This window comes from Leuresthes tenuis, unplaced genomic scaffold, assembly GCF_036924035.1.
Source record: "Leuresthes tenuis unplaced genomic scaffold, fLeuTen1.0.hap1 SCAF_12, whole genome shotgun sequence".
NCBI classification, from domain to species: Eukaryota; Metazoa; Chordata; class Actinopteri; order Atheriniformes; family Atherinopsidae; genus Leuresthes; species Leuresthes tenuis.
Window position 1 is genome coordinate 15,984,722 of NW_027325366.1, and position 124,194 is coordinate 16,108,915.

Here is a 124,194-nt window from a genome sequence, read left to right on the forward strand (position 1 = left end):
AGCCATTCCCAATGGTTTCTTGTTGGCTTGGCCCCTAAAACACAAGTATCTACAAATAACAAATGATTCAAATCAATAATGCAGTGATTCCACCATCATATTCTGTTCACATCAATCCAGAAATAATTGAAAAGTACATGAGTTTATTGTTTAGCCTGATTAAGAGGCTACATGTTATGTTATGTTATTGGTGATTTCTTCTTTTTTTTTTATCAGGTACACATTTGTGCACACATGATAAAAATTTATCACAGATGGTACTTCAGGGGCTTCATATTTTACTTTGAACTATTTGTACCTCAACTGAGCATTTTCATTTCATGCTACTTTAGCTTCCACTCCACTACATTTCAGACAGAAATATTGCACTCTCTGCTCCACTACCTATCTAAAAGCTTTAGATACTCATATCTTCTGGGTAAAAAATGTGTGCAGTGAGTATTATCATAAGCTTCTTTCAAAATAAAATGAATTGCATAAGATTAATTGCTTAATTCCAAACCTTACTTTTTGAAACTATCACTTGAAAAACATCTTCAAATTCAGTCAGTAGCAGTTGTATTGCTGTAAGGCCAAACTAAACAGCCTCTGGCGTCATTGATAAAGGATGGTTGAGAGAATTATGAAAAAAAAGTGGACAATTTTATTTCTACCTACTCAAAACGGCAGCTTGGTTATAATTCAGTGATACTGATGCCATTGTGCTTGTTCTATTAGAGCTCAGGTCTGCTACATTTGTTTCGGCAGATGTGAAGAACTAATGCAACATCCAGTTTGGGCCATGATAATACTACGTGGCCTCTTCTATCTGAATGCGGCATGCTTGAAAACATCAGAAAACTGCCAGACCAGACTAGGTGGGTTGGGGTCAAAACAATGTTTTGTTGGGGTTATGTGCTGCTAAAAGCTTCCCTGAAGTGTGATGTTCAGTTCTAAACCTATTATGATATGGCTTAGTTTTAATAAATGCTCAGATAATCCAAAGATCAGAGAGCAAAAAAAATGAGAGAGAGAAAAAAAATCTTACATTTGAAAACAAATTAATCTATATTCTTTCCTGTCGGAATAGTAATGACACAGCCCCTCAAATTTCTCTCATATTACCAAAGATTAACATAAAGTAGTCTAAACTACCTTCACCTCCAGCAACTGCAACTGTAATATATTGTTACACACTGATGCTTCAGCTATCTTAATCTAATCTAATGTGTAACTCAGAGGCACTTAACCAATTATTTTAATCTTAAACTATATTGATCAACTAAAACTTATGCAGTTTTACTTTATGTGGGATTTTCCAGGCAGGATTTACAGTATTGGCATTAGTTGAACATTTGGATTGAACTTCTTTGGCCTTGTACCTATTAAAATAAGGTCACGTGATTCCAGTAAGCAAGGTGGCAATCTGGATGTGTTTGGAACGTTTTGGAAGTGAAATTATTAGTTTGTTTTGCTGCAGTTTGTTCTTATGGTTATAAAAGGAATTTTTCTTTTTGTTCTTTTTGTTGTTTCTGTTTTGATTTGATCACAAGATGGTGCTGATGTATGTGGAGCGAAAACATATTACCAATACAGGTTACACAGCTGATAGTTCTGTTCGTGAATGAGGTAAGGAGTCTATAATATATACATAGTACAAACTGCATACGAACACATATATTAAAATGGTTTTCCGTGAATGTTGCATTTTAGTTCCAAATAAAGGGAGGAGTTGAACTGCTTCCCTGCTAGTCCACATCATGCTATCAAAATATTGAATATTAGGAAGTGGGTAAGTCTGAATTCAATCCTCATTGTTCCAGTTGTTGTTTCCATTTTTCCTTTCTTGTTCAAGCTAACAGCTCCAGTTATGTAAGATGCTTCTTCACAACCCATCTTTTTCTAAGAAACTGGCCAATAAAACATCACTATAACTTCACAATCACTGACAGTAACAGAGTACAGAACTTTGATTTAGGACTTGTTTGAAGGTGTTTTTGATTATCTTTTTTTTATCACAAGACAGGGGAAAAAAACAGTTGAAACAGTTCCTCACTTTCGGGATAGCAGCAGTCTTATACTGTCAGCTCTCATTTATCATGAGATCATGAGAACAGCACTTATTGCTTATCACTATCATAAGTGTCTACTGTCGTTCCACACAGTGAAAATTAATAAAAGGTGCCTTACTTTCATTTATATTCTCATCTGAACCTAAAGTTTATATTCGTTTAGTAATCAGTGACAGTCTGACCAAGCAAACTTTTGGCTAGTTTGTGTGAAGAGTAAGGAACAGTGCATAAATTTTGTATGTTTGCACTCTTTCCCTCTAACTGTACAGGGACAAGAACACATATGATGGCCAGTATGCACTCTGACAAACTCTTAAGGTGTACCAGCATGAACCTTGCACATCAATTATTCAGTTCCATCACCTATCTTCATCTCAGTCTCCATCTCAGTGTTTCTTCATGCTGTAGAGGGACCTGTTCTGCCATTCAGTCAGGGTGGGGGTGTGGTGGGGGGCAGCCCTGTAGATAGCCTGACTGGAGCCAGAAGAGGCCTGGAACAGGAGTGTTCATTAAAGTCTCCCCAAGAGCACAGGGATAGGAGAGGATAACAAGACCCTAGGGTGGCTGGTATGGGCCCTCTCTCCTCAAAGTCCATAAATGTATTCCCCCTCATCCAGATAAATCCAAAGTCTACCATGTCAGCAAAAAAAACACACACACACACACACACCTTTACTGGATCATTGAATCTGTGTTTTTGGTTATACTGTCATCACAATCTGAAGAGTAAAATAAGGGAAATATTTACTACTTACTACTATTTTTTTAAGCTTTCAGTGCAGTTAATATATGAAAATTCGCAATCCTACTTTTTTCTTCCGAAAGAGCCACACTCAAGTGTTTTTTCAGTTTTCCTTTGCAGTCCCTCCCTACTCTAGTACCCCCTGGTAAGCTTGATTTAGACTCGACACAGGAGAAACATCCAAAAGTCAGAAAGCTCAACTGCCAGGCAACACACCCAAAACTGATTTACATTTTGCATCGGTTTTGTTTCACTGAAAAACAACAACTCTTATGGTAGTGTGACAAACCATGTCTTGCCTGGAACTAGTTTCCAAGCAACCACTTAGTTAAGTTCCTGGATCTGCCAAAGAAAAGGCGCTGGTCGGCAAATTGCACTACCTTTCCAATTTCATAATTTATGCTAATCTGAGCTAAATTACTGCTGGCCCCAGCCACATGTCTGTCAATAGGTATGAGATTTTTTCTTTTTTTTTCTTTTCTCCCTTAACAAGAAACAGCATGTTTCTTAAAATGTTGTGGTTCCTTTGAAGAATTCATATTAAGCCGGTTATATAGCTTTTTGTGCATGCAATACATCTGCACGGTTAAACGTACCATCTTCACCAAAGAAAGCAATTGTCTCCCACGGGTAAAAAAGCACCTGAATTTCTTCAAATGACTCATTTGTATAGCGGGCTTTTTTTCTTCTGTTTTTTTTCTATGTCACAGTGTAAAACATCTGTGTGAAAGTCATGGCGTGGGATTTCATTTGCTCTGCACTGGTGCAATGCCCGACTCTCCAGATGTAAGTTAAAGTTTTTAAGAGCCATTTTCTTTGCAGTATCAAAAAATGTGCAACAACCCGAAATGATCTATAGGTTTCTCTAGCTTGTGTTTTTGCTTTTGTTGGAACCTTTGCCCTGTTGTGGAAAAGCTAGAAGTCCTCGTGGACAAAGAACTGATTTGTCGTGGAGTGAAATTTAGACTTGAAAAATGTAGTCTTTTTCCTTTATAGTATCTTTCCAAGTCAAGCAACCAACCAACCAGTCAGCATTTGGCCTGAAAGCAAAGCGTCATTGCAGAAGACAAATGCATTTTTGTTTGAAGACAACAAACAAGCTCAACCCTGTGTTTTGACATAATTATTTTTATTTCTTAAACTTTAGACCTTGGTAATGATGTATTATTTTATATTGTTCCTTATCATATTAATATGATACAATATATAGGCTATATGTTATATAATGTTAATGTTATATTGTTATTTTGTAAATGCCCATGATCCTTTCTCTGCATAGACTTAGAGCTATGCGAAGTTTCACAAACAGATACAAACTTGCAGCCATAAATCATACTTAATGCCAGCCAAGGGCCTTGTTTGGCATTCCTTCAAAATGCTATTCTTATTTATCAAAACAGAACTCTGCTAACTCTAATTCTGAATATCATCGCAAAGCGCAAAATGTGATTAATATTGTGCAGCGTTATTATGACTGTGATTCTGAGATACAACAAAAACTTTAAGACTGGTTTGAAACAGATAAGATCAGTAAATCATGGGCGAGTGTTTGCCTTTTTACGTCACCTTTTTTTGCTTCAGTGTAACCCAGCTGGTAGTTTCAGAAGCATTCAGTCACAATCATCGCAATGCAAGTCATTTTGAAAGTGGAATTGCTCGAAGCCACCTGGTGACAGAGCAACCTTTGCGGCAAGTCTCTTCTTTCTCTGTTTTAAAACCATTAATACATTTACATTTATAAAAAATTAAATAAAACATGAACTATCTATACTAGCTTAATATGGGCTCTTCACTTTTCAGTTCAATTTTAAAGTGACACAACTGTTTGACAATGCAGCTGAGACTAGCTGAGAATATCAGAACTCATACAGTAAGTGGATACTGGTTTGTCTTAGTTTGTTAGTTTAGTTTAATTTATCTTGATGAATAAAGGGAACAATGGGTACAACTGTGAAACAGATCCCAGTCTTGTTTACTTCCCTACCAACAACAGGAAAAACATTAAACTTGCTCAAAACTGTGTCTATAATGGGTTTTTTTATACAGTGGCTGACTATTGGCTATCCAGTAACTCTCACCTCTACGGCAGCTGTGGAGAGACACATTTAAAAGGACCATAACCAACTGAATGACTCCCAGAGGAGGCTTTTCTGACATTATATGTCTCTGTGGTCTCTGAGATCTAACTGCACAGGGCTGCTGTTCTCCCTTGTCTGCCTGCCTGGCCTGTTGGACCCCATACCACGGCTTTCCAGAAAGACCCCCAAGTGATTTTACATTCAGCCAGGCTGAGCAGCAAGCTGAAATTAAAGCTGTTTCACTGTGGTTAGTTAAATAGTTGGACAGTGAGAGCATGGGGTGGCCCCAAGTCAAGGCTGAGGCTGTCTGGGATAGTGAGTGGAAATATCAAAAAAGGCAAAGGATTGAGGAGGAGAGACAGGAACATGCAAACTAAATGAGGGAGAGGAAACTATTATAGCGACCTGGTTGAAAAGTTTCTGTTGAGGAGAAGCTACGTATGGAATATATGGGTTGATTCTATAGTGCAGCTATCCCATTTACTGTCACTGTTCATTGCCTGCTGTTATTTGAGCACAGTGGGAAGGAATGCATTACATAAGATGATAAGATACTCACTCAACAAGACAAATACAAAGTTTGCTCAGCGGTCATCTAAACATAAACGGAGAAGAGAGAGTAAGTTACAAACCAAATACAGACTGTCTTCAGTTCTATATTCCTCAACTTCATTCCATGAGCCAAAATAAGTGACAGTTGCTTAACATTTTTCCAGTGGCTTTAGAATGAGTTGGTAGTGATACAATGAAAAAATGCTGATCACTTTGTTTGAGTGTTAGGTGCCCTAAGGCTACACTTCAGCAACAGAGTTGGAAGTGTTTGTTAGATTATGTAACTGTTCAGCATAAATCTGGGCTAAGGAGCACGGGGTGGATCTACAAGATCCCCTCTACCCCCCATGACTTGCTGGGTTTAACCACATGTCCAGCCCACATTCTTGAGGCTCTGCTCACTATATTTTAAGGATATCTGTATATGTTTTTACGAAACATTAAGATATTAATCAAACTATGTCGACCTTGTCAGCGGCAAGTCTGCTGACATATGATTTCATCATCTGAACACACACTGAAAGTATCATGCGTGATCGTAATCACAATATTGCTCGAGCTTTTATTTTCTATTTTTATGCTTGTTGGATGCTGCACAAAAGAAACATTTTTCCTAATGTTTCCAGGCTGTTGTGAATTGGCTATATTTAATGACTGGAATAAAGGAGAGAAAATTCCTAAGCCAAGTTCCCTTAAATCCACAGGGGTTCGTGCAGCTTATAGATCAGCCCTCCAAGAGGAAGCAGAGCCAAGACATCTGTGTGACTCGCAGGGACTGATCCCTTCAACCAGAACACTGGGAATAGGAAAACCAGGATTATCTGGTCACATTGCATATCGTGGGCATGTATTCTCTGCGCAATTGTACATCATGCCCTCCCTTATTGCTATCCAAGTACTCAGTGTCAAATTCATAAAGCAAAATTAATAAAACAACCAAGTAAGCATGCACTGTTAGATACACACGTGTATATGTGTGAGGTGGAAAACAATGTTGACAAGGCTTTTATAATGATATCTGGAATCACAGGAAAGGGAGCACTCAGCACCAGAGTGTCTTCACCTATGCTGTGCTGATGTACTCTGTGTGGAGGCTCTCATTATCCACTATACACTATGTTCCTGTTCAGTGGGATCTCTGCGGTCAGATGAGAGTCCCACTTGCCTAAGGGTAAAAGGATGGTGATGGGGATGACAAGAGAGTAGGGCTTAACTGTTTCACTGTATTATGTTTTAAAGTTGCAATAATGGTGTAAGAGATTAAGATAATTTCATCATTACATCATTATGGTGTCCGTCCTGCTTGTAGTTTAACTTTACAGGGTGAGTAATTGAAAAGATCATCATTGTAATGGTTGGCTACAGAGGGATGCATCAAGTGGTACCGCACTATTCATTTAGAGAGAGATTTGTCCGCAGACATGGAGTTTTCATTTCATTCTTTATATGCCGAGTATGTACAGTACTGACTAAAGTACATATGCCCATGACAGGAGCCAGTGTCTGAACAGGCAGGAGCATCAAGGAAGGGAAGGTTGTGTTCTCAAATGTGTGACCTCCTGTGTCCTAGAATGTTGCCTCCACCCAACCACACCCCTGTTCTACACGCACACACTCGCACTAACATACACGTATTCCAACCTAGACAGGCCAGGTTGCCAGAGCTACACAAACTCCCACCCATTAGCGGCAGGATTCCAGGATAACCATGGCAACCAGTCTCTCACCCCCGGGGAGACGAACAGTAGAACTGAAAGGCTCCATTCAATTTCCACATCCCAGTACAGCACACACAAAAGGACACACATGCACTTCTTTCACACAGTAACATACACTCACTGACAAGCACGCACACACACACACACACAGATTCGCACACACACACAGACATGGACACGTCCAACGCAACCCACTTGCTCTAACAGCCTCGCAGTCACTCCAGCCTTCCCTGCCTGCCTCCGCTGGGGTGAGTGGGAGCTTGTTAGAGAGACCGCTCACTACATCCTCTCACCCACGGTCCTTGACTGCACATACACAGCACACCAGTGAAACGTTAATTACACCTCACTCATTGTGATTAGACACACTTTAAGAGGAAGATGACAGACTTTATTCTATGCACAAGGATGATCTTTCTCTTCCCTGGAGGCATGAAAGCATCTTATCGAGCCCTGTACTGGGCCGTATTATCTGACTGCATCTGGCATGTGTGTGCTTGTCTACCACTTGTGTCACATGGTGGATACAAGGAGGTGAGGCTGCTGTCATGTGTAGAAATGCTCACTGACACCTCAGATTGTCACTTCAATGCACAGCAGTAAAATAAAGTTATGAAAGAAACTGTGCCATGTTGAGTCAAATTTTTGTTATGTGGTGTTAGAGAGAGGGGCTGTCAGATTCTTGGCTAATAAGGATGTAGTTATGATCTTTGGTGAAACCTCCATCCCACTTGAATGAGCGCAGCATGCTTCCCAAGTCTCCTCTCACACAGCAAAATGTACTCAGTAGGTGGGAAGTCAACCTTTTAGGTGTCACATTTATAGAATCACAAGGAATGAATGGAGATATATAGGTCAAGAGGATAACAAACTGAAATAGGCTTTGTAAGACTTTTAAAAAAAATGAAAAAAAACTGAAGGAAAGGATTGGCAGAAGGATACATAGACATATAAATGACTGACAAACAGCTCAGAAACACAGGGTGTTGATTATCCCCTGCTCACACTGGAGCCCACACAGACCATTACATGTAAGCGCAGCTTGAATCCATTTGGAAATGATCTATTCAAGAAAAGTGGGGAGGTGAAGATGTGAGAGAGCGCAATGTCTAGTAAAGATGGCTGGACAGGTGGGAGGTCTTACAGAGAAATGAGGTCAGAAAATAATATAAAAGGGTGTGGTGTTGTTTTGGAAACAATGTGGGTGGAAGGCAGCGAGGAAGAGAGATCTGGAACAAGGGGTGGTGGAAGAAGGGATGAAAGGGGGACAGTAACTCAGCAAGACCAAGTCTTATCATCTCTGCATCAAACTTGTTGTGTTTCTTGAACAAATCCATGCAATGTCCAGGGAGACTATTGTTTTTACAGGAGTTAGTGGTGGTGGACACTTTAATTTCTGGCAGACTCTTCCCAGCTATCTTTGCTTTTTGAGTTTCCACAGACTGACGTCAGCGTATGTTCAGAGTGCACTGAGTCACACATATCCAGGCTCTGCCCACCACCTTATCCTAGCATTTCTGTCCTTTGTGGCCTCATGAAAAGGTAGTACGTATTCGCAATGCATGATGTCAGACCCTCCATCCTCATGTCACACCCAGTCCCTTATCAACGATACTATACAGCCAGATCTTATAGGATTTGACCCATGACATGCAAAAAAGATAAAGTCAGCTCAAGAACTGTCTGTACCGTATTTGATCTTTACATGTAATCTGCACTTTTATTTGACGGACCCACATGTAGGAGTATATCTGCTTGTCTGACTCACTCCATGTCTGTCTGACCACCCCCTCCTTAAAGCCTAGCCAGCACTTTAGTTGTATCTTTCTCCTCCTCTCCTGCCTGTGTTTTTCTTACTCATTGCCAAAGTGACGTGAGCCAGGCATATAGCCACTGGATAATGTGATTAGAAGGGGCTCAGGCACAAAGTCTCCACTCTGATCATTTTGGTCACTTGGGACTTTGGTCACATTTGTTGGGGATCCCCAGGTGGAAAAAGCCTCAATTAGATCTTCAGACACGTTACTTATGGTGTGTGAGCTTCACCTCCTTTTAACCTCGTTTTAAATGTGTCAGAATGTGTGCACCAGCTCTGCTTGAGATGTCTGCAAGTGCAGATGGCCAAAAGGGAATGGCAGGGGAGAGGCATCATGTCTGTTTCAACTTAAACTGCACGTGCATGTACATACATATAAATCTGTGAATCCCTTGCGTCAAAGGATACTAAGTGTGTACCTCTGGCCTCCAGAGGCCCAGCAGATGTTGAAGCATTTGATCAGGTAAGCCAGGCGTTATTTCCGAACATGTGCTTCAGCTGGCCCTTGGGAATTTTTTTTGATAGTGTGTGTGCCAGACCGCTGGGGGAGAGGGTGAAGAGAGGAAGAGTGGCTCTTGTCAGGAAAGAGATGGGGAGGATTTAGACATGACAGGCATGTAATTATTAGCAAGATTCTCCAGGCAGTATTTGTGGACATACCTGTTCTCATTGGAAGATACCAAGAGAATGGACTGGATTGGTGATGGGAGTATGAAGAGTATCTATATGTGTGGTTCTGTGTTTCTTCTATGGCCTTATTAATGTCCTCTGCCATTCCAATCTGTGACCATGTACCATCATGCCCTCTGGCAGCTACATCCATGACAGTTACAGACAAAGAAAAGCACTCCGGAGGAAGCAAATCTGTCACCTTGCTAACTAAAACATGTCAGTGCAGTAGTGCTGTGTGCCTAAGCGAACCCATGCCTGTGCTGTGTGGATAACTGATTGGAATTCAAGCTGTTAGAGTGAAGTGTTTATTTCATAGCTTTGGAGGAGGAAGACACAATGAAGGAGCTTTGAAAGAGCTGGAGCAGCCGGTGTATCGACAGAGTCAGGAGAGAGGAGGAAAGATTGGAAAAGAAATCAAGGCACAGCTGAACTATGAGATATGGTGAAATATATGCATGTGTTTGAGTATGTCTGTGTTTGCCTATGTGTATTCTTGTCCTTGGGGGAGCCAACTCCTCTCTCTAGAATCAACTGAGCCCACCTGAGTCTCTCTGTCCCACCCCTCCAGCTGTTTCCCTCACTAACTACCTCCAAATCGTATTCCAATCTCCATCCTCCAAATGCAGTAACTTCCCGATCTCTGTATTTGTAAGCCTGGTTCCACTCACACAGCCCAAACTGCATGTGTTTCTGCAGTGTTGTCATGTTTACCCTTTTGCCTGAGAGCCACATCATTGATCTGAAGTACGGATCACCATGGTGGAAAGTTGTGGCTGAGCTGCTGCAAAATATACTTTGACCTGCAATACTTTGCACTGATGGCTGGGAACATGTGTTTTCAACTGAATTGACTCCAGCTTCTAGTCTGCGCCACAAGCAGAGCAGTATAAATTCCCATATAAGGCAGGAGGACCCATTCTAACCTCCCTCCTCTTCCTCCCCCTCCACTCTCTCGCCTCTACCCCTTCACTCCTTTAATGCAGCTAGCTCATACTGTCGGCTCACTTTCCCCATTTATCTGAGAATGTGGTCCATTGCCCTAAGATACACACATGGCTACAAGCACACACACACACCTTATAAAGGGCTGCCTGAGAAGTTCTGAATTGTACATTGATCATTCTTTCACTTTTAGGACAGATTCCATTCCGGTCTCAAGTGTATTGTTATACAGAAATGTTTTCATGAATATCATGGTAATATTCATCTAAAGTAGCCTCTCATTGATTTATTTGAGTTGTTCTCTTCTTTTAACATTTTAATTCTTTGGAGGTTTTCTGAAATTAATAAAAGGGACAACTTATACATTCAGAGTGAAAAGAATATAAATACACCCATTCTGATAACTAACTGTTGCTTAAACGTAGAAATGTCATGTTCGGGATCACCATTAACTGTTGCTAGTAGCTTCTCTGTGACGATGGAGAAAGTTTTTAAAGTTTGCAGAAAAAAATGGGAAGTTATATCATCAGTTATTTGGCCATAATGACAGAATGTATGTTTGGAGGAGTGGCGATAAGAAATTCAACCCCAAGAACACTATAGCAACTTTTAGGTGATGTTGGTAGCAGAATAACCACAAACCATATGCCAGAGAGTTGAATTGTTGGTGTTCTGACAGAACAATGATCCCAAACCTACACAAAAACTGGTTGATTCAGTCCTGACTCAACTCCTAAGCTCAAATCAAGCCCATTGGGGCAATGAGACGCCTGTCCATGATGAGTGCATATAAAGGTATGACCAGAAGTGTACTCATTTTGGGTTTTCCAAGTGAAATATCTGTTTTGACATCAGCACATAAGCATTTTCCCCAGGAAGCTGCACAGTATAGTAATCATGATACCAACACTTCTGATCAAGCCTCATAAAACCATACGAAGGGATGAGGAGAGCGGGAAGCAGGGTGGGAGGTAGAGATGGGTTGAAGGATGAAGATAGCAAAGATAGAGAGCATAAAAAAACACAAACAGAGCTGATAAGACCCTCAGCAGAGGAAGTGTTGTTCTGGGCCAATTCCCTGTGGACACCCAGTATCCAACTCTTCCCCTGCTGCAGGATGTGTTCTCGTGTGGGAATACACAAGGAATGTGGCCCCTTTTGTTTAGTGTGCAATAGACTCCTGGTTGGCGGTCATTTGTGTGTCTTATGTGTGACAAGCTCCAGGCTTGGCAGAGGCTGATCAGAGCAGCACTCAACAGTTCTCTCTGGGTAAGACCCTCCTAGGAAAACAATGACTGAGCTTATGGCTGCTATCTTTCAAAGCCCCTCCTTGGCCAATGAAACACTTGCAAGGCTCTCCCAGTGATTTTTTTATTTATTTAAAAGCCACATATTTAACAATAGGCTGAGATGGAGACCATATCAGTGGTTGCCAGCCTATTTTTGTTGGAAGTAAACTAAAACCTTGCCAGATGAACTTCAAAGTCCCTTTCCTTACACCACCAACCATGTTCCAAACTGATTTTAAACTCGATTTGATTTGCCCCTATTACTCATATTTACTATGTTAGAGCGATCTTTTCACATAGTTCAATTAATAATATGTAGATGGTTTAGTGAAGTGTGATTTAAAAATGACAGTAACTCTTGTGTTGCAGTCTTTCAGATTTTAACTATGAATCTATGACTTTAAAATAAGGATAAAATCATATCCAAAACTGTCAAAACTACATTCTGTTTTTCTGACTTAATTTACAAGAAGTTGGGACAAAGTAGTGAAATGGGGCTGTAGATCGATAGCACATTAGTGAATTCCCAATAGATCAGTAACCACATTGGGTATAAAATTTGAATCCAAGAACGTCTTTCAGAAGCAAAGTTCACCATTCTGTGGAAAACTGCAAGCAAGCAACTCAAGGTTTTTTTTTTTTTCATCATCTATGGCAGTGTTTCCCAATCCTGGACCTCAAGGCACACCGCCCTGCATGTTTTCCATGTGTCCCTGCTCCAACACACCTGATTCAAATGAATGGGTCGTCCTCAGCCTTCTGCAGAGCTTGAAGACCTGACCCATTTATTTGAACACATGGAAAACTTGCAGGGCGGTGTGCCTTGAGGACCAGGATTGGGAAACACTGATCTATGGGAAATAACATTTAAATATTCAGAGAGTGTTCAGAAATCTCCAAGACCATTCCCGAATGCTCAAACTGCCACAACTTCTGGTTCTATAGAGGTACTCACACCTGCTAATGATCAGCTGTTTAAGTGCAATTTGATTGGCAACACTGCTACTTACCCTCCTCCTTCCTATGGAAAACTCCTGCATTTTGGCTTAGAGTTGCTGATTAAATAACGACATGTGTATCATTTTATGTATTATTGTTCATCTTTGTGATGAGTTGACATAAGAGAAGTTGGTTTCCTTAGCGATGTGACTTTTTTTTTTATAGGTTTTGTGTAGACTATGGACTGATTTTTGATTCAATGAATTTGATTTGATCATGATTATATTACAATGAATTGGATCTTAATTGGTTTGAATTGGACTGTGTCTTTGAAGGGACAAGAGATGGCATTTGTTGTGATTTGGCGCTATATAAACTAAACTGAAGTTAATTTAATTAATCTGAGGTTGCATTCACCTAAGACCTGCTAAGAAGCAGATTATTACTGTTATGTCTTGATATAAAACCTAGTGACTGTACTGTTTCTTTCACATGACTGTATCTATAACCTTTTCTTTAACTTCTAATAACAAGCTCACCGTTTATATTTGCGAACCTGCGTGCCAATTCATTCCCCATTTACATTAAAGAACAGTTCAAAAAGTGAGGCACCCGTGACTGGGACTCAGTAATCTACATTAAAGTGGCTTCATCAAACCAGTTTAACAGCATGGAGCGGTCATATTTTCAATCAATTTAACAGCCACATTTTTCTGCCTTTCTTCTATTGCAAGTGAGGCTAGAATTTCTCTTTCATTCACTATGTTATGGCTTATTCAGAAATCCACACAAGGCTACATGTTTCTTTGCAATACAAAAATTTCACTGCCTAGTTGAGACGTGTGGTTTACGTTGCCCAAGGCGTCGACAAAAGAACAATGCTTAAAAGGCCTTTAAATAGACTCTCTAAAACTGTCTAAGCTTACCTTGGCCTTTTATGCAATGTCTATAAACACAGTACATCTCAGCTGGAGGCTACATCCTACACTTGGAGGGCTAAAGCAACACGATTTCTTTATGAGAGCCTACTGGGCTGGAAAGACATTTGTACATGAGTAGACAGAAAACAAGGCAAGGTGAGGTTTATTGAAGCATTTGTGACAGTTTCTTTGCTTTTGTGTAGCCCTCATGTTGACAGTTTTAACACAGTGATACAAGTACTATTAAGTACTAAGGAGTCAGAGCACCCGATGTAAAATAACTGACCACAACAATGTGATTTCCTCAGGTTAAGAGAGAACATTCAAAAATGCCATTTGCAACTTTTGGCACAAGAAAGAAAAAAGAATTGGGAAAAAGTGGGGAAAAAGAACTGCCTTTTTTTGTTTGACTCAAGTTTTTACTACCAACATTTGGTATCTCTATAAGTTTTTGTCTTTGTAGAAGCCAAAAGAATGTAGAACAGGTGTAGTGAAAAAAAACAGTTACATTTTAAAATTCATCACTGTATTTTGGGTGAATTCATTCCTTAATTGTCAGCATATCTTTGGTTCGACGACTTGTCACGATGCACGAACACTGCTGTTAAGCAAAATACAAGCAAAAGCTGCGTTTCCCTGCATTTCACGTATCCTTCGACAGATCTTAACATGAGCTTTTCGATATGCATTGCACGCTGAATCCCTGCAGTTCAAAATTGACTTTTTCTCTAGTATGTATAAAAAGTTTGGTGCACACTTTACCAAATGACCCCTCAATTACCAGAAAGCCATTATGCCTTGACAGGGGGTATCTTGCTGTGAATTAACAGCCGTAACTCAAAAGTGGACCACTTAAAAGTGCCCTAGCTATGTGCTATGCTGCACATGATTGCTAAGCAAGCATACTGCGGCGGCTGCTATAACATATGTCCTCTAGGACTGAAGCCTTCACAGATAAAAAAATGTACACTAAAATAGACACAAATGTGTCACCGCAACTTGTCACCAAGGGCAGGAAGACTTATAAACAACCACTTCTTTCATGATAGAAATCACCTTGATTTGATTGTGAGGGTGTTCTCTGAAAGAAAAAACCGGGGCTGTTTTTCCTTCGATAAAAAGAAGAAACGACGGTGAGTCAGACATGGAGGTGGGATAAGAACTGAGGGAGCCAGGGACACTCTGAAGTCATATAAACTGTCTGTCCGTACAGTCAGCCAGTTCACTGCAGTGTCTGTGTGTGCACATTGTAGTGTATATAAAAGCCAGTTTTAAGACAGACTTCATCATCGCTGAAAGGAAAAGCTTTTTTAAGTTCTCATTTTTCGTCCCTCAGCTCATCTAAACAACTTGAAATCTCGATCCAGACAACACCAGGTACTTTTTTTTAAACTACAGTAGAAGATTTCGCTGGCTCTGTCAAACCTGGCAAAAACAAGCTTACCATACAGACTTTTCTTTTTTTTTTTAACAGAAGCGTGTATGCTCAGATCACTTCTCCACCCTAGTCTGTTTATTCTGTGCCTCCCGGGGAGTGTGAGCTCCGCCTCAGAGTCTGAAGGTGGTGCTAAAAAGATGCGACGCCGCTAGTCACACAGGAAACTGAAGAGGCAGACAACCTCACATCCTGCCTGAGCTTAGGAAGAAACACTTCCTCCTTAAGAGCAGCAAATGCAAGTACTAAAGATGCTTCTGTGAAGGCGGTGATGCGGTGCTGAGAGAAGATATTAAACCGTATACTGGCAAAACATGTGCCTGAATGTCTCTGTGATGCAAAAAGTGGAATATTATCACAATGATCTTTGGAGGGGAAATACATTCACAAAACAATTCAAGTGAATCAAATGCAATAACAAAGTAATGTCACGAGCCTGAGGCCAAAGATCCATCGCAGACATAAGTTCAAAAAGAACAAATCTCCACTCCATGATCACACACACTGGTAATGGCTGTAAGTTGGCCCTGAGGTCTAAAGGTATTATTTGCCCAACAGGCACATTCTGTTCACTACTTTTTGTGGTGCTACTTAGGTAGTAAACACATCAAGGCAGTGCTGAAAAATATTTGCAAAGGCATTCATATTTTCTCACTTGTGTCAATCTAGAAATGTCCCTTGTGATTAGAATTAAGATCCAAACAGTGAAGGATGACGTGCATCTTCATCCAACCTTCAAAGTGGCAGTGAAACAGATGAGACAAACATCAACTTTTATGCACAATGGAAACTCTGTCTGCTAATATAACTGAAACCATCCTCCCACTGCTTGTTCATCTGCTGACAAATATCACATATATTTTCCCAAACAGTCTTTATGGTTAGAGACATCCCACATTTACAAAATGCTCTTGTACAGCATCACAGAAATGCAGCGGAGCTCAGTAGCCGCCCTCTCAGCAGTCTTCATTTGTCAACTTTAGTATCTGCCTGTGCGTGTGCCCAGAGCAGCCAGCCCCCTGTTTACCATCAGGGCTTCTTGGCTGCAGTTTTGGCTTTCCCGTTGGGTCCTGTTTTGATCTGGGTCATCTCCACATCTGTCAGGGCGTCAGGGGGAAGGCATGAGCGCATGCGTTCAATGGTCTTCTGGTGAGCTGCTCTCTCCTGCTCCAGGGAACGAATCATGTGCTTCATTTTGCTCTCCCGAGAGAGGAAGTTCTCCACGCTCGTCTCCAGAGTCTGAATCTTCTGCCGCGCAGCCTGGAGGACACAAATCAAACCCCAGTAAATACAGATACAAAACAGACAGTGACATTTGGACAGAGGGTGAGCAAGGAACGCAGAAGTTACAACTGCAGACAACTCCACAGAACTCAGGACAAGGTGACTTTGCAGCAGAACTGTAGCACACAGTTTCTACAACAGTGCGGTCAAGTGTGACTATATTTCATGCAGAATACAGACTTTGCGTAAATCACTTATTAAATGTTGCAGAAGCAGTTTTCCGACTCCTTCAGAGGAGGAGAGCAGTAACTCCCCCCGTCACATCACATACGAGCAGCTCAGTAACTTTCGAACCTTCATTAATATGAGGCTCATAAGGAGAGACTTTACCAGTCCTCCTCCGCAGATTCACACTTCACCAAAATGATAAGGAGTATCTGGAAAACATACAGTTTGCAGTCCTTTGTCTTGGCAACGTTTCCACGTTTCCTTTGTGTTTTAAGCTTATGTTTTAGTGCCATCTATGGACAGTCTAAGACATTACCACTGACTGACAACCTCACTTAAACACAAAGTCTCTCCTGTGTCCTTTGCATTGATATTGATTCAAAAAGTGATTCATTTACTGGCAGATCACACATTAAACATTGGCTGTAGCATTCAGAGAAGAGAGTATTCACAAAAAAGGTAGATAATCAAACGAGGAGCCTGCTCCTTTTCTTTCTTACCTGAAGTTTTTCCAGCAGGTCCATGTTCTGTTTCTTCAGCTGCACATTTGTCTTTTCTAATTTATCGAGCCGGTCAGAATCATCAGGCAGCGGTCCAGTATCCAGCATCTCATCCTGCAGGACGTGGTACTCCACTTCGTACGCGTGCAGTTGCTTTGAGATATCCATCTCCATGACCTGGTGATCAACAAGTACCACACTGAGTCACATGCCTCCAAAAGACAAGTCATTGCACTAGTTTTGTTATCTGCATTGTGATCAACAAATCCCCTTAAAGCAACACGCGATGTGAAGCTCCACTGTTGCACAAAATTATTTTGACATTGCAGTGGACGACATGCCCCTGCAATACAATGAAAGTGAGCAAAACTGTAATTCTGAATCAGTCTAACAAACAACAACTATTTATGTCAGGTACTTAGTGCTTGTATTATTTTTTGTAACACGCTTTGAACCACATTTTTGGTATTAAAGGCGCTATAGATAAACACTTAATTAAATCAGTAAATGCACTACAAACCTACGGGAATTCCAACTGAACTTTTTTGTCCTTAAAGACATTTCATCGCATATTCATGAGGCTTGCTCAGTTCTGGCTGTCTGGTGGTGAGACCCAGTCCAACTTTAAGAGTTGTTGAGGTCAGCCTCTTTGGATGAGAAGTTAAATATCTTCAAAAACCAAAAAGAGAAGGCCCACTTTCCATCTCTTGAAGCACTTGAGTAGACATGACTGGCACAACTGAGAATCTAAAGTGATGTATTAAGAGAAGTGTGATTTTAACATTTAAACCCACATTTACTGGGTACTGGACTGTGAATTTATGACATGCAGGATGATCCCTTTCCTTTTCAGCACAGAGGGTGAAGCAAATGTTATAAAAAAAAAAAAGGAGAATTCAAGGAGAACTGTTTTTAATTGTTTAATTGTCTTTCACTTTCTTTATCTGTGAAAGACTCAGCCGCTGAGTTTGTGATGCTTTTTTTTGCCGTAGTTTTTAACTATGACATGTTTGAAAAGATGCTTTTCTTTTTTTTGCTGTTGCTTTTTTTACAGCAATACACACTTATCCTGTCTGCTGTTGCCCTTGCTGGCCTTTGATCTAAAATGAGCAAACCAGTTCAGTGTCAACACTGTACGTGTCGTCTCTGCACTGCTGCTACCTTCAATTAGACAAAATGGTTTAAAGCATCTGCAAATCATCACATGCTGTTTTTGATTAGCATTGTAGCCTGCCGGCACTTTTTTAAAAGAGAGTAGATTCTATTACATGGGATAAAATATAGACCACAGTGCATAGTATCGAACACTTTTAAATGCAATAACTAACAATGACACTGCTCTCACTTTGCTACTTTTAATGACACTTTTGCTGCAATGATATTGTCTTAAAATTTCATCTCTCGAAGCTTTCCACCCATAAAAACATTTCTCATCTCACAATGATCAAAAAGATTACAGGTCAGAGTGACATAAAAGCTACTGTTAGTAACTCAATGTATATGGTTGCGCTTAATAATCTAAAAACCTGGGACTGTATCTCATACAACTTCCCTTTTTGTACCTTGGCAATGGTCTGCTCCATCTGCACTTGTGTGAGTGTGGGGAGTGTAGTTTTCAGATAGTCCACAATGCTCTCGAAGCTGTCGCACTCAACTATCTCCCCCTCATGGCTGCTCAGCAGACAGAGGGCCACCTTAAAGATCACCTCGGTCCCCCGGACAAACACAAAATCTAAAATACCAAAAGAAAAAACAGGCACAGCATGACACAAACTAAACTTTTAAGCTGTAGTTATTAGGGGGTGAGCTTTATGTCATCCTCTTTTGAAAAGCAGAGCTTTGCTCTTATGAGCCCTGGCTGTAAGCAAACACAGGTAATTAATCAAAAAATATATACCAAAGATACGGGACACAAAGCCCAGGGGGAACTGTGAGGCGAAGAGAGTGAGGAACCACGGTGCTGCGTAGAGGCTCGGGCAGATCTCGTGCTCCTCAAAGTGATTGTACAAGTCACGGTGGTAGTCGTGCAACAGCCTGGAGAGCTGGTACATCTGAATCTGGGAAAACACAAGAAGATAATACACACTCAGGTCAAAACATGCCATCTAAAAACTAACTGGTATATCTGGATCTGTAGGGGAAAGAGTATCTTAGAGCAATCTAAGAGTTACTAGCTGACAAATGAAGCTTTAACCAAACACAAAGCTCCTAATGTCTCACCAGTGATGTGTTCGGGACTTGTTCAGACAAGCATCAAGGCCACGCTTTTGTTGAGCTGAAAAAGCTCTTAAACAATATATTACAGAGAAGAGCACAGCGAATAAATAAAAGAAAAGCAGAAGTTAGCTCAGGCTAGAATTAGGCTGTTATCGTTCTCTCAATTTCCTGACTGTTGCAAGGAAGATAAGTAATACCTTCACCTCCTCATGAACCGCGAAGAAAACGGCACGGATACCTCTTGTATTGTCAGCTTTTAATTAGTCTTAAAGGAATAGAACTGCAGTGGAGAGAGAATCAGGAGGCTACCGCTTGGCTAAATGGTTACCTGAAGTGGATTAAATATTACTGTGAGGTCAGCTGATGTTTAACCGAAGCTAACAGAGCAGGTGTGGTCTGAGTAAGAGGTGGAGACAGTCGACTAGTGTTTGCTGATGCCAGCTTATACAACCCACATGAGGCCTGTGAGCCCTGCAGCAGCCAGGATGCTCACTTAAAAGTGAATGTAAAAGTCTGGCATGCTTGTTAACTATGCCGTGCTTAGAAAAGGCTGCAAATGTAATGTAGGATTCAGGTTTGCTTAAATTTGAAACTGCTATGTCCAGAAGGATATTTGCATGTATTACTATCTACAACAGTTTGTGATATTTTGAAAAAAATAAAAAACCTTCTGCATCCTCATGTCTCGTAACAACATGAAGGTTGTTAGGAGACCAAATGCTGGAGATGGCATTCAAACTTTTTTAACCTTCCTCCTTGCAGTTCTTATATCATAAAGCAGCAAATATTTGCTCTGAGTGATGGATCGGAGCTGCAGAAATGTCAGTTTCTGGAATCTTTCAATATGCTGGTGTGATATGTGCAGAATGCGGTTTAGCATTGTACCACTAAGTCGGCAAACCATTCCCCGAAAGTATGCCGTGAGGATGGCAGCATTTGTTCCTCCAAAACAGATGTGCCAGTTACACAAGTTGGAAGGTGCACTGATAATAAGGAATCTGTTCTTTTGCTGGGAAGTCGCAGTGTCCACTGATTTCAAAGAGAGATTCAAATTTTGATTCGTCTGAACTCGGGATGGCTTTTCACTCAACAAAGAGAGGGCTGTGGTTATTCTGGAACTCGCTTACACAAGGTTTTGCTCTGTTGAGTTTGAACTCGAGTTTATCAATACAGCATTACAGCACCGACAATGGTTTTCAGAAGTGTTCCTGAGCCATGTATGTTTTTAATGGCCTGAAGATCAAAAATATGCAGTGTTTGTTTACCACCTTGTCCCTTGCATGTGGAGATTTCTCAAGATTCTTTGAATCTTTTAAGAATGCTGATGACTGAAAATGTTAATTTTCTTTGCAGTTCTGTGTTAAATTACATTATTAAAGTGATTAAAGGGTTGCTATTTGCCAACTAAGCCCACTAGGTGATGATTAAATGCTGTAAAAATAACTGCAATTAATGATTTAGTTGTGTTTCTCTGTTAATTAGAATGACACAGTATAAGCTTCCAGAGTATTTCATAATTCAAACAACTCTTCCATCCATCCATTATCTAAACCATCAATCCGTCGGTCGGGTCGCGGGGGGGCTGGAGCCTTTCCCAGCAGTCATCGGGCAAAAGGTGGGGTACACCCTGGACAGGTTGCCACATAGAGAAATACAACCACACACGCTCTAAGGACAATTTAGAGTCACCAATTAACCTAACATGCATGTTTTTGGAGGGTGGGAGGAAGCTGGAGTACCCAGAGAGAACCCATGCATACATGGGGAGAACATGCAAACTCCACGCAGAAAGGCCCCAGATGCGGATTGAACATGGAACCCGCTCGCTGTGAGAAGATGGTGCTAACCACCACACCACCGTGCAGCCCCTCAAACAACTCTTTTCATTTATTGTTATTATTATTATTATTCAATCCCAATTCCTTTTTTACTTATGAACAGCAAATGCACAACTGCAACTAAGTCATATGCCTGGTAAAAAATTATAATTTGACTTTTAATTTGAATCTGATTTTGAACCTTTATTTATCGTGCAGCAGGAATTTGTAGCCACAGTGTTTCCACACAATGGTTCCTCGTGGTAGTAAGATCCTATATATTCCAATCACATTCAAGTGGCTGATCCATTTGTGCACTGACCTGCAGGGAGACCATGTCAGGCTTGTACTGCCGCCTGATGCCGAGGTCGTACATCATGAACTTCAACATGTCGAAAGCCTGTTCTTCGCTCATGTGGAGCAGCAGCACGCCAGCCACAAAGCTGATACCCTGGCAGTAGCCAACCTGTGCAGCACAAAAGAAAGCAAACGCCATGTACGGCGCATTTTCTAATGATCAGAACCGAGCGGCTTTACGGCGATGCCTTTAGAAGAAAGAAAAGAGGATTACAGTATGCACCTCTGTATCCAGCAGAGAGTAGGCCTTCAGGAGGTTGTAGAGGGAAAGCTGCCCCGCACCAAGCTGGGCTGAGAAGTACTGGTGGGTGGGGAAGGTCCGGCCTAAGGAAGGATACAGATTTACATATATAAGCTTTTTCGTATGAAGAAGAATAATTTTGAATGACCTAGATATGGTCTAGATAAAGTAATTGTTGACTGGCTCCACTCCTGCCCCATACTGCTGCTGCTGCTGCTGCTGCTGCTAGTAATCAATCATATATAATCCACTGCTGTTCACAATATACATCAATATCACAAGTTTTTTTTTTCTTTTTTTTTTTTTTTTATGGCAGAGTATAACATTTCCTGCCTCCACCCCAGCTCAGGCTCTGACTCGTCTTCAGTCTGTCTTGAATACGTTCCAGTAAACACTCCTTAAACCCAGGATACTTTTAACTGTAGAAAAGACCAGGTATATGGTATTCTCCTCGCCTGTGACTATAACTATCATTTGTTAAAACTCTTAATGGTGAGTCAAACTAATGTCCAGGAATTTGGCTTGATGGCAAACTGTCTTTCAAGTTTTATGTTAAACATCTGATTTAAAAATTGAAAATTGAAAGTAGGCTTCATTTATTGGATAAAACAGCATCTGTCCTTCTCCAACCATATCACTTGCATACAGCAAACCTCCAAATCTGTGGAGATATTCTGTCTAGTCAGGCTTAACCTCCCCGGAAGTTAAGCATGGTATATTGTTGTGCATTACACTCCTAATCATCACTGTTCTCTGTATCAAACGGCCGGGTGGACTTTCTTACAGCTGAAAAGAAATAGTTGCCCCATATTATTAATTTGTAAAGCTTTACGGTGGAAGCCTCCAAACAAGCTCACATCTCTTCTCTCGTGTAAGTCGAGCAGCTACGCAACACAATCCAGTAACTGTTTAACTTTAGACGTCTAATGTGTGCTCGGATGTTGGCAGAATTGGTCTCAGTCACCTTACAAAATCACACACAGCCTTCACATTTGATACCTGCAAAGCTTCAACATCTGAAGTTTTAAGTTAGCGGGTTGTTTCTGTCTATTTGTTTTCTTGGAAATCTTTCTTGTTCTCATGTCTCACCTGAAAAAGGGACTGAAATTTCAATGGAACTGTCTGACTGAGCAAAGGCCCATCCACTTTTACACACCTAAATCCACCAGAATGGCGTGCTGCTGTGCGGTGAGCTGCTTGAGCAGGTCGTGGTAGGGGGTGTCCGGGACATGCTGACGATGGGGCTGTCTGTGCTGCAGCCGGTGCTGATGGCAAAGGAACAACCAGACCTCCCCACGCCGGCTCTTTGGAACTCCTGGACACAGAGATCAAGCGGTGCACATCAGAACCACAACATATATAAGTTATGGTAAACGTTCTAAGACCTACAGGTAAAAGTTTATTTTCCTTTGTTGCACATTTTGCTCATTTCTTGCCTAGCAAGCTCACACACATGCACATCCCTGACCTTGGCAGAGTGCTCGATATATATCCTCCTTGTCTTGCGGGTTTGTGGTTCTGCCCGGGGCCGTTAGCTTTCTCTCCCACAGCGCCTGCGCTTCTTTTGAGCAGTGGCTCACTTCCTGGTAGTTGAGCTTTATCTTGCGGATGTGCAGCTGATCTCGACTTGCTGCAACACAACCACCAGAATAAAACCAGATCAGAGAAGATATTAAACATCATCTTCTCAAGTAAGACTCTCTCATCGCACCAGAAAATCAAAAGCAACAAGAGGACAGCGCTTCAGAGATTTCCTTTTGTAAGTCAGAATGTAGATGAATGAAAGACATCTGATTTGGGAGCAAATGTGAACACAGACCTTTGAACCCTTTGTCTGTACGCACTAGTTGCCATGGAAAACCCGCCGTTTAAACACAAGACACAATAACCCACATTGACAGCAAAAATCCAACCCTATTGTGCTGAAGAAAAAGACAAGCTACATCAACACAGAGACGAGAGGCACAAGAGGATAAAGAAACACAAACACTATGATCATCCCTTAACATGCAAAATAAATAAAAGCTGAAATGAATGACGATAACAGCAAGCCACCAGAATCATGCAAAACCTCTGCCTTGATCCCAAAAGGTTCCTTTTTCATTGCTTACCTTCTATTGAAAACAGTTATTCACAGTTAGGTCCTCAGACCAGCATTGATGTCATAGTAGCAAACAAAGAAAAAGAGATGCGTTGGTGTTTAGAAAAAAGGCTTCAAATTACAGATGATGTCAAAGGCTCTTTTAGCTCTTTCTAGAGTACTATATCAATGTGCCTTTTTATTAGATTTCTTTGAGATGTGTGTACGTAAAGACATTATCATCATTTACAACATTACTATCATTTACCTAATTCCAAGAAAAAAATATTTTGATCAGAAAATGGCAAAAAAACAGGAGAGCTGAAAGGCTTTAGGACAGATCCAAGACAGCATGGGCCACTATAGAGTAACGTTCCGTAAAAACTACATGAGGTCAAATAAATTCCTGCTCTTTACATTACTGGTTCTGGGTGTAGTGCAACAGCAAAGCTCTTAATATAGCTGCGCTCAAGAATCCCAAACCAACATGGCAACATTTGACCACATAAAGAGAAATGACAGTTTAAACAGTCCCTCCCGCCAAGCCCTTTGTTCCTGGCCATACTCATAAAGCATCAGTTAAGAATGACAGAACTTTAAACGCTGGAGCACGTGTTGAAGACTGAATGTGAACTTTACTTACAGGAGAGAAAAAGAGGCAAGCATTTCATTTATTACTCTCATAAATATCTTCACTGGCAGTTAAGTTTTAGCAATAGCACCCAGTGTGACCAAACCTCAAACAGCCTCGTGACAATTTCTAAATACTAGCCTTGACAATAAACACACAACATGTCAAGGCGAACTCGGTGGTACAAGAGTGCAAGCATCGTGTTCTTTGTGTGTCATTCATGGGACCAAGAAAGGTTCCAGGCTGAGTGTCAAAGTTAATAAGCAGCAGAGTGCCGACTTATGCTCACCCTCCAGTCTCTGGTTCTCCTTCTCCATGCGCAGCAGTAGGATCTGCTGATGGATGGCAGTCTTCCAGAGAGAACGGTAGTCAGCTCCTGTCCTCTTAGGCCTCTGGTCAGAAAGCTGATCACGTACAAGAGGCAAAAGATGCCTCAGAGGGTCCAGGCTTGAGTCCATGGTATGAGGAGATAGAGGCAGTAGCTCACTAACATCAGAATGGTCTAAAACAGCAAAAGTGTAGAGCTGAGTACATGTAGGGAATACATTTATAGGTCACAGTTTTTAATACAAACTGTTAATCTAATCATTTCTAGTTTTTTTTCTGCAGAGGTGAAGTAATATAACTCATCCACTCCACTCCACACAACCTCTTTCAGTTATCTTTTGTTTGGGTTGTATGGCATGTTTACTCTATCGCTAAGTCTCGCTGCTCTTATCAAGCCAGTTCCCAGCTGCAGCGAACACCTGTTATCATTTAAAGAGAAGAAGAAGAAGAAGTCTAACTGACAGCTCACAAAGTTAGCACGTATTCTATAGTATTTTTTCATTGGGTGTTTTGCGTAAATGTTGCACTTTGTGAGTCAAATACACAGATCAGCCACAATGTTCAAACCACTGACAGATGAAGTGAATAAAATCATCTAAACCATTAAAATGCAACGATTTGTTGGGAAGTGTTGGGTCCTGGCATTCATGCAGCTGTTACTTTGACATGTACAACCCACCAAAACATTTTTGCAGACCAAGCACACGCCCCTCAAAAGCATTCACTGACAGCACTGACCTGCCCAGCAGGACATTTCGCCCTGCCCAACTGTCAAAAAGAGCTCTGGACCAGTTGGAGTAACATAACAAACAGGCTGGGGGTTGACCTGGCCTCCAAATTCCACAGATCCCAATAAGACTGAGCAACCCAACCTACAAGACCCAAAGGATCTGCTGCCGATGACCCTACATTAGACAACACAGGACACCCCCAGAGGTCCTGTGTCCATGCCCCACACGGTTAAAGCTGATCTGATGTCAAAGGGAGGAGCTACACAGTGCTACGGACGTGAGTTTAATGCTGTGGCTGCACCAGTTACACGACTCCGCACCAGTCGTGTAACCGGAGTATTTGCTCAATATCTGAAGCATTTACAAGATATTACATCAAAATAGCGCTGCTTGTCGGCCTAAATGTTATCAGGTTAGATTGTACAAAAGGGAAGGATATTGAGACAGGTAAAGGGAGGACTTTTAAGATTTTTTATTTAAGATGTAGACACTCTTAGATTCCGTGTTAACCCTCTCTGCTTTCTGCATACATGCATGCAAAATCAGTTCCAGTGACGCTGTTTTCCAGAAAAAGGTTTCTCCCTTAAACTCATGTCCTATGCGCTTGTGGATTATTTATTGAGCATTGAGTTTTGCCCTTCCACAGCTTTAAGAAAGGATTATGGTACCACACCTGTGTGCTGCACGGATGCGGATGGCTTGTTCATGGGTGATGCGACCCTCAGGAAGATCTTCTGTCTCCAGGAGACCCTGCGTGGGGTCTGAGGGAGAACTCCACTCAATGAGTCACTGCTGCAACCAGATAGGGTCCTTTTCCTGCCTTCCCCATTGCTACAAAAGAAGACACCGAGTCAAAGACACCCGATAAAAGAGTCAGTTGTCAAGTTACACAGACACCCTTTGAGCACTCTCTTAAATGTCAGCACCAACATCCCTCTGCACACATACACACGACAGATACAGCAAAACCCTCTGGACTGATGACAAATGCTAAAGATGAGTAAAAAACAACAACAACAACCCAACACTGATTCCAGGGTCCATGTTAATAAAGCAGCAGCTCACAGTCAGTACAGAGATTAACAACAAACATCAGCCGCAGCTGAGTCACATGCATGCCTGTTCTTTCTGAAAAAGAAGTCGCTTATTAGTGAAGAAGAAAGATTGGTTATTAGTGGAAACTGTCTCAAGTCACTATTTAATTGTTTTAAAACCACGAAATCCTGCAGAAAAAAAAAATCCATATCAGACCATTCAAAAAGTGAGATTACCATGTAAGGTTTCTACACAACCCACTTTTGATGTTTTTTTTTTTCATTTCATTTAACGTCTGAAATCAAAATAGATTTTTTGTGAGGCCTGCAGAATTTAATCATGCCTGCCTGAAAATGCCATACATTTTGAAAAATGGAACAAACAAAAATGAATACCGTGGAAAACTTGAGTGTGCAGATGCATTTAACTCCAACCCCGTCTCTATTCTCCAGAGCAGCTGTTGCCAACCTTTTTTACCTTGAGGTTCCCCCCTAATCGCATCGGTGCGCCCCCTTTTCCACCGCAAATCCAGCGCAGGCACGTGTGTCCGCACAAAGAAAGAATAATCTCTGAAGTTTTCTTTGCACCCTTTTCCAAACCAATTACTCACACCTTTCGGAGTGATGTCAGACCTGATGCTTGTGGCAGACTTAAGTTTTTTATTGTTATAAATTGCTGAAGGCTGTCTCCTGGGAGGATATCCCCTGAAACTGTGTGTTAAACCAGTATGGGGGGCAACAGCACTTCCTTTGACATTCCAAAACTTTATGAGTTCTCCTGTATATATTTCTTTGGCAATGAATTATCCTGAAGCTGAGCAGGCTCATCTTCACAGCAGAAGTATTCCACATCCCTGACGCTGGAAGTGTAGAGGTCCAACACTCAGGTCCTTCCTTTCATAATTATACGTCAGCATCGGTAAACCAAGACTAAGTGTCCTCTCGAACAATGTTCATATGCAGAGTAAATGAGTGAGCAAATCAGTGCATTCTTGCCCTCTTTTCCAAATGAATTTGCCTATATTTAGCATTATCAATCACTCCTTCAGTTTTGAGCAATTCTACAACGACGCTTTGCATGACACTCACACCACCATGTTTCATTATGGGGATCTTTGAGAATGAAAGCCTAATCTGATCTTCAACAGAACTTTATTCCTGGCCTATTTAGATAGCTCCTTGGTCTTCCTTGTGGCGCTTGCTTGGTAATGTAGCAGACTCTGAGGGCTTTCAAAACAGATGCACACATCCCGAGATCATGTGACAATTAGATTACACACAGCTGGATTCAATTGAATATACTGAAGTAATCAAGTGACTTCTGAAGATAATTGGCAATGCCAGATAACAATTATGGGCTTCACAGCAGAGGGGGTGAATGCATAAGCATCAACTACTTTATGCACACTTTGGGTTTTTTGGCAGACTTTTCTCTCCTTTCAATTTCACTTCAGTTCAGTTTGGAATATTTTGTGCAGGTCCACAACATAAAATCCAAACACACATCCATCTTAATTCTTAAGTTGTGATGCAACTAAATGGGAAAACACCAGAGTGTGAATGCTTTCCCAAGCCACTGTGTCCCTTTTGTCTTTTGCCCACCAGAGAGATCTCAGGACAGATCGCTTTATAAGATTAAATTAGTTGGGGTTTTTTTTTCCTCCACTGAAGAAACAAACGTCTGTGTTTCTCATTGGGGGATTACTTCATAGTTACAGTAGTTAGTAAGCTTGGTCAGCACAGAAGGGCCTGTCGGGATCTTGTGGGCACAGAAAAACAGGAAGTGACCTTGGACTGAAACAAATGTCACAGAGACAATCATTTTCCTCTCACAGCTGATCTGCAAATGTAACGTTGCCTCTTCTTTGACATATTCTCTTTACTGTTTTCCCGTTAGTTTTCAATAAGATTTTAAAGATTTACACTTCTCAGTAACACTGTTTTGCTCCTTTAGCCATCAGTGCAGACACAAGTGATATGATACTGCACAATGGTCTGCTCCACTGCTTCTCATTTATAATGCAAATGTTAACCTTTACTTTCTGTCACCCTGACACCTGTGAAGAGACTGACAGAGCACTGACAGAGCAATACGCAGTTCGTTTTGCTTTCTGAAACATACTATATGAGCAAACCTTGTGCAGCTCAACATTACCAACAGAATTTGACTGTAAAGACATCGCAGAGCTGATACAATTCAGAAATGCAACCGTAACTCATCGTTAACTGCACTAGCCAGGAAAGACTGTAGTACACAGATGAAACCTAGTAAATAAAGACTTTGAATCCAAGTAAAGTACACAGCAAGCTGCTGTGCAAAGAGCTTCAAATGCACATGCAAATAAAACAAGAGAAGGGTCTGTCAGCATCCCCCTCTACTTCTGTGAAACAGGAAGAGGGCAGGTCCAGCTGCGAAGCTGAGGTAAAAAGAAACAGTTGGAAAATATCTTTTTATAGACTAAAAGTTGCTGTGAATAGACAGGAGAAAAAAAAACAGAAAGAAACAGCAAAAGAAAGCTTTGGGTTAAAATGTTTTGACAGCCAACACGGATACAACTACTGCCATCCCAGCAAAATATCAGTGGGTCCCTCCCACCCAACTCATCCTCTTTTGTCAAGTCTTTGACATTTAATTCTATGCAAGGGGGGCTGCCTGAGCACCCCCTCTCACCTCTTGAGGCTCCCACTGTCTGCCAGAGAGCTCAGGGAGCCCAGGGAGCCCTGGTAAAAGCTTTTCAGGAAAGTGGGAGCAGTGAAGGAGGAGGGGAGGCTGAAGGAGGACTCGCTCTCCGAAACACTGCGCGTTCTCGAAACAGCCACAGGACTGGGCGGGCCAAACATGTAATGCCCACAAATAAAAACAAACATTACACAAAGGATAAGGCTTCTGGTGGGAGTACAGAAAAAGAAAAAAGAAAACACTGTGGAACTCATGAGGGATCAAAACAGTGACAGGAAACTTATGATGCTATTGTTTGAGGACAGTGGAGCAGCAGTTGAAGGGAATTTGGACAAATCAATAAACTGCAAATAGATTACATTGTCTGTTCATGCATCAAAAGGTCAACTAAATATTTGGTTAGTGTTAAACTGATTGAGAGAAAAGCAACAGTTAGCATTAGCATATCTTCAAACAAAACACAAAAGCTCACTCCAAAATAAAAATAAAAAATAGATAATGTTTGCAAAATGACCAAAAGAATTAGCACCTGCAACTGCTTCAATATTACTAAAGGGATACACTGAACATTCCTTTTTTCCTAGCTAAAAAAGCAGAGACTCGTCAACAGGTTCAGTTTAAGTTCCTGTACCTGCTCTGCAGCAGCTCCGGGTTGACGGACTGCTGTCTGCGAAGAGGCGCGTGTTTGCTCTGGGCGGCCGGCTGGCTCTCGAAGGAGATGCGTTTCCTCACAGGTGGATGGCTGAAGGTGTGCGCACGCCGACGGAATTGCATTCCGGATTCCAGGTCATCCTCTGGGAAGGCAGGAGGGGAACCTGGAGGGGAGTGACCAGGAGATTCCTCATCCTGCTGAGGAGCAGAGAAAGGGAGAAAGATGTCAGTCGGCATGCAAAACCCCTTTTCCAGTAATACACGTTTATGACATTTTGAGTGGCATCGTGAAACCATGAGAAAATGGTGAAAAATGCCAAACACATCGAAAAACAAATTCCTTTAAAATCATTCTACAAAGCTACGGAGGCCAACAAAGTCAGCATGAGCAGTCAAACGCCAAAGTCTTTTGAAATTACGGCTAGAAACTGTATTCCGGACACACAGCCCAAAACCAAACATGCTATGACTCGAGTTACACATCAGCACTCACCTTTTCAGTCAAGCACCAAGCCTCGACTTTCTGCTCGGTGTTGCCTCATGCCCTGTGGTACAACTCCCACATCTATTGTATTCAAATAGACAATGTCCTGTGACTCAAAGGATCATAAACTATTGGTGGGGAGGACCTCTTTGGTACAGCTCTGCTTGAAATTCATCCAATCTCCTCCCATCGTGCTTCTGGAGACCTCCCTCTTTAACTTCTGACATGACACTGGACATGCAGTGATATCAGTGCAACTTTTTCCAGTGATCTTTATCTTTGTAACAGACACACACACACTCGTAAAAAACAAAAAAGAACCTTTGTCGCTATCCTGAATATCCTGATTTGCATCGTAAATCACTCTGATAGAAGGCCTGTTTGTCTGTTGCACACGACAATGTTGTTTTCACCTGAAAACTGTACGATTTAAGGAAACACTGCGACGGAAAAGTGGCTCACTCATGTATTGCTGTGCCCTGTGACAGGGCTCAGAGAGTTAAACCAAAGACAGTAGTGGCTCAGCAGACACGTAAACTGGACATCCTGAGTGGGGTTTCCTGCTTGCTTGGACATTACATCCTAATAGAATCCCCACAGACTTCTCATTCACTTACTCACAATGCAAACTTTTCAAAAAGTTTTTCCACGCTGTTTAAAATCTGACAAAGGTGGCTGATACTGTTCTGTCTAAAGAAGAACATTTCTGTTATATAAGTGGTTGCCTGGGAAAGTACCTTTGCCTGCACCTCAAACACTAGAATTGTTTGTGTGAGTGTGACTATGGCTAACTGATTGCAGCTATGAAAATGTGCAACAGCACAGGCTGGTTGACTTGGAGAAAGTAGGGGATACAGCAGCAGTGAAATGCCCAGTCACTTGAAGGATGACATGAATGATTTTCCTTGTTTGATCGCTCACAAACAGCATTTGTAGGTCATATTACAGTTTCAAGGAGGGTCTACACAGAGGGTGTCTGTCAAGCTCCTTGAGATGCCTGAGACTAGTTTTTTTGCAGATTAGTGAGGCACATTGTGCAGCTGAGGGAGTCCATTGCAGTTGTGAAGAGCCTTTGTGAGGTGCGTTTAGGTGCCCTGAATCCAGGCGTCCCAGCAGATCGCTGCATTGAGACAAGTTGAACAGGATCGCTATGAGCTTTAAAAGGGACACTGCCAACTTTAGAGCTCAGAATCTGTTTAAAGCTGTTAGGAGCTACTGCACAACCTCAGCTGAGTTCAGCACTTTACTTTAATACTTGGAAGTGGAATTTAAAGGAATGAGCACTGTAGCTGCCAAGTCTCTGGTTCACGTCAATGCTTCAGGGCTATATTAGTTACTAATAGTTGAACAAGCTGAATCTGCCTCCAAACTCCCAGCAGGCAAATTGCATTGTGGGTTATGTAAGTGGAGGGTTTTGACGAGGGAGTAAAAGTATGGATGCACCGATCGATTGGTTGGCTATTGGAAGCAGCCGATTTCAGCTTGACCAGCTCTGACCAGAGAATAGTGCAGCTTATTGTTCGTTTCTATTTTTTTAAACATCCTTCTTCTTCAGTAAACACAAGGTGCACACAGAACAGAGAAATACTGTTTTTCTTTGTTTTTCTTTACTGACCACTACATGCACACATTGCACAGGGACAGCCACAGTGAGTAATTAATCCTCAGGCGACAATATTTATTTACATATGTAGACAACAACCTTAAGGCAACTTGATCCATTACACTGTTTTTAATTAATTCAATTGAACCGAGTTGAACACAAGTTTTTGCATAATCAGTTCCACGGGCTCCAGAGCAATCCTCAGCACATCACCAGCTTTCTTTAAGTTTGTTCAGTCACTGGCTCTGATGCCGCTGACCAAACAAATATTACGTTAATATCTGGTTCATCAGTTTTCATTTGCAAAAGTACAAATAATGCATTTTATTTCTGTATTTAAAAAAAATGTTTATGCTGTTCTAAGGTGCAGTTTTATATTTTGAGATGAGTGAAAAATAGAAAAAGCTTAAGGACCTGTAGGCTGGTGCAGTTTCAGAGAAAATACAGTATGAGGTCTTTGTGTTGCTGAATGAAATCGACAGTTCTAATAAAAACTGAAAAACCACGGGTTAAACCTTAAGAGAAGAAAAATAAATTGAATAAGCCGAGAAAGTACCAACTGCTTCATCCACATGTGAAAGGGATGATGTAGTTTGACTGTAGTTTGACTGCCTCACCATTGATCCCTTTTCTTATCTTTTTTTTTATGAGTCAGAAAATGCTATAGGTGTTAAGTGCTAAATTTTGTACTCACCATCATAATTACTGACAGGGAGTCTAAGAGACTGCATCGCATACTCATACCACATTCTGAACAGCAGTAACAAACTGAAGCCCACAGCCACAAATGGCCCACTAACACCTTTGTAAAAACATTCCCAGCAGTACAGTTTGGCCTTCTGACCAATGCAGCTTCATCATAAAACTACGTGGGAACAATGCAGCGCAGGTTTATGTCTCCATGCGAGAGGAGCCTTGAGTATGAACACTAAGACTGATCAAAGTGAAAACAGGTCCATCATATTCTTCTTTTCCTCAGAGCAGAGCTGCAACATGATCCCATGACCAAAGCTCTGGGAATTCTCGTGTTTATTGTCAAAGAAACTTACTCTTTCAAAACTGCTAAGGCTTCCCATGCTTCCCAAGCGGCCTCGCATTCGGCTGGCACCCTGGTGACAGAGATGATGATACGACTTGTAACAAGTTGCGAAAAACCAAACTCATAATTAAAACATATGATTAAAGCAGTTTTACATGCCTGCTTTTTCTATTCTTGGAAAAAGATAAAACAGTTGGTATTGCGAGAGCGATGCTAAAATATTGACAATAAATAGGAAGGTCCTGAGAGGCGAGACGTTAAAGGGACAGATGTTTTCAGACTTGATAACATTCACAGTATCATTGTTCAGCTCAGTCTGAGATAATAATAGATGTCTGAGTGATCTCAGATTGCCTGGATCCTTCCACTAAGGAATTATTCTGCTGCCTCACTGGCAGATATGGGTCAATCCAAATCCCCTGGATGATAGTGACACAGATACAGGAACCGATACAAAGACTGAGCGGGGAGACAAATAGGTGCACAGCACAGTGGCTATTTTCAGTCAGGGGTGGAGAAATAAGGGACAGGCATACATTTATATGAAAAGAATGGCCTTGATAACATGAGCAGGAAATTTAGCAAAGATAAAGTAGGGACCAATTAAGTAACATGTTAGGAAAAAAAAAAAAACACCTCTCTACTCAGACTCACCTTTGCAAAGATGTTCTCCAGAGAACTGGTAAGGGATGTGCGAGCCTTATTCTTGAGAATATCAAGTTTGAAGCGACTGCTAGTGGCTGCTCCGTCTCCCGCTGATGAGCTAGTTGATGCATTCTGTTAAAAAGCAACAACGGACATATGAGAACAAAGGTGAGGCTGTCCCCAATAAGGTAGCAGACCATGTGTCTAAAACTGTTAAAAAAAAAAAAAAAAGCAATTAAAAAACAGCCTCCAGGTACAGGCTGCTCTAACAGAAGAGGAACTGTTGCTGAAGTTCTGCCATCTGGGTGAAAATATTCAACTAAAACAAGCCCTAAGGCGAGATCATTCTAAACCTTTCAAACTTAAAATGTCATGTTAGAGGTTAGAGGTTCAGCTAAGGCAATAGTTCAGGGTACATTACAGAGTCAGATTATCAGTCACGAATTCGGTTGACTTGTCCATTTAACAATATCGCCATTTCAACACAAAAATGCCAAAGAAAATCTCAGAATAATAAGTCCTTTGAAGAAATGCGTCAACTTTGCAAGCAGTTACCTGAGGGCCCTCTCCAATGTGGAGGTGGGATTTTTGTTTGATTTCACACAGCTGTCTTAGATGGAAAATCACCAGCTCATTCTCTTCTTGGTCTGACCCGGGCTTCAGTTTCTGCAGAAGTACACGCACTTAAAAATCAATGTGGGAAAACTGTGCTCAGAAGTAGAAGCAGCAACGATAAAAAAATAAATAAATAAACAGCTCACACCATTCAATCACCAAAAGACTGTTAATGTGTCACTTGTGTTGCCAGGAGAAAGTGTGCTTTGTTTAAGAGTAGCCAAACCTTACTTGAACTCGCTCAAAAATGTCTGCCTGCTCATTGTCGGTCAGCTGGGACAGATATTTTTGGATGGTCAGCTTTGCTCTAGGTGGGTAGAGACCTGGGAACAGAAAATGAATTCTCAGAAACAGCCCAAGCATCAGTATATTCATGCGTAAAGCCAAAGAGAAGCGCTGTGCATGTGTGTGTGTGTGTGTGTGTGAGACTCTGATCACATGGCTTACCCTCAATTCTCTCGCAGAGCTTGTGCAGGTCATGCATGGGGCAGGCTTCACAGAGCTGGATCGGGGTCTTGTTACTTTGTAAGGCTGCCGCGGTGGAGAAGGCCTGCTTCAGGGTCAGCATCACCTCGTCAACCTGACACACAAAAGCGGGCGCATTCACAGATATAGACGAGCTCTATGTCTTTCGCACTCGAGTTAAGTCGGTTTTCATTTGCACGTCCTTCGCGCAACTCACCAAGGATTCGCTGGCACACTGAAAAACGTAGCACATGTACTGACTGGGACCAGACTCTGATTGGTCCCGACAGATGAATCCAAAATGGTCGGTTTGCCTAATACCCTGTTAAGTCAATAAGAAGACAAACAGCAAAGTCGACAGCACAGAGGAGGGTGAGAATCCTTTGTGCTCAGTTTAGAATTACAAATCAATATTAACATAACTGCAGCTAAGTGCAGCACATGGCACCATAATGGCTTCCGCACGTTTCCTATTTCCATTTCATCAGTAAATAACCAACACCACTAGACATTGCTTCAACTTTATAGGTTTAGAGTAGGTTTAAACATTCCTATACTACTAATAAAGATGTACTTTGCTATCAATTTAATGATGAAACATAAAAATCCTGCTGTACAGCAATTATGTGCCTGAGGTCTAAATATGTAATACATTAAAGTTGCTCTGAGTTTATGCTCTTGCGAGGCCTACGGGAGAGACACAAGGCTTTCGGTGTAAATACAGCAAGTAAAAATAAGCCAACCTGACAGCATGATGAGATCTCTTTGAAGTTTTTCTCCAGCACCACTGTTTTACTATCAGGACTTATGAGGTTCACCTCAAAACGTCCAACCTGTGACACACAAAAGAATACGCTCACACAGACGCAAAGGCATACAGACAAGATTAAAAGAACTCTCACAAAACATTACCTTCATACTCTTTGCAGGGTCTTATTATCAAATATCTCATAACGAGGAGCTGCTCACTGACCGGCATAAACACATCCACACACGCTCCAAATCAAGGCCAACACCAATGATTTTTCCCATAATTGACTGCTGTGTAGAGTATCGTATTGAGCGATGCGCTCTAGTTTTTAAAATTAGCCACGTGAGGAAATGGGCACGGTGCGTGAGGAATGGCAGCTGGCTCAGCCGGCTGGTCTGATTTTTAATAAAGCATCACGTTTTTTCACAGGAGTGGTGCTGCAGCCTGACATTCAGGAGTTGCAGCCTTAAATTTCTGCAGCAGTTACAGCCGACTGAGCAGGTCCGCGTGTGAAGCTACGCAGCCTGAATGCGGCGAGCTTAGATGACAAGCAGGAATTCGACAATTTTCTTGCGCGACAGGTGGAAACAAGTTCTTTCAAAGAAATTCTGACACACTCATTCATCACATTGCAAAGACAGTATATTTACAGTGGAGTATACCCAGAGATGTTACATATATTGCCGCCACTGCATGCGGATCAAGTTTAAAAGAATCACATTGTAGTCACACCTCCTTTTATTGGTTAACACAACCATTAGCACTCCCCATAGAAATCAACTCTACCTGGAAGAGCATCGTGCGGTTCTTGTCTGAGTCAGACGGCTGAACATTGTTTGGTGCGCTGGCGTGTCTGCGACGCGTGGGACCCATGATGCCACCTTCCCCCGGCTTCCTCTGCAGACTTCCTGCCAGGCTGCTGCAGCGTGTGCGGAACTCTTGCGGCTCCTCAAATCCAGAGTCCTCCAGGATGCACTCCGGGAAGGCTCCTCGGAGGCTGCTCTGACTGGTGCTGCTGGAAACACCTTTACCTGGACCAGACAGCACAAAAGTCAATTTGCAGAAACGTATAGAGCTTTTTCTGAAGATGTTTTATTTTCAAATCTAGGTCTTTAGCCATTGCTCGTATATGTTTATGCACATCAGATTGGTTAAATCTTGCTATCCAATGTGACCATGCACTTTTCAGACTATTAGTTACTGTATAAAAGTCTTTAATTTGACACTGGAACTTGATACTAACAGCTAGTAAATTTAATTTTCTTTTCTTTCACCATTTCTTTAGTCAGCATTATCTTATTCTATTTTGTTATTTAGCCTGGAAGGTCTCATTGAGATAAAAGACATCTTCTTTCAGGTAATCCTGTGTGGTCTAACTTGGTAGAGACCTTGACATACTATAAAATCTCAAACTCTGATAAATAATATCATGAATATCGTTGTTAATATTCTTGCAAATGCAAATAAGGCAACAGAGACATAGCAGAAAACGGAGAACTTTGTAAATCGCCTGCATTTATTTCGGACGCGACAGTCACACATATCAACACGTCACACTTTGACCCTGATACATTCAAACATGATAATCAAGAAATCTGCTCGATGCCTCTACCTCCACCTGCATTTACGTCCTCCACTCCAGGACCTTCGGTGTCCTCCAAACTTTTATGCAGAGCTGTGGACAGCGGGTCTCCTTCTTCCCCCATGAGGAACTCCACAGGGGCGCTCTCTGTGGACCCTCGCTGGCCATTTAGCAGCCGTAGGCGCTTACGTTCAATCTCATGCTGACGAAACTTGTCAACACAGTCGTCGATGAGGGTGGACGGAGCCTTCTTGTGGCCAACTGTCACCTGGATTTTTTTATATTTTTTAATCCAACATTAATAAGCGAAAGACTTTAATGGGTAAAAACATTAAGAGACTTTTTTTAAGAAGCCAATGTTCACCTTTCCACAGTAAAGCACTTCAAACTTCTGGGAGTTGTAGAAGGCCTCGTCCGCTTCCTGTTTAGGCTTGGCATCTTCCTTCAAGGCTGATTTGGGCACTTGGCGAATACTACTAATTACCTCTGGGACCTGTGAGTCAGAACAGGGGAATTAAGGAATAATCAAGACAATGAGCAGCTCAGCCAACAAATACACAATACAAGAACCATCACAGAGAAATGAGCTAAATATGCAGTACCAGCAAAACGTTTTAGACACATTTTCCCATTCAAAACGTACGCAGTAACTATCCATAAGTACAAAGTAGCTGCAGTGTGCTGTGGATGACCTCTCATATATAAAAAAAAGTCCATCACATCAATACAGTTACTCTACACATAATTGTTGACTGAACGCATTAAACAAATAAAACCATGTTTAGATGGCAGTTCCAGAAAACCCCAGAAATGATTGCAAGAACTTTTAACAGAAGTGAGTCAGCTGCAGACAGACCAAACAGAAGTAGGTAAGAAGCCAGAGAAATCCTACGCCTTACGGGGGTGGGGGGGTAGTAGGCTTGGAAGAAATGAAAGACTTCAAGGTGAACCTGTTTCAGCTACACTGTATCAGGTGCTCGATCTGTTGCAGGGACAGCCTGTGCCATCAAAGCGGATAGTGTTTCTTGGATGAATGAATCAAGGAAAAATACTAAACAAAACACAAAAGTGTTTACGGAATACTTGGTAATGTGAAGCAAGTCAATCCTACAAGCTTTGGGAGGTGTTTACAGATGAAACTGATGGCAAAGACTTAAATTTAGCAATTAATTCTGGTAAAATTTTGGCCAACGGACACAAAGTTCCAGCTCTCTTGAAGGTCAGAGTCCCTCGAACCACAGCCACAGTGAAGCTTGTCCAAATTTTGTGTTCAAGACAACAGTGAATACTAAATCATACAATGGCCACAAACGCTGAACAGATTCACAAAACCAGTAAAGAGTTGCATGCAAACTGTTGAGTAAAGATGCTGATAATGTACACCGGGGAGGACAGTTACGTAACAAAATACCTCAGAGGTGTGATCAGTACAACAGGGAAGAAAAAATCCTGACAAAGTCAGTCCCTGCTTTACATACAAGTGACAGAGATTAAATATACACGTGCTGTATTTCTGCTGTGACAACATGAGCTATTTTAAAGCCATTTTCTCAGCGCCTGCCCTCCTGACGGTCATGCCGTGCCTAACTGAAGACAGAGGGCTGTATTGAGATGAGAAAAAAACGCAGGTGGCGAAGGCGACAGGTGCTTGGCCATAAATGCTTACTCAGACATTTCAGAAATTGTTTTTCCAGCTGTTTGCTGACACATTTCTTAATACTTTCAAATGATCCTTTGAGAGCAACTTTTGAGCTGTCAAAACTAAATTTCTATGAATGCACAGTGTGGTGGAAAAAATAATAAATTACAACAGTCACGTGAAAAACACCTTTCAATCCAATGGTTTTAGTTACTGGGACACTGTAAGAAAATCATCTGGTGCTTACCAGGTCTTTAAATGAGGTAACTACAACCTCAAATGAGCAACATCTCATATTACATCGTATCATTATTTAGCTACAAAACTAAGCTAATATTCAGTACACATCAGTACAAACCAAGAGGCCATGTAGCAGCCAGGTGCTGCTGATCAAATGCACTTGATCAATCGATCATGAGCATGAGTGAGACTTACACTAGACTTTATTCGTAAATTTTTTGCCAGTTTGCTGGTCTGCAGCTTTAATGCGTGTGTTAACACAGTGCCAAGGAGGGAAGACATCAGTAATGAGCTTAGAGAAGCAATTGTTGCAGCCCATAAATCGAGGAAAGGCCATTTCCAAACGATTTGGAGACCATCATTCTACAGTGAGAAAGATTATTCGCAAGTGGAAAACATTCAAGACAGTTGCCAGGAGCAGACGTTCCAGGAAATTCATCCAAGATTAGAACATACAATGCTCAGAAAAATTGCTATTAAAAAAAAAAAAGGGGGGGGGGGGGTACATTTCGATATATTCTGCAGCTGCAGGACCTAAACGCCCTGCAGTCACTGAGTCCACCAGGAACTACTTTGTATAACAAAGAGGAGTCTAATGTGAGACCATCTATCTGACCGCTGAAGCTTACTTGGTTGAAATTGGGCCAAAGAAGACTGGGCCAAAATCCCTCCACAAAGATGTGAGAGCCTGATGACATCACACAGAAAACTGTTACTGCAAAAGGTGGTTCTACTACATTTTGGCGAAGTTGTTGTGTTACAGTGTAACATATCATGTATTTTTTTTGTCCATTTGAGACTGTACCTACCTAATCTTAAGATCTGTAAGGACCAGATGATTTTGTTTTCTTCTTTTTTATGTCCTAAACATTAAACTTTACCATTTAAAGAGGGTGTCCTTCCTTTTTCCCATGACCGTAGGTCAACAAGGTTAAAAAACAAACAGCACGTAAAATCAAACTGGCAACCTTTGTGGGAAAAAGCGGTCCTGCGCTGCCAGACAGTGTTGACACTGCAAGATCAAAGTAATTCAAAATCCAGAATCACAGCTGCACTGTCCGACCAACACAGAGGAAAATAAATGACAGTCATCTTAGCATCTTAGGAAAACGCTTTATTATGTATGAGTAAGATGACGCCACAGCATTTGGTCTGATTAATTATTTGTTATCAACCCCATACAAAGGTGCTTACTCTTTGGGAAGAGACAGGCACGGACAAGCAGAAAGCTGTTGGGCAATAAGTCAAAACTTATGGCTTTTTCATTGAAAATCTGTTCAAGCACATCGCCCCTCCCTCCATCCATCTCTATCTAGATTAATCAAACAGTATCAGCGGCACTGCATGTGAACTGGGCCTATGTAAACGCCAGCAGCTGAGCACAGTTTTAGAGCCTAGGATTAAGTAAACACTAGCATTGTCCTCTCTGAGCTGGTGGAGTCCTGAGTACTCCCAACGCATGGCGAACATAACGTCCCAGCCGCCAACAGCAGGCCTTAATAATGTTAAATCGGACAGTGGCTGGCACATTGTTCTGTCTGCTTCATTAAGCAAAGCCACAGCAAAACAGCGGGGACCAAAACACTGGCCTAAATGCATCTGCAATCAGGCCTAATTAGACCACTTTTAAAGGCGCAGGTTATCACTCAGTCAATATTAGAGAATGGAAACGGACAGAGGCAAAGCAATGGAATATACCACCCTATGAGAGACCATGAGCAATCCAACATGACATGCCAGAGGATATTATGAAGGATATTGCTGACGTTACACTTTGCAATTTTGCAAATCATGTTGTCAGGGGACCTCGTGTTTCTTTGACTGTGGCTTTGGTGTGTAAGATCCGGTCTGTTGTGCTGACTGAGGAAATAATCTTATCTTATGGGTACAGATTAACTAAGATATGCAAAGAAAATTGCAAAAATCTGCTAACTATATAAGCAAAACATGCAAACATATGCTATCATGTGCTGAATTCAATGTAATTTAACTTCAAAATAATATTTTCTTCTGTCTATGCCCACTCCTTGCCTCTGTAATGTTCAGCCCACCACGCCAAAAAGTGATAAACTGAATTGGAACACACCCTATAAAATGTTAGGGTAAACATCTGTGCCTTATCATGTTTGTGTGTGAACAGCTGAATGAGAAGCAACAGTTAGTGACGCGAAAGGTCAAATCTTAGCTAAAAGCTCGGTCTGACAAAGTTCATGTACAAACATAAAACAAAAAGGCTCTTATGTCACACCCTCAGATGAGATGGGAGATCACGTCACAATGCGACAGAGTAGAAGCAAGAAGGCAAAAAGGCCTTTTCTCGCTTTTCTTGCACACAGCGTGGCATCAAATAATGTGAATGTATATAAAAAGCGACTCTCTGTGCCCGGATGGGACATATGTAAGACTAAATGCACGCGTTAATAGAGCAAAGACTCTCACGGCAACCAGATAAGAATCTGTGGTATTTATTTTCTTGCTTTGCAAGAACTGTGATAATGTTTAACAGACATCATTCAATATCACAAGAGGGAAAACAGTCAAGATGCTCATGTTTTGTAATGAAATCCTGTGCAAGGGTGGTGGGTACCAAAAAAAAACTATTTTTCTTCATTTTGGCTTAACAGTGCAGAAGTACTGAAGTCTAAATCAGATTTTGAGAGAAGTACATCAGTCTCCACAGAGTATTGCGCCACTGTTGAATGATGGCCCAAACCTGCAACACAGCCGAGGGTCACCCAGTCAGAGATTCCACTGTGGCCCTGCTCCAAGTCAGAGCAAAGGATAAAGAAGAGAGGGACCTGTGCTTTGTGCCGGGCAGGCTCGCTCTATGCACTGCTGGCTTGATAATGGTCCGACAGCTTTGCAGAGTCACTGTTAAATTAGTACCTGCAGCTACCAGGGCCTCACTGACTGAGACAGACTCTAAGTGTGCAACAGGTTACACGTCAAACGCTGTTTGCTGGTTGTTCAACTGAATGTCGAAAGCTGTGCTTTATATCATTTACTTAGGATATGTGAGATTTGTTACCCTTACATTTCCTTATATATAACGACTTTACAAAAAAAAAAAAGGGCTAAAGTTGTATTTCAAGTCAAGGAGGTCAAACCTGATTTCAAGCACCCAACATTATAAATACACATATTGTGGACCGCCATGTTTACTGACAGATCCTGTTTTCTTAGCTACTCTCCACGCTGGCTCCACTTCACTAAACCATTCAGCTTTACTGATCCTCACGACATCATGAACGCCTTTCGGAGACACATATTAGCTTTGAACCTTTCACATAATTTTGATGGAAACACCAGCACTCCTTCCTCAGGCTTTACACAATGCGCCCCTGTCATGTCTTCAACTAAGAATAGATTTGTAAACATGCCTGTCAGCTAAAAATAAAAGGCCGTTATACGTCATTTCTTTGAGCACTGTTGGGACAAACAGAAAAAAATTTCCAATAGCTCAATAAGGATTCCTGAATCAAACACAGGACATACCTGGCAAAAAAATCTAATCATAAACAATGGCTGCTGCAAGGGTGTCGTGCACGACAGGGCGCACAAGCAGAATAGCCACATGGTCCACCTTTCACATGTTGCTGGCTGCCAAACCAGTTCTTGTTATGCAATGATGGTGGCTGAGTTATGTTTAAGATCCCTCTCTAACTGCTGCAAACACTTCAGCTGAGAGGCCAGAGTCTTGAAAACTTGCTGCCTCCTATTCTCAGCTTTCAGCAGCAAAAAAAACTGAGTGCTCACGGCTTGCACATACCACAGGAAACATGACACAACACAGGCATGCTTTAGATCGCTGCAAAAAGGGAGCATATCTGTTCGGACATTATGTGGGAAGGTTTCCTGGGTCACTGGGGAAACCAAAATAGCAAGAGCAAACGTGTGAGACTTTTGACAGATTGGCTTATAGGCGGAGAGGAATCGGGTGGACACAGCCCAACATGATCACATAAGATTTGGATTGGAAAAAAATGGAACCAAAATAAAAGAAAATTAATTTGATACTAATGTACAGCAAAAAACTAACTGGGTCACGCTCATCAGAGCCAGAGGGGTGACCAACAGAAATCAGAGAGATCTGAAAGTAACACGCCGCCCTGATATTCAAATCCTGACTCCCATGTTCCTGGTTTTTGGATGTTTACCACGTTCTTTACCACAAGACTTGCATGCTGACCAGCATGTAAATCTGCTGACGCAATACTGTGCCTGTTTGTGTCTGATCTACACTTGCTCCGAAAGCTCCGCGCAATACAAATCCAGAAATACCCAGGCAAACAAATACGGATCACTTCTGCAAAGATGAGTAGTCCAAGAAAGACAACAAATCGTGCTGCCGCCTATAGGCTCAGTTAAAGTCATTAGAAATGTGCGACTGTTCGAGCTGACCGCAACCATTTCACATAATCTTTAGAGGTGTTTTCATTCACCTGTATAAAACCAACTTGAGTGAAATTAAGGCCTGGATTCATACTGTTCGTGGGATTGGTTAAGGCTTGAAAGTGGGCGTGCCGGATGCTTGGAGAGAATTTGATTGGCTGGCACCAGTTCAGCCTCTTGAAAACTTCAACTTTCCACCACAAGCAAGGTTGGACAATCAAAGCCAGCCATTCACAGCTCAAAAATAAGAGGAATGACTGTTGAAACGCACACCAGTGAAACCTGCCCAACAACTATGTTTCCAAAAGGATACCAGTCAAAAAGTTTTAAAAAAATCTGGAAAGATGGCAGGAGAAATGCATAAGGCCTTAGGAAAAGACAGCAGTCACAAAATTCCAACCACACACTTACACTTAGCTGTGAACATCTATGTATAGATATATACAACTATACACACGAGTATATAGTTGTATATGCATGTGCTAAAGGAGATAATAAAGGATGCACTAAAGCTCTTTCTTTAAAATTTGGATTCTAAACAGCTCTTAACATGGCTGCCATTCAGATACTTCTGTCATATAGTTAGACACGTTCCCTGGCAAAAAAAAAAGACTATTCGACTTGACCCATGTCTTTTCCTGCCACCTGCGTCCCTTTGAGTTGTTATCACAGCCGCAAGAGACATGTCTGATCTACGCTTGCTCCGCGCAATACAAATCCAGAAATACCCAGGCAAACAAAGACGGATCACTTCTGCAAAGATGAGTAGTCCAAGAAAAAGAAATCGTGCTGCCGCCTATAGGCTCAGTTAAAGTCATTAGAAATGTGCGACTGTTCGAGCTGACCGCAACCATTTCACATAATCTTTAGAGGTGTTTTCATTCACCTGTATAAAACCAACTTGAGTGAAATTAAGGCCTGGATTCATACTGTTCGTGGGATTGGTTAAGGCTTGAAAGTGGGCGTGCCGGATGCTTGGAGAGAATTTGATTGGCTGGCACCAGTGCAGCCTCTTGAAAACGTCAACTTTCCACCACAAGCAAGGTTGGACAATCAAAGCCAGCCATTCACAGCTCAAAAATAAGAGGAATGACTGTTGAAACGCACACCAGTGAAACCTGCCCAACAACTATGTTTCCAAAAGGATACCAGTCAAAAAGTTTTAAAAAAAATCTGGAAAGATGGCAGGAGAAATGCATAAGGCCTTAGGAAAAGACAGCAGTCACAAAATTCCAACCACACACTTACACTTAGCTGTGAACATCTATGTATAGATATATACAACTATACACACGAGTATATAGTTCTATATGCATGTGCTAAAGGAGATAATAAAGGAAGCACTAAAGCTCTTTCTTTAAAATTTGGATTCTAAACAGCTCTTAACATGGCTGCCACTCAGATACTTCTGTCATATAGTTAGACACGTTCCCTGGCAAAAAAAAAGACTATTCAACTTGACCCATGTCTTTTCCTGCCACCTGCGTCCCTTTCTTTCTTAAATAAGTGTTTTTTTCCGTGGGACTCATGGTTGACCACCTGCTTTCCAATATGCATTTACTGAAAACTGAACGCCAAAAGCATTTTTAGGGTTAAGCTAAATGAAGAATAATTCTGTTGTTGTGTTACTGAAATAACCGCACATGTTTTCTGAAGTTGCACTGTGCTGACCTTCGGGGCCACTGTTGCTGATCGCCCCGAAGAGAAAAGCACAGGAATGGATTAACTCTGCCCAAAGATCCAACATGCTCAGTTTATCATCCCCAGCCACCACTGGCCTAAATACATAATACCAAAGCAAACGTGTTTATGCTATTGACTCAAACAATACCATGCGTGTGAAAGAGATTAAATTACATGGCTGTCACCTCAAGGAAAATCCTTTGTCTTGTGTTCACGTTCAAAACTGGACTCATTCGCTCAGAATAAAATGACATTAGAGGGCATCATTAACATTTGAATCTTTTTTTGGAATATTCTTCTATGTTCAAACAGGACTTTTGAGCAGTGTAGGTCACTGAAAGCCCACTTTCAGGTCTTTAGCCTTTGTGCACACCAGTAACAGAGCTATACAAATCCCATATTACATGGGTTATTACACAACTGATACCCTGGTAATTATTTGGCCTGGACTTTTTCGGTCGACTTTTCACACTCCGACTGTATCAGGTGTCGTGGCTCTGAAGGAGGCCTACCTGGTTGGGGTCGCAGGCCTTGAAGACGTGACAGGACATCTCGGACTCCGGGTTGTCCGGCTGGCCCCGCAGGAGATAAGCGAAATAAGAGAGGTCATTGCTGTTGTGAATGAAGCGAGAGATGAGCTGCGCTTTGTGCTCGAATATGAAAACGGACGAGTTGCTGCTGTTGTAAGGAACACAGCGGACGGAGGGGGGGCAGAGCAGCAGCTGAACTTCTCTCGGCTGCATCACGGGGCCGCAGTCGCCTTTCTCGCTCCTCCTGCGGATCTCCGCCACCAGCCACGGCAGCATGGGAAGGGTGGTCCGGCTGTCCAGCGAGCACCAGCCGATGTAAGTCAGGGCGAAGCCCTTGTCCATCTTCTCCTTCTCATCGAAACTCTCCATGTCGATCCGGCGGACCTTTCGCCCAGACACCCGACTGACAGCGACAGGGACAAAACGCTACTTTCCAAAATACTGCCGATGTACCATTCCCTGCAACCGAGGCCAAGTGTAGTTGTTTTTAGTTTGCAACAGTTTTCATGCCCACATCCACACTGAAGGCTCAGACAACGACGCGCTCAGCTACGTGCACAACATGTGCTCACCCTTTGGATCAGCTGCAACTCTCCATGATATCCAATCTTAGAAATGTCTCCGATGTGTAGTTTTCCTCCTTGGATTCTAAGTGGATTTACTTATACGGCCGTGTGTGTTGAGCTTGATTTCCTGCTCTGCTCAAAGTGTTGTGATGGGCAGAGAGTCAAACGGCTTTAAAAAAAAAAATTAAAATTAAAAAACACTGCACAGTAGCCTGCTGTCCCGACCAAGGTTGCCTGCTAAAACGTGGCTTTGGATGGTTCCTGTGTAAACACAAGTAGCTCGGAGATCTGATTTCTTTGACGCGCTCGGACGTCGCTCCCGCACACAGCGAGGCGCGTTAACACCGTCCCGCTGCCTAAATCCCGAAAGACATGAGTTTGTCTGACGGGGCCGTATTTTTATTTCTAAAAAAAAAATCATAAGAGGCATGCATGGATGCTTCTTTATCTCTCCTTTAAGTGCAGTCTCTCATTTGTGATCCTTTCTTCCACAACGCCTTGGAGGCGGAGCGGCTGTGCGCGCTGACGAGCCGCCCCGCCGCCCCATGTGCTGGAGAGCAGGCGGAGTAAATGACAGCCCGAAGCCCCGCCTTTCTCCACAATACATTCGCTGTTAAAAGGGAAGTGTTTCCCAGAGCTGTGAAGAAAGTGTTTAGAACCTCTGTGACACAGCACCCTGTATGGAAGCCCATTTCTGACACTGTAATATATATATATACATGTATACATATACATATATACGTAATATATAACATGTAAGGACACAGTCAGTCACAGCTTCAGCTTCACAAGTTCTTTTTAATTCCCACCCGCAATGCAGCAGTTAACAATGAATTGTAAAGAAGAAAATGGGTATTATGCCGATGCAAAGGGGCTGAAAAGCTTAGGTGTGAACAGTGGAGGGCATCGAGGGTGAGGCGGCCTGGTAAGTGAAGCTAACAGCTGTTTTCTGAGGGGACAAACAAGGACAGGAATGGTTACTCATGGTGAAGAGAGAGATGACGAGTTTGTAATGAAGTGAAATCAGTTAAACCTAGATAAGGCTTACTGATAATAAGAATAATGACAATTTTAAAAAAGTGCAGGATAGTGAGAACTAAAAATGCTTAATTCCTCCAATTTTCTTCACATTGGTTGAAAATCGTGCCCACACTGGCCCTCATCCAACATGCCATCGGACACGATTTGGGCTCCAACCACTTTGAAAATCACTGTAAAGGATTCAGGGCTGACAGACTGTAGAAACTGTATTATCAGTGGCGTATCAAAGAGGACCGCTGACATTTTGAAATACAGTTGTTTTATGAGCTAATGCATTGCCAAGACTCGATTGCTCCGTCTTCCTACTATTTTTACAATCAACAATAGATTTTTGTTACGTTTGAAAGTTCCAGTCAACATGTTTGAATTCTGATTGAATTTTTTTAAATATTAAGCAACTTTTTTTTTTAATTCATCACAGTGGCATCAGTGGGCTTCTATACCACCATACCTCTGAGCTCATAACTGGTGGTTGTAATCCTATACAACTGTGCACGGTGAAGATAGTCCTTACAAAACACTACGCATCACAGGCTCATGTTCAATACTTCCCTTAAGGAAGTTCACTACTGTTTACATACAAGGTCGCGCTAAATCATAACGTTAGACAGCTGTAATCACATCTAATGCTTTATGTACCAGGGGAGTTCCCATGCACCGTAATTCCTAGAACTCCGCCTGTCCCAAAATAGTGCCTATGCCATATATATCCCTTATCACTGAGGGAGTAGATATCAGGCTCTCCAGACCAACCCCCCGCAGTGTTGTTGTGTACTTTATTATTACAGGATTGCCGTTTAAGCGACTCACATTAGCCACTGACCTTTATTCGACTAAATCTTGGCTTGACGGTTGAGATAATACTAAATTCAAATACCTAAGCTTAATTGGAGATTGTAAATGATGTAGTCTAAGTATGTGGTCATAACTAGTATGATCATAACTGAATAATTAAGACATCTCTTAAAGGAACGCAGACACTCAACAGCTCAAAAGCATTTGGATCCACTGACACCAAGTCACTTGATACTATTTGGATACAGAGATGTCTAACATTAGGTTTTGAATTAATCCTTTGTGGGTACTTCTACTAATTTAAAAGGAGTCAGTTTACCAGATCTACCACTAAGTAACTGCTCAGAGCTACAAAACACAGACCAAATGGAAACGCAATTAAGGTTTCCACTTACTGCACCACAGCAGTGATGAATTTTGATCCTTCGCTTAAATGGAAGTAGGTCTACAGATATATAAAATATAAATATCTGAAAGACAAACTATATTTAAAATCCTTTTTTAAGTAACAGCGCTTGACTTTAATGAGCGAGGCACTAAAAGTTTGACCATGTTAAGAGTCCTTAATATGTTGAGAAATCACTAGATTGTGCTGGTGCATTACTGCTTAAATCATGGTTTGGTAGTTGTTTAGTCCACCTTAAGTGAGCATATCTGCATCAGCGAGGTTAGAAATCACCAGACCTATTGAAATTGTCAATCTCTTGGCCGTGTCTGTCTGTACGTTTTGCACCTTGGTTCCACATGGAGAAGAACTGCTAAAGCAACTGAAAAAACTGAGAGTGAGTCATCGTCAAAGGCTTTGAGAGCGGGAGTAAATACTCTCCTCAATCAAAGTCGCAGGGAACCACTTCCATACAATCTAGCTCCTAGAAAAAGGTGGGCGAGTGCATCAGAAGTGGAGCAAGGCTCATCAGTAGCAATCTTACATTTCAGGAACAGCACAGGGTGTGCAGCATGCTTTTCATCTTGGCGAAGACCACCACAGTAAGCACAGTCCTGACAGTAAAAACAGAGGCAAGAGTGTGATTGTATGAGGCTGAATGAATGAAAAAGCTATGAGGGAGATGACATTTCTGGACGGCACCCGTCAATGTCTGCATATCTACCAAGATGGCTTCCGGTCTCCAGAGGCTTGGCAGAGTACTGACAAAAATAAGGGAAAACTGTGGCCAAGTACATCCAACATCGCAAAGAATTTTTGAGATGGAGCGAAACAGCTCTGGTATAGCACGAAAACATTTTTACGAGAATGCTAATCTCTTCAAAAGCCTCTGCAACACACGCTTATCGTCCACGCTGAGGACGATAAGATCATGTCAGCCTTCGAAAAACGTCTGATATCGTGGAAAAATGAATGAAAAAAGGAGGCTTCTACTTTTGTTGCATCAGTTTCCCTCTGTGGGGACTTTATATTCAATAGGAGTCAAAGCAGGAACTGGGGGGGTGATGGAATTTTTTTAATCATTTGACATTCAAGAGATATTGCACAGATGCGTTCTCCTCTCCGTTGCACACCGTCTTAATAGAACAATTTAAAAGGAGTGAGAGACGCTGATTGGAAACAGTTACACACTCTTCTATCATACACAAAGACAGGGGGGCAATGTATTGAACTTTATGGTTAGATTTTTATTCTTATTTCTTCATCTGGTAGAAAAATTCAGACAATGTGTAGTTTTTTTAGCGGCAGGATAAATGCAGGAGAGTCAAATGTACAGAATGTACTGAATCATGGAGGGAAAGAAGCAAAAAGTGGAATGAAAAGGAAATAAGTTCATCACATGTAAAGTGCATTAAAAAAAAATCCGCTGCATACAACCAGAAGAGCATTTTCTTTCTGTAAAAGTCCAATACATAAGCATACTTAACTCCCATATTACAAACACTTTGTGACAATTTGGGCACAATTAAGCTATTTAGTCGCGATTTTGCAGTATTGCTGCTGCAAGCGTGCTCTGCTTACCCTGAACTTAAATACTTCACACACAGGTAAATCAACAGAATCTTTTCAAACTATTTTAACGTGATAAAGTCCTCCGGGTAAATCCTGCAGGAGCCGATGCTTTCTGTGGAAAAACAAAAGGCTGAGAGTTGACATTTGCAGCGAGTCACGTTGACATTTTTTTGTTTCTTTTACAGACACGAGACGTGTGTCAAGCTGTTCCTTCCGCCAATCTCACGTCTCCTGGCTGCAACTGTGAGAAGCACTTATGTGCGCTCTCCATCACACGGTCTCCATAAGAGCTGCGATCTCCTTGAACTGCTTGTGAAAATTCTGCAAGTAAAAAGCAAATGTATCATGGAGTCAAAAAAAAAATGGGGCCAAAAATACAGTTACACCAAAATTCACTTCAACAAACCTGAAACTGTGGAACGGTCATCTCAAAAGACCTCTGGCTAATCTGTCCGGAGGGCTCGACGTACTTCAGCAGCACAGTTACGTACGGCGAGTTGAGAGACCGACAGGTGTCCGAGCTCACTGCCGTCCCCAGCTTCCACTCCATGTCCACCAGCTAGAGCGAATCAAGTCACATCAGCTCATCGGTTTCACTGGAAATGTTTGAAAATAAGTGGCACTGCTTCTCTGAAGTAAACCTGGACATACTTGGGCGACGCTGTGCATCGCGCGGGCCTCTTGCTGAGCGTGGACCAATGCGCCTTGTTCACTCCACAACCCGCGCAGCACCTGGAGGGAAGCCTTCGACCACTTGCTACTGCCTTCTTCCAGCTTTGTCACAAGTTCATCTGCAGATAAGTTGCTCTTCCCACCGGACCTGGTCATAAAAACCACTGATGTCACACCTTACAGCAGAGCAAAGGGCTTCTTCGTGCCTTTTATGATTTTGGCTTTAAAAAATTAATTAATTAATGAATGCAGCATGCGACAACACGTGCTCAATACTTATTAACGCTCTGCAAATGGAAATAGTATAAAAGACACCTGAACGTCAAAGTAAGAAATCTGATGATGCTCTGCAGGGCTTCGTGATGCAGTCTTACTCCGGCCCTCTGAAATGTCTGCACAGATGAAGAAAACAAAACAAAGTCAGGAGGGTAGGACTTCAAGAAAGGGTTCCCACAACTTAAGAAAAAAAACCAAACAGATTAAGGTAAATACTGACTCACTTGAGAAACTTCAGCTGAATCCACTCCACTCGTCTTCCCTTGAAGATACACCAGAATGTGCTCACACTGAGGAGATTATAAGATTTTTTTTTATCAGAATCGCAGTTTAACCTCACTGGCGGAAACGCCACATCCTGTGTGACTTGTGCAGAGTCGCTGCTAATCACTCAAATGAACACCACAGAATTCTATATCACATCCAATTTGGACTCCGCAGCAAAACTCATTGTGTAGCTGATACTTAAAATGGACATTTCAAACAGCACGTTACTTTTAATCCACCCCCGCTATTTCAGAAATTCAGTGCAACGGGATATTACTGATATGATGCCGACAACAGGGCTGCACGGTGGTGTGGTGATTAGCACCGACGCCTCACAGCAAGAGGGTTCCAGTTTGAATCCCAGCTCGGGCCTTTCTGTGTGGAGTCTGCATGCTCTCCCCGTGTAAATTGTCCCCAGGAGCTGAGTGCGACTGTGCATGATTGTGTGTCTCTGTGTGGCCCTGTGATGGACTGGCAACCTGTCCAGGGTGTACAGGGGGGTGAATTACATAAGACTGAAGACACTTACTGCTTCTGTTAACAGATCTGGAGGGAGCCGGCAGATATTTTCCACCACGCTGTCGACGCCTGAAATACAGAAGTGACGCAGTTCACATATCACAAGACTTCCCATTCTTTCTGGACTCAACCAACGCCGATAAAATGCTCGAGCAGCTATGGTAATTGTGGGATCTCCTTGCTCTTTTTTTTCCCCCAAGGAGTTCAAATGGCATTCGTGATAGAACTTATCTGTCTCTTAACTGTCTTTGTGAAGGGGGCAAAACACAAATACCACCAACAGAGCACGCAACCAAAAGAGCAAATACATCAAAACGTTTTTGGTTTCTGAAATTATGAAATGTATAAATTGAGTGTTTGTTTGGTTTTTTTCCAACCATCAGAGCCAGCATACATTAAGGAGAAAACATTCACTATTACATTCTAAATGCAGTCACAAAACATCCTTTCTCATTGGTTTCTCAAGTTTCAGCAGGGTTAGGGGTTATAGCAGGTTAGATACAACCATTTTTAGATTTAATTTTTAATTTAAAGAAAAATAACGTATGAAAAAAACTTGACTGCAATTCCAAGACAAAACAGTTAATGCAACAACGTGACACAAAGAGAAAAACGACGAGTGTACACGAAACTACTTGCGACCGTTTCCATTTACGTACGGTTGGAAGCGAAGTTAAAACAACGTATTTTTGATGCATTTTACTGTTGCCTGCGTCTGTGATCCCCGAACAGTCATACAAACGGAAAAAAACTGGGACACAGCATAAGTAGCAGGAATAAGAAGTCGTTAAGCTACTGTTTAGAAGTAAGTGTGGGCTGCAAGGAGAGACAAGTCAGACAGAGAAACAGTGTTCATGTTAATCAACATTAGCGACTAGCTAAATACTCATGTACTGTCAAGGTAGCAGTCGAAGTTAGGAATCTTTTCTTGCTTTCTATCAGTAGCAATCTACACAAAGTAACGACATGAGGCTCTTTAAAAACCCACCGTATGATTCCTCTGCTTCTGGCATATTTTAGTGTATCAGTCAAGCTTCGGACTTAGTTTGCAGTCAAGCGCCTCTTTAGCTAAACTTGGCAACTTTTTTGACCCCCCTTAAGGAGTTTGTGAAAACGTTGAGTTAGCGTATCATTCCAAAGCAATTAGCGAAAAATTTAAAATGATAGTTTTCGAGCTGACAGCTTTTTCGTTGTTGAATTACTAGGTCATATTTGTCTTCGTTGACGTATACTAAACCCTGCCACGCGCTGTCTGAAACCGTGCATACCGCCGCCTACTGTACAGGAGTATCTTCTTGTTGCTGCCATGAACAGACAGTTGAACGATAGACAGTCAAGTAGATACATATCTGGGACCTCTTGGAATCGGTATCTCAGACAATCTTGATTTGACTCTTTCTTGTCACACAAGATAGTAAACTGAATTATTGTGGTTTGGACCATTTGTGGGACCTCTTGTGGGACCTCTTTGCTGTCTTTGAATTGATTGAACAACAGCGCTGCCGTCTGGTGGAAATACGTTTCCTACGAATCATGTCCCTGGTTTGATTTTTTTGTTATTTTATTTTTAACTACAAAATGATATTGAAAAAGAAAGGTAATTCGCCGGACTAAATAGTCAATTTGGAAGAATTTAATCCGAATAAACAACACTTGGCACAGCTACTGTCAATCAAGGTACTTTAACCACGCCCACAATTTTGGAATGATCCATCCTCACACTGTCAGACTTATTTATGGGTGTTAAATTAAAACCAATCTTTCGTTTTTGTGGAAAACTAAGCATGACACCACAGCTGAGTGTGAAGTAGTACTATAATTTAAGTAATAATTTATTTACTGCGTCTATTAAAGTTCTAAATATCTGAGTGTAGTTTGTCCATAGTTTATTAACGCTTGCATGTCACCCCTGCACGTTAACTTGATGTTAAGGTGGACAGACACGGAAGGGATTTTCAGCTGTCAAGTAGACTTTTTTTAAAATCAGATTTAACTCTCATTTGACAGGAACACAGGAATCGTACTTTAAAATGGACTGTCCACGCTGGCTGCCTCTGGAGTCTAATCCAGAAGTATGTACTCTTTGTTTTTTCAAACCCCAAAAATATTCTACCGAAGCCATTCATTTACAAGCATGTGAGGGCTGGCTAACTTCTAGCTAGCAGAGAACAAAAGCTGAAGTCGATGTTGTTGCTTTACTAATACAGCAGCTGTTTGACTCACGTTTTTCATTTATGTCTTTTCATTTCAGGTCATGACTAAGGTACGTGCTTTTAATTTTTGGTACTATTTTAACATTAAACGGCACAGGAGTTAGCTGCACAGTAGTTAGCTGCAAAGTGGTACACAGAGGCACAGGGCCTGCTCTGCAGCGACGCTACATCAAATGTAACGTTTTTTATTCTTTTTTTTTTTACAAATACAAGGCACAAAGTCATGGCAGAACGTAACTGCACGGAAAATTTGCAATGCCAGTGACAAGAAATGTTTGCCAATTGTGCTGTACTTCGGAAAAGCTGTGACCTTTTCCCAAAACTTTAATGCGTCAAGAAATGATGTCGCTGCTCACATTTTCTTCATAATTTACATGACAATATGTTGTTTAGCTCGCAGTTATGTTTTGCAACTAGTAGATGTTAAGAGCCCAGACTCATACCAAGTTTATTCAGTGTCAGAAGGCTCGTGTATTTGTTGAATGGCAACCATATGTACACATGTTAGATAATTGTAGTAGTTTCTTGTATGTTAAATGTAGGTCCTGTGTCAGAAATATTTGGGAGTGACACCTTTGGATAAATGTTTAGTTTGTTCACATTCATCGATGTCAAGTGTCTTATCAGTGAAATTCTATGGAGGGAGTTTTTTTTTTTTTACTCATTACACATTTCCATAGTGTTTTTGATAGCGGTCAGTTGTCATGATAGTTCTCAGGATTCAGCAACTACACACAATGCATCTTTGATTTAACTTTGTCAGGTTATCTTGTCGTACATGCCAGTTTATTGTCAGCTTGTGTGCAGTTTGTCAGTTGTTTGGGTATGAAGCCAACCTGGCAGTTTGGGGACGTGTACGGACTGGATCCAGAACTTCTCAGCATGGTACCAAGACCTGTCTGTGCAGTGCTGCTTCTCTTCCCAGTCACAGAAAAGGTACCTATCCTTCACTCGCCATCTCATCAACCTTGTTAATTAATTCACAGAACGTTTACATTTTACCTTCGGATGGTTTTTCTACACGATGTTTAATGGGATCGTGTCTGTGCTCCGAGAAATGTTGTTTATGGACTATTTATCTTCTGATCCTGGCCAGTATGAAGCATTTAAGCAAGAGGAAGAGGAGAGACTCAAAAAGCAGCCACAGGAAGTGTCCCCTGATGTCTACTTCATCAAGCAAACCATTGGGAATGCTTGCGGAACAATAGGATTAATTCATGCCGTGGCAAACAACCAGTCAAACCTGGACTTTGGTGAGTATTTACTGTGTGTGCATCATTGTGCACTGAGGAGTAAACATGACAGAAAACTGACACCTCATTTGGTTAGTAATTTCCCTTTGATGTGACAATATCTTTCTTCCGCTGCCCCCTAGCAGCCAGTGTCACTTTTCCTTCTTCACAAAGTAGATTTTTTTATGATCAATGTATATATGTTATTTTTCTTATCATGACTATTCTTGACATCTTTCTCTCAACCATAAAGTTTGAAAATCGGTCTTATTTCAAGTGGGCATTCTAAATTCATGCATCTGCTCAGCAATGAATCTCATTTGTCATGTTCTGCTTTTGTTTTGTTTTTTTGGTGATGTTGATTTGAGGGTAATGGTGGCCGTAGATTCTGTTGCATTACATATGCTGTTGTTCTTTGCCTCTAGAACCCGATTCTCCTCTTCGGAAGTTTCTCGAACAAACATCTAAAATGGCCCCAGAGGAAAGGGCCACTTTCCTGGAAAAAGATGAGGTAAGGAGATGCTGTAGAGAAACTTTGACCAAGAACATGGTAGCAAAGCGATCTGAAATGGCTGCTTGATGGATTTCGCCTTTTTAATTTGTGTGACCGGCGTGTCACAAGTGGAGGCTCCCCCTGATAATCAGCTCAGCCTTAGTTGACGGTAACAGTCTCAGTTGGCCAAATTTTCATTGCTCAGTTAATTTTGGGGTGGAGGGCAGGTTTTTGAACTTTGACATGAACCTTTTGCATATACTTAAAGTTATTGAATCAGAAGCAACTTAATACCTCAATTTTCCTCTTTCTCACTCAAATTCGCATCGTCGTCAGCTGTTGTCTGCCTCTTTGGTCACTGAATTAGCAGCAGAGCAGCGTGATCACGATGTAATGCACCGGTACGAAGTCTCTCTCCGTGTTTCAAGCAGAGACTGACTTCCCTACACAGATGGTAATTCACGTTTGTTTTAAAAATTCCCACGTTTTTTTTTCAGCTGGTACTTTGAAAGAAAGTAAAAATAAGACGTGGGCCAAAATATAAAGTCTCAAAGTCAGTAAATCTAATCGGCAATCAGTGTAATCTATTGTGCACGATCATGTATTAAGTCACTGTGTGAGAGAGAAGAGGCTGATGTGTGAGTGAAGGCAGGGGGCAGCCTGAAAATGGAGTATAGTTAACTACAGGATAAACCATGAGCAAAGTTATAAACAAAAGGTGATTAAACATTTGAAATAGAGCTTGGAAACCAACCAGCAAGGCTGAGCTCAATTCATGGCAGTGGCAACCAGGAACCTGAGTTTGCCACAGTGGGTGCCAGAGGGTACTTGAGATGGAAACTATGTCGTACATAGTGTTATGTAGATAAAGTATATATTGTAGCTGAAAGAATGACGAAGAGCTATTCCACAAACATTCAGTTTATTATAGACCATGAATGGTTACTGTTGGCTGTAACCACCAAAATAAAAATTAATTGATTAAAAAGATGCTGGCACTTGGCCATCCTGCCAGAGGGTGCCACGAGGCCGCCAGAGGGTTCCAGAAGGTACCGGAGGGGGCCATAGGGGGTGCCAGAGGGTAAGGGAACAGCTAATGAATTTACTGACAACCTGTTTGCGGAAAATCAGGATTGGCTTCCACAAACAGCGGCAGCAGTCATGGCAACGCTGTGGCAGCATCTCTGGCACCCTCTGGTAAGTGCCATTGCTGGTTCCCACTGCCACGAATTGAGCTCGCTGTCTCTCATACCAAAGGGTTTTATGGGGCGGCATTAGCAAATTGTTAAGACACAAACAGCGTTTATTTTCATATCGTTTAGAGGCCTTTAGCCGTCTTCCGATGCTCAAAATCTGTTTCGCAAGAGAAAGATGATACAGAGGCCAACTTCAACCAGAAGTCAAGTGTTGATGCTTCAGAAAAATTATAAAATGTTCCAAGCACTGGGATTAAAATCCAAAGAATATTGAGTCATGTCCCACCTCCAAAATAGAAAAAAAAAACATTCACCCAAATCAATCTGTAACTATTTAAGTTAATCCTACTAATTAACAAAAAACGAGTCGACTGAATTAAACGCGTCCCTCTTGTCAGATGTAAAGATGATGCTTTTAAATTTAAACCGTGACGGCGTCATGAGTCTCTCCTCCTGTGACTTTACTACACTGTAAAAAGAGGATGGACAAATGGAATTTAGATAAATCATCTAAGTTAGTGTACAAATGTCAATAACAACGCTCATGTAGCCACATCATGGTGACGCACATCCATCTGCCTCCTGGATAACTGGTGTGAAGTCATGTTGTCGAGCCCCATGGATATATTTACAAGTGACCCCCTTCACGATCAGATTGTTAATCAGCAAACGAGAAAATAATTAATTTCCAACAGCGTAGGAGGTTGTTGTACGTTAGAATAAAAGTTCAAATGACCCTGAAGAACGTCACAATAATAAACCCATCTTTTATTGTCTTTTGCTTCTTTCAGAGTATACGTGTCACGCATGAATCCAGTGCCCAGGAAGGACAGACTGAGGTTTGTTTGAAGCTTTTACCGTAACGTCGCACGTTCTGTGTTAAACATGATGTGCGTCCCAATGTATTAAAGATCATCTGAGCTGTTTTTTGAGGGTTCTTTTGTTTTGTTTTGTTTTGTTTTGGGGTTTTTTTCTTGCACAGGCTCCGAGTTTAGATGAAAAAGTGAACTTGCACTTTATAGCTTTTGTGAATGTCGGAGGACGCTTATACGAACTAGGTGAGTCGACCTCAAAAATACTTGTTTCTATACTATATTGAATATTTTTAGTACGTCACAATGTTTACAGTAATTGACATATATTGTGTTGGCAGACTTTAAACAAACTTTCAAACCTCTTTTCTTCTTACGTAGATGGTCGGAAACCTTTCCCTGTCGTCCATAGAAAAACCTCAGAAGATACTTTCCTCGAGGTAGGACATCATGGATTAGAAGTGGCAAAGTTTGCTCTGTCAGCAGAAACTTGCACCAAAAAAAAGAAAGATTGGTTTGGTGTGAGTTGCAGTTTCTGGAGGCATCAGCCTATACTATATTGCCAAAAGTATTGGCTCAACTGCCTTTACATGCATATGAATTTAAGTGACCTCCCATTCTTAATCCATAGGGTTTAATGTGACGTTGACCCACCCTTTGCAGCTATAACAGCTTCACCTCATATGGGCAAGCTTTCCACAAGGTTTAAGAGTGTTTTATGGGAATTTTTGACCATTCTTCCAGAAGCACATTTGTGAAGTCAGACTGATTTTGGATAAGAAGGCCTGGTTCAAAGTCTCTACTCTAATTCAACCTGAAGGTTTTCTATCGAGTTGGGGTCAGGACCCTGTGCAGGCCAGTGAAATTCTTCCGCGCCAAACTTGCTCATCCATGTCTTTATGGACCTTGCTTTGTGCACTGGTGCGCAGTCATGTTGGAACAGGAAGGGGTCATTCCCAAAATGTTTCCACAAGCTTGGAGCATGAAATTGTCCAAAATCTCTTGGTATGCTAAAGCATTCAGAGTTCCTTTCACTTTGGAACTAAGGGGCCAAGCCCAGCTCCTGAAAACAACCCCACACCATAATCCCCCCTCCACCGAACTTTACACTTGGCACAATGCAGTCAGACAAGTACCGTTCTCCTGGCAACTGCCAAACCCAGACTGATCCATCAAATTGCCAGATGGAGAAGCGTGATTCGTCACTCCAGAGAACGCGTCTCCACTGCTGTAGAGTCCAGTGTCTATGTGCTTTACACCAGTGTTTCCCAATCCTGGACCGCGAGTCACACCGCCCTGCAGGTTTTCCATGTTTCCCTGCTCCAGCACACCTGATTCAAATGAATGGGTCGTCCTCAGCCTTCTGCAGAGCTTAAAGACCTGAGCTCCTGATGTTACGTGGCCTACCACTTTGTGGCTGAGTTGCTGTCGTTCCCAATCGCTTCCACTTTGTTGTAGGACTGTGGAATATATAGCAGTGAGGAAATTTCACAAATTGAACCTGTTGCACAGGTGGCATCCTATCACGGCACCACAGAAATTCACTGAGCTCCTGAAAGCGACCTATTCTTTCACAAATGTTTGTAGCAGCAGTCTGCATGCCTAGGTGCTTGAATTTATACACCTGTGGCCATGGAAGTGATTGGGACACCCGAATTTAATCATTTGGATGGGTGAGTGAATACTTTTGGCAACATAGTGTAGTTCACACCAAAACGAGCGCTGCAGGCCTCCGGGACACACACACACACACACACACACACACACACACACACCTACCTGTGAACTCTTTCCAGAAGGCGGAGCTGCAGTTAATCCTTTTACTCCTGTCTTCCAGGATGCCATAGAGGTCTGTAAGATCTTCATGGCTCGGGACCCTCAGGAGGTTCGTTTCACCATCATCGCCCTCTCCAAAGACTCATACTGAGGAAACTCCTTTGTGACCCCAGAAAGCAAAGTAAACATTACTGCCAAACATTCTAAAGTGCTGAGGATATTATTTTTCTTTTGTTTTTTCAAAACACTAGAGCCTATAATGTACAAAGATAATTGGGGAAAGAAAAAAAGGAATACCAAGTATCAGAATTAAGTGAATTCTAGGGGAATAAGGGGCACTGCTGTGTAACTAAAAGGACTTTTTTTTTTTTTTTTTTTTTTTTTTTTAAAATGACCAAAATCCTCCCAACGTCTCTGCTGTAACATCTCTAATTGTATCACAGCTGAGCTGTCGTACCTTGACGCTGCGTCAAAGGTTTGGTCACTTAGAAGGAAAACGTAACATCACAGGGTGGAGCTACCATCTTCTTTTTTTTTTTCTTTCTTTTTCTCCTCAGACTTCAGTGACGGTAATTATAGCGATCTCCTTTTGACTATCTGTCCAACCACGTAGTCCAGGCGAGCTGAACAAATTAATTTTGCAAGGCTTTAATTACACACTTGGGGGTTTGGCAGTTTACCGCTGCTGGACGCAGCAATTGTGCTTTGAATGGCTTGTCTACAAACGCATCTCCTTTACTGTGATTGAGGCTAATTGAACATGCAAAATATACATCGGTGTGGAACGTGCCTACGGTTTTTGTAATGATTAGAAATTCTGTCAAATAAAGGACAAGTTTAAACACTTTTCAGTGGGTCCTCTCGATTTATTTGTTAAGCCTTTGTCTGGTTGCCTGGTGTTTTTGTTGTTTTATACAAGTTGATCAGGCCTGAACGAAGCTGTTCAATTTGTTTGCAACTAGGAAAATACTCTTAATACTCTCTAATATTCTAAAATTTGTATGCCTACAGATCCTATAAATGGAGAGGGAAAATAATCTACACAAGGTTGTTTTTCTTCCTCATCACGACTTAAATTTTGTTACGTTTGTCTCAGTGAAAAATATATACGCGTGCTAAATATAAATAAATTTCCTTAAATTTCCAGATTCGCTTTTTGTAAAGTGGGGTTTTGTGACAATTGTGCGTTATCAGACCTGCAGTCCAAAGTTAAGGTAGAAATAGAGTAGAAAATATTTTTTCTCATTTTTTTTTTTATGTACAGACGTTGTCCAGTAGGTCGTAATTCTGTTCTATTCGTGGCTTACATGCAGCATATGCATCGTAGAGTTATCAGCGGTTTAGAAATGTGTGCGAAACATTCACACGTTCCTGGCTTGGTCTTAGAAACTGCTTGACGAGCGTTTGAGTAGTTGCGAGAGACTCTGGTTCTGTTTTCATGCCATGCAGTGGCCGCGTGTCACCACCGGGGGGCGCTTTTAGGAAAGGAATTAGCTCTACACGGACAACCGACCTCCCTCAAGTAGAATTTTCACCAGGTGCTCAAAGGTTTTGACATTTTTGTTTGGAGCCCAGCAGTCCACACACCTCATGTTAACTTTTTTGTTTGTCTTTTGTCCAGTGGAACTTTTGTCAGATAGTATCAGTCACTTGACTCTTAGTTAACTCGCACTGGTCATCTCACGCTCTGTCGTGGAAGCAGTGAAAACCTGACATTTAAATAAAGTGTCTGAGTAGCGCAACAACTACGAACCCAGGCAGTTTGTTCACCTGGAAGCCAGTTAACGGACCTGTAAATAGTCCCCGGGCCTCACCCTGGAGACCCCCCCACCTCCCTCGCAGCTCTCCACTTCTTAGTGCCTTACATTTTGGAACACGAGTATCTCTCTTGTCCGTACGAGCTCCGGCTGACTTTGAAGACTCGACGCTTTGAAGGTGGAGTGTGAAACTACTGAAAAGAAACTAACCGCAGGTGTGTCGGATGAAAGAACAGGTAAGCAGCAGCAACAGAGAATGCATCACTGTTACACCTTGCATTCACCCGATTGTGAGATGGTGGGAAAAGAATAATAGGAGGCGTATTTATGTACTTAGGAATGAGTAATGTGACTGAATAAAGCTCACCTGCCCTCTACTTGTACGCGTCGCCCGTTCTGATAGCGATCATTGTGTTTGCGTCTTTTGAGCCGGGCCACTAGGAACAGACTCCAACAGACTCGGCCCGCCCGGTGGAGCACGGATAATACGCTTTTGCTTTGGGATGGAGTGGCGCGAGCAGTCCTCCGTTAGCTGCGACGAAGCCTACTTGGAGGCGCAGAGATGGATCGAGGTGAGTGCAAACTATCTCAAACTTTGCGAACTCTTCAAAGTGCTGCTCAAGTTACAGGTCAGGTGGAAAGGTGTCCTTTTAACAAATGATAACCGGAGGTTATGTCGTGATTGGCTTACACCGAGTTTCATCTTTCAAAACATCCTCTTTTTTTTTTACTGAAAGGCAGCTTTATGGCTGGGCTTTTAACATATGTTTTGGAGGCATGTGTTACCTTTTGACCTCGAGTCTCAGGTAACCAGTGAGATCAGCCTTTTCTTATAGAAACTAGAAATAACTTGGCTTCTCCGTGCCCCCCCTCTTATCTTATCTCAGAGTACACATGCATCGCTTTCACCCTGTTCATCATTACTCCTGTCTGCTGCGTCTTTTGTCGGATCTTGCAGAGACCTGCTCATCGGTCCTTTCATGTTCCGATGGCTTTGAGGCTCCAGTTGCAGAGCAGCTGAGCAAATTCTACATAAGTTGCCTCTGCTTCGCCTCTGTTCCAGCCAAAGTTGGAACCAGACTCACAAAATGACTGGGTTTGGGCTTTTAAATCTGGCTTTTTGACACGCATTGAGTAGATGTTTTAAAAGGTGTTGCATGTCATAGCGCATATGATGACAGATTCTGGATATTTTTGAGCGATGCTTTTCTCTGAGAGCATTTTTTTTTATCCAGTTTGTTCAACAACAACAAAAAAAACTATCCACCAGAAGTTTCAACAGCGGCTTAATTTCATTTCTAAAATGCTGTATTATGTAAAGTTTCCACCCCAACCTCCAGCCAAACTCTGACTCCTTTTTCTCTCCTAACAAGCGGGTCAATTTTTGTCTCGCAAATTCTCTTCCCAGCATGGTGGCGTGGAGCTGCTGCACGGCTGTAACTAAACAAATATTGTTCTAATTTCATGAGGGGTGAATCTGAATGCTTTCGATGTGACATCAGTGTCTCTCACGCGTTCGCACACTGGCCCATTGTGGTGGCTCGGCTTGCGCACTGGGGTGGGGTGGGGGGGCAGGAGGAAAGGGCTGAACGACAAGGTGACGGTAAAGGCCGCGGAGCTGTGGCGTCAAAATAATTTTAAAAAAAGGATCCGTATGAGACTTTTGGCACAGTGGAACAAAAAGAACAACAAGAAACCGCACTCTGGCACGAGGGCAGCGGTTACCCTTGAAAAGAGAGTTTTTATTTTCCCGCAGCTGTTGAATTCTGCCACTGAATGATTAACAAGCTGCCTGGCTTCACAGCATTTTAAACAGAGGCATGTGTGCATGGCGAGGTAGGTGGTGTTGTTAAAAACTAGACTAAATGGTCTGGAGCCTGTCACATGAACACATTCCTGCATTAGCTGCCATGGCTGTGAACATAGGCCCCATCTGAGCTGGTCGGCTGTCAGCACAGGGTGCTGCGCCCTGCGGCCGCAGAGCGCGCTTCTAGAATGGAGACTCCTGTTAATTGAAAGCTGCCAAGTGTGACTATTATGACAATGAGGAACAAGCGGCCGCGTTTATGCAACTTCACAACTTTGAATAGTGATCACAAAGTGAACTGATCTCCAGATTGCTTATTTAATGATACATAATATCATATTTGATCACTACCCCCCGCATAACTTGCCTTGGAGCCAAAACGCATGTTAAAGTCTTCCCTCTGGAGCCGAAACGCGTGCTAAAGTGTCCCCTCTGGAGCCAAAACGCGTGCTAAAGTGTCCCCTCTGGAGCCAAAACGTGTGCTAAAGTGTCCCCTCTGGAGCCGAAACGCATGCTAAAGTGTCCCCTCTGGAGCCAAAACGCATGCTAAAGTGTCCCCTCTGGAGCCAAAACGCATGCTAAAGTGTCCCCTCTGGAGCCAAAACGCGTGCTAAAGTGTCCCCTCTGGATCCGAAACGCGTGCTAAAGTGTCCCCTCTGGAGCCGAAACGCGTGCTAAAGTGTCCCCTCTGGAGCCGAAACGCGTGCTAAAGTGTCCCCTCTGGAGCCAAAACGCGTGCTAAAGTGTCCCCTCTGGAGCCAAAACGCATGCTAAAGTGTCCCCTCTGGAGCCAAAACGCGTGCTAAAGTGTCCCCTCTGGAGCCAAAACGCGTGCTAAAGTGTCCCCTCTGGAGCCAAAACGCGTGCTAAAGTGTCCCCTCTGGAGCCGAAACGCATGCTAAAGTGTCCCCTCTGGAGCCGAAACGCATGCTAAAGTGTCCCCTCTGGAGCCAAAACGCATGCTAAAGTGTCCCCTCTGGAGCCGAAACGCGTGCTAAAGTGTCCCCTCTGGAGCCGAAAACGCGTGCTAAAGTGTCCCCTCTGGAGCCGAAACGCGTGCTAAAGTGTCCCCTCTGGAGCCGAAACGCGTGCTAAAGTGTCCCCTCTGGAGCCGAAACGCGTGCTAAAGTGTCCCCTCTGGAGCCAAAACGCGTGCTAAAGTGTCCCCTCTGGAGCCAAAACGCGTGCTAAAGTGTCCCCTCTGGAGCCGAAAACGCGTGCTAAAGTGTCCCCTCTGGAGCCGAAAACGCGTGCTAAAGTGTCCCCTCTGGAGCCGAAAACGCGTGCTAAAGTGTCCCCTCTGGAGCCGAAAACGCGTGCTAAAGTGTCCCCTCTGGAGCCGAAAACGCGTGCTAAAGTGTCCCCTCTGGAGCCGAAAACGCGTGCTAAAGTGTCCCCTCTGGAGCCGAAAACGCGTGCTAAAGTGTCCCCTCTGGAGCCAAAACGCGTGCTAAAGAGCCCTCTACAGTGGTGAGGACGCAGTAGTGCCCTTTTTTCTTTTCTTTCCGCCCCCTGCCCTTCAAAAAGTCTGTGCACGCCACTGCTGTTGAATAAAAGGAAAAACAGCAACTGTTTACTATGATGAGGTGGTTGGTTGCTACCTGTTAACACCCCCCCCCCCCCCCCCCCCAAAGGGAGGAGATGTACAGCCTGATGGCCTGAGGGACAAAGGAGTTATGCAGAAAGCTATGGAGATACTCTGACTCCTTGTACCAAGGAATCAGCAGCATAAGCAACTACTGAGTTATCTATTTAAAGTCCAGCATCAAAAGTTTGCAAAGAACATCTAAACATGTCATGGCTGATGACTTGCTGCAAGCACAGAGGAGGATTGAGTACGCTTTGTGTTGCGGTTTGTGGAATATTTCTCTGATTTAGGGGGAAAAAAAAGATTAAACCTAGTGCCAACAATTTCTGGAAGCAATCATCATAACAACTCGAAAGAAGCTTAAGATGAAAAGGTCGTGGTTTCTACAAGAGGATAATGATCCTAAGCACCTCAAAACCAAAACCAAAACAAAAATAATAAACTAGCTCAGGAGACACGAGCATAGGAAACTGCTATGTTCTCACACCATCAGAATGCAGACTCCGGTGCCTGCATGACGACGGAAGGATCTCGCAGAGTTAAAACGCCTTTTCCTGGAAGAATGGGCAAACGTCCCCCAGATAGAAAGGAGAAAAAATCTTATTTTTATATAAAAGGATATTTATGAGCTATGATTCTAGCCATAAAGACTCTTACTTAATACTGACCGTGTTCAAAGTTTGCTTTCGAGCTCTTTTTATTTTTTAGACATGCGCCACTGTTCACAGCAGGAAGAAACTTTGACCTGAACTTTGACATGCCACTCTCAAAAAGACATAAAATAAATAAATATCCCATGTCCAGGATACACCATGACACTTTTGTGCCACCTCTTCTGTTTACACTAATTGATTGACATGCTTTTTCTCACAGTGCCTGCAGGTATTATCCAGATGACTGGAAATTCCTCTTGAAGCAGGTTTGGAGCAGAGCTTCACTTCGACTGTCTGCCTGCCTTTTAGGTCGGATAACAACACAGGCTTTAATCTGTGCAAGATTTCAACCCCAGTTTTGATGCTATGGCTTTGTGTGTGTGTGTGTGTGTGTGTGTCTGGATGAGAAGCGTGACTCTGTGTTTCACATTGTCACGAACAAAGCAGATGTTCTAAGGTAACACTATCTGGTGAATTTCCTCAGGTTTTGTTACTAGTCCTGTTGTTGCAGTCATGCAATCCTCAACCCAGTCCAAGCTTCCTTGTTGTTTTGGTGTATGCTGAGGAAACGCTATTTTACACTTTTGGGAGTTATGTTAGAGAGTGCCTATTTAGAATGTAGGAACATGCAGGTTTAAGTCTCATTAGGCTTTTTTTTTTTGTTTGTTTGTTTGCTCCTTATTGTTAATTACCTAGAGAGGAGTGGAATGAAAGCTTTCCTGCTGACCTGAGCTGTGGAAAACTGCTACTCAAGACTTTAACTGAAACATGTTTACCTTTAAAATCAGACTGAACATCATCCACGTTCAGTCTGAGTTCTTAAGTGTCGCTTTTGCTGCAAAGTACTCCCGATAACAGTGGTGAGGCCTGTGGGTTGATCACTGACTTTAGACATCTGAGTTTTTTGTTAGTTTTTTTTTTTCTAAATTTTTAAAATGTATTTCAGTAAGTTAACTGGCCGGTGGTTCGGCAGCCACCACTCCTACCGTCTGAGACTCATGCTGCATTGTTTGCCATACTAGAAGCTTTGAGGCTGGACTGATTGTTGGTCGACTCACTCTGCCCCTATTCTGGGTCTTTTGGACTGTTTGGACAGAATGCAATTAGAACGGAGGCCACGTGCGTTCAGCTGGACTGACATGAAGGAAGCCTTGACTCCACAAGTCATTCACTTAAAGCACACGTCAGCGTACCTCTGTTACTGCATCATGTCAACGGGGACGATGCTGATGGCTGCCACAGTAGTATGTTTTTCTTGAGTCAGAATTTTTCCTGAAATATTTGAATATTGTCCCATTTGCCCTCTGCTGACCCGTATTCGGCACAAACCTCGAAATAAAGCTTTGCCTCAGTGCCCAGCATGAATAAACAGTAACTGTGGTGATGGACCCTCAGATTATTTATGCTCTACCAAGATACCATTCTTGGGTGACTGCAATAACAGTAATTAATTCCACACAAGTATCGGAGCTCTTTCATAACCCGCAATAAACTCCGAGAACCACATTTCTGTCTTTTACTGGAACTTCGCTCCAACTTATCAGCAGCACATTCTTGAGGGGAGCGAAGGTGGGTTTTCAGGAAGGCAAGCTGTTTTTGAAAAGGCCTCCACTCAACAAGCATGTTGTTCACAGCTATGGTCCCACATGGCAGGTTCAACAGGAGAATTAAAAAAAAAAAAAAAAAAAAGCCTCACAGGTTGGATATTTGTGGAGTTAATTCCTCTAATAGAGACATTGGAGGAGAATGGTACTCTGTGACATCTAACTTGGTGCTAGTGTCAAGGTGGATCCCACACTTGGGTTGAGAGATATTATATCTTAATTGCTCTATTCATTCTGATTGGCTGATGTAGGTTTGATAAGAAATTGTGAGGGGCAAATGATACCATCATGGCACGCTTTGGAAATGGCATGAAAGGTGGAATCACTGCTGTTCCGTTTCCTGCTGTATTGTTTATTTGCATGAATGTGAATCCCAGTTGCTGCCCCCACATCTATGGAACAGCAGGGGTCAGGATTTCATCTGCCAAAGGCAGCACCTGACTGATTACACCGCATTGCAATGTTGTTTTTCGCTCCGTGCGAACGTGTGCATGTTTGCCGCTTTGCATGTCAGTCTGTGTTCCTGTTTTTTTTTTTTTTTTTTTGCTTTAAGCATCTGGTTATTGTTATATTTTTGTCAATGGAAAAAGGAGCAGGCCAAGGAGCTCGGCATGTTTTGTACACAAAACGCGTATCTGCCCCCAGTAATGGTTTGATCGCATTGTGCAAATACAAAAAAAAAACAAAAACACAGGCGTGTGAGAACTTTCAATTGAATTCATCATCCTACAGCATGCTCTAATGGTCTTGGAATGATGAGCATTCGAGGCTTTGCCATCTCAGGTTGCCCAGGGTGTGTTGTGAGGTGTAACGCCCATTGTTTGAAAATAATAATAGTGGCTTCCATTCTGTCAAATTGTTGTGGTTTCTCCTGTCCTGTCCATAATGATGCCCTGTACTTATCTTTTCATGTCAGCTTGACGTCTCGGCTTTTGTCCCTTTTCCTTTTCATAGAAACGAGGCCCATCTGACCAATGTGGTTGGTTAGACTTGCCCGACTTGTTTTGCTTTGTGTCTGACTGTGTGCATGTAGGTTTTTGATCACTTACTCTTACAGTGTAATATATGAGCTCATTTGGCCTTTTGGAAATGTAAATTAGATCAAACCCTCATTCAGTCACATTTTTAAAGAGCACGTTTTTACTTTTTAACTCATTCGTCCCTGGTTGAGCAGTGCTTACCCCTCAAGTGAGTTGACAAACCCTTTTACCACCCATGGAGATTGTGTTTCAGAGCTATAAAAGGACCAAAAGATTAAATCTATCTCACATGACTAAACAATGTAACGGCCGAGAAGAACCACAGAGCGACAAAGCCGTTAGCATGCATGAGGATAGCCAAGGTAGAAGAAACCCAGAGAGCAAAACAGATACAAGTCTCCTGTTGTGTGTGATTGCAGCACCTTATTTTTCTTATGTAAGTTGGACTGTTGTAGATGGACCCTGGCTATATCAGCCAAGTGTTTCTAACACTCATCAGGGTTAACATATTAACTTACGTCAGCCATCATAAACTTCTGCTGAACCACTAATGATGGAAGATGCAACAAACTTGGCACTGATGCCGCGCTACGGTCCAAGTTTGTTGCATCTACAGATGTCGGGCCTCTTCAGCCCGTCTTTGCTCTCTCTGAAGAGAAAGTATTCAGATGACCGACGTTACTGCCGCTCCGCGTGTTGACCTTTGATTTATTGGAGGAAATCTCGAATGCCTATGTGATGAAACGGTGCAGAGAGTCCAACCTTTCATCCGGCGCATAAGGTGGTGCCCTGTTTCAGTGTGACAGTGCCCGGCCACAGGTGGCTCAGGCTAGAAAGATACTGCAGAGAACAATATTCGGCTTCTTTCTTGGCTGGGAGGAATTCCACACCTTAATCCCATCAAACATTTTTGGGATTTTCCGAGCACTCATAAATGACAGCGCTCCAAAAATGTAACTCCTTTCAAATAGGTAGTGCTAAACGGGTAGTGGGCGAATAACACTCCTGACATGCTAACAACATACGCTTCTGTTGTGCAAATACCAATATTACTTGTTGTGGGAAACAAATGCACTTTGAAAATGTTAAATGATAACTAAGAGTTTTGTTTCTTTAAAAACAACATAAAAAAATGAGTCACAATAGTGTACAAGAGAGTAATGAAGCTCTCGGTGCGTTGATGGTTCATAACCTATTCGTCTTTATTTGCGCTGTATCCTCATGAATGAAACCTTGTTTTTAGTTGAGGAACTCCTAAATGTTAACAGGACATGCTCCCTCACTGAACTTGAATTGAACTTGACTGCTTTTTTTTTTTGTTTAAGTGCCCTAACATGACCTTTGTTGTGAATTTACACCACAGGTATAGGAGTAAAACTGAATTAAACAGTCATAAGCTCTGCCAGAGAGGTTTCTACCGAGTTTTTTTGTTTACGCGTTCACGGATAATCTTGCAGCATATCCTCAACGGACTTCAGTTACATGTAAGTTGGATCACTTAAACTCAAAGAGAGGACACTCGCATCCAAGAATCTGTCGGATTAAGTGCTGACTCGCAGATTCTTCTGTTCCTTTTCAATGTTAGTCAGCTGGACAAGAGAAAAGGCATTTTTGAACTTTTTCGCTTATTACTTTTATTTAGAGAGCAAAGCTATTATACATCCATGCATTTTTGTCTAAAACCATATATTTTAATGTCACCCGGATGCAGTTTAATCCCATATCTAAAGAGTTGTGCAGAGTACAGCCTGTTTTCCGTGTTAGATTTAGCAGCTTTTACATACAGGCTGGTCAAGTATTTGATGGAGAAACTTTCTAACTGGACAGAGCAGGAAGTTCAGTTAAGGAGTGGCTATTGGCATGAACTTGATATCTGATAACAAACTTACAGCTGCACCATAAAACACGAGAAATGTTAGTAATGTTTTCTTGTAGAACCAGTACAGGTTGCATAAAGGAGCGCAGAATGTATGACAAGCTTCATAATAGAATCACGGTTGTTTATTTCTTTCTCTGTACTGTATATGTGCATGTGTTTAAGTGTATAAGACTGCCGGTCATGCATGCAGTGAGTGCCTTTGCTTACATAATGGCTCTTGGTGTTTCTGCAGTGGTGGTTTGAGATCATGGGAAAGGCATGAGGCTGGAACACAGAGCTGTGTTACTGCAGCGCTCCAGATGCTCCTATAGCCTTCGCAGCTTGTGCAGCCTGGCTTCAGCACAGTTTTAACACGGCTCTCCTGTTTACCAGCTGCTTTCAGCACTAAAGTAGGAACAACTAAGCCACTTGGGACCTCCTCAGGAATACCTGAAGAATTGTGCTCAACTCTACCCCACAGAGACAGTGTAGGAACTCAGGAGGAAATACCTCTGACTTCCTCTGCTACTGTTCTCAACATCCTACCTTTCTTCTGTAGCCTCCCCACCCCTCTTCACAGTCAACCCACCACACGCCTCCTCTCCTCTCCTCACCCAACCCTTCTCGCTGTTTTGCTCACTGTTCTTGTGTCGCTTTTCTTTTTTTTTTTTTTTTTTCTTTCCAGGCAGTAACCAAGAAAAAATTTGGGAGCAACGACTTCCGATCAGCGCTGGAGAATGGCGTTCTGTTGTGTGAGTAAGTACCCTGCTTTTCCCAGGCACCTCTCCTAAGCCAGTCATTCACAAGGAATCCCTCTGCTCTCCTCCTGGTCTGGACTCCTACGTAAGTGTTACTGATATTTCCCAGGCAGACCCCCTGCCAGGTCCCTGTTTGTTTGTTAGTCACATCAAGTGATCCAGTGTTTCCAGACAGTGTGATACAGACTGTATAATGTAGTCATTTGCTGTTATCATTGTCAGCTTTTCCCTGTAGTGTCTTGTTCGAGTGATGTGATCTATTTTAAGAGGAGTTGTGTTGTCCGCTTGACACATGTTACAGATCTGTGGATTGGACCATCCTTACTTTAATAAGAAGCTGTGTAGTGAATGGTAAACTTGCCACTGAAACCACAGTGAATAGTTATAGAATACTGCTTTCTCATTAGCTTGAGTGCATCAAGAGTTTTGATGAGTTAGAGGAGCAAATTTATCCATGCAGCATTTGTTTATCCATTGATTAACTGGTCTTCTACTGTAAGAGTTGTGGAACGGTATCTTTTCACAGATCAAGGGTGTGTGTTATGCGTGAGTGAGTGAGGAAAATGCTAGATGGACACAGTGGTGTGATTTGCACTTATCAGCAGGAGGCTGTAATTACCAGCGGCCGATGCAGAATCTTCCAAACCTCTATTGGCATGTGTTCAAAGAAGCATTTCTACACTCATTTGAGTCTGACTCCAGTGTTTACTTGATCTTGGAGAACAAAACGGTCACTTTCGTTGGGGAGCTGTGTTTTTTCAGCACGAGGAAGAGGAAGACAGATTAAATCACCTTCACCTAGAAACATGGCCTCGGTTGCCATTGTGTTGTGGTTATCACAACTTCTTGCTAGGAAAGGAATGTTTAGTGTCGGTCACACACATGATTATATCCTACTTAGCTTTAAGTGTGTGTTATCTCATGAGGCTCTATTGTTTCACTGTTAAATGGCTTACATGAACCCAAGTGCCCCTTACATTCTTTCTTTACATCTATTGTCAGCCTATCCCATCCGCCTACAGTCTGCAGCCTCAAGAAATCGTTTCACCTCATGTTGAGCTTTACTTATTGTGGGATGCTGTAGTTGCACCCTTTTTATTACTTTAAACAAGTAATCGAGACCTTGATATAACAACAAAGATCGTTACTCGATATTGCCATACAGATCAGAGCACTCCTGCTTTATTTGAGAGTTTGTTCCGCTATTAATTGGAGAAGTAATAAGTTGAGATAAGTTGATAAGTTGAGATTTAATCAGTAACTAATGTGTTCATTGATTAACCATTTCTTGGGGGATTGGGAAACTGATATTTTTGATTGTTCCTGCTTCTCAAAGCAGGACTTTGTGGCTGATTTAATGTCTTGCGTTCCAGTAAATCGTATGCCTTTAAGTTTTGGAGAAGAAGACGTTTGATTCCCTAAATTTAGGTGCCTTTCACTGCTCTGAAGACAGTCGTCTTAATGAAAATAATTATTTGTTCCAGCCCCACTCAGCTTCATATTATAGTAGTCAACTAATGATGAACTGAAGACTAAAACTAGGTATAAATGTTGTAGTTTCTTTCTCTGACATATCTACCTGTCCTTAAACCTGTCTGAGACTGATTTATTGGTCATCCCATCCAGTCACTCTATCCACTATACCAACATTAAAAGCCTCTCTTCTCCCTGGCTGTCCGTCCAACAGTGGTTGCATAAAACCTGGGTTTCATGAATAATGACCAGTTGTCTTTATTGACCACGTTGCATTTGTTTCTTAGTCATGTCACTTTCGTCTTTCGAACATAATAAAGATAAGGCCCTTTCTGACTCACTATGCAACCTAACCCTCTGTAAAGGCCACGGTTATCTCTTCAATGCAACACTCTTCTTGCAGATCTCCCAGCTTACGCTGTGAAACCCTTACAGATGATGCAGCATTGCATTTAGTGTTTGAACAGCAAAAAGGGACACATGTAACTCCTTGACTCATTGAACTTATCTGGCTACCCTTTGCTACCTCTATTATATTCAAGAAACCATTGTTTGCTTACAGAGTGACTGTGGGGTCTGCATCCTGTCATCTTAACTCATTCATAGAGGCTTATGCTCCCTCTTGACCAAGGTACTAAATGCTATCAGAGCAGTGGCATCCCTCACTATCTCCAGGAAGCTGTTCATCAACTCCTTTCCTGACACCTCCAACACTCTTAACACATCTAACATGCCCTTACTTGCACCTCTGCACTTATTTTGTACGGCTCCACCTGCTCTATTAGTGGTCTGTCATTTCAATTGATTTGGCGCTTATTGTACTGAAACTTGAACATTGTCCCTCACTTGTTCGTGAAACTGAATAAAAACTGAATAAACACAAGAAAAACGCTCAAATACTCTAAACCAGTGTTTCTCAATTCCGGTCCTCATGACCCACTGCCCTGCATGTTTTCAATGTTTCCCTCCTCCACCACACCTGACTCAAATGAATGGCTCCTTATCAGGCCACTGCAGAGCTTGATGACAAGCTGATCATTTGAATCAGGTGTGGTGGAGGAGGGAAACATCTCAAACATGCAGGGCAGTGGGTCACGAGGACCGGAATTGAGAAACACTGCTCTAAACTAACTTGAACAAAACTGCGTTGTATTTTTGGTCCAGTCAGTGTATTTTAATGCAAGTCCTTAAATATTTTTACATATAAATGCAACACTGTAGCTACCTGTTCCTACACGGTGATATAACTACTTTTACTCACAGAAGACGGCAGTTTTTAAAATGATCACCATTGTCCACTTGTGGTTTATTTACCACCTCTTGACTTGGACTATAAATTTGTTTTAAAGCACTTTCAATGGCACCAAAAAAAACCCCCATCAGCCTCTACCTTTTAACCATTAGGGCTTTCTGAGCTTACATGTGGTTATTCGAGGTTCGTCTGAGGTTGTTTCAGAAGTGGAGAAAAATGCTTTAGAGGCAGACGGCCCGTTTTTTTTGTTTACAACATGTTGCAGCGCTGGTGATTTAATAAACTGAAACAGGTGGTCACCATTAAACCAAGTTGTTAACACACAACACCGGGACTTTGGAAGTCTTGTTCAGTCTTTTGTAGCCATTGACCAACCAAGTGCTTTCACCTCTCCCCTCGCTTCCCCTAATGTTCTCCTTCTCTTCTTTTTTACTCGCAGTTTAATCAACAAGATCAAGCCAGGTATCATCAAAAGGGTTAACCGGCTGCCAACACCTATTGCTGGACTGGTAAGTCCTCTTCTCTTTTCAGTCAGCCGATTGTCTTTCAAACAGGTCCTTGCACATAGCTGGAAAGGCTCACCTTTGCTTATATTGGATACTTAGTCATCTATTGCAGCTTTTTTAGAATGTTGGGAAACATCTGTTGTGTAGTATGTGTTTAAGACATGAGACGAAGCAGTTTGCGGTTCAGCTGAGCTGAATGGTGACAGGTCTGAGGCTTTCCTGCCAGCGAAAGGAAAGTGTTTGCCTCAGTGACTTGTCGATCCTCATATCCATCCATACTAATAAGTTCGGTGAGCGAGGAGCAGCTTGAAAGGGTGCTGGCAACATCCTAAATATGATCTCCTCCACGCCTGAGGCTGTGTTCACTCAAAACCCTGTAAGACAAAAAGTCTTTGTGCCGGTAAGATAATTGGTTTTATTTGATCGAGTGATGATGAACATCAGACACGGGCAGAGTTTGGTTTCTGAAAAACCTGCTGTTGAGTCAGTGTTGCCAGACGGTCTCCCACATTTGAGCATCTTTCAGTCCAGGCTTTTTGGACCACGTTGGCTTACTTGGGATGGATGTTTTTGGGAGTGTCAGCAAACAAGTTCTTGGGAAGTAGAGGTTTAAAAAACCCTTCATAAACCTATCCCTCGCAAGGCTCTCTTTTGTAGGAGTAATTGGGTCCAGCTGTCAAGTTGAATTATAGAGAACGGTAACCGAAGCGTGTGTGTCAGTAGGCTCTTTAACACTGAACACGTTTAACAATGACAAGTTGACTGTAAAATGAACTCAAAATTAACACTAGCATCCTATTGTGTCATGTTGTGACATGAACTAAATGTCTTGCCATTTGTTGTTCACCGTTACTCACAGAATTGGCCGGGCACCTGCTGAGGTAATGAGTATCTCCTCCATCAGTAGCACATGTGTGGTATTTCTGAGACTTGGACACAAACCTGAAACCACCTGATCATAAATTCTCCTGCAAATGCGAAAAGGCTTCTGGTTGGCTTGAGGCTACCAGTTACTGCCAACCACATGTGGAGAGGTGGAAGTCTCTCCCAGCAAACATCTTTCACTCTCACTGTGCTGTGAGAAGAGCCTTTTTTTTCTCAAGGCAGTCAAGAAGTCTAGCAGATATGTTTATGCATTTGTCTCCCTTTGCCAGGAATATTACATATTTTTTCTCTTAGTATATGGTATCCATCGCCGCTGGATGTAGCAGGAAAAGAATAAACTGGAAAATGCTGTATTTTTACTACTGAATCCTGAAAAGAAAAGGTAAAATCCAGTGGACAAAGTTGTAAGAGAGAGAGAGGAAAGTTGTAGGGGCTTTTTCAGATTGTAATGTAGATTCAGTACAGCTTTAATCCCTGCTGAATTAAAGGCTCTTTGCTAACATGCCTCATTAGCGCTCAAATATGAACATTTTCTTCCGTAATAGTCTTAAGTGTTGCTATCTGAACGATTTTCACTGCTCTAAATCGATACCAGCTTCCAGTTCTGGCAGAGAAAAAAGCCTTTAGAGGGATGAGGGGGGGAAAATAAACATAAATCTCTGTTTTTGCAGAATATTTACGACACTGGCTCTAGACCTGGGCCTTTTCTTTGGTTTCACTTGTGTCCAACGGAATTTTTCTCATGTCAGCACACTTCTCTGCCTGTGAGCTGTGGGTTTGGGTCACAGCACCCCGGGTTTGGGCCTAGTTCTGCTTTTAGCGGTGCTGGGCAGGTCCAGCCTCCATCGGTCGCTGCCCACTATAAATACACAGTAATTGGTATGGTGCTGCATACACCAACTCCTCTGTGAGTTGAGGTACCAAGGGGAGGAGATAAACAAGGAATTTCAGTGGCCCTGGGGGTGTCTTTACTCATCTAAATTTCTGTGCAATAATCTTTGCAAAGACAGGCATTTGTCCATGTTTTGTTATTATATTTATGCTGTATGGGGGCATGTTATGACTGGATTTGACTTATAGGACACTAAGGATCTTTATTTGACCTGTTCGAAGAGAGGTCCTATTTCAAGTACTCCATCTCCTCTTTGTTTATTGTCTCAGAATTTCATAATACGTAGCCTGATATTTTAACCATAGCTTTTTGCTGTTTAAATCATTGCCAGGAGTCACATGAGGGTAGAGTACAGTGAAAGCAAACGAGAGACTACAATGTGACCATGTGAGGATGAAGATCTTTTTATACTTTATCAGACACCGTAAGAGGCCTGTTTTATGGTGTGAAGTGCTTAACTCGGGGGTCCTCAAGTCTGCATGAGAGGATTAGAGGCTGCTGGATGGGTACAGCATATTTAGCAGGATTATGTGCAGGCACAATTCAGTATAACATTCCTTTAACATCATTATGCCTGCGTGTTCTGGGACTGACTGTTAAGGGCGTTTTAATGCTCTTTGCAGTTAAATGCCATTCATGTCTAAAGCTATTACGTATCATTTTATGTGTGTTTTACATGCTATGCCCCAAGGTTGGAGATCCTTAATAAGATTTTCATTAAAACTGAGACAATAAAATTCAGTGGTCACCATAGGTTTTATGTCTGAACACAGTTAGATTCTTGATTACAATGCCGTTTACAAAGAAGTGTTGTTTCTAATCTAGATTTTAGCAGAACGCAATGATTTGCAAATCATTAAAGTTATTTATAGAACTGAAAACAGAACCTTGACAATATTGTATTACATATTGAAACTGAGAAATATTGTTGTTTTTTTTTCAAAATATGTGCATAGTTTACATTTGGTGCCAGTCGCATATTTCGAACAAAAGCAGCCGCAGACTGCATAGATTCACCAAAACTAAATTTAAAAAAAAGAAATCCACGATCCATATCTGGCTCTGCATTGATATGAAAAGTTGTTGACCTCTCCACCGGTCCATGTTCCACCTCTGGTTAAAAAAAAAAAATTTAAAAAAATCTTGTTTTTTATTGATTTAAATAATCCTGCTAAGAAGCAGATAAACAAGACAAAAAACAAACCAAATAACCTCAAGACAACAAAAGATGGGGAAAAAATACTTTAAAAATCTATTTACTAATTAGATTAACTGGTAACAGTCCAGTAATATTATATCAAATAAACATGACTTCCCGGAAGCAATGAGTCTTTGAGATTTCACTGCTCTGTGACACACTGTGTGTATATTTCTTACTTTAAAGGAATATTTAGGGTTGTGTGTAGTGCTTGTTAGCAGTCGGTGTAAGGGAGGAATTCTGACCAGGAATTAAGCTAGGAATTACTCGCAAGGGGGGGGGGGGCACAGAAGAGCACATTTTTGGCACCTAAATCAATACAAACATCAAAAATGCCACAGCAGCTTGTGTGAACGCTACAGTGAATTTCGTGCCACATCCCTTTTGCATCAAACCGTTGCCTGCCACAATTTTCTCCACTAAAGAATATTAATGTTGCTCTCCAACTCAGTGGAAAAAACGTATTGGATGAACTATCCAAGAAGTCTGACACTATTCCTGATCGACTCTGCTGATCAGCACTCTGATCACTTTCTAGTGCTGGTAAGACCCTGATTACCCGTAAAAAGGAATGTACCTTTAAATCACAAAGAGTTTGGGCATTTAATCATCTAAAGTACATAGTGTCACTAAAAGATTCAGGGAAACCCCTCTTATTGAAGTGACAAAGGTGAAGACCAATATTGAATGGTTGTGATCTTTAGACCCTCAGGCAGCACTGTATTGAAGGCAGATATGATTCTGTAGCATGCGCTCAGGTACACAACTGTTTGTCAGTAAATACATCAGTTTATCAGTGGATCAATAGATACAAGCAAAAAACACAATGTCCAGAAACTGCTGCAGCTTACACTGGGTCAGGCTTATTTAGGATGTGCTGAGATAAAGGTGAAAACCGTCCTCTGGCCCGATGAATTTGGGTTTGCTGCACTAAGTATGCAGGAGTGCGCATCGCATAAATAACTTATACATCCACGAAGGCACCAATAATTCTGAACAACATATATGGGTCTGTGAGCCATGTGCCACGATCTAGATGTCGCTTTTTAGGGAAGGTCTTGCTTATTTCAGCAACAAAATGCCAAACCACCTTCTGCACGTATTGCATGGCTCTTCGAGCAAAGAGTGGAGGGATACATTTTCCCACCTGCAGCTCATTATTTGAACATTTGGTGGATTATGAAACATGAAATATAACAGAGGAGGTCCCGAACTGTTGGGGAGCTGAAATCATCTAATCAAGCTATATATAGCTTGATATATATATATATCTATATATATATAGATATATATATATATATATCTATATATATATATATATTATATATTATATATATATATATATATATTATATATATCTATATATATAGATAGATATATATATATATATATATATATATATATATTAGATATATATATAGCTTTCCTAACTATAGCAACTGGTGTTGTTAAGCGTAGAGGCGATGCAACAAAAATGGTAAACATGTGCCTCTCTATTCTAGCATCCTTTGTTTAACTTTTTATTCAAATTTAGAGTTAAGATTGATTGTTTAAAAAAAAAACCACTTGTATTTTGTTTTTATTTACATTTTACTTCAAGTTGTGGCATCGGATAGTTGAGATTGTGGATCATTTGAGTAAAAGGCCAGTACATGTGTTTAGGTTTAGGATTTATGTAACATTCACATTCTTTCCATATTGAACCAAGACAATTATTTTCTAACCTTCACGAAATTGAAGGATTGTCTCGTAAAGTTGTTTTAATTATGAGCAGATTTTGAGTTCCAAGACCATATGCTTTGGTGGAAAACAAATTAAGCTTTTAGTATCAGCATTTCGAGGCTTTACCAGATCCATTTCCTTTTAAGGGTAGGAGATAATAGACTTTATCATGGCCACTATATATTTCTCTCAGAAAAATTGTTTCCCAGTGTGAATTAGTAATGGCTGAATATAATTCAAAGGAGGGGTGAGTAACTGTAACATCAGCCTAACATGTACAAAATGGAAAGTATTCAAACAGTATTAAGATAGTTTAAAAGGTTTTGTGCTGTTTGTACGACCCTTTTGGTGAGCATGCTTGAGTCGAGGCAAAGCATGCGAAATGTCACACATGCTTCGTTATTTCTGGCTGTGTACATGCTGTTCTTACTGAATGATGGTCATAAATTTTGTGTCAAAGAAATGTACACGTGAAAGACTTTTTGTGAAGACAAATGATGGGAGAAAAGAAATCGGTCGGAGTCGGTGCTAACCTGCATCAATATGGAAAAACAGTTTTCATTTGTACTATCAAGACAGTGAAGAGAAGAGGGAAATCAGAGGTGCCATGATGCATTAGCTGCGGCACCGCTACCTCTTCCGTACAGCAGGTTGAAGGGGGAAAGACTCGGTGACCTAGAGCCTTCAAAGTGCTGCTAAGGGACAAACGAAGCTGTCAGCAAGGGATCTCAGTTATTGAGAGGTCAGTTCCGCTCAACCATTTGTTAATAAGCATGTTTGCCATTTAAATATAGAAATAGCTACCCCTTAATTATTCCAGCCCATGCTGAAACCATGTGTGATCGCATGAGAACCCTTCAAAGCAGCAGTGTCCCAATGGGAAGTAGAGACTTGCAAAAAAAAAAAAAAGGCGGTGGGGATCGCAACTGGAAAAATCATAACACCAAAAAGGAACCAGGCTTCTGTGGCTGGAGATTTGTTTTAAATGTATGAGCTGTGCGTACATTTATAGATCTACATTGCACTCACACATCTGTGGAACTCATGTGCACAAAGATAAACTTCATGGAATGTGAAACAAAAAATGACACGGTGTTGGAAGACAAACTGTCCCTCCCTTCCCATGTTCTCTTGAGTTGCTTCAGGGAAATATTTGTCAGTTTCTGTCACCCAGCCTCATGTTTCATAGCAACCAAATGTATCCAAAATACTCCACCACCCTACAGATTCCACAGGTATTCTCGAGTAATAGGCTTGGCAGGGAGGGGAGGGAACAGTTTCAGGGTGTGAGAGGCAGACGGAAGGCAGTGCGTCACTTTTGTACTTGCATAGCCGGTTGGGTGGGACTCTGATGTCATTCTTCCTGGTTTGGTTTTGTCTCCACCCTAACCCGGCCCACAGGTGGCTGTGCTTCTGTCACTCAGACCCTGTCAGGCAGCCTCCTCCATGTGTATTTGTGTGTGTATACACTGCTCGGGGTCACTTCTCATTTGCTGCAGACACGCTCCTCCCTGTTTGCTTCGCCTCCCTGGTGACATGAACTTTGGAAGCGATCAGTTGTAGGCTGCATCCCTGCCAGAGAATTCTTGAGTGATTATTCTTTGCCTCAGAAGGTGGACAGCCCTCATCCCTGCTTTGTTCTCTATCCAGGACAACCTTAACGTCTTCCTCAAGGCCTGCGGGAAGCTCGGACTAAAGGAGGCCCAGCTCTTTCACCCAGGAGATCTTCAAGACTTGTCTACAAGAGTAACAGTCAAGTAAGTTTTGTCTTGTTAGCCTTGTAAAATGTCGGTACTTAAATTTTGATGCCCATCCCTGCCATTTACAGATTTGAGATCCTCTTATATTTTGACTCTACTTTGACTGAACCACCCCACGATCTATTCACAGCTCAACTGATATAATGGTTGAAACTTCAGAAGTAACTTCTGCACTGTATAGTATCATAGAGCACATGGGTCCTCGTGTGAGTCATGTTTCAAGCTGTTGTTTTAAAAAAAAGGTCAATGCTATTTTCAGTATGCTTGTATTCCTCTGTAGGTTTTACATCTGCTGCAGCACAGTACTTTTGTGTCTTTAAAGTGTAATTGAGAGAATAGGGCAGTGGGACATATAATCATGTGACTGGAAAACAACACTGTCTCTCAGATGGAGTCTAGGTTGGTGGTAAAGATCTTTGTGATCGTTTCATTCATAAAGAGCCCCGTTTGAATTCATGGCTCTACACCTCTGCTTATTCATTTTGACAGTTGTTTCAGTCGCACGCTGGACTGAGAGGCATGTTGAACAACCTGTTCAGTTTTCACACAGGTGACCTGCAGGTAGGGAGCCAGGTAGAGCTTCGTGTACAGTCCTTCCACTGTAAATCCACTGTGCTGTGCAAGCATAAAAAAATTGCTTCAACAGCAGTACCTGCATGTTGTCAAACTTTACCGAGATACAGAGTGGGCACTTCATAGCTCACGAGTCCATTCAGCTCACAAAATAACTTGCTGTGCCACATACTCTGTTTTTTTTTTCTATCTGTTAATGTGCTCACATAGTTGTGCACTTAATTTTAACTTGAGGTATTGCTTTGAAATGTTGACACGACTTCCCAGAGCATTTTTCCCACGATCTACCCAACACTGTCGTTCCTCACTCTCCGTGACATTGGCATCAAAACCACAGTCATGACAAAGGCCCGTTCATGGGTAGATGGACTCCAAATAAATCTTGCCTGTCTTAATGCACACCCACTTTTCAGTTATCATTCACTGAGCGTGCAATTCAGTCTAATAAATCCTGAAGATAAAGATCTTGTGCCCTGCGTATCATCAGACATTACTTCTCTTGCGCAACCTTGCCCCCAGGATGTTGGTGGCACATTATTTGTTTAAATATGGCGGTCGAACAGTGGGAAATGATGCTGATTTTCATGGCAGCTAACTGAAACGGACGACACGACATGCTGAACTTATGGAGCATTTTGTGGCGCTGCTTTTTCGCCACCGTGTCTGTCTGCGTTTGAGGTTCGCTCAGACCGCTCTCGCTGTCCTATTTTTAGCACCTTTGGGGTCACTTTGACAAGCTGGATTGATCGGAATGGTATCAGGAGTCACGGTAAAGGAGCTTTTAATAGTCTGTAGTCTCCTGTCAGCACACTCTCCTCCTGCATGTGGTCTTCACAGTACACCCGTGTTTGTTTGTGTGCGAGATTCAATGTTTAGATTGCGGTAAGCAGCTGTGGAGTTGTTTCTCATTTGGGAACATGTTCTCTTTTGCTGATGAACACTTGCACGCTCAGAAGGTGATCCTGTAGCTGCTGTTGCTCCTTTTTTTTTTCGCTCTTGAGTCAGTCTCGTTGGTCTTTGCAGCATGTTTTCACTGGTAAAAGCGCTTCTTTTTACTAAAAAGCGACCGAAGATAAAAAATAAAAGAAAACATCTATCACTGGGCACGACTGTGGAGCTTCCCGGTTGCCGTTGATTACTCATGCAGAGGGATGGCATACAAAGAGTAACATGAGTAGAAAATCCCAAACAAGGCAGCAGACATGCAGCCAATGGCTTATTGCCCTGCAGCTTATCAGAGTCTAGGCAAATGAGCCCCAGAGAGGGAGAAAGTTGTCTATCAGCTGTCTTTGCTCCTGGTGTTTGTCCAACCTCCACTCCCTTAAACCCTGTCCGACAGGTGCTGCGCTCAGCTTTGCTGTTTGTTGTTTCAGCAGGAGTGAAGATGGTCGACTGTCAGTGATGTACACTGCTGCTCACGCGGCCTGTCATGTGTAAAGCAAACACTTTGTGTTTTATTCCTTTATTTTCCTCACACTACACAGTTTTGTTGCTGCATCATCATGCGTGAGGTTGAAAAACCAGGAAAGATTGTCCACTTGAATGCTAAGATAAAGCTGATCAGTTCATTTGACATGTTCTGTAGTCCCTTGACAGAAAATAAGTCGGCAACAATTTTGCTGATCTCGTGTTCAAGTCATTTTAAGGCAGAAACGGCAAAAGTTGTCAGCTACTAGTCTTTATGAAGGAGAATATTTGGACTGTTTTCAGCCAAAACAGGCAGCTCGGTGGTTGGACATTTATGAAGGGTTCATTTCTTTCTTCTAACTGTTTATTAACTGAACAACTAATTGATTAAATGATAAAATAACAAACCTTTGTCACAGAAGAGTAGCCGCAGCCCTGTTTTTTGTTTTTGCTTTAGTAAGAAACTGATTCAGCAGTATTACAGATAAGAATCCTCATTGACTTTGGATTGATTTGTCCTGCTTAGCCGTTGACAAGGCTCATGTCTCCTGATATGAATCTGGACCCAGATATTGACTGATGCTTTGGATGCTGAGAGCATCATTTAATCCACACAAGATTGTGTTTTACGACAGCCATAAACAATTATTTAATGTCTTTTCCAACCCTTGAGCTGTGGAGTTGTTGTAGTATTGGCCTTGCCACCGCTTGCAATGCTCTGTGGCCTTGTGCCATGCGACCTTTGCTTTGATAAACACCTTTTATGAGTCACAAACACCTTCAATATCAGATTTGTACTATTAGATGACAAACCCAGCGCAGTGTGCTGGTGGGGTCGATAACACCCACATAACGAACCGCAACCATGAGCGAGCAGATCTTGCACCTTTTGGGTGAAATACTGACCACACTGGATCTGATTCATCGTCAGGGACAATGATTCACAGCTAATTTGAACCAACTCTGTCCGTTTCGAACAGCCACACAGGAAATGACAGCGTTCGAGTGCTGCACATGAGTCACCGCATCCAAAAGTGCTTGATTCAACATCACCTACATTACACGGGGTCTATAAGAAGTGGGTGACGTTAATTAGCGGGTGAATCAATTTGAGAATTCAGCTTCATGGACAAACTAGAAGCACAACTTGCAGCTGTCTTCAGTGAAAAGACTAGAACATGCCAGGATTCCCCTAAAGATACTAAATGCCATCAGCTAATTTCTTAACACCTGACTGTAACCCTTAAACTATACACGGTTTACAGTAGAATATGGATATTTAGTCATTTTACTGTATCATAATGCACCTCCTGCTATATTGTAGCTGCCAAAGAACTCACACGCAGCTTATTTTATTGTGTCAACCTCAAGAATGTTGAGTCTTATCTTTCCGCTGTGTATTCTAAGGTTTATGCACTGGAGAGCCTAAACTTTGTGTTACGCAGAACAAGTAATGAGCGGTGGTGGAATGCAATTGGGGCACTTATGTGATAAACTGACCGCGACATCCTATCATTCACCTTTGGTCTTTATGAACAAATGTTGTTGATGAACGATATGCGTGAACACATATTGGAAATGTTTACTTTCGCCTCTGTCACAGCGCTAGTTTGGCCACATGAAATCTCAGTTGTCTTTTGTTTGTTTGTTCTTATTTCCTTGTTTGGAAATGGAACTAAAAGAATAAAATGTCATTTGATGTAAAGATCCACCGTTCATTGCCTGCTCGGTACCAAATGGCAGATGGACACACTTATGGCCCAGTAGGTGAATGTAGATCAGATACATCCTACGGATGCTGATGTTAGGCCAAAGAACTGAGTTAGTCTCCATTCATTAGGTGGACAAAAACAGAATCCTACATCAAAGATTCAGCTGTTTGTGAAAAACGTATTTCCCCCTTACAGACAAATGGCAACTAAATGAATCAAAATATTCTGCTTTTAAGACAGGTTTGCCTGTGGATGTCCTGTCCTGTCCTGTCTTGTCTTATCTTCCCTAAATGGCCTGTCAGTCAGTCTTTTTATAGGCTTCTTAATTATGTTATTATCTTCACCAGCACACTGGTGGGAATTTAGCTGATGACAGCATGATGCCTGGCACAAAAATAATAATAATAGTAATTAGGCCGTTGACTAATGTCATGAGGTAAATTAAATGTTGACAAAAAAATGGTTTTAACCCAGCACGTTGCAAACATTTGCGTTGTGCTTTTTAAAGTCACGTGGTTTAGGATTTAGTGACATTTAGCACATACAGTTAAAAATCTTGAGAGGTCAGAACTAAACCCCAGCTTGCCTCTGCACATGGGGGGCCTGTTGTTCTGACTGAGCTAGAGAGGCACCACACCAGGTTTTTTTTTTTAGTTTTTTTTTTTTTACAGTATATGGCAGTTCTATATGGCAGTATATTACAGCATATGGCAGTTCTATATGACAGTTCTATATGGCTGTATATTACAGCATATGGCAGCTCTATATGACAGTTCTATATGGCAGTATATTACAGCATATGGCAGCTCTATATTACAGTTCTATATGGCAGTATATTACAGCATATGGCAGTAGGTTTTAGGGGTAGGTCTGAGTTGTGGTCAGAACATGTAATTGCATATGTATTTTGCTGATGATAGTTATGTACTTGTACTTTTGTACTTCCTTTTGATGGATTTTGTTTACATTGCGATACCAGTATCACTTTTTCTGAAGAAACAAACCCATGACTACTCTGTGACCTCCAGTGTCTGACGCAACAGATCTCCCACAGAGAGAGGTCCAAAGTCTCCTTCTTTTCCAACGTTTAATTAAGCAAATTATTGACAAAGGCCGACTGCTCTCCAAACCAGAGAAGGAAGCTGGACAGAATTGGCAGGTACATCCAAATTTATCATCCTATGAAGGAATGTCAAGGACCTCTTCTTGACAATAAAGGAGGGGAGCCGTTTTGCCGTGTTATTACATGATTTGGGTTATGCAATAGCATCTCTGGCTGCAGATCAAACCAAATGTTTGAACTACCTGAAGGAATGCATTGTTTCCCACACAATTTGCACTGGCTGCTCAGCTCAGCCTCATATTCAACACTTATATATATATATATATATATATATCTACCACAGATATATATATATATATATTTTGCTGTTTAAGTGGGTTTTAAGTGGATTAAGTCTTGGTGTTCACAGGTTAAGGCAAACGACACAAACACATTTGCTTGTGTGTTAGTATTGCGGGTGTGGTTCACTCATCCTGACACTGTACGCCACTGTTTTATATATATATGGCACTGCCATTACTTCTTGTATTGTGTGAACTGTGGGCAGATTGTGAAACCAAACAAGCACCGATGCTGAGCGGCCAATAAAGTTTCTACACCATTGACGCTGGCCAGGCTGTAAAAGGCCAACACAAGGGTTATGTTTGTGCTCCGCAGTCGGCTGGAGATGGAAACGCCAGCCTCACCCGGTTTCCTTGCTCACAGAGGCTGCACTGTCTCAGATAAGTACGACACAATGATGTCCACCCCTGCCTGAATCACAGCTGATTCCCCTGTTCAAACTGTGCGTAAGTTCTTCAGCGCTGCTGGGATCGTCTGTGTGCCCGTTTAAATAGACAGTTTTATGACTTTGAAAAACCACAGATGAAGATTGATAATGGGTTGTTACGGATCGTGACAGCGCTAAAGATCCTCGTTATAAAGGTATGCTTCTGATTGTGTGTGCGCACCCATTCATTTAAGGCTTTGGCGGTGGGTTTGTTAAACCTTTTTGATGTCATTGTGTTGGAGAAGTCGAACAGGTTTGATGTTATTTGCTTTATACTCAGGCGGTTTCAGATCAGTCCAGCATTCACCTGCAGATCCTCATAATTGTGCTGCAGATCTTAACATATCATTCCACTTCAGTTACAACACAGGGAAGCGATTGAAACGGAAAAATCATTTAGTTTGGTGTCTGTCAGGAAGTTATTTGTCTGTAATTTGAATTGGGATTTTTATATTTCTTTTCACCTCTGGCTTGTGTTTGCAGAGCTATGTTTTTTTCCCCCATCGCATCAATTAGAATTAATCAACCATTTGGCAAACAGTATTGCACAGTTTGAAATTGCAATAGATTTCAGCATTTTATTTTCTATTTCCCACGAAGTGGCTGGTATCTTTTGGTAAGGAAGACGGTTCCTCCAAACTCTCTTTGACCCCATCCAGAGTGTGGCAATGTGAAACCATGGGGAGTCTCAGGTTGAGGCTTGAAAGGACTGGCTTGTAGAAAAGATAGGAGCCTCCTATATATTTGTCAACCTGGATGGTCTCCTGTCGGAGCTCTGTTTACTTACAACACGGCACGCACAGTATTGTCTAATCAGCCATTTTCAGACCTTGTGTTGCCTCCTGAATAAGCTCTTTTGGCCTGCAACTCATAAAAACAAATAAGTTAGATGCAGATTAACATATTTCCGTATCCTCACAACACAAAGTTGTGATAAATGCCAGTGCGGTGTTTGAGAAGAGTTTTTTTTGGCTCTTTTGTTACTTGCATGTGTCAAACTGGTAACACTACTTCAGATAATCTGTTTTTGAGTTGCACACTGGGCAGACCTTGTGTGTGTCAGACTCCAGTGGTGTTTTGTCATATGAGCAGTCATCTGATCCCTACAGATCACAGTAAGTCCTCAGGCATCAGAGGCTGGAAAATTGACCTTTTTTTTTTCTCTCTCTATCGTCTCCTCTGCTCAGTTGTTCCCATTACCCATAAACGAGCATTAGTCAGGCGGTAATTTTTGTGTACAACTCCCTATTTTTATATATTTTCTTCCTTTTTTGATCTGGCTATCACAATAACCTCAGACTTTGTTACTGTGTTCCAAACCACAGAAGAGAGGGATTTTTTTTTTTTCTTCCGCCTCTTTTATTGGACCCATAAATACGTGCAATGCCAAACTGGAAAACATCCACCTCGGTTTTCGCTGTCTGCGAATTAGCATGTTGGAAACCCCTGGTGTGAGATGACGCATGTTGGTGGGAAAACTGATCTGCTTCCCATTCTGTCAAATGCTCTCCGTGGTGGAAGGAGTCCTCCGATCCTTCACCCAGGTTACTGTTAAGCTCAGCGATGGCAGCAACAAGTAGAGGTTTTATTAGTTCCAATATACAATATTGTTGTGATAACATCAAATCAAAGGCTGAGCTCATTAATTAGCTCTTAGATCCTTGACTTTATTGTTTTGTTTTTCTTTCACCTCCCCTCACAGCATATTTTCACTCTCTGCAGGCTTTCAATTGAAGCAAAAATGCTATAAAAAGCCACCGTGCAGACACACAAACACAGTTAACAGCTACTTGGCATTTTGCAACTGGACAGACAGATATTTCCCTCAGGCGCTAGTGGAGACCAGAAAAGTGAGCAAAGAGAGGCGCTGAGATGCTCGACAAGCGCTGAGCAGGAGGCATATACGCACAACTGTGAATGAATGATGCTGCTTCTCAGTACCGGATATGTAAATATAGTTTCAATGTTTGCCGTAAAGCGTTGGCTCCGTTTCTCACGGAAGCCATCTGATACCTTTTTAGAGGAGAGGTTGTTCCCAGGCAAACAGCTGCCTGTTTGGGTCCAGATTTCATAAAGATCTGCATTTGAAGATGGCAAATTAATTCAGTATGTTGAGCACAATTACTATTTATTCACATCGGTTACCATTTGAGAGTAACGAGAAAAGAAAAGGGTTTGGGCTGAAGGCTCGGCCACGTTTTACGGTCAGTCCATGAACCCTTTGGCACAAATGGCAGCTTGTAAATTCTTTTTAGCTTCCAGTTCACTTTTTTTTTTATTATTATTCTTATTTTGCAGAAATAAAAAAAAATCGGACATTTTCAAATTGCAGAAGAATTCTGGTTTTGTTTGTTTTTCATGGACCGGTCTGTCCACAGATTTAGCACGCCGCTGGGGTCGGGACAAGACGCCAAAAACCTTCAGCTTGCTCCCCTCCAGTTGGAATTTGAAGTGAATTTAAGAGCATATTCGTGCTGTAAGAAAATGCTGGTATTTAATTGCTGTAAAACGAACTCGAAGCCTGTTCAGTCCACCTGTGTTTAACAGTTTCAGAAGTTTCCTTTTTGTTTTTTTTGTGAAATCCTGCACCCTGTTTCAGAAGGCTTATTTTGGCCCAAATGGGTTCTATAAGATGTTCACTTGCACACTTTCAATGCTGGATTTTGTGGTGAGGAGGTAGGAAATGTTTTCTTCTGATGACTCTTACACAAAGGTCATATTTGTGCAGGTGTGGCAGCACATAAGAGCAGTGCACCGCCACTCCAGAATGTTCGGAATCTTCCTGAAGGTGGTTTTCAGCCCGTGGTTTTTTTTTTTTCTTTCGATTTTGTCTTTTTAGCTGCTTTTAAGCAATTCTTTGACCTTTCAGACTTCAGCTTGACTTCACTGTTCCTTTTTTTTTTTTTTTACTATTGAGCAAGCAAATATCTAAAAACCTCCAGTCTCAGTGTTTAAATCTAAAGTCTCACGTGTCACCATCTCCATGGTCACAGTGTCGGCAGGTTTGTTGGTCACATTAAAACAAGCTTGTAAGAAATCTGAGTAATCATGAGGTAAAGAGGCATGTGTCTCTACTGTATTACCACTTTATAGCAGGAATGTGTAGCATGCACCAGAGATGTAAACCAGATTGTTAATCTTCTTCTGTCACCATTATATGTATTGTTGATATTATCACTCTTCACTGACATCCTTATGATAGACATTAGACATGTCAGGTGACAGGGATGCAGTGTATGCCGACTGGGTGATGTTAGGCTTCCAGATTGAGACTGCAGGGTTTGTTTGTTTTCACAGGAACTACCATTTTCCTTGAAAGTGATTTACAGACAGTCGGATCAACTGTCAAACCCAGGAAATATGGCTGAAAAAAATGTCTGTGACCCTTGGTCTCTTGCTTTAAGAGTTCTTGCCGCCACAGCTGAGCCTTGTTTGACTTTTACTGCCCAGTTATTAGTTTTGTAACAAACTTAAACACCAACTTAAAATCATTCCTTTTGTCCTCAAATTTCAAATAAATCTTTTAAAAATAGCTTTATTTTTTATTCTTACATAGGTATATTTCACAGCTGAGCACTTTCACAGATGATCCGCTGTGATCTTTCCTTTCAGAAATGCATATTTGTTTTTCCCGCTGCCTTTGTGCCGTTTGAGAGTGAGTTGAAGGGCTGGCAGTAGTCTGGATTGTGCTCTCAGCTTCCAGCTCTTTCACTGCCCAGCACATAAACATAACAACGATGCCCTCTGTCCTCGTGTTGTCATATTCCCTCGTACACAAACACCTCTCTTCTCTGCTCTTTTTTTTCATCACAGGCATCAAGAGACCAACAGGAGGCTGAAAAATGTAAGTTTTCTTCCTTGGATCTGAGTTTGTTTGTTTAAAAATGAAACGCAAAGAAATGATCTGCTTTATCTACGGTCCTGTCGGTGGCGTATAATCTAATAATGTTGTTCATCTTGTGGCTGCACTTTCTGCGCAATACTTTTATCAAAGGGATTTGTTAACTTTTACACATGTAGCAACTTCATGGGATAATAATACGCAGTTTAGCCTTCTTGTTTATACAACGGATACTTATCACAAATATTTAGTTATGCCTCAGTTTTCATGGGAGAAAGGGTAAGTGGTGACTGGACTAAAGGGAGGGGAAAAAACTGTAAAATTGCACAGATTTACCCTGTGAACATAGAGATTGCATGGCACTGGCACAAATAGCTTGATCTCAACCTATCTATGTGCATTTTTGGGTTCTTGATGGTTGTGAGTTTTTAAGAGAAACCAGGTGAACTTATCATGCACTGAATTGCATGTTGATGTTCTGCCCAAAAAAATTAAAAATAAAATAGACGGATGCAACAAATCCAGTAAAAAGGGCAACTAATCTGATGCTATGGTGGCTGTTATTTTCTGTTAAGAGACTAACGGCTGCTCCTGAATATATATTTATTTATTTATTTTCCTAAAACTTGATTGGAATATTTACCATCCTAAAACTTTACAGTTTGTAAGCATAGCAGCACAAAATCAAAGTGTTCCTCTTTGGCAGGGATTTTTTTTTTAATTCGGTTGAATATTTTCCATTTAAATGTTTAGATGCCACAGAGCTCGTTCCTGCAAACACTGCATCTCTCTCAAAGCCTCATCACACTATCATCCTACATTCATGTGCGTTCTGAACCCATCCACAAATGCAGCAACACTGTTTTTTCTAACTTGCATCGCAGAAACCTGACTGATGCTGATTTAAGTTTGAACCCTGTCATGTGTTCGGTGGCTATTGATGCGGCGATGTTCGTTTGCTGCAGTGTGCTATTGTATATTCAACTGCTATTTAACAGCATTAGAGTTTTCTGGATGAGTCTGTGAACAAGAGCGCAGCGTAGGGTGATGTGACCCTGACTCTCAGAGAGCAGGTTTGCAGCAGTCATAAAAATAGCTTCTTTGGCCTGAACAGAACATTCATCTCAGAGGGTAAAAGTACAGCGATAGCTTTATTAAAATTTGGTTTCCTGCTGAAAATTAATTTTCAATTGCAGGCAATGATATGATAAAATGACTTTTTTCTTCTTTGCAGGTTTTAATCACTATTTACTGGCTGGATAGAAGAGCTCAGTGTGAACGTTTCTATGATGGACCTTACCTGAATTTCAAGGCATTTGAGGGATTATTGGGCACAGCACTATACAAGGTAAATTCCTCCAATGGAGTATTTTATACCTTTGGGCTCTTTGAGCCGTCTTATCCATGCCGTCATGAAACAAAGGCTTAATTTTAAATTTCTGTATCCTCCCTGGTATGTCAACAATGTGCTGAGAAATGACTGCAACAGGCCGAGGGGCGCAGTTCGCCGGCCGCTAAAACCAAAGCCACATTAAGTCATAAATGATCTGATCCCTTGACTCAGCTATTTAAATCTTGCTCGCAGTACGGCACACTGTTCACATAGTTTACATGTGAAAATAGCAGCTTGTTTTCATGAAATAAGAAGCCCGTCCTCCCCCTGCTTGTGCCAGGGTTGAACTTGGCACTTTGTGTTCGCATGGATTTATAGATGGTGTGCAAGACCTCAATTCAACCAACAGCAAGGATTTATTTATTTTTTGTTTGGTAATAGCAGTTGGTTAGAGCACATTTTATACATTTAGCCATGTTAATCTAAGTTCAGTCGCGCAGGGTTTGGCTGGGTTTAATTTGGGAACCTGTATTGTCTGGTAGGATTTGGCAGATTATAGATCTGAAAATCGTTTTCTTTTTTAAGCGGCTGACAAGTTTTGGCTTGTCTGTAGACGTCCTGTTTAAAGAGGCTCTTAGGTTTGCTAAAGTGTTTATGTGCAATAACATTCTCTACTTATGGTAAACACAGTCATTAAGGGTGTGGCAATCGTGGCACTGTTTGTTTTGACAGACAGGAGAACACAATGAGGGTATATTCCACGTAAATTACAGTCACCCCTTATAGTTAGCATAGTGTATGTACAGAAGGCGAGTCTGCAAGAATGAAAGGGCAGACATCACAGACTTCAAACTACATGGGAGACCTGAACCCCCACACACACATTGGAGCTAAATGCTATAATTGGCACCCTATTATCTGAATGGAGAACTGACTATGTGTGTGTGTGTGTGTGTGTGTGTGTGAAAGGCTCTGCAGGAATCGCCGGGTCCGAAGAGCAGCAACGTCAGAGACAGCGGTTTTGGAGATAGCTGGTACTCGGAGCTTCACCATCTGAGAGGAGGAGGAGGAGAAGGAGGAGGAGGCGGCAGTGGTAGACACAGGAGAGACGACTCTCTGGACAGCTTGGACTCGTTGGGTTCCCGACCCCACAGCATCTCATCGGACGCCACTCTGAAAGGCAGCAGCGAGGGTAGGAGATGTAGAAGTGAACACACCTTAAGATACACTTACATCAATTCTAAGTCCTCCTGCTGGCTTTAAAAGTGACTTCATGGTGTTTTACTGTAGGAGGCTTTTATTTGATTTTTTTCTAGGACGTTTGGTTATTTGAGATTGTCTCTAACACCAGAGGTAGACAGTCAATTGTTTGTCTAGACCTTCTCATATTGGGCCTCTGCGTGGATATTTCTAATCCAGCTCATCTGTCTAGAAAATCTAATACTTCTGAACAGAGAAGACCTGCTTCATCTGAGCCAAAACATTGACTCCCATTTGTGAAAACAAATGCATATTGCCATCTAGTGGTATGATTGTGCAAGTGACTATTTTCAATGAAAATACCTTTCATTGCTAGACATACGAGTGTGAAAGTGATATGAAAGTAGTGTGTTTTGAAAGAGGAAAGCGCTGATGTGTAATCTCAGGGTAGTTCACTCTGTAACAGAGGGCAGTGAGACATTCCACAGCCGTCCACACCAGCTTGTAAATGAGGAGGCCTCTGCTCCCCACCCTGCACCCCTCTGTAACTCCTCCAAAGTCACACCAGAATACACAACATTCTCCCCTCACTCTTTTCTATATCCTGGTTTTGTTTGTCTTCTTTTCATTTGCCTCTGGTGTTTCTTCCCCTGCCTTTAACCCAATTTGTTCCCGTCCTCTTTCACGGTGCAGGTTGTTGTAGTGACACCGAAGCGGATTCTGTCTTCAGGATGGCTGAGAACAAGGACACTCTTGGTTACCGCCGGTCTGCTGTAATCGCACCCAAACCCAGCACCCAGTTTAACCAGTTCCTGCCCTCTAAAGACAAGCAATCAGGCTACGTGCCTGCTCCACTGCGGAAGAAGCGGTCCGAGCGCAATGAGGACAGCAGGCGCAGCTGGGCCAGCATCGATTACACAGGAGACGAGGGCATGCTCACCAGGTACTGTAACATAACGCATCAGTGCTCTTGATCAGTTTGAAGGCCTGTTACTGATCTCATCTAATTATTGAAGAGATATTATGCTGGTTATTTCTTGCTTAAATGAAGGCTAATGAAAAGGATTCCATACCTAAATTCCTGGCTTGTGCTTCATATGCCAGAAGTTTACATGGTGGCTGTTTTTGCCTTTCTCATCACTGTGTTGTCTGTGAACGGTCCATGGTGTTGTGTGTCATTTTTGCTGTGGGATGATAATCTCAGTGAAACGAGGATTTCACCCGACTGCTACGGCAACAACCGAGTATCCTCGAGTTCCTTGTCAACACCTCAGCTCCAGTGGGCCTACGGGTATGAAAGTGGCAGTGACTCGGATGTGGATCGACCGGACCCCGATCTTGTTCTGGATGATCTGGCAAGCAGACGCTTCCACAGCCCCTCCCCAGCACTTCCCACCAACTTTGCTGTTCCCATCAGTCCCCTAGCAGGGGGGAGGCTTCCTGGGAGTAAAGGGGACCCTTGGCCCAAGGTCACTGTGACTCCCAGTGTTGCCCCTCAACAAAATGTGACCTGCCACAGGTCAGAACACACGAAGCTGAAGTGTGATGTGCCGGCCTGATGAAAGCGAACTAGAATGCTTCTCTTACCCTTAGTTTGCATGGTTAATTGTAACCATGGTCAAAATGTGCTTCATCTAACGCGGCTTAAGTTTGTTTGTCTCTCCTTAAACTATGATGCGATTTCAGCTGCAGCACGCCCATATTTGCTCTTTCTGAATTTGAGGATGGATTTGAGTTGTCCACATAACTCTTCAAATCAGTTTTTGCCTCACCGTTTCGCTTTGAGCTTGCTTTGCTGTGCTAAACCTGGCATCATTTCATTTGAGGTTGTTTTTTGCGTGACTGGTGTGTTCCTCTGCTGAAAAACGTCTTTTGACACTTGTGGTTGGCTGTCTCCCTTGAGCAGCAAAAGCGGGAAAATGCAACCGCCCAAGCAGGGTTCTGTGAAGGTGGACCATCGGCGAGCTGTGCACACTAACAGCCTGTTCAGGGACATGTACGATGACTCTGAGGATGAGGACGATGAGGTGGGCTATGCTGACCCCGTCCAAGATGATCTCTACACCCGTAAGATGGGCATCAAACCCCAGCCTGCAAGCAGCGTGTCTTATGACAAGTTCTTACCAAAGTTCTGGACTCCCGAAGAAGACGTTCACATACAGAAGATCAATCTGGGCTCTCAGAGGAGACCCTGGTACAAGAAAATGCAAGGCTTCAGGTGTGTTAGGGCATTAAGATATGGCATGAGGTAAACCCAACCTGATAGATATTTGCCTAACCAAAATCAACTGACACATAGTCTCAGTTTAGATGTACTCATCTGCACATTCCTTTCTTACTTCCTCCCTTCCTTACTTTGTTTTATATTCTTCATGTAATTGCATGCCAATCTAACCTTTTTAAATGATACATTTGGTGCTGTAAGGCTCACTGCATTTTCTGTGTAGCACAGATTCTTCCCACTTACATTTCTTTCTCTTTTCCTTCCTCTGCCTCCCATGTTCTCCCTGTCGCCTCCTCTCTTTGCCCTTCACTCATCCTGCTGTTCTTGGCTGTAGCGGTCAGAAGTCGGGCTCCTCATCAGATGACTCGGAGTGTGACATCAGTCCTTGGCTTTCCTCTGCCCCCTCCCGTTCTGGCCCACCTCCCTCTCACTCCCACACACACGAGGCCTCGGCTCAAACCACTGTTGTTGTTGGGAAAAGGTTGATACAGCTGCATGACTGTGATGACGCAGGCTTGTTTTAAAGCACCAGATTTTATAGGAAAATTACAAACTGCTCCAGCTAGAAATCCTGATGAGCTGCTTTCTAACAAACTAATAAAATATACAGTCAAGCTTCTCGAGTTGCCCTAACAAGCTTTACAAAGCAGTTTGCTTGCCTTAGTTAAGAAAGGCTCTGTCTCAATTTTATCCTAGATTTAAAACAGCTCATTTTTTACTATATATAACAAATAGCATCACAGATTTGTTTCATGGCAGCATAACTGAAACTCCTCGTTTGATCAACGTGTGTTTGAATCAAATATCACCACTATGACTGCTTGTTGTATCTTTTCCTCCTTTTCTTGCTCCTTGATCTAGTTCACATGCATGCGCTCATCACCTCTCTGTCCTTTTCTCTCCTTCTGCCCACTCTGCAGTCCTCATGTCCAACCACACACTCTCCCACAGCTCCCCAAGATACAGCCCCCTTTGTTAGAGACCCCTCCACTGGTGTTTGCCCCCGTGGACCCCACATCGGGTCCCAGAGTGGTCAAATGTCAGAGGTGGCCACTCCTGGGGCGCCAAGACCCCCGGGAGCACCCGGATCCGTTTGATTATGAAAGTATTTCCCCTGACTTGGAGAACGATGATATGTTTGCCAGGCGAACCCTGGCATTTCAGTCAAACACAGACCTGGCTATGATGAAGACCCAGCTGTCTACCAACCGTCGACACTACTCGTCCGAGCCTCAGCTCAATATTGTTACCCAGCAACCTCGTCATGGAGAAACTAAGGAAACCGATTTTCCCGACATCGAGCAGGACGATGTGGTTTATCGTAAGGAGAAAACTCTGCAGGCTCAGCAGGAGCGACCGCTCTCAGGGGCCCCCGACAACTACGCTCCCATGCCCATCCCAGAACCTTGGGCTCTACCTCCTAAACTCAAAGCCAGACTCCTCTGCCCCCCATGTCCTCTGACTCAGGAAGCAGCGACAACAAGCCAAAATAAGATTGACAAGGAGATGCGTCCTAAAACAGATGACATGCTCATTCGAAAGCTCGGAGTTCATTCTGATCAGAGCCAGCTGAGAGGCTTGTCAGCTGGTCACATGACTCCCTCAGTGCCTTCCTCTTGTAGTGAAGGGGACCTGCAGAGGTGGCAGGCGATCAGAGAAGCCAGTCGATTGAAATATAAAAAGAGGCTTCTGGTGGAGAGGCTAGCTGCTCTGAAGCTGTAGAAACAGATTGATGCAAGAGTGCCTTTTAGTTTCTTCAGAAACTTTTTGTCTCTTTGTTCTTTCTCCATCATTTCAGATATAAAAATAGCGTATTTTCTGGCTGATATTGGATCAAACTTAACAGTCTAAGAATGAGTCCCCACAGTCAGTTAATAGGCGGCTCTTGTATTCACTGGATCTGTGGTGTGTATTTTGTCATACACCACAGAGAAGGAAATGTGGTGAAATTTGTTTTAAATGTATTCTGATACCACAGAAATGAAAAAAATGATTGTGTTCATTATAGTGTTATTTAACCTAAAACTTTAGTTTTACATTTTACTTCCTAGATGCATGGTATGTATGTGCGGTGTGGACCCAGATTGTACAATAAATCAAATGCCATTGTCTGTAGCATGATGAGCAAACAAGCATAAATGCTTTGACCAAATGATTTGGTAGATCATGTGCAGAACATACCTAAATTCTGAATGTCCTCTTCAGTTTTCCTGTTTCCCTACAAGACAAGAGTTTACCTGTGAATGGAAAAACATATTCATGCCTAATAAAGAAAAGTAAGCAACATAATTTTGCAGTGGATTGCGTTGAACTGAATCTGATGACCTCATCTCACATCTCTGAGAACATGGATCTGACCTGAGGGCAGTGTTGTTTTCTTTAGCAAAAAGGAACTTTACACTAACTTGTGAGACTTAGGCTGAATATCTAAACATAACGTTCTGACTGCATCGAGCAGGGAACCTTAATGTAGCCTTGTCTGCTGTGCCAACATGAGACACTATAGAAATTCCCCACTGCTCTGAAAGTTCATGTGGCACATGGACTCCCATCGTAACCTGCACACGAGTCTGCGCTATAGTTTTTAAGCATGAACAGACACTCAAAGGCACACACACAAAGCAGCCATTTAACCTGAGTCAAGCCCATCTGGATTTACTTCACTGCCATATGTAAAGTCACATTTTTTAGTGACATCATGTTGGATTCTCTATACAAGGCAGTATTGTTTAGAGAAAGATGCATGTCTACAAACCCTCCCAGTCAAATGTGAGGGGAAGGAATTGTGATGCTGGACTGTAAGACTAACACACACACACACACACACACACACACACACACACACACACGTTAAATCTCTTCAGCATACCCAGTGAAATGAAGGCGAGCGGAGTCGTGCTCAAGTTGGGTGTAAGCACGACCGAGGCCGAGGCAACACCAGCTGGTGTAAGAGTAACAAATTGGCCTCGAGCTCTCGACGTCACTGTCAAAAACTAGTCTGCAGAAATGTGACTTTGTTGTCTGTGGTTCTCTCCGGTTCCCTAGACAGCGACCCACGCGAGAGAGTTTCGACGGGTGAGTTGATACGGGCTCCCAGGAATGTGGCACGTTTGCATTTGCTCTGGCCTCTTACAGTCGCACCCTGCTGCCTCCTGCTTTTTGTGCTGCTGTTCTCACTCTCTAGCTGCTAAATGCTGACACACAACATTGAGTATTGTATGGCTCACGGCCAAGTTCTGGGTGAGGCGGGGAGTGGGGGGGGGATTGTTGCACAAAGCTCTTTTCAAAAAGCAACATGGTGAAAGGACTGATACAAAAGCAGTATGCTGGGTCATCTCACTACACTTCAGTCAGTCCCAGTGGAAGTTATGACTGAGCAAAGGTCTGAACAGTCTGATAGCAATGACAAATATGTAAATCTTTACAGGTAGGGGATTTTTATTTTTTCCCATTGGGAGACTTTGCTCTTATGCATGATTGGGAGGACTATGTTGTGTTACTAACACGCTGAGCCTACAACTCTTCACAGTTCTTGGGATTGACCTGTGTGCTGTGTATGCAAACTAACATTTCATTGCAGAATAAAGATCTAATGCAATATTTTTTCAGCATCAGTGCCAAATATTCAGTTTTGGGTACTTTTTTTTCTTTTTTACGTTTTAAGCAATGTTTTTGTTTTCAAAGCTTTGTAACTGTGGTTGGTGCATGCATATGTGGAGAGGATTTTCAGACTTTAAAAACGTAACCTTGAGTTTAAGCCTCTGTCAACGTATAAACGCAAACCAAATGCTGTCTCAATTTGTCAGTTAAGCTGCTAATTCTTTGAATGCATGGGGGAAAAAAAAGTTGACGCTCAATTCTGCTCTTTCCACAGGAGTAAATCAACAAGCGATATCCAGGTAGACCCTACGGTTATGAGGCAGGTTCGCTATGAAGAACTGGCAAAGCTTCGTGAGAAGGTTAAGGAGAGCGATGATAAGTGGCAGGATGTAAGTATCTGATAATTGTACTGCACTTGAATGCTTGAGGATACCTGTCTCGCCGTCATCGTATAAGAATGAAGACAAGTGTTGAGCAAGCACACATATGGTTGAAGTGAAAGCTGAGCACATGATCTGTGAGATATGTGTGTGACGGGTGTTGTTGTGTAGCAGACGTCCGCAGGGTGAAAATGAAGCTCTTTAAATTGAAGAGGACAAAGAGGTAGACACTGATTGGGGCAGCATGGCCCTGTGGCTGTGGATTGTCCTCATTTCCAAATCACAGTGTTAGCAAGAATCAGTACAAGCTGTAAATACTAATAATAGAAATTATGTTATGATGTAATACAGATGTTGGACAGTGACCTTAAGAGGAAAATAGCTGAAATTTATTCTTAGAAAATTAGTCTAGCTAGTTATATGTTGCACATGTTCAGTTATAAAATATTCGATAATTCAATATGAATTAATAAATGGGAAAGTTATCCAGATATGCATGACCAGTTATGGTGCCTGCCAGCTGTCTGATTGGTGTCATGGTAAAATAATAATCTTAAAGCAGCATTTAGGTCACACAGTCCCAAAGACCCAGGGGAAGTGAGCCGGGAGGAGCTGAGAGCTCACAAATAGAACAAATGTAGCCCTTTCTCCTTTTTGTCTTTCTCCCTCTCAACTCCTCTCCCATCAGTTGCACACATAGCATTGCAACGCCACTGGTTTGTTTTTATCTAAACCCAGGCAGACTTTTCCTTTCTTTCTTTCCTTTTTTTAAACATGTGTGATGCATGTGGTGATTTGGGCTTGCTTCTTGCTGCAGGACCTGAGCAAATGGAAGAGCCGGCGCAAGAGTGTGAACTCTGAGATAGTGAAGAAGAAGGAAGAAAGGGAGAAGATAGAGCAGATAACGTACGGCGGCGACAAAAAGACCAAGAGCCTCAAGGAGATGCAAGAGGAGAGGTGAGCAAAAGATCACCTGATCGAGTGCTTGAAATAGTGCGAGGATGGTGCAGTATGGTGTGGTTCTGCGCGCTGAATTTGTCCCTTTTGTGCACCTTTTAACGCTCAGAGGAGGATCATTTCAGGTAATAAAAGGTGTATTTATGAGGCATGTGTTTGATAAGTGTTTAAAAAGAGAATACATTACTTTTTTTTAGCAGGAGTGTATGAGGAGACTGAGGAGTTCTTTCTGTGTGAATGTGTAATTTGATCATGGTTTAGCCCCCCCTTTTTGCCCCACATCTCGCCTTTTCAACCAGTGCTCTACTTTCAGCCATCCTCCATGCCCATCATCCATTCATCTTCAGCTTTAATGTTACCTATTACTGCCCAATTTGAGCTTATTTGACAATTACTCCATTTCACGCTCTACTCTGTTCTTTCTGCAGAGAAAATAAAAGAAAGAGTAGCATTGGCAGTCGTTTGGGATCTCTCTCTTACTTAGATGACGACGAGGACGTGTTTGAGAGGCCTTTCAGTATCTCACGTACCCGTACACTTCCTCCCAGAAGTTACACTATTGACACACCTTATCACTCAGAATCACCTGAGCCTGCTTTGAAAACGGAAGAATCTCCAGCAGTTTCCCCACCTACCATTAGGGCCGCTTCCCCTCCCACTTCACAGGAAGACAAAAATTTGGACAGTCTTGCAGGCAGCAACTCCAGCATCACCACTACCACCATCAACACTCCCGCCAACACTCCTGCCAGCCACAGCCCAGTCAACAGCTCCCTCTCTCCAGCACCTGTACCTCTACAGAGGAGTCAAGCCGTAGATCACACCAGCGTGACCAAGAAAGAGGAGACCACAAGTGTTGTCCTCTCTTCCAGCCCCCCACAGAAGGTGCTCGAGCCAAGGCGCCCATTGTTGGGCGCACAGACTGAGGCGAAGGCCCCCTCTTCTGATTCGCTGCCCAAACGACAACCACAGCTCAGCTCAATGGAACCTAAGCCTCCCGGGGTGTCTCAGGTTTCCGCTTCCCTCCCCAGGAGCTACCAGAGATCGGATAGCGCACGTCTAACCTCAGTTATCACGCCAAGGCCCTTTGGGACCCAGTCCTCCCGCATCACGTCTCTTTCCAGAGTCTCTGTGAGTACTAGATAGTTTTACAGCTAAACACTGACTACAAGTGCAGCGCTAAATGGGCTGGATGAGACATTGTTTGTTTAACAGTAGAAAGTCTTTGTCATGTTAGTAAAGTAATTAGTTTCGATCACAGTGAAAGTTTAGTCTAATTGTGGTGTTAGTATTGGTTTAGATTTGTCTTATTAGGTGCCAAATTGCACTACCAGAGCTGCTGTTTTCATTAATTGAGGTTCACTGCTGTTACACTAAATAGAAGTGTTTGTTTTACATTCATTTGTAGTTAATTCTTTGCCATTCTGTATTCATCCTGGACAGATGGACGACTCCCAAAAGCGTGTCAATGGCGACGTTGTTTCTAAGAAGACATCAGTGCCAAGCCGCTATCACCAATTCATGACGTCTGAGGATGAGGCTCAGTCTAGCTCAGCACACAGCAGTGAAGAGGAAGAGGAAGAGGAGGAGGAAACCACAGCAAAGGCTGTTACCTCGAGTCAGGGCATTTCATCTGTCAAGAATGAAGTTCCTGAAAGTCCTGCTCCAACCAAAGAAACAAGCCAGGTGCTGAGCTTACTTCTTGTTGGCTAAACAGATTGGGAAAGGCATACATGCAGAAGAATACACGCATGTCTATGTTAATATATTATACGGTATAAACGGTGAATAAACAGTTTTGTTTGCATGTTTACATCAAATGTCAGCTTAAACATCTTCTGTCATAGTTAAAGATATGCTCCATTGAATTGACTAAATTATAGCAACAAGTTGGCATTTAATCAACAACCATAAATGATTAATGCTCGGCTTTCTTGCCAAAGAACGTCTGTCCATATACACAACCTGGCATGTCGATGCATGTCTGGAACTATAGAAAAGCAGCCTACGTGTGTACACCAAAACTTGATCTCTACTAACCAGTGTTGTTGTTTTGTGGTTTTAAGGAGAACTTCTGTGAGATGCGGATTAGCCTGAACCAGAAGCCCAACAGCAGCAGAGACTTTGGCTTCAAGGCAGCATGGGACTCAACAGGAGCTCATGTCACATCCGTCCAACCAGGTACCAACAGTAACTTCAGAGAATTTACCTTCAAAACGGCCAAACGGCAGCATTTCCAGTGAGAAATTTAAAGAAGATAATCAGTTCAGACCTCTATTGTCCCTCAGGGGGAGGATTTGGTTTTGCAGAAGTTGTTAAGAAGACACAGACAGAACACAAGACATGAAGACACGAGACAGAGAACCCCAGACATAAAGACATAAGACAGAACACAAGACATGAAGACACGAGACAGAGAACCCCAGACATAAAGACATAAGACAGAACACAAGACATGAAGACACGAGACAGAGAACACCAGACATAAAGACACGAGACAGAACACAAGACATGAAGACACGAGACAGAGAACCCCAGACATAAAGACATAAGACAGAACACAAGACATGAAGACACAGACAGAACACAAGACATGAAGACATGAGACAGAGAACACCAGACATAAAGACATAAGACAGAACACAAGACATGAAGACACGAGACAGAGAACCCCAGACATAAAGACATAAGACAGAACACAAGACATGAAGACACGAGACAGAGAACACCAGACATAAAGACACGAGACAGAACACAAGACATGAAGACACGAGACAGAGAACCCCAGACATAAAGACATAAGACAGAACACAAGACATGAAGACACGAGACAGAGAACACCAGACATAAAGACACGAGACAGAACACAAGACATGAAGACATAAGACAGAACACAAGACATGAAGACACGAGACAGAGAACACCAGACATAAAGACACGAGACAGAAAACACAAGACATGAAGACATGAGACAGAGAACACCAGACATAAAGACACGAGACAGAGAACACCAGACATAAAGACATAAGACAGAACACAAGACATGAAGACACGAGACAGAGAACACCAGACATAAAGACACGAGACAGAACACAAGACATGAAGACACGAGACAGAGAACCCCAGACATAAAGACATAAGACAGAACACAAGACATGAAGACATGAGACAGAGAACACCAGACATAAAGACACGAGACAGAACAGAAGACATGAAGACACGAGACATAAAGACACAAGACAGAGAACAAACCCTATGTAAGCAAGCAACCTGACCTAATTCAGCCACAAAAAGATGCCTGTTTTAAAAAAAGTCCATGAGAATATCAGCAATAATGTACAATAAACAAAATATACAGTGCAGCTTAAATTGTCATAGAGAATGTGGCTGAATGATTAAGTGCATTAACAAAACGTATATGTATTGCACTTTGCCCTGGGCAACCTGTACCTAAGACCAAATGGGACAGGAACAAATTCCTCCAATAGAGAATGGACATTGTAGGCTGAAGTTCACTTTGCATTTCTCACTAATGTCTGTTCCAAATTTCTGACATTGCTAGCTGTTGTATGCCAGTTATCTGTATATGTAATGCAGGACTGATGATTTTTGTTGTGCATTAAAAGGTCACCATACCAAGAGGCACGGCAGAGGGTTAAAACAGCATGCCTGATTAGAAAATGCCACTAATACTTGTGTTCACTCTGCAGTTATAAAGTTGAAAACCAGTACTTTGGTTCTGTTGTATTTCACATTCGGGCCCTGCTGGTTAGTTGTCAGCAGGTTTTTGAGTCCATTGCAGTGCCAGATCTATGTAGGGCAGCTTCTATCTGGGTCATATCTGCTGGGCCTGAGCTTCTCTTTCTACTGAGATACCCACCAACACCTCATAGCATGCTGTGTGTTTTAGTAATGTATAAGTAGTATTTGTAATGCTGATATCCCACTGCAATACACTAGCCTAGGCCCGTATGGTATTTAAGCCCAACTTTAGTGAAATGCATGAATTGTCATCGGTGTTTCAAGTCGTTTTAATTGCACTCACGGATCCTCGTTTCTGTGGTCCCATGTTCACATTCTGGCAAACGGTCAACTTCTGTACTTTTGCAAAAATTTTCTAAAAACAAACACAAATCAGGTTATGAGACACAAGTGAAAGGCAGTAAGATGCTGGGAATGAAAACAGAAGCGACAAAATCAGCATCCACAAATTGTTCATCACAGAATCAGGTCATACAAAAAGCCCACAAAGACACGTCAGAGCAAATCAGAGGCAAAACATCTGTTGTTCGGTAAATTTCTTACTTTAAAATACTTACGTTACTGACATTAGAATATTCGCAAAGCAGCCGCAGACTTACTTTGAAGCATTGCTCGTATGAATTACAGAGGTTGTGAAAATAAATTGTGAGTAAATTCTCCTCTGCCAGCAACCCTGACCTCTGTCTTTTCCAGGTAGCCCAGCTAATATGTGCCAGCTTCAGGCCGGGGATGAGGTGCTGACAATGAACGGGCACAAGGTGGCAGAAATGAGCTACACAGAGTGGAAGTCCTGCAACGAAGAGGCCTTACAGGAGGGCAGTCTGGTCATGGATATACGCCGTCATGGCCAGAACAGTGAGTCATCTGTTCATTGTGAGAGAGATTTAAAGTGAATGAAACATTTAAGGCTGACGTTCCTGGACTGACAGAGCTGATTAAGCGACTGAGCTGATTGTGCGTTGCTAAACAGTTTTGACACTTTAAATTAGTCTGTAAGCTGTAGTGAAGTCATCCATGAATGATCTCGTGACAGCTTAAATGAAAGACCTGTGAATTTTCCTATCTCATCTGGTGACGGAAGACTGTTGTTTTGACCTCTGTGGTTTATTGTTGCTCTTTTCTTTTTTATTTTTACTCCCTATGTGAGTTCTGTTGTGCTTCTTCATGTTATATCTTTATTCAGTTTCTTTCCATTAGTACTTTCTTCTTTTTGCTGGCTTTTCCGCCTCATTGGTGTTCCCCTCTAACCCCAGAAAGGTTTATGGTCTTAGGGTTCTGCTGTTTTTACAGTGCTCTTGTTTCAATAACTTGTTTCAATACCAGCGTCATCTTAGAAAAGCAATAAACCTAAACCACGCTGCATAGCTCACTTAAACTAACAAAACTTCCTAGTTAAAATAGTATGATATAGCTCAGTGGTTATGAGCCTTTTAGAAACGCTGTTTGGGTTTATGAAGGCTTTAATAGGCTGCATGGCTGTGGAAGGTGGTTTCTCTGTCGCCCTTGCTGCTCTCTACAGTAACACCATAACAGCACCTTTTGTCCCCTGCTTCATAGTGGCCTGTGTGCAGATTCTGTATAAAATGTTTGGACTCGCATATACAGAAGACTCTCACAAGCATACGTGCACAAAACATGGTTTTATGTGCAAACACAAAATCTTTTTTTTATTTTATTTTTTTGCCACTGCATTTACTGCATGCAGATTGGGACAGAGATCCACCTTCCCTGCCATTTAAAAGCCATAAGACCATCAATCTGACCAGTACGGATCATCCGATACTTCTAGGTTCCCCTGAAGCAAATGCTGCCAAGTCGAGCCTGGATTTCACCACACGCATTTCCACGGAAACGCTGCCGACCAAAGCGGACCCTGCTCGTCCTGTTGTGGTAAGTGACCCACAATCCTCCTTGGTTGATTCCGGTTTGATCGGTTTTATTCAGGTATTGTTCACAGCCCAGGGACTCTTTAATGAGTTTACACCCTGCCACGTTTCCCTGCAGGACGTGGCTTCAAACGGAGTTAATGGGGGTTTCAGAGAGGAACCGGTGACCATGAGGAACAAAGGTAAAGAGCAGAGCAATCAGAAAGGTTATGAAATTGATCTTGATGATTATTTCTGGTCTGAGTATAAAAATACATCAGTAGGGGTGTCAATTTGTTGATTAGTTTGTGAAGAAAGTTGTAAAAAAAATTAAAAAATAATCCTGTTTGTCTGAATACAAGTAATTTACTTTGTAAAATGATGTAAACAGTGCTTACTTTAGATGTAATCCATGACTATGTGTAATATAAAGTGCAAGCCATCAAGCTAAACCTATTTCACTCTCTCGCTGTCCATTTCTCATTTAGAGTCAGAACCAGTATCTTTGAAAAACTTAAAACGGAGGTCAGAGTTTTTTGAACAAGGTAAAAAGAAAAAGTTGCTGACTGAAGGGATATAGGATTGTTCTTAATGATATCTGTGACTTCTGTGTCTTGTTGTGGCTGGGTTGTCTGTGCTTTGATTCCTTAGCAGGATTGCATGCTTGTTTTATTGGTCACAGTTTCGTGTTCAATTGATGAAGTGAACCTTTATCAATTGATTACAAGCTGTCAGGATTAAAGTGGAGGACTCCGAGGGCCCTTTGTTTTCGCCTTTCTCTTGTCTGGTGCAAAGCTTAACCCTCTTGCTGTGCACCTTCCCTCCCTCAGATGACTCCGGGTCCAGTTTCTGTGCGCAGGTCTACCTCTGTGGTAAAAAGGGTTGAGTGTGCAATGACCTCCTCTCCCTCTCTTGGTACAGGCTTGGATGCTGACATGCTGTTCAAACCAAAAAAATTTAGCCACACTTTTGTCCAACTTGAGTGCATTTCAGGGAAAAAATAACATAAAAATCCTATTGAAAAGCACCACTTTCTACTCCTAAAGCCAAACAGCATGACAGAGTTCCAGCACACCAACCACAAATGCAAATCTCTCGTGTCCTGTTGTGTTTGTGGCATTTTTCGAATGGTGTCCAAGCTTAATCCACAGTTACACTTCGCACTGGGCTGCATATGAAGTTAAAAGCACTCCTGGCATGCACATATTGAAGCATCTGTTTGCCTGTCAGGCTGGCTGCTTTGTGTTTGTCTCGAGGCTGCATGAGTTTTGCTGATTTCAGCTTGTTTGATCTTGTTGTCCTCACTATCAGTTTATTGATTTTCCCATTCAGGAGTATTTGGATGGCATCCAATGTAAATGTCATCAAGTTTGAGATCTGAAATTGAGAGAATCAATAAGTTTTACTGGGTGAAATCTGACCTTTGTTACAATGCTAGATGAAAACATGAATTTCTGTTGTAGTTTGAAATGTAATTTGATCGATTTACAAATCAAGTTGAATCTTCAATTAGCCTGTCGGCTTTGTGTCAGCAGACTTATTGAAAATAAGATGATGTGGTCAAATGCCTCAGGGTTGTTTTTACCCACTGCTATATGCCTGTGCTTGTCACGACAGTTGCCGAAATAACTGAAACTTCTTTCTTTCCCAGGAGGATCAGAGTTTGTCATGCCGGATGTGAGTACATGGGAGGAATTTCTTTTTTCCTTTTTATCTAATGTTGTATGTGTTTCTATACCATGACAACAGCTGTGAAATTAGATACTGATGTACTGTTTTTACAAAGCCCAAACCAACTATTAAGAGCTCAGAAGTTCAGAACATCTCCTTTTTTTCCCCCAGTTTTTACCGTAACATAATCTGTGTTGAGTCCAGAGGATAACCCTGAATAGCACAAAGGGATATTTGAATATGTTCACTCCCGAAAGGAAAAGCAAGGTCAGCATAAATCATGAAAAGTATGTATTTCCTTTAGCAGTGGGAGTAAATAAAGGCTTGAAACTTGAATGTCTGGAGTTTGGAGGTTCTGCCCACCACCAGTTTTGTCAAGACAAGGGTTTTCAAAGTCTAAGACAGTTAGCCCCTGCTTCAGAAAAATGACATCACACTGACTTAACCTTCTCACTAAATTCTTGGATTTTTAATATATTCCATATGCACTTGCAAGAGAACAGTCGAATTCTTCCAGAAGTGATGTATGTGAGCTCTTCAACAAGTCCTCCAATCGGTACAAACACATCGGTAATTTGTTCATAGCCTTAAATACGACTTCATTTAAGCCACAAAGGCTTCATAAGAAGGAAGGATTGGATCTTGGATTACTTGGTCAGGGATTAGAAAATGGTTACGTCAGTGATATAGTATTTTTTTTTTTTTTCACTTTTCAAAGCTATGCTCGCACCACTAGAGGTAGAGGTCACATCCGCCTGCTTCAGCATACGAGCCATGACCCCTTTTTGGAGAGAAGGATGGTCTCGAGCCCTTCATCCACATCACAGACATCAAACATATGTTAATCTTTTGACGATTATTGTAATAGTTCCTCCCCTCCATTCCTTGAGACCCCTCTGGGAAACCCCGCCTCACACTTTGAAAATCTCTGGTATTGACTGATAGTTTTGTGTGTAATAAAAGTCGGAGGCACCTCTGTGAATTTGTTGCATCGACTTTATAAGCCTAATTCGCTGCTTTTGTTGAAGGAAAGCTGGAGGTTAACCGATGTCTTAATCCACTGGATTGGACTGCTTTGTGCTTTTAATTGAACTTAAGTATCTATTCAGTTATATAAGGATGGAGGATGTAGTATAACTTGGTTTATGTCGATGGGCACTGTTGTGAGTTTCAGAATTACAATTTCAAGCGTGTAGTTACTGGCAGGTAGTATGAAGGATTAAGTGTCAAACTTTTAGCTTAACTTTAACCTTGTAGCGGAGTCGGAGGACAAAAAGATGTTAACGCCATGTTTGTAGGATTCAGCCTGTAAGTGTCCTCTCTGTCTTCAGATACCCGTTCCTGCACTCACTCCATCTGCCAGCCGCTGGTCTTGGGACCCAGAAGAAGAGCGCATAAGACAAGAGAAATGGCAGAAGGAACAAGAACGCCTCCTGCAGGTTTGTTTGTGCACTCTCATCGGTTTGTGGATTGAAACTACAAGTAATCCAGTCCACAACACAACTTTACAACACTTCCCAACTTTGTAACGTCACATGATCGCTGCAGAATTTACACTTGAGAGCACTGATAAGTTTTGCCCAATATATTAAAGGACCTCTAATCATTCATAAATGCACACAGACAGAAAAAAAAAAAAAAGAAAAGCTGAAAAATACATCATGAAGAACTTTGCTGCAATTACAAGGAACTGACAAGGGCTAATAAGGCAGCAAAGTCTTCAATGGGCTTCGCTCTTAATGTTCTCCAAACAAGGACACATTAGATGACGTCCAGGTAACTGAATGATCTGTTGAATATCCAACTACAATGCAGAAGAGTCTGTCAAAACGTTTTTCTGAGGGCTTATTTTCTGGATACAGCCCAAAGGTGCTGATGTAGCTGAGAGGACTTGTTAACTCCTCCAGTCTTTTTTTTCCTGTTGGATAAACAATCTGATTTCATGATCTACCAGAGAGACTTCTCACCCTGGCAAGCTTCCATGGTTTTTCAGAATGGTTGTGTAACATCTTCTATCAACGAACCTATTATCCATTTCCCTCTGCTGTAAGATGCAGTGTTTACAGTATACCTTACTAACCGAAGCCTCAAAGAGATCTGTGTGGGCTTTTGTTTTTGTCATGTATGTATTTCAGTGTAAAAAGAAAACTGTTAGGTGAGACTGCATTAAATCAGATGGCTTTCGACCTCTCCTACCTTCTCAGGAGAAATATAAGCGGGATCAAGAAAAGCTGCAGGAGGAGTGGCTCAAGGCTCAGGAAGACATTGCCGCAAGTGTGAGCGGACAAGAGGTAACAAACGGATTTTCATTTGTGTAGATTATGGCCTAACACCTGAAATATCCCCTGGAAAGTGTTAAAAGATGGCAGTATGTTGTCACTCACAGCACTAATTTGTCTTAATGTATCTAAAGAGGATTCTATGGTCAGAATTGCTATGGTTATGCAGCGGTGACATATGTGGCCACACAATCTTCTGACTTTTAGAAAGCAGGGCATGTATCTAACATTTTGCAATAAAAAAAACCCTTGAATTAGAATTTCAAAACACTTTCTGGGTCTGTGTGTAAATATTTCCTCTGTTCGTTTCTCCTTCTCTGTCAAAGCCTGGGTGTACGGAGCTAAACAGCCACAAAGTCAGCCCACACTCCCTTGTCTCCCCTGTCCACCAGCCCACACCTCCTCTGTGGGAAGAGGAAGAGAGAAAGAGGAATGCAGAGCAGGAGCGCCAAAGGCAGGAGGAGCAGAGGAGGATGAGGGAAGAGGAGGAGAGAAAGAGGAAGGCAGAGCAGGAGTGCCAAAGGCAGGAGGAGCAGAGGAGGATGAGGGAAGAGGAGGAGCAGGAACAGCAGCGTCTCCGGGAGGAGAGAAAGAGGAAAGAGATGCAGGAGGAGGAGGAGAGGAAGATAAGGGAGGAAGAGGAGCAGAGATGGCAAAGGAGACGAGAGGAGGAGAGGGAGGAGGAGAAGAGGCAACAGGCGGCTGCAGAGCAGCAGCGCAGACAGAAAGCCTTCGAGCAGCAGCAGCAGTGGTCAGTAGAGCCACTGCTCCTCCTGCTCTGTCTTTAGTGCTTTATACACATTTCCCCCGTGTCTTCCCCTCATGCTGATAATAACACATTTGACCTGCTTTATTGTTTCTGCTTTAACATGAGTGCAACTAATGTTTTCATCTGTGCTTTATCCTCCTGCTGTAACCATCATCACACCTCTGCTAATACTACCCTTTACTAAAGGGCTGGTGGCTTCCATGGCTTTGCTAGTGTCCAGCCTCCACTGTCCTTTACAGACAGGTCAGTACAGGAGACCAAGTGAACGCGTTTGTCAAACTGCATTTCCTGCCAGATTTCTCTCTGTCGGCTAATAACATTACTTGTTCTTACATCACATACTTTTATTGCCATACATATTAGCCCCATAATCTACTAACATTTGTTCCAGAATAATGAGTTGAATAAATAGTAGTTCAAGATCTGCTTTTTATTCTTAAGTATATTGCATGGGCAACTTGCATACAAGTGAATTCGCTGTTAATGCTTAAATGCAGGTTTTGAAGCGACATGAAGCCCAGCCTTGTTCTCAGGGATGATATCACTCATTTCAGCAAGAAAATACCAGCCCACATTCTACATGCATGACAACAGAATGGTTCTGTGGTAAAGGAGAGGAGGTGAACAGCCTGCAGTCCTGGCCTGTTGCCCAATGGAAAGATCTGAGAATGAAAAAATAAGACACAGGCTCGAAAACTGTTGATCAGCTTAGATTACATATCAAGCAGAAATGGGGGAACTTTTCACTTTCAAAACTACACTAACTGGTCCTCTGGGTTCCCAAACACTTGTCCCTACACCAACTTTTTCGAATAATAAGTTTTAACATATACGCGGTCCATAGAATTCAAATGATTTATAAATCCTTGCAGTGTGTTTTCAGTTGCATTTTTTGTACAATTGCATCCTAGTGTCCTGGCAGCTACTTGCATCTCTGTTGCATCTCTGCTCATGAGCGAAACTTCAGTTGAAGTCGTGCAAGTTTTATTGAATCCTACTTTTATCATTGACTACTTTTCACTTTAGTTTTTCCATGTGTCCAGTTTTTAATTCTCATTCTCTATTCTCTGCGCAATTTTACATAGAGTTTCCTGAACTGCACCAAATGTGAAAATGAGCTCGCAAACACATCATTTTCTCCCATTACTGTAGATCCATAGTTTATATTTCTTTGACGATGTTTAAGCCCTTTTCCTGAACACATTTGCCAGTACAGAATGAAATTGAGGCGTCTTTTTTGTTTATATCATGTATGTGCAGATATTTGACCACATCAAAACAATGTGTAATTGTCCTGTGGCTGATTTTGTTTAATTAAGCTCCTGGTCTTTTGGTTTTACAGGACAAAATCAAAATCCTCTCCCCAGCTTGATGAAGAGGACAAACCTCAGAAGAGAGGTCAGTTTTCCTGAGTGCTTCATACTGCTTGTTTTTAAACGACTCTGCATCAGCATTTTGTTGCAGGTACTCCATGTATGTGAACTGTATCCTGCTGTAGGTGCACATGTGCATTCGAAGGACGAGGCTCAGTGGCAGCTGGAAGAGCAGTTGAGAATTGCAAGTGACAGAAAGATTCAGAGGGCTGTATCGGAGCTGCAGCTGAAGCAGAGACACAGCCTCAGTGCCATGAGAAACTGGGAGCCAGAGATAGGTGGGCTTCGCCCGTGAAGCGCCGCCTCTCTGTTTTGATCTTGATCCCTCTCAGCCTGCTCCCATTATGCTCAACTGATTATTCTGAGACATTCCACTTAATCAAAACTTATCACTTGTTTGATTTTCAGCTGGCCAGCCGAATGGCAAATCAGTCAGTCAGCTAACCAGATAATGACATGCAGCTCAACAATTAGTTCAATTATTACAGAATGATTTCAATTCGATCTCTCTTGCCTCCATAATTAAATTTTGGTTCGTCCAGCCAGACTGGGGAAACAGAACATCCTCATCCTGATCTTATACTCCCCCACCCATCAGCAGCCGTGATCATTTTTATTTTTTTATTTTTTAACCTCCACAAAACTTTTCATCTTACCAAGTTTTGTTTCTCTCCCCTCCCTGGGTGCAGTGACGGGAAGTGGGTTCGCTGAGAAGAGGAATCAGCAGTCGTCATCGCAGGTTGAGCAGGAGCGGCAGCGGATCCTGAACGAGATGAAGAAAAAGACTCCGCTGCTGAGGGACGGCAGCTGGATCCGTCAGAGCTCCACCAGCGACGCCCCTCACACGGACAGCAATGCGCCATCTATGCGCAGGTAAAGACGTCCCTCTTCACTGGTGTCATGGTGTTGGTTGGCTTTTTACAATTACTAACATCCAGTTAGGCTGCGCAGAAGCTTAAACATTCAATGGCCTGGCTATCACACTGATAAATTTTATTGGATCATTCATAAATATTTGAAAACAGTTGGTAGCCAGATGGCTTTGTTGCCTTGACTAACCTGCTAACGTGGGTGTGGCGTGGGTTGGCTTTGCAGAGGTGAATCACTTGATCACTTGGAAACCTCCTACAACTCTCGGCGCTCATCGTGGGCATCCAGAGGCAGCTCTTTTGTCCAAAACTACTCTCGGCCCCAATCCGGCCTCCTTACCAACAGCTCCTTTTACACCGGCGGGTCTGGGGCCCAGAGGCCCATCTCCTCCACTCTGCCTTCTTCATATTCCATGGGCTCCCTCCGAGGTGGGGCAGGAACCCACTCATCTCCCTGGTCCCAGCAGTCACCTTCACCCCCTCACTCTTCTCCGTCACCCACAACCTCTCCAGAACCCACATCTGACGCAGGTCCCGCTCAGCAGAGGAGCAGGTAAAATGAACAGTGCTGCTTTGCTTAAGGCTCCCAACAAGCTGCCTCTAACCACTTATTGGTATACTGGGTTGCAAAATTCAAAGTGAAGCTTTTACGCTATATCTCAAGATGGGGATTGGTTGCAAGGGTATCTTGAGTCTTTCTCTCTTTAGACTCGACAGTATGTTGGTAATGTGCTGTTGTATTTGTGACATTCTCTATTCCAGGTCCATCAACTCCTAAAACCATAGACATTTTCTTAACAAGCCCTCTTTGTTTAATTTCACTCCCACTAAACGTATTGTTGTCAGGCCATGTGTCCATATTGTCACGTCATTGTAATATATACACTGACGCTATTCAAAATTTCTACAAGCTGTGGTATCTAAATCAAATTATGTGCTTAAAAGAAATCATTCGTAGTTGTGAGTATCCTGCTTGACAGACGGACGTTGTAAGTAAGACTAAAACATTTTTTTAAAAAGCTTGAGGAGACTCTCCAGCTGAATGAACAGACACAGCTGATGGCTGATGTATACCAGTGTGACCCTGTCGTTTGTGTGCGCGCGTGTGTGTGTGTGCATGCTTTCATACATGCGTCAATGTATGTGTGCTTGGCTCTCAAATCACAGCTGTACATTCTGTAATCCAGGTCAGTGAGTGGCAAGAAAATCTGTACGTTCTGTGACACCCCGCTAGGAAAGGGAGCGGCCATGATCATCGAGTCCCTCGGGCTCTGTTATCATTTGAGCTGTTTTAAGGTGAGAGATGTGCTCCTGTCGTCAATGGGAAGCACACCTTGGCTGATCCTCCGACCTAACATGATCCCTCCTAACTTGTTTTCTTGTTCTACTAACATGGGTGAATACCCAAGGTCCTGATTCCTTTTCAGCTGAGCAAAGTAAATTTTCTGTGCCAAAACCTACGAATCACTCTAATCGCCTTGTTTCCCTCGTTGATTCTCGTTGTTTTTTTCTCTTCAGGGAACTTGGGTGTCCTGCATCTGAACTTTGACCTCCTCTGTCGATCTTTATCTTTGAACTCTTTGAACTCTGATTTGTTTCTTTCACACACAATCGAGGCCTTTGGTCTGTCTGTCCTCATCTCTCCGCTTGTGGTCACTTTAGCGTGGCTTTATCCCGTTGCACGTCTCTTCAACTCTCCCCTTTTTCTAAATTCACACAGTGTATCGACTGTAAGTCCGACCTTGGAGGATCGGAAGCCGGGGCTGAAGTCAGAATACGAAACAAACAGCTCTACTGTAACTCGTGCTACATGCGATTCAAAGGTAAGTAGTTGATCCATCTCATCCAGCATTGAGGACATGTCGCTGTTTTTTAAGCTTAATGTTGCTGTTTTGTTGTCTTTTAGCAAGCCACCCAACAGCTATGTGATGTGACCGTGCTCCAGCAGATTGATGAGGAAACTACTTGTGACAACAATCCATAACCTTTAACATAACAATAAAGCCATTGGAAATAACTGGGACACTTGGGTTTGAACACGCTTGAGAACACTAGGCGACTCCCTGATAAGAATCATTTGTTTTTCAGTGTGATTAAGGGGATAAGATTTAAGAGAAGTTATCTACTTATATGTTTATATTATGATAAATACTACATCTGTAAAATGTAAGGGTTCTGCATGCATCGGAGTTTTAAATGTTTTAGAGAAAAAAAAAACTAGTCAAGCAAGAAATTGTCTGCAATAATCTTTCTTCTGACCTTCACTTAGACGGATTTTATAGTTATTGGAAGAGAACCCTGCAGGATCATGCTTCTTTTTCCTAAGTCTTGTGGTATTAACGTTGTATGAAACGGTGTGTTCTTATCGTGTATGTGTGCATTTTCATTTGTAACAGGGAAAAGTAATTAAAATTACTAGAATTCTCTCTAACGTATTTAAGTAAAAAAAAAAAAATTAAAAATTAAAAAAACCATCTGCTTGGACAGCGCTTTCCATGTTAAGACATACATCATAAGGAATGGAATTGAGACAGAGAGTAAAATTGTAAATAAATGACTAAATGCTTATCTGTTGAGTTTTTGATAATTTTTTCCCACTACTGAATGTAGACTGTTCTGTGTAAGGATTTTCCAGTATATGATGCAAAGCTTTTCCTGCCTCTGTAATCAGAAATCATAACGCTCATCTTTCTCGATCTGTCGCTCCCTTTCTCAGTTTCTCTGTTGTGCCACAGTCATTATGAAAGGAATTTCAATGAGCCTGTGTGCTAAGGTTCAGAGGACCTGCCTGCTCCGAGTTCTCCAAAGCCGATTTGTCATGCATATTTTATTCAGTGGGCATGCATTACATTTGATTGCACTTTGATAGGCTGTTTCCTTAACATTTTCTGTCCTTGTAGTCTATCTATATTGAATATTCATACAATTCAACTCAATAATACTTTATTATACAAGAAGGAACGCACTTGATGTTCACTTACAGCTCTCGGTTGCATTTAAACCACAAGGTTAGAAATTGTCCTAATTTCCCCTGTGGAAATAAAGTCAATTCAAGCAGTGTACTCCATGGAAGAAGGTTGGGCCAATCATTATTCGGCTCCATGCTTCTGAGGCGAAGCACAAACATCCTTGAAGGCAAACGTCTCAAATTCTTAGATTCTCTTTTTTTAGATTTTTCTTGACCCTCTTGTGGCATAGAGATTTGCTTGGAAAACAAACCCGACCAGACGGAGCACGGTTTTAGTGGCTAGGAAATATAAAACCTTCGAGAATAAATATCCAATCTTTTTCATCAAAGCCAAAGCCACAACCACCCTATGTGTGGAGAGTCCAATGGCTTGTGTGCCGGGGTGGACAGAGAAACAGGACGCTTGACTACTCTGGAGAATGTGGTCTGCAAAAAGACTAGACACATATGGAAAGAGCTTAGATAGGCCTGCTCTAAAAAAAAAAAAAAAAAATTTTTTTTTAAAGTAAATCCTTACTCCATTAACTCACTGTCCGCCTGTTTTTAAGCCACAACTGTGGTATGTAAATGTTTTTACCTTACTCTCAGCACATGAGTGAGTCCAGTAATCCTACTCCATTTCAACTTCAGGTCGCTTTAGGACTTTATTTTTTACTCTTTATTATTTTTACTGTAGCCTAGACTGGCCTGAAGGGGGCACTGTGCTATAAGATTTTTATTAGGGAAAAGACTGGCTTGATGCTTTGGCTGCAGCAGAATGATGAGCATTGCTGTTTGCACCACATGTGCAATTACATGTGATGTAACATAAACCTTGATTTACGAGAAGTGCAGATGCTACTCAGTCACTTCAAAGCATTATTTCGTATGTAATTTGCCAAATATAATTTGTTTAGTCTGTAAATGAATAGATGGCACCACATTTTAGCCTTCACTCTCAGTAGCTTGACTTTCAGATCAGGAAAAACTTACTTGTCTGAGCCAAAAACATATTTTTACCCCACTGACCTGCAAGTAGACCGTTTACAGCTATCTTGGTCTAGCTGCACAACCTGTCATATAAGTACTGATTTTCACACTTTCTCTCAAACAAGACAAGCTACCAGGGACCAATTCACCTACAGCTTGAAATGATTCTATAATTAGTCGTGTAATTGCAGACGATGCCTCCAAAGACCTGTTGCTATAGCTTGCAGATGTCGTGTGTGCGCCGCAAAGTGCTGTCACACATCCTGCTAACAAGAGAGATGGAAGAAAATGCACGTTAAGTAAATCTGTTCATTACCAGCACACCAGAATGAGCATGTTCTTCATTTATGCTGGCATAGTTTGCTAAGACTCAGTGGAGAATCTTTAACCTGAAAATGTGTGACAAATTGATAAATTGCTGCAGGTCGTAACAGTGTTTGGTCTCATCTCAAGAAGATGAAAAAACAGCTTTTACAGTGCTATTCAGATTTTCAGGTAAAATGTGATTGCTCAAGTAATTTTGAGAGACTAACTGTTGACTAGACCTACAGAAGAGTTTTTGGAGCATTTGGAACAATTTTTTAAATATCACCAGATTAATCTGGTGTGGTGTGAATGTAAGTTATAGTAAAAGCTACCTGTTGGGAATATGCTGAGATTTTGTTATAGAATAGATAAATATTTGAACTTTCCAGTTTAGATATGGCACAGGTGGCTATTTTGTTGGTTAACTACAGATTATTACCGCTCTTCCGCAAGCATGGGCATACTAATTTCCACTATCACTGGGATTATTGATCTGTGACCTTTGGTGCAATGAGGAAAGGATCAGCTTATATCCCTACTTGTCTTCATTAAAAATGCTGCCTCTAATCCCCGACTCACAAAAGGGCAAAGCTCATTCAAAAGAAACTCAACCTTATAACGTAGTTGTTTGCTCCTTTCTTTTAATAAGACTGGAATTGTTTGATGGTAAAGGGCTTTAACGTGGTATGAAGTAGGCACTAAATATTAAATATTCACCAGAGCATTGCTTTACTGAGGCTGTTTTTCTTGTTGTTCCATTGTTGTTGAACTGTGTCTGCAATGGAAGGAACCGAGAAAATTATTCAGAGAAACTACTTCAAGAAAAGCTCTACTTTATCTTACTTCCCCTATATATATATATATATATATATAAAAAAGAGAAACCAAGCAACCATGTTAAAATCAGGAACAAGAGCGTTCTGCGATTTCTCTCTGTGACCTTAAAGAATGCTGATTTATTTTTATGTCTTCGACACAGTGGCTGAGGAAGGCGAACTATTACTGGAGAAAGGATGCATTTGAGTTGCTTTTCCAGTTGTGGGGAAGAGAAAAGGAGTGTGGAAAATGCTACGTGGCTTTAAAATGATAAGACTGCATGGTCACAGCTGGGGCAGCCTGATATGCTTGAGCGTACATTATGCCTGGGGTGACATGGGACCGAGTTTTCTGTCCTCATATTAATTCATCCCGCCTCGATCCTATAGCTGAACATGAGCTGGAATACTGATTCTCTGTTAAGCATTTTCTACTCTTTATCGGATGTTTTTATGTGCTTTGAGCAGAGAAACAAGAATGAAGGAGACAAACATTTTTCCATGACCAAATTTATCCACACATAAAACCTTATACTCTGCTCGAATCTTCTATTTAAAGCGTACCTACTGAGCAGGCTGCTGACAGGAAGATGTGCGGCTGCAGTGCATCTAGTTATATCACTTTTAAACAATTACCCCGTCTGTTAACTTCAGTATATCCTTGCATGTCAACTAGGATTGAAATTAATTTGAATTTTATCAGAAGTAAACTTTAAAGAAAAGGTGGCCCACTTTCTGATCTGTCCCCTTTTTTTTTCTAATGTTTGAAGATGTTTGAACTGTGCGTAACGGAATGGAAGACATATTCTTACCAGACACTGACAACTGCCATTCTCACATTAGCTGGCAGAAAAATGTCTTTTGTAACTTGAAGGCCATCATCATTACGGCTGTTTATAACATGTATAAGGTACACTGAAAAAAGCAAGACGCAACCAGTAATTATATCACTTAAAGATGTCTCAACTCACCTCATCTACAGTGTGATCACTCTCCTCCTCAACTACATCCTCACTTCAATTAAATATGTGACATAAGAGATTTTGTTTTATTTTAAGTAAAGTCGGCGACTCATATTAACAAGTTTCTAATAGCTTGCTGACTCTGTGTATTCAGCTCCATGTTTTACATGAACATCATCTTCAACGTTTCACCAAATACTGAGCTCCAACCCTGTTCTTCTTTTTCAGTCATCACACAGGGTTGAAGAACCATATTTAGCCATCAAATGTGGATCTGGAATGTCCTGTTCAGATTTCTGTCGAACGGGAATATCAAATGAATCTCCCCAGGGCTAACTAAGCCCGTCAGCCGGATAGCTTCATTTAGAATTTGGAGACAACGAGCCCGATTCCCTCAAATGTAAGCCTCCAGCCTTGATTCTGTTTGCTCCGTCCAAAACACCAAAGCACAAAAAACAACCTGTGATTCTACGAGCTGATCAGAGGTGTGTCAGAATTAGATTAAAGACATGAAAGAAATCCACAGTCTTTCAAATATTTGCTACAGAGCAGTGGTTGCAATGAATCCGCTCACCAGGTCTCAGACATCTGTGTCACATACTATACACAAGGCAAGGCCAAATTAGGTAAATAAAAGACTGAACTCTGGTGAGTGTGGTTTTGAAAATACGTAGGATGGAGAGCTTAAAGTGTCACACCCTACAAGCCTGTAGAGATGAGTTTGTGACTGTGCATGAATGCTGCTCATTCATCAGTGGATGTAGCAGTGCCAAGGCTCATCTTTGTGCCACTCTTTCTTTCATTCTCAGAGTAGAGCAGCCATATGGGCAACTCAGTAATCCTCTGTATAGCCTGAAGCCAACCTGGGGCTGAAACAGCCTGGTTAACACACACTGACAGTAAAGAATTTGCTGTCTTTGTTTAAAGTGATGCAAGTTACGCCTTGTTTTTTTTAGAATGTGTTTTTATGCTCATTTGGCAACCTGATTTTGAATATGGAGCTTTTTAAAACAATGAAATTACCTGAACAATTAATTAGTGTAGTCTTTTGCCTTGTTCTAACTCGTCTTTTCATTTGGCCTAAAACCAGATCGTTTGTGGAACTGCAACCACTTTAGACAGAACAGTCTGTTAGACAGGTTGTATAATGGTAAATGCTGATGTAACAAACAGTTTCGTTGTCAGGTTTTGACAGCTCAGATCATTTACAAGATCGTGTTCATACTATGTTTTTCACTATGCCTTATTGAAAGGAATGAGGATAAGAATTTATTTGACACACCCACCTGCTCTCATAAATCAGAAAAATAGACACAGAACAAAATGTTCCTTTATTCATGCAGATGGACATGAATTCTGAACTTTTTTATTCAACACCCAGTTTGACTTTTAGAACAAAGTATTTGAGTTGGGGGTGTCTTTTGGAAGATTGAAGCTTATCACCACATGGGTGTAGAAACTGGAACTTTGGAACACATGGCATACTGGTGTTATATGGATGGTCTGTTCAAGGCTGTTCATGCTGCTGCACACAAAAATAATTCTAGATTAACAGAGTATCATCATCCTTCATCAAATAGTTCCGTATGGACCGTTGCCTCACATTGAAAAAAAGTCTACAATTGGAAGTTGCAGAGGTTGGAAGATGGCGCTGCACAACCAACTGCTGAACCAGATAATCAAGATTGAGTCCCGTGCTATCAACGAGTTGTTCTCTAGCACTCTTACAGGCCGTTTTTTTCACTGTTTCAACATTTCAAACATTACTTGGTTGAGGTTATATATTTCAAATGGAGCGAATATGGTTAAGAAGACCTCATGGCTTGCATTAACAACATATTGCATCAAAATGTTCTTTTCCAAAGTAACTGGCTGACAAGTTCCGCCTCGTTGGGGAAACGTACAAAACGTGATAGAAACACAAAACAACAATGAAATGCGTTACTTTGAAAGTCATGGCTGAAACAACGTAGAGATTTCATCTTCAGCAGCACAAATGCTACGTTTGTTACATCATTACTGGACAGAGCAGACACTGAAAGCAGGTGAAATTAAACGTTTCCAGAAGTTAAATGGTGATTTATCTCATTACTGTGAGGGAAATCATTTTTTTTATGAATTAAAAGCTGGTCAAGAAACCTTTGTCTTACCTCCTGTTTAAGAAGTGGGGACACGTGGAAAAGTAATATTTTCAACTTCTTCCATCCACCACTGTTATTTATTCGCAACTATAGTGTTCTTTAAGTGAGATACAGCTTCCTCACTCTCATGTCTAACAAATGGAAAATACTGCAATCATACCATGTCTGTCAAGGTGATATCTGAATGAAGTAGTATGTATTTTCTTTTCATAAAAAGACTTATGTGTGAATAACAGAGTGCTGTCACTTTAAGAAATGAGGCCATTAATCTTTCACATCCCATGCCAGCGAAGGACTAACATCAGATGGAATGAATATTGCTGAAAATAGTGGTGTACAACATCACTTATCAGCCATTTAAATGTTGTCCCTCCCTGGAGGATTTAACCCATTCGCACATTGTCTTTTGAGACCTTAGCACTCATCCCAAGCCAGAGTCTTTCAAGAGAGGTGAAGGTGCGACAATAAACTCAAGCAAGTCCATTCACTCCTATTTAGCACTCGCAGTCTGCATCATTTTATTACATATTATTACACACGACAGAACTTTGCTGGTGACTGTAGATGTACAGTACTATGGCCTGAACAACATCATTTCTACAAACAACAAGAAAATGTGAAATAAGGGCTTTTTAGTTAACTTAAAGACAGTTATCAACACAAATCATCTGCTCCCTTTGACAAGCTTTCATGGCAATTTCTTGCTCACTGTTAAGCTGCCTGGCCTGTGACTTGACTTTATTGATCCACTTGCTGTCAGCACCATTTTGGGTCACAGCATGCAGCTGTAAAGCTCTAAAATCCCACTGCCGACTACCTGCTCATCACCAAGCAACAGGGAGGCTCGCTGTGTGACTGTAGCTGGTGAACATATTTCAGCATTTAGCAGCTTAAGAGTGAGATATTTCCCATAGAAGGCATTAGAAGCCAAAAACAGAGCTGAACAATTGCAGAGATTTAATTTAGGATGCATACATGCAGTTATCAAAAGCAGGACTCAAATATCTTATTGCTAAAAACCAAATACATTTGGGCAAGATCAGAGACAGAGTCTGTGAGATGCTGTTATTTCAGCTTCCATTTAGTGTGGAATGTTTTTCATGTTGTGTAGAGACCAGACCAGACTGATGATACATTAGTTTGAAGCATTTTCTTATCAGCACATCTCCTCAGAGTTGCAGACATCACTTACACAAAGCAGCACTTAATGTTTCTGACAGTGACTGTGCTGCCTGACAGAGACGAACTGTCTGCAGCATATCTATATATTTATGCTTTAGACACCAGTGTAAATGTTGCTCCATCTACACTGCCACGCAACACTAAATGTCAGGTTTTGATTTTGAATTGTTACACATACTGATGTTCTCAAAAGCTCTATATGTTGCTACTCTTTAAGACTAAAGACTTCTCTTGCTCTGTAACAGAAAGAAAGGCGCCGTGTAGTCATGGCGGTAAGTGATTTTTGATCTTTTGAAATGGAGATAAAATACCAATTTAGTTTTTATTGAAGTTTCTGTGCTCCTCATCCTGTGCTCGGTTTCAGGATTTCAAAAGCTCTCCTGACTTGCTGAATTTGCCTTTTACCGTACCGTGACTTTGTGTCTCCCTGAAGAAACATGAGACTCTGGAGTGAATAGACTCCTGAAACTGCGAGTAGCCAGGCGAGATGAGACTTTATTGTTGCTAATGCTGCAAGCGAGCAATATTTCATCTGAAAGGCCCCACTAGAACGTGAGGCTGTCAGTCCAGTCTTTTGTTTGTGGTCCATTCAACATCATTATCTCCCTTGCAGAGATGTAATTACTGTATGGTGAATAGCTTTCCAGAACCCATCATTTCCTGCAATGTAAGCTTCTTGTTTTGTTCGGGCTACCACAGAGTAGCTGAGCTATTGTCAATATATATTGATGTTAACAATTTTCCCAACAGCAACACTCAAGGGGGCTTTGTGCATGTGCCACCTATATACAAAGACAGAAAAATGGACATCAGTGACAAAATTGGGGATGAAATAATACTGCGACTCTGACATATCGAAAAATTGACCTCTGCTGTGCTCATCGCAAGATAGAGATCAGAGAGGAACAAGGTGCAGCATGCTGTGCACCCATGAAAGCTGATGCTGCCCCAAAGAGTTGATTTATTTTAAAAGCACGTATTCTATTGATATTTTATAATCAGAGTTTAAGACATTTACTTTAGACTTAAAAGTTCACAAGTGAGTTAAACTTTCGAAAGCTTTTGCCCTGAAGTACAAGGCATATGGGTCATTGATACGCCAGCTGCTATCTTCTTCATACTTGACTGAAGGCCTGGGGGGAATAAAGCTGAAGCTGGAACAGAACGCCCTTTAGGGATTCCTCAAGAGCTGTGGTTCCTAAATCACATTTTGACAACTTGTTTGTTTTGGATGATTGCTCATCATTCCTATTCACATTTTGGCAGCTTTTTGTGATGATTGGAAATGAAATTTCAATAACGTTTCTCCTCACATTCTTACTTTTTAAAGAATAAATACAAAACTTATAACAGCTTCAATATATGCAAAGCCAAGTGAACCACTTTCTACCTTAGGGGCAAAGGTAAATCCTGTACTCCCTTTTGTATTTTTTTGAGCTGGCATAACCTGTCTCATATTTATCTAAATTAAAATCTGACTTTGCATATGCAAACGATGCTCTGATGAATCCATGTCACCAAGATTATGCTGTTGTGACTGAACACAGGTGCAGACGTTAATTAATTTAAAATCCATCTGCCGAGCTCCCTTAGTACGCGTTTCTGCAATAGACTTGACCACAAATTCCAAAGTTGGGACACAATGTACTCGGACCACCAGCTTCCCCCTGGTAATGTCGTCCTGCTTTATTGTATGTTTGCTGTCCAGCCATTACCTCTGTTCATCATTAAACCCAGTGAGTGCTTTGTTGTACGCAAAGCAAAGAGACAAGCTGAGCTTATTAAGAGTGTTTTGCTTGTTAACTTGCTAATGGCCTGGGTGTTTGCTCATGAAAAGCATCACTTATGTCCATTTGTCTCTGAACTCAATTTCATGCTCTCCCGAACTGACACTTTCTGTCCTTGGGAGAAGAAGATATGAGGGTTTGAGCATAGTGGATCATGCCAGTGCCACATGCTATGCTGCATGTGTATGTACTATTTGCTAAATGTACTTTCAGGAAGAACTTTTTAAGGGTTTTAATGCCCTCAGACCCTTTAGTGTGTTGCTTTTGCAGTAGAAATGTATTGTCTTATGCTTGTCTCCTTACAGTAAGAATTGATAATACTCTACCAGTAGCAAGCTATTTTTAGAAATTACAGAGTTGTGTACATGGTGTACTGTACTTACTTTCTCTTAGGCAAGGGACTTTAGGTGGAGATAAACAACTTTTTTCCATTTGAAATCTTTATTTTTTGGTGAGTTGAATACTGGGAGTTATCCTCGGGTTTTTATATTTGTGATATATCGTGTTATAGATTTACAGTGGGAAAATCTTTTCATTAACAATATTAAACAAACAACATATTCAAAATAAAGTTCAACAAAAAAATTTTTTTTCGAGACATGATTGACAAAGCTGAATTCAGAATTATAATTTCTGCTGTGATTATTATAACTACACACACAGTATGTCACATTCACCAATCAGCTATAATGTTTAAAGTATCTCCCAAGTTTTATTTAGGCCCTGCTACTAAAACAGCTCTAACATGCCAGGTCACAGACAATAAATCTCTTGGACCATAGTTTGTCAAAATAACATCCACATGCACAGTAGTCTCACTCAAAATATGTTTCATAGATACATTGGTTCACAATGCAAAAAATACAAGACTCAAAAATGATTTGTGCTACTTTTCTTAGGTGTAGGAAGGGATGCCTGGTTGCGTCAATTCATGGAATGTCAAAGTATGAGCTCCATCTGATCAATGAGTCCTTCACTCAAGATGCAACCTATAATGTTGTCTTCTAAAGTACGATCCCTAAAAGTGGCAGGAGGGAAAAACAACTCATATGATGGTTTCCACATTAGATCAGATGTCATTCTCAAGTTTGCTTTGCTTTAACGAGCCACAGAATCCTCATAAGGAGGTAATAAGGGAGGTTGGATGGTGTAGTTAAGCACAGGACTTTCATTCGTGTGTCTTCAAGACCAACATACAGAATGACAATTGTTTTATCTTATGAGCAACATTCAGATCACAACACAACACTTTACTGACAACTGTAGCTCAGGAGGAATAGAAGTCTACCAGTCAAAAGGTCGGTGGCTCAACTCCCGGCTTCTCCGAGCTACATGATGAAGCGTCCATGCGTCCATCGGTGATGAATGT

General features: G+C 41.9%; 4 protein-coding genes across 6 annotated transcripts; 2 read left to right on the top strand and 2 right to left on the bottom strand.

Moving 5' to 3' along the window:
- Positions 1-13,864: 13,864 nt before the first annotated feature.
- Positions 13,865-46,659, bottom strand: tbc1d4 (TBC1 domain family, member 4). 3 transcript variants are annotated; one of them, XM_072396620.1, is made up of 23 exons: positions 45,523-46,659; positions 37,421-37,549; positions 37,093-37,324; positions 36,261-36,505; positions 35,467-35,556; positions 34,941-35,045; positions 34,706-34,838; positions 34,490-34,581; positions 34,199-34,309; positions 33,653-33,775; positions 33,009-33,068; positions 29,853-30,070; positions 29,213-29,365; positions 26,181-26,338; positions 24,739-24,951; positions 23,207-23,368; positions 22,895-23,053; positions 21,721-21,821; positions 21,463-21,606; positions 19,004-19,163; positions 18,669-18,838; positions 17,107-17,283; positions 13,865-16,414 (listed from the first exon to the last, which is right to left on the bottom strand). In XM_072396620.1, exons 1-23 carry the CDS (start codon positions 45,907-45,909, stop codon positions 16,184-16,186), a joined length of 3,753 nt encoding a protein of 1,250 aa, XP_072252721.1. In that variant the 5' UTR covers positions 45,910-46,659; the 3' UTR covers positions 13,865-16,183. The 3 variants fall into 3 exon arrangements, with proteins under 3 accessions (XP_072252721.1, XP_072252720.1, XP_072252722.1); XM_072396619.1 differs by having other exon boundaries at positions 37,087-37,324; positions 45,523-46,658; XM_072396621.1 differs by lacking the exon at positions 29,213-29,365 and having other exon boundaries at positions 37,087-37,324; positions 45,523-46,658.
- Positions 46,660-49,395: 2,736 nt separating this feature from the next.
- Positions 49,396-52,876, bottom strand: commd6 (COMM domain containing 6). The gene is made up of 7 exons (XM_072396618.1): positions 52,622-52,876; positions 51,644-51,702; positions 51,072-51,137; positions 50,887-50,963; positions 50,551-50,719; positions 50,306-50,458; positions 49,396-50,220 (listed from the first exon to the last, which is right to left on the bottom strand). The coding sequence occupies exons 1-7, from the start codon at positions 52,644-52,646 to the stop codon at positions 50,170-50,172; spliced, it is 600 nt and encodes a 199-aa protein (XP_072252719.1). The 5' UTR covers positions 52,647-52,876; the 3' UTR covers positions 49,396-50,169.
- Positions 52,877-53,546: 670 nt separating this feature from the next.
- Positions 53,547-60,195, top strand: uchl3 (ubiquitin carboxyl-terminal esterase L3 (ubiquitin thiolesterase)). The gene is made up of 9 exons (XM_072396628.1): positions 53,547-53,705; positions 53,885-53,896; positions 54,654-54,782; positions 54,943-55,099; positions 55,504-55,589; positions 57,559-57,606; positions 57,750-57,825; positions 57,961-58,019; positions 59,417-60,195. The coding sequence occupies exons 1-9, from the start codon at positions 53,664-53,666 to the stop codon at positions 59,504-59,506; spliced, it is 699 nt and encodes a 232-aa protein (XP_072252729.1). The 5' UTR covers positions 53,547-53,663; the 3' UTR covers positions 59,507-60,195.
- Positions 60,196-61,563: 1,368 nt separating this feature from the next.
- lmo7a (LIM domain 7a) lies at positions 61,564-114,261 on the top strand. Its single transcript, XM_072396629.1, is given in 33 exon segments — positions 61,564-61,741; positions 70,288-70,358; positions 73,525-73,594; positions 79,939-80,045; positions 89,386-89,416; positions 90,648-90,761; positions 91,716-91,938; positions 92,640-92,889; positions 93,151-93,488; positions 93,912-94,164; positions 94,505-94,651; positions 95,091-95,912; positions 98,045-98,159; positions 98,968-99,107; positions 99,536-100,238; positions 100,551-100,793; positions 101,174-101,288; positions 103,563-103,724; positions 104,575-104,759; positions 104,874-104,937; positions 105,223-105,279; positions 106,386-106,411; positions 107,737-107,844; positions 108,610-108,696; positions 109,011-109,435; positions 109,640-109,696; positions 110,796-110,851; positions 110,952-111,104; positions 111,516-111,699; positions 111,922-112,248; positions 112,883-112,991; positions 113,416-113,518; positions 113,602-114,261. Coding segments are annotated over 33 exon segments (5,994 nt in total). The 5' UTR covers positions 61,564-61,615; the 3' UTR covers positions 113,625-114,261.
- The last annotated feature ends 9,933 nt before the right edge of the window (positions 114,262-124,194 follow it).

What these genes read in the sequence shown, in the direction of transcription:
- tbc1d4 (XM_072396619.1), bottom strand. Translation starts at nt 45,909, where the DNA reads ATGGAGAGTTTCGATGAGAAGGAGAAGATGGACAAGGGCTTCGCCCTG. An exon ending in CTTTGTGTCCCGTATCTTTG is followed by an intron (nt 18,839 to 19,003) that starts GTATATATTTTT and finishes TTGGTATTTTAG; the next exon opens with ATTTTGTGTTTGTCCGGGGG. An exon ending in ACCTGCTGGAAAAACTTCAG is followed by an intron (nt 16,415 to 17,106) that starts GTAAGAAAGAAA and finishes TGTGTCCTCCAG; the next exon opens with GCTGCGCGGCAGAAGATTCA.
- commd6 (XM_072396618.1), bottom strand. Translation starts at nt 52,646, where the DNA reads ATGCCAGAAGCAGAGGAATCATACG. An exon ending in ATTCAGCTGAAGTTTCTCAA is followed by an intron (nt 50,964 to 51,071) that starts GTGAGTCAGTAT and finishes TCATCTGTGCAG; the next exon opens with ACATTTCAGAGGGCCGGAGT. An exon ending in CGATGCACAGCGTCGCCCAA is followed by an intron (nt 50,459 to 50,550) that starts GTATGTCCAGGT and finishes GATTCGCTCTAG; the next exon opens with CTGGTGGACATGGAGTGGAA.
- uchl3 (XM_072396628.1), top strand. Translation starts at nt 53,664, where the DNA reads ATGGACTGTCCACGCTGGCTGCCTCTGGAGTCTAATCCAGAA. An exon ending in CCAGTCAAACCTGGACTTTG is followed by an intron (nt 55,100 to 55,503) that starts GTGAGTATTTAC and finishes CTTTGCCTCTAG; the next exon opens with AACCCGATTCTCCTCTTCGG. An exon ending in CTTTCCTGGAAAAAGATGAG is followed by an intron (nt 55,590 to 57,558) that starts GTAAGGAGATGC and finishes TGCTTCTTTCAG; the next exon opens with AGTATACGTGTCACGCATGA.